The following is a 127062-nucleotide window of genomic DNA, read 5'->3' as shown; positions in this document are numbered from 1 at the left end:
TCCACTGACTTTTCTTTTGTCCAGTGTAACCTATTTTACGTTCTCAGCATCTAATTTGCATATTTCTCCATTATCCAGATTAATTCCTGGCTGCATTTGCATTTTTAGGTGCTGTCCAAGAACTGATTAACATCATTTGAAGAAAATGGTTAAAACTGTTTCTTAATTTCTTGGACAATATATCTGACTGTTAAATCTAAATAACACTTATAGCTTTAGTATTTGTCACTACTGCTGAGAGGGGAAAAAACCTAAAGTGCATACACTGCTGTAAATGGATTTAGTATAATCCTGTTGTTCCAGCCTGTAATAAATTCACTCACAAAAACAGATCAGGATGCAAGACAATGGTTAATATTGATAGCATATGCAAAAAAAGATAAGTATTCACACATATAGCGTAACTCATTAAAATTACAGAAAGCCGCAGTTCTGACTTTAAAAGATACCAGTGTAGCACTCTCTCTAAAGATCTGTCAGCATGTTCTCATCTCATACCTAACAGATAGTGCCAACACTCTTTTATAGTAGATAATTTATTAAGATCTGAAACTGTATGGTACATATATCTGAAAAAGAATCTAGCATTAAGCCTATCCTTTGAACAAAAAAGAATAAAGTTCTAGGGATAAAATATTTCAGATGAAAGGCAGCTTTTATTTATCCATAAGCTTTCTATATTTTGAGACAGACATAACTTTCAAAACATCTCTTATACCTCTGATTCCAAACTATCTGCTTAAAATACAGGAACTGTGCAATCATCATATTTTAATGACACATTAAGGATGCTAAACATTGAGATTTCTTTCATCTGTACACACACATTTCTACAATTAATGCAAAATATAATCTAATTGCAGAAATGAAGGTCCTGATCTCACAGTAAATTCACACACCTCTGTTCAAGTTATTATAAATTCTAAGTTTAATATTGTAAGGTAATTATCTTTTGTTAATTCTTTCTGACTGGAATTTAGGATGGTTCTTTTACGACAATTAGCTGCTGATAGTCACATTCATGCCTATTCAAATAGGTTTAAATTGTCTGGCTTTGGAAATTGCCTCTACTGTAAAGCATTTAAACACTTCTAGGTATTTACATTTTTGGGAATAATCTAGAGAAGTCTTTCAAGATGGTGGATTTTTGTTTAAATGCACACAATGAACACATTAGACTATGTGTGTTATTTCTGCTGTAAGTGACAAGCATGTAAGCTCTTCAGGCTGGTCAGGCTGTCTTGGTGGTTTCTACTGTGATATACACATAGACATCCTTCCTGAACCACTGTGTACAATCAGAGCTCACAGCAAACATTATTCTTCTTCATAAGGGCTAATGAAGAGGCATCTGTAATAGCATCTACTATCATTACTAAAATTCTGAAGTTACAGGAGTTTCTGCCTCTTCACTAATCATTGTACAAGAAAAGGTCATCATTAAATTTGAAGTATACAGAATATTCCTTACATGTCCTTGCTTGCCTTCCTCCTACTCCACCCTCCCCATTTGTTTTGAGGAAGTGCTCAGACTGAACAGTCAATGGAAGCTTGCTGGCAATGGAGGCAAGAGCAGGATTATATTTTTAGAGAACAATTTAAAAAAATAAATATTCTAACTTTCTGTACCTGCACTGTATTATGTAATATTTCTTTTCATGACAATAAGCAGAAAATTATGAACTAACTAGTGACCCATGGTAGTGTAATCACTCACCAAAACTGTAAGACAGAACTAAGATCAAGCACAAGTAATTAAGAGGGCCACTAAACAGTCCAGGGGGACAAAACAGTAGATATCAGCTTTAGAACGCTTTTCTTCTTTTCAGCAGGTACCTTTCTTTCACAAACAGCATGCTACTCAACTTCCAAGGGTGAACAGATAATTAACTGGTGCTGAAGACTTTAGAAGTACCCCAAAACACAAAATTTCGAAGAAGGTAGACGATAGCTGTAGCAAAGTAGCAGTCATTCTCACTAGTGGCTACTAATGCTAGAAAATAAACAGTGAATTTGGTACAGAAAGTTTGCAGACAATGATCAATCAGAAAAAAAAAAGGCGGCGGCAACCAGTGTGTCTTCCACATTTGTTAATTTATGCTAAAACAGCACACGCACAAAAATATGAATTAAATGTAAATGGTATTAAAGAATTTTCTTTTACTCTTACCATACTGAAAGAACAAATTCTGGGATTGAAGAGTAGCTGGCTAGATATGGGCCTGTGAAACTAAACGCAAGTAACGTGTAGTCCAGCTGAGCATTACCTGAAATGTAAAAATAAAGAACATAGTCTTTAATTGCCCTGGACTTCACTGGATACTATCACAGATAGAATACTCTACTCAGTTCCTTTATATCCACTTTAACTATTCAAAGACATTCTTCAGGCCCCTGATTCCTTTGCTTCACTCCAGGTTATTGCTTTGATTTGATCATAAAAATCTTCCCTGCTTGGAAGTATCACTGCTTGGAATTTTTTCAATTTTTTTCAATAAGACCTTGAATTTGTAAAGTATTTTTTCCCAAGTACCCTGAAATCCTTTGCAGTCATAATTTCATTCATATACATGAAATAAGCAAGTAACGTGATCCTTATTTAAACAGTAAGGAAACTGAAACATGGATACAACTTATCTAAGGAGAGAAATGTTATGGAGCAGGCACAAATATACATTAGACCCCAGACTCCAAAGTTTAACTGCATGAGGATTTCTCAATGGGGCTTTCAGCAGTCTGCTTGGGAGCCTACTGCAGTATGATTTGCTTGGTTATTCTGACTATATTTTCCTAAAATTAATTCCATTTCATTCCATTTATTTTCCCTTTGTAACAGTTCCATTTTGTATGGTCATATTCCTCCCTAGCTTGAGCCTAACCAGAAGCAGTGCAGTGGAAAATTCTTTCCACTGCTTTCCATGCATCTTGTCACAAGACAGTTTCCTGTCACACTGTTTTTCAAGTCTTATCAAAAAAGCCCTTCAGAAACTGGATAATTTAAGTATTGTTTTAATGAAATTGTGACAGGGAGAGTTACCACATCACTACCTTTTAATTCTGTCAGTTTACTCAGTTCTGGAAAAGTGTAGATATATATGATGGGATTCAGCTTCCGGTCTGAAAAGGCCAGCACTTGACTGTTCCCATTTGCTGCAAAGGCTCCCACCTGGCCAGTCTGACACTGCAGCGCTGTTGTCTTCTTTGTTTCAATGTCCAGGAAGAGGATGTAATTGCCACAAGGGTAGCAGACAGTTTGGTTGTTGATAAAGCCAAAGTTCTTGTTTGAGAATCCCTGAACCCAACTTAAGAAAGAGCAACTGAATGTTAAAACATTAATCAGACACACATTTCTCAAAATACTGTGAAAAAAGGAATGTTGTAGCCTAAGTTACACTGAACTGATGCTTGGGATGTTGGACTCATCCTCATACCAATGTTGCAAAACCACAATAACTTCAAGATCTAGCATTATGAATCACCAGCTCAGTGTTTCCAAAAACATAGGTTCAATCTTACCCTGAGGAAGCACAAAGGACTGTCACAACAACATGGAGAGATAGTTATATTTCTTTCAGTTTTCACAAAAAATAAAATTAGACAGTTCACTGGCTCTGTTTTTGTATTCATATATCATAGTAATAGAGTATACTTTTACTCTGAAAGAACTACACAGGTACAATATGTACTGGGGACCCAATTGTGTTTACCTAACCTTTTTACACTTTCATAGCTCATCTCATCCCCGTAAAATAAAAAATACAAAGGCATGGCTTGTGTTTATATGAACCTAACTAGGAGGACTGTTCTGCTTTAAAGATATCAGGACTTTAACATGTTAAAACTTTGGAATGTAAACAGGATGTGTTACACAAGGACTCAAGTAAATTACTGAAGAGGAGTCAGCTTATGAACTTACAACATCAACAAATTCATAACTGCCTGCAGATGTTTTCACCTTTCAGAAAGTGTGTGGATAAACATCAGGGTCCTCTTATCAAAGGGATTTGCATTTACTGTTAAGTGAAGATGTCTGACTGAGCCACAGCTTAATCTGCTAGCACCACGTTAGAAAAGTTTCAGCAGTGTAACACATCCTCTGTGTACAACACTGCTATTAGCACCTTCTCTTCTAATGTCTATTCAGAAACTTTCCATCTCTTCTCTTCTTCCAAATATGAGCATTTGACTGGAAGAGATCTTTGTCCCCTGCAATTGCAAGCAGCATTTTTACGGTCCTTTCATGAACGAAGTCAGCCGTAAGATCAGCTCAGCTGCTGATCCTCTGTACTCTTACTAGACGATTATACTACAGCCTCAGCACTCTCATAGTTAGGAACACTTTTAAATTACTAGTCCTAAGATATTTATGTCCAGCAATAACTTCTCGTTATCTTTTCTGAGTAGTTTCTGCTCTCGGCCTCTTGCGCTACACACCAGAGGAGTAAGCGTAGCAAGAGAGGAGTAGGAGCACACTGACCACGTGCCAGTGCAGATGAGCTGAATACCATGGCAACAAAGAGGAGACATTTCAGCTGACGAATGTTTTTCTGGACCTTCTACACAAGAACTAGATGTATGATGTGCCATGGCACACAAGCAGACCTTTATGAACATGCTCACAGGACCAGCTCTATGCTTTTCTCCAACACTAGATCTGAATCAGTGGAAATTAAGTATTTTTAACTTCTGTTCACAGAGGTAAAATGGAGTCTAGAAAATATGTATGCAGGGATAAATTAATGGGATGACAGCGCAATTTATCATCCTTATGCAACCATTAAACGCCTCAGGGGACAAGGATTCAGGCTGTTATCTGATGTCAGCTATGACTGGTGGAGTACAGACTGAGTTGGGTAATTAGCCGTGGCTCACCTACATGTTCCCCATGCTGCATCTGTTACACAGACTAGTTACTTCTAGATACTACTTACTAATACTAGTTCATACAAAACAGATTATATGAAACCATGAGTTTTATCGAAGTTCGGTGTTTTCTAAAGACACAGAACACAGCATTCCAATTTCCCACTGCAAAATAATTTTTGTCACTTTCTTCTAAAACTGATATGCATACTACTACTGCTAACATTAATTGATAAGACAGGCAAACTTTAAACTTTTCCATTTTATGGAAATGGGCTTTGCTTCACATTCAATAGGGCTTAATTTTTTTTTTTTTAATTTTGCATAATGTTTTCATTTCATAATGGTGTTTTCACAAAGCAGAAAACCTGGGTCACAGCTCTTCCAATTAACACCATCTTGCACAAGGGACCTCCTCTGAATAGCAATGACATGCTTCAGATGGTATCTTTTTTACTCTGCAAGTATCAGAAAGGTTAATGCTGAAGCCTGTTTCTCCTATTACCAGAACAAATAATTTTCTTTCCACTAAAAAGCGCTGCACCTATAATTATGGATCCATGTCCCATAAACATCGATTAAACAGCTGAAATACTTACAATGGACTAGGAAGTTTAAACACCTGTCCCACTACATAGAAAAAATATCTAAACATCCTAGATTGCTGTGAAAGTCTCAACCAAGGTGGGGCAGGAATGGCTTAATTCTTCTACAGCTCCTATTTGTTCAGAACCAAAAAGCAAGTTGTTGGATTGCCAAGAGCTATTGCCAAGAACTCTGGAAGAGAAGTGTTTTTCTATATATAGTGTGGGTTATGCTTGTGGGAAATGGAAATCTGAAAGTCTCTGACATGCAGGTTAAGACGCTGAAAGGCAGGAGTGAGAACTTAAAATACCAGGAAAATTAAGAGCCATGGCAGGAGATGATGACAGTGGGGTTTAGAAAGTACAGAACAGCCAGGGAAGTTCTAGATGTTGAAGTAGTCTGGGTAAAACAGAAGAGAGATGTGGCCATGAACAGAACTGAACTGTATGGGTTCACAAGGCCAGGTACTGGGAAGAAAAGCACACCCCAACAGTTCATCAGGATTGTGTGCTGCCAGAACCACTATATTGGAAAAGACAACTCATGCCACACTTCTTACCAACTCATCAAGCTCCAGCTTAAAACTTACTCCCATTTCAGAGCCTCCCTGTGACAAGGGCTGAGAACCTACGTTTCACCCAAATCCACCAAAGGCTCAGTCCCTACTATACGCTGCAGTGCTTCTTTCCCTCTCCCCCTGCAACTACCTGCCACCCTAACACAGACCCACAGCACGGCAGCATCCCTTCCTTTCCCGGCTAGACCTGCCTTATTCTCTGACAGTTGCATAAAGCTGACCCGGGGTGAGAGGAACTGGGGCCCGGGAGCACTTGACAGGACACAGGGCACCCTGCCGGGGCCGAGGGGCTCAGGAGTGTGTGGCATATGTGGAGGCCCGAAGGGCGCGGGCTGTCCCGGCCGGCCCCCACCTGACTTCCAGTGCTGCCTCCTCGGCCGAGGGGCATTGGCCGTCCCCCGGGGCCTCGGCGCGAAGCTCCTCACTGGCCGGGCCAGGGCCGGGACCCGCGCTGCGGGCCTCACCGGCCGCCTCCATCGGCCCCACACCACCACTGGCCTGTTTACACCAGTCCCCTAGGAACAAGAACAACTTCTGCTATTAGCTGACACAACGCCTCCCGCCAGGCTAAAAGCAGACAGCTGATTGGCCTGCGCCCGTCCGCCAACCAACCAATGAGCACGGGCAGGTATTTAAAGGGCCAGCAGCTATAGCGGGAGGCGCGTGTAGGGCAGCTCTCCAGACGGGAGCGGAGCGCTCTGTAGTGTCCAGGCCGTCTCGCACAGGCACTAGACTGTGGCTAATGGGGCTGTTCTGGCCGTGGGTCACTGATACCGGTGGTCTTTAACCTGGGTAAATCGTTGCTGCTGTGCCTAGGCAGCAGGTGGCTTTGTCGGGCATAGAAGGCGGTCAGCCCTAGGGAAGCAACCATGGGTTACTTCCCTAGAGAAGCAACGATGGGTTCCTTCCCTCGGGCACCCTGCAGGTCCTTGCTGCAGCCACGCGCTCGCTGCTCCCGTTCCAGCGGCATTTGGCCTTGCACTGAATGAAACAACTGTACCTGTTCTCCCACTGCTTCTCTTTTTCCTTTCACAAAGTACTGTACCTGGGGTGTTTTTTTCAGGATGTGTAAGATAGTGCTCCTGAAGCTTCAAAGAGAACTGAGGAGAAGTTGGCCACTGGAAAGAAGAGAAAGTACAGCTATGACTTCTCTCTATAGATTTATGGCTTTTAACATGGTAACACAGGAAGAACCTCCAAGTTTTTTAAAAGCAGAATTAGCAATAACATCTCTTTTTCCTAAAGGGAGAAATGTTATTTGTAGTGTCTTGCTTGTGTTAGTTTGTTATTACTTATCTGTACAGTAGCAGTGTGCAGTTTTCTGATGCTGCTGCACACCCACAACACTGTGGACCAATGATGAGGAGTGGCAGTCCTGCCCAGAGGCAGCAGGACAAGCCTGTACCTTACCTCTTGTCTCTGCAGGTGCTCTGTGCCATGCAAAATGAAGATAGGATGAGGAAATGGGTTTATTTTCTCACGGTGCCTTTGAGGGGCTATTGTAGTGCACAGATTTTGTGATGCTGCTTTGGGTTCCTATGTGCCTGTCTCTGGGCTGTGAGTTAGCAGGCTGCCTGCGTTCTTCTTGATTGCTAAGAGAAACTTCAAATGAATTTTCTCTTTTTTCATGACCCAAAATGTTGCTGAATCTTTCCTAAGGTCAGACACTTGGAGGAATGAGAAATATGTCCTCTAACACAGTTTTTTAATGGTAGGAGAAATTATTTTGTTGGCAAAGGACCTATTACGTATAGCTTCTGTTTGCCTAGGGCATGGCAAGCTTGTGCAATGAATTACCGCTCCGTTTCACTGGTGAGCTGCTTATTAATTACACAATCAAACAGCAATGACTTAACAAAAAATCATGATGTTGTTCTATTCAAATGGATAATGGTGTCAGGTTCATGGTCACTTTACTAGTGGCCAACTCAGTGTTTGCCTGCAGGAGAGATGACCACAGAAAATACTGGTCTTTGTGACGTGATGCCTGAGGCCCAACTCCGGTGACAAGACCAAACCAAAAGTCATCAACAGGCAAAACTTCCCCACTGCACGAGCACAGATCCACTGAGGAGACTGGAGAAACTCCAGTTCCTCTGTTAGCCTTGGGGATTTGACAGAGATGTGTCTATCGCCAGGAGGGGCAGGACCGTCCCTCCCTTTGGCTACAGCTGCCTCAGCTCTCTGGTGCCTACAAATGTGCCATTTGCTAATAACATACAGCTCTGACCTGATGGTTGGGTGGAAATGTGTGGAGCCCCAGGAAGGGAAGCATTTTGCTTTTGGGACCATAGATCAACTCAGATGCTGTGTGAAATGCATTAAGAGGAAAGCTCCTCCATTTTTGCTATTATACCCCAGGAAAAGCTGGTACAAGGAAGGCCCTGGTGCTCTCACTTCAACTGAAGAAGGAGCAAAAGGGTTGGAGAGGACTTCAGTCTGTGCTTCAGTTCTCTCTTTTGCTCTATGCACATACTTATGCTCCTGCAGGTCACGTTTGCAGAAGCAAGCATGAATTCCTCTATGATTGCAAGGTAGTAATTAAATTATATCTAACATCTGCTATGCCCCCTTATCTGTTAGGCTACCTGTTGTCTCCTCTTGGGTTTTCATCATGAAGCAGAATAGCTGCAGAAGAGAGAATCCCTCCTTGTGATCCCCAAGGCGGGACTGGATGGCGTTTCGAAGGGCAATAGATGATGCAGTGCTGCTGTAGCGGGAGAAGGCCTGGCCCAGGAGGCTCTGTCCAGGGAGGAGGCAGAGGGAAGTGGAGGGAGGCACCACTTGAAAAAAACCCAGGCATATAGGGTGTTTTGCCATAGGCTTGCCATTTAAATGGGAGTGCCAGCTGGGGGGGGGGGGTTAGACAGCAGTTATAAAGAAGAGAGCATTAAGAACAGCTTAACAGTGCCAGTCCCAGCGAGCGGGTCAGGACCCCCGCTGGGGAGGACGGTCAGCTCCGGGAGGGACCGCCGGCATGCGCGACGCCCCTCCCGCCCAAACCCAAGCTTGCCCCCTCGATTGTCCCCCTGTACTCGGCGCTGGTGAGGCCGCACCTGGAATACTGTGTCCAGTTTTGGGCCCCTCACTACAAGACAGACATTGAGGTGCTGGAGCGTGTTCAGAGAAGGGCAACAAGGCTGGTGAAGGGTCTGGAACACAGGCCTTATGAGGAGCGGCTCAGGGAACTGGGGTTGTTTAGTCTGGAGAAGAGGAGGCTGAGGGGAGACCTTATCGCTCTCTACAGCTCCCTGAAAGGAGGTTGTAGTGAGGTGGGTGTTGGTCTCTTCTCCCAAGTAGATAATGACAGGACAAGAGGAAATGTGCTCAAGCTGCACCAGGGGAGGTTTAGATTGGATATTAGGAAAAACTTCTTCAGGGAAAGGGTGGTCAAGCATTGGAACAGGCTGCCCAGAGAGGTGGTGGAGTCACCATCCCTGGAAGCGTTCAAAAAATGGGTAGATGTGGCACTTCGGGACATGGTTTAGTGGGCATGGGGGTTTTGGGTTGATGAATGGAATGCTGATCTTTAGAGGTCCTTTCTAATCTTAATGATTCCTAATGATTCATTATAAACGATCCAGCCACCAAGCCAGGAGGTGTGGGGTTGCTACTCTACCCTTAATTGGTTTAGTGGTGGACTTGGTAATGTTAGGTTAATGGTTGGACTGGATGATCTTAAAGGTCTTTTCCAACCTAAACGATTCTATGACAACCCCCGGGGGAGGCCGGCCGGCCGGCACAGGTGCCCTGTCGCCCGGCCCTCTGCCCGCGCACCCCGGCAGCGGCCGCCGCCCCGCTGAGGTGGTTCCCGCCCCCCGCGGGCGGGGCGCGGCGCGGCGCAGCACCACACCACAGCACACCACACCACACAGCGCAGCACAACACAACAACACAGCGCAGCGCGATGGCGGGCGATCACTCTCGCAGCCTGGGCAAGGGTAAGCGGCGGGCAGGGGGCGGGCGGGCTGCCATATCGCCTCGGCCGGGGCTGGGCGGCCTGTGGAGCGGGCGCGGGGCCGTGCGCGAGGCGAGCAACGGCGGTAACGGCGTTAACGGTTCTCCTCTCTTCTCTCCCCTCAGGCAGCGCGGCCCCGGGGCCTGTGCCCGAGGGGGTGATCCGACTCTACAGCATGCGGTTCTGCCCCTTCGCCCAGAGGACGCGCCTCGTCCTCCGCGCCAAGGGCATCAGGTGAGGCCTTCCCGGCGGGCCGGTCTGGCGCGGGGCGCGGCTCCCCGCCGGCCGCCCGGCGCCCCTGGGCCTCGTCTCCCGTGGCCGTCTATCAGGGCTCGCATGGAGCAGGGAGCGGTTCACGCTTCCTAAATGGCTCTTAATGAAACGTCCCTGAAAGGACTGAATGGGAAGAGGTTTCTGTGGGTGATTTTGCTGTAAAGCTTGACTTTCTTAAGCCTTTTTTTTTTGTGAGGGGTGTCTTGCTGAAGTGGGAAATAAGTAGGCTGTGTATGTAATCCATTATGTAAAGGCCTAAAGTAAATCTATAGGGGGAAACCCCAAGCGGTTTTTTTTTTTTTTTCTCATCTGTCGTCCTGAATGTTTGCAATAATAGCATTTGAGCTTGTCCTGGGTAAATGTGAGTAGAGCCTTAAGGCATGGTGGTGTTTGGTTTTGATGTAAGTTGCAGTGAAAATCCTAGGAGATAGACATATTCAGTGTTTCTGTTATATTACTGCTTAGCAAAACACAATAATCGGTGGCCTTCTTAAAAGAGCAAATGTACTGTGTTCCTATAATGTCTTCTCATTCCTGTACTTTAGTAAGTTAATGGAATTCAGTACTTGTGTTTTTCAAGGTAGCTATGTCATTTCAGTGTTTTTAAATGGCGACTAATGCTTCGCTCAGCTTACAGCTTCAAAGTAACACGTTTTTCCACCTGATTCCCACCAAGTCTCAGGCCCGCCAATGGTTTGTGAACCAGCACTGGGCTGGGAGTCCACATTAGCATAGTGAATACTTACCACTCAGTTCTCCTGATAGCAAGATGAGAGTTGGGTTTGTTTGTTTTGTTTCTTCTTGGGTCTTTTTTTGAAAGAGTGGGTGCATTAAAACTTCCAGGTCAGTTTAATTCTGTCTTTTTTTAGTGTCTTTGGACTGATTTTCGAGCTGGGGGGCTTTTTTTAGTATAGTGATTTTGGTGGGGGTTTATGGCTACCTAAATGTGGTAGTCGCCTTCTGGTAACCTTTCAGTTGTTTTGAAGGTTCAGCTGTGTTTAGCAGACCTTTGGGCTTACTAGGAATTTTCTGGGGTCACACATATAACACAGCATATAACTTATGGTTTGTTAATGTAACATAGATGTATTTCCCATGTATCTTTTTTTATCAATATCTATTTGCCTTTACTCTAAACACCTGTTCTGTGTGAGGCCACAGGTGGGGAAGATAAGTAGGTAGGATGCTCTCCTGATTTGCTCTTTGGTATAAGGTCAGATTAAAGTTCAGCTGCATTTCCAAATTGGAGTGTAGTTTATTTGCAATCAAGTGCTTGTTTCTTAGAATGCCCTTGAACCTACATGTGATATGTGCTGCATTCTGAGCTTGACCTTTGTTTTTAGCATGGCTTTACAGCTGCCTCTGTTGTGTGCTTGCAAACTGTTCATGTGTCTCTTACTAGTTTAACAAACAACTCATTGTAAGTCAGTTCTGATTTTCTCCAGCAAAGGGAAGTGCTCCCTGGCAGTATTTCTATGTGTCACATGGGTAGTCCTGCAAAGCACTTCAGGGAAGACTAGGGAGAGCAGGGGAACAGGGATTCAGGTTCTCAAGTACTGTAGCTGTTGAGGTGTAATGACTGCATTTCACCATGGTATGGAGTGGACCATAGCAGAACTGAGCCTGTTTGGGTCTTGTTTCTATGACTGTTTTAGCCATGAAATAATCAACATCAATTTGAAGAACAAACCCGACTGGTTCTTTGAAAAGAACCCCTTTGGGCTGGTTCCTGTGCTGGAGACCAGCAAGGGCCAGCTGATCTATGAGTCCCCAATCACTTGCGAATATTTGGATGAAGCATTTCCAGGGAAGAAGTTGATGCCTTCGGACCCATATGAGAGAGCCTTTCAGAAGATGCTCTTGGAACACTTCTCAAAGGTACTGCGTGATCAGGGTGGGATTGTGTTTCCTACTTTACCATAGCACCAACAACTGCAGCTCTGTTGCCAACGCTGCTTTCATCCTTTAAGGCAGGTCTTGTGTCTGGGAAAAGCATTGCTGCAGTTTAACCCCAGCTGGCAGCTAAGCACCACACAGCTGCTCAATTGCTCCCCCTTGGTTGGATGGGGAAGAGAATCAGAAGAATAAAAGTGAGGAGCCTCTTGTGTTGAGATAAAGGCAGTTTAATAGGTAAAGCAAAAGCTGTGCCCACAAGCAAAGCAAAACAAGGAATTCGTTCCCTCCTTCCTGTGGGCAGGCAGGTGTTCAGCCATCTCCAGGAAAGCAGGGCTCCATCATGCGTAAAGGTTACCTGGGAAGACAAATGCCATAACTCTGAATGTCCTCCCCCCTTCCTCCTTCTTCCCCTGGCTTTATATGCTGAGCATGATGTCATATGGTATGGAATAGCCCTTGGGTCAGCTGTCCCAGCTGTGTCCCCTCCCAGCTTCTTGTGCACCCCCAGCCTACTCGCTGGTGGGGTGGGGTGGTGCGAGAAGCAGAAAAGGCCTTGGCTCTGTGTAAGCACTGCTGAACAGTAACTAAAACGTCTCTGTATTATCAACACTGTTTTGGTCACAAATCCAAAACATGGCCCCATACTAGCTACTATGAAGAAAATTAACTCTATCCCAGCCAAAACCATCACAAGCATTTAAATACCAAGAGGGGTTATCTGGGGTCTCTTGCTGTGAGCACATACAAACCACTGTGTGTCTGAATTGCTCCCAGCATTTATGTGTGGGCATGGATGCAGGAAGACAGCCAAGCTAGTGAAAGTGTATATGACTGAGGCAGGATTTTGAACATCCTACAATAGAGCAAAGGTTAGTAGACGAAACCAGCTGAGTGCTTGAGACCTAGGCAGTGACATTTGCTGTATTTTAATCCGAGTCTTTCTGTAGGAAGTACTGTATGAATGCAGAATGTGAAGAGTGCTTGCCTGAGAGAGCCCACAACCATGGACAAGAGATGGCAGGTGGCTGTAGACATGGGACATGTATAAGGAGGACGGTTTTGGCTTTTAGTAGGGGTTGTGGCTGACTGGAAGCAACCTCTCTGTACAAACGTGTGCTTTGAAGGGTCTAGGAAGTGAAAGAAGTCAGCTTGGATATCAGGCAGCAGAGGAGAGGAAGCAATGGAAGATGCAAAGAGATGCGGACAAAGAAGGGGGACAGAAAGGAGGATATATTTACAACAGGCCTTTCTGAACAGGCATGATGGGAAGAGGGTCATAGGGAAGCATGTTGCAAGAAACGAAATGTGCACTGAATGTTGGTTGTATGAATGACAAGATCTTAGAAGAATGTTTGTCTCTGAGTTTTTAAGAAAATAATTTAGTTAAGCTTGGCCACTAGCCAACTTTCTGGTACTGTATGATAATTCCTCTGGCAATTACCAAATTCAAAAATGCACAGGTCTGTAGAAGCCTGCATATCCTGGGCTGCATACCGCTTTCTTAAAGTATCTTAAATGTTGATTAGTAAAGTGCATTTGGATTTGAGAGATGTGTAACTGGGAAAAGAGTACCACTCTGCACCTTGCTACCTTTTTTGCTACTTTTTTGGTAGTGTGTGCAAATGGGAAATGTGCCCTTCTTTTCATTGTTCTCCTTGTACTGCAAGACTAAAATTCGTTAGTATTTGCATTCATTCTTCCTTTAAGCCTTTGCTTACCTTTTCTGAAGTATAAAAGATTTTTATTAATGGACTTTCTTTAACTCTTTAAATTCAAATCTTTAAGATTTAACTTGCATCTAGTATCTTAACATCTAACTTAACGTTTTAAGCTTTGAGTGACTTGCTTGTAATTATTGCAATAGGAACATTAAAAACTTTATACTTCCCTTTGTTTAGATAACACCCATAGTTTTCAAGTATTTTGTGGCATTCAAAGATGGACAGGATACCACGGCACTGAAAGCAGAGATTGCTGAAAAGTTTGGCAAATTTGAAGAGGTAAGAGTATTTTGTGATAGAGAGCAGGTTGCCAGTCATTGTGTGATCCCTTTTTTCTTTCATGCTTTGGCCTTTGGAGCTGGATCTCTTCTCGTTTAGTTGGTAGTTACAGCAATGAGCAGTGTTTCAATTTACTCCCCCCAGCCTAGGATGCTCAACAGCACCATTAGTGTAAATTCCAAGCAGCTAAACTAAACTTCATCTGTATGATGAAGGTTGTGTGGACTTGCGGAGTTTTTTTGAATTCTGGCTGACTGCTGTTGTCTTAGATATCTTCGTTCTGCTTCAAATGTAAGGAGACCTTGCAGCATGTTCTAAGAGCGAGGGCTGAGGGGTCTGAGCTGCTGAAGAGCATCTGTGCTGTAGCTCTGCTGAAATCAGTGCAGATACCCTGGTGATGATACAAAATCTTTGTCGTTCAAGACCTTATCTTTGTTGGGGATGGGGTGAAGCAGAATGTAATCTGTCCCTTGCAGAAATCCAGCCCTGGGCCGTGTTCTCCTACAGTGGTGTAAGCCAACTTCAGCAGAGCTCCAGGAAGTGTCAGGTGGCTTTGATGGTGTACTAGCCACTTCACAATACTTGTCAGTAGTGGTTCTTGGTTAGTCTGATCAGCTGCCAGACTTGCCTTTATCATGAACCCATTCCTTCTGCATCTTAAGCAGCCACGACTAATGCTTGTCTGGCTCGATCAAGAAGTGTTCCTCCAGAGTGTTTCTCTTCTGCTGCAAAGCTACCTCTTCTGGTGCAAAAGCTAGCTTTCTAGCACTTTCCTAAATCTCCTAACAGTCCTGTGCATTCTGCTTCCCCACCCCCTTGACTTTCCAAAGTAAAATTGTTTTCAGGGTAATCTTGTCTGTCTGATCAGGCTGATGCTGGAGTAGTGCACATGAGCTCTTGGGGGAAGCCATGTGTGTTTCGCTTCCCTGAAACACAGATCTATTAAATATTAAGGAAGTATTAATGCTGTGAAATACTTGCTGCACATTCAGTGTCTCTATTTTACTATATCCTGAAGGATTTTGCAGGAGCAGCTGAAGGTCAGCTGAGGGTGGGAGGAAGGAACAGAGCCATGCAAACTTCACTTAGCCTGTTGCAAGAGATATTCAAGAAGGGAAGTGTTTTGAAACACTCCTGTATTTAGTTTGCTGCTACCCAACAGAGAGACCTGTGTTCCTGGCTCTGCAACTGCTGGGTTATATTCTGCCAGACACCCGGTAATTCAAACAGCTTGATGCTTCCTGAAGGACTGCTTTAAAATTTCTACTAGATCATGGGGGTTAGGGGACAGGGAGTAACTGTCATAGGAGTATAGCGTAGTGTGTCCAAAAAGACAAAGATTTGTAAGGTCTCTCGAGTTCCACCTTCAAAATGCCAAAGTGCCGGAAAACAGAGGGACTAGTCGTATGAAAGAAGAGACCAAGCTCTGGAGGTTCCTTAAAGCAAGTTAAACTTGGATCACCATGGCACTTGAAACGTATCAGAAACATAAATGTAACCGGAGAACTTGCTGCATTCTTTGTGGCCCTGCTTTCTGTGCTGAGCTGTAGGGCATCTCTTCCTGGTGTATGTGGATGTTACACTTGCTTCCTGTTCCCTTTGCACCTGGAATCAAATCCAGTTCTAGATGTAAAGTTAGAAATGTTTTCCTGACACCACTTGGCCACAAGTGCCATGGGGAAAGAGTCCCTGCTAAAACGGTGTCTAGTTTACCTGGATGTTAAATTTAGCTGGATGTATTGCTCAAGAAATGCATGTGCATTGTTACGTTAGATCAGTCTGTGCCATTAATGCTTTTTGACAAGTAAGAAATCACGAACTGACAGATTCTGAGCGCTAAATTCCTCTTTGTTTGTGTACAAGTTGCAGCTTGCTAATGATTCGTATTTTGAGTTTTTGAACCACTGGAGAAGAGCTGGACTGACAGTGTATGAAATAGTTAAGCTTGATACTACAGCTACTTTACTGACTAGCTCTGACTCCGCATATATTGTGTGCACAGGAGAAACATGCTGTATTTGCATTATTTCTGTCTGATCCCTTCATTATGTGTACATTCTACTAGGAGGTGGGAATGTTTTGTTACTATAATGTCCTGCTGAGGTTGTTTTCCTTCTGAGGGCAGTTGTCATCTCTCGCCCCTCACAGATTCTGTCCAAACGCAACACTGTATTTTACGGTGGAGACTCAATCTCCATGCTTGACTACATGATCTGGCCGTGGTTTGAACGTCTGGAACCATTCCAGCTGAAGGAGTGAGTACCTCGCCTGGCTTCTAGTGCGTACTGAAGTGCCTCAGCATAAATATCCTTTGCATACACTCTGCAGCAATGGGCCGCTCTTGGGGGCTGCTGAAGAAAGTTTTGTATTGTGTTACAGTTTGGGGGAAGCATCTTCTCAAAAGAGGGATGAGTTGTTCAGGGATCTGTAAACAGGCTTTCTCTCACCAGGTCTGTTTTCCTACCAGATAATTTTGACAGATTTAGAAGAAGTGGTCAAAATACAGGACTTCTCTCCATCCCTAACATCATAGATGAAAGTGGTCTTTATTTGAAGAGGGTGGAGTTATGGAGGCCTAGGTTGAAATTATGTGGTCAAAGACATCAGACTTGAAATGTGGTCTTCTGCTTCTCTTCAGAAATCCTAGGTTGACAAAGGAGGGTGATTTTGGTTTGAGATGGGTAAACTGTGTCCAACCTTGCTGTAGCTAATAGATCTGTCCCTGTTGTAATAGCATTTTTTAATATGTAAATAAATGTCTTGGTCTGTTATGTCCTGAAACAGCTCCAGTTACCATGGTATTGCATTAATATATAGGGATATGGTATCAAAGGAAAACTGTTTTATAGCTGCCTTAAAACAGGACTAAAGAGTCAGATTGTATGAGGAAGTGGGTGATAAAAACAGAGGATGAGTATAGAACAGTCAGTCTCACCCTGGTGCCTGAAGCATTCTTGAAGGACAAGAAAGATGCAGGGAATCCTTAGCATTGAAGAAGGCACTGTAAAATGAGGGCTTTACTGATGGGTTGGTGACTGACTTTGTCTCCTGTATGGTCCTTGATTAGAAGGGGAAATATTACAAACAATATAGGAGGATAGGTCTAGAGTCGGAAGGGATTTGAATGATTGAGGATCTGAGCCATTATATGTTAAGAAAAGATGCTACCTGGAGAAGTTATGCATTAACTAAACTTGTGAGTTGGTAATTGTAATGCAAAGTACTTGGGTCAATCTGCCAGAAGAGAATGAAAACGACAAATTACACTGTTAAGCTTTCAGTTTGCCACACAGTTGTGTGTTTTTCAGATATGTCTGAGTGGGTTTATGGATTTAGTCCATTAGTTGAATCCTCAGTTTCCTCAATAGACTGTGTCTGTGTTTTAAGCTGCTGGGTTGCAGGGTAGTACAAACTGCACAGCTTGTCTTGGTGTGCAAGAGAGAGGAGAGAAGAGGTTTGTGAGTGGTGGAGGAGGATTCAACCACCACACACAGCATTTGTTTCAAGAATCATCATTAACAAAGCATTCCAGAGGGAGGCAGTGGTGCACAAGCCTCGGCCCTCAACTCAGAGCAGATGATAAATAAGAGCTGTGTTTTTTGCAGCACTGATAACATAAGCAAAGCCATGCCAATATCTTGCATGATAAGCAAAACCATGCCAATATCTTGCATGATAAGTGCTCATTTGTGTTTTTGCTCAGCTTTGCAGAGTGCACAAGCTCTGTGAGAATTCTTTCACTTTCCAAATGCTAGTCTGTCTTCCATGATCTGATGTGTTTCTGTCACCTGCTCTGAGCTGAACATTATACTGGGAGGGAGAAAGCAAAACAAGCAGTAAAATAGAACCGCTCAAGCTGTTTTGCTTCCTTGATGCCCTCCAAGTTTCCCATTTGCATTACTCGGTCTCTTTCCTTTTCCTGTAGCGCTCTGCATCACACCCCAAAGCTCCAACGCTGGATGGAGGCCATGAAGGAGGACCCTGCTGTCAAGGCTACAATGACTGACCCACAGACATTTAAAGATTACCTCCAGCTCTATTTGAAGAACAGCCCTGAGGCATGTGATTATGGGCTCTGAGGTGCCAGTAGGCACATGCTTGCTGAAGTGTCAGCGCTTCTTTTCAGTGTGAGCTGTGGGGATCTAGTGTAATTTGGTGTGGGCTCTTCTGTAGTTGCATTTCATAATGGGGAATAAATCTGTGCTGACAAGGTTGAGAAATCTTCTCTGAACTCCACTCCTTCCTGTCAGGAGGAGGATCTGCTGGATTCAGGCAGGAGATGGAAAGTCATTGCTGGCCATTTATATCACGTGAAGGAAAATGTTGGCTTTACTCAGAGGTGATGTTCTGTTATCTCTCGCCTGTTTGCAAGCATTGCTGGTGGGCAGTCCCTGAACTGACCCTGTTACTTGGTTTAAAAATTGTAATACTGGTATCTTGAAAATAAAAAAAAAAAAGCAAACAATGTTGTCTTTAAACACAGTTTTTCCTTCCTCTTTCCAGGCAGCTATTAGTCATTGGACTGGTTGTGCAGAGAGGAGCGAGGCACTCTAAAGGCTAAAACAGATAGTGTGGTCTCTGAAGTTAAGATGTGGTTAGCTAGTACAAACTGTCCTCCTCTTTAGACACCACTACTGCCAAACCACTGAACTTGCAACCCTACGTACTTAACCCTGCCGAAGTCACATGTGCCAGGTCCATCTAGTAATGGCTTCCAGTTTGGGCTAGATATGCTGGGGGAGTGTGTGGTTATAATCCTTCTCTGTCCTTCTGAGGTAGGGTCAGGTTTATTCTAGGTCCTAACCTCAGCTATCTTAAAGGCTGGAGTAGGGAGTAAACCTAACAGAAACCATATCCTGAGCAGAAAGACATTTCTGTTCTGTTCTGCTCCAGAGCTCAAAGCATTGCCATACATGTCAAGATGTAAGTGAAATCAGAGAACTGAAGTAGGAGGAGTTCAGTCAGGGTGTTAACGTACTGGTGGTGTCTCGCTGCTGGTGAAGGAATGAGTATGTTCTGATCCTGCCATTTGCTTGCTGGAACACAGCTTTGCAGTGGGATATCTTTCAAAGCTATCCTATATGCTAATATAGCAGAGTGGGGACAAGGTTATTTGAATCCAAAGTAGTCACAGGAAAGACTTCTTCCTCTCTCCTTTTTTTTTCTCCTTTTTTTTTTTTTTTTTCCTCTCCACATAGGGGATTAAAAGAACTACTACCCATCTGTTGTTGGTCAGCTCTGTATGTCTTTCTCTGTCAGACCACTAACAACCAAAACCAGCCATAATTCCAGGGAATAAGCATGCAGAAAGAAATAAGGCAAAGCAGTATGTTCAAGGACAGGGCTGTGGTTCCTGTGGTGCTGAGGTGGTTGTCATGAGATACACAAGATTGTTCCTATCTGTCTCCCATTGCAATGAGGGAAGGTAGCATAGCAGAAGGTAGTGGTTCATGGTTTTCCTGGTAATGAGGCACTGAGTGTCTTGGAGCTTTTCTGGAGGAAAACTGGATTAATCTTTCTTTTTTACCTTTAACATGTTCTACCCCAGCACACTAACTCTGAGGAGGTGCACGCTTGTGTAACTTCAGGTAGGAAAGCAGATATGAAAGACAGATTTGATAAGGAAAAAGAATTAGCAGGAACTTTGTCAGCTTATGGCCCTTGGAGGGTATTGTTTATGCTCTTACTAGCTTTAATTCAAACTATGCAGGTTTTCCCCTCCTGTTTATCTTTGTGGCTTTTAAACATATCTGGCACTACTTAGAGAAATACTAATTACTCTGCTGTTCCTTCTAGAATGCTGATGTTCTTTAAAAAATTTCCCAGTCCAGATCTGATGCTGTACATGTTTCGTAAATCATCATTAGAGAACCCAGAGGCGGCATAAAGCTGTGAGGTGTGTTGTCAGAACGTGTATCTAGGCTGTTTCATTAGATGAAAGCATAAAAGATGAAAGGGTTTGAGCTTGATGAAGCCACTGTCTCTGAAATGGTGTTGGTGGGATCTTGGTGGCAAACTTCCAAGGATTAACTGCAGAACATTTTGGTTTTATTAGCTGCTGTGCTTTCTGTAGGGCTTGCTAAAGCTGTTAGTATAGTAGGCTCTAAGTTGGCTTCTATAAACAACATAGGAATATGCTGCAGTTTGCTCCAGTGTATTATTGAGAGATGTGACATTAGGAAGATCCAAGTAATGGGTTAAGAGCAGAGACTGGCATCCAAAAATTGAACTGGCTAGAGCCAGACCATGGTAACCCAGAGACTGTGTTGTGCGAACAGAAAGATGTGCTCTCCCCATCTTCATTTAGTGGCTGAAGAGTGTACCATTATAAATATGCTACTTCAGCAAAAAAAAAGTAAAATTAAATATTCTGCCTTATAATTTAGTATTAAATATCAGTGTTCTGAATTCCCCAGGAGACAGCTGGGGTCCTGAACTCACTACAGCACACCAAGAAATGCAGGCCTGAGGCAGTGTTCTTGATGTGGTAATGAATATGCAACACTTTGGCCTAGTCTTCAAAGGAAAGGAAAAGTTATGTGGAATGGACTGGTGTGCTCTTTTCATGGTGGATGGGTCTAAAGGATACATCATATTAGTTTAAAGAGGCCAAGAAAAGAAAACATCTATCTTCAGTTTTGGTCAACAGAGGAAAAAGATGGAAGTTAATAATAGAAGGATCAAGCAGATGGAACAGCTCTGCTCTTTGGTCAGAGCTCTCCTTAAAATCTTCTATGGATCAAATTGTACGTTGTACAGATGAGTACTGTATTTACTCATCTTCTACTCCATATTTTGCCCTTGAAAGTTGGTGGTCGTGCTATTGCTTTCAAAAACAATGGTGAGTTGGGGTTTTTTGTTCCCTGTTCTTGTGCCACCAAATATAACTGCTCTCAGCACAGGTTAAAGAAAAAATAAAGTCCAGTGTCAGACAAAAAAGGATGGAGGCTGTCTTGTAAAAATAGTGAGTTTAGGAGCATGATGGATAGATACTTCAGATTAGCAAGGCATTGGGCCTCATTCTGTCCTGCATTTGTAGCATGTCCATGTATCTCTACTGCTGTGCTTGAGGTGGTTGTTGGTACCATAATGCAAGATGTGGTCCACCTTCTTGTTCTTCATTATTTTAGGATCCCTTACACTGAAGCTAAAAGCAAGGTGTCAGGGAGCCAAGATGGAGGGGGAACCCAGGCTGTCAGATCTGGGAGGGTTTGCTGAGTTTTGGGTGAGTTGGGTGGGAACTTGGGTGAATGGGACTGTGGCTATGATAGGAAGGCCTCGCTTGGGGAAATTGTTGAGAAGAGTCTGTCCAGGGAGGTGTTAGAAGGGTCTGTGGTTCTTGTGCTGGAAGTGGTAGTATCTGGAGATACTGATTTGAAAAGCCTGAAATGTCACATACTAGGGACACCCGAAAAGCCTTTGTGAACTCCATGCAGATGCCTGTGGCTTGTTTGCTTTTTCTACTCAGTTAAAAAGGAGCAGAAAATGAGATCTTAGCTTCTTGACATGTTTCATTTAACAGCTGTCTGTCCTGCTCATCAGAGGTGCTTGGCTGTGTGTGAGTGCATGTGCTAGGCATGTGTTGTTGGCACAGTGTTAAATCTTCTGGGCCTGCTCTCCCCAGTTTTCTACTGTCGTGGCATCTGTAATGTTCCGCTGCATTATCAAGGTTTGAGAACTGGCTGTTTCTTATCCTGTCTTCTTTCTCTGCTGGTAGCCTGATTATTTCACCATTCTGTTCTTTGGACATTGGTTTCACTTGGGAATGGCTGATGAAAATGCAGTCTCTTTACAGTCATGAGATCAGATGCGATTTTACTAAACCATCCCCAATGTAAGATGGAAGCAGTCTTTGCTGCTGCTGGTCCAAAGCCAACAGGGATGGCAGTTGCTGATTTAGCTGCGTAAATTAGTAATGCCATGTGATGTTGTTAGGATTTTTCCCCTCATAAAGCACTTTGATGATTTGCTAAAATGGGAATTTAGAACTTGTCAGTGAGATGGCAGCTGTGTCTGAGGTGGAGCATGACAGCTGTTTCGCAGTGTGCAGTAACACTGTATCTGAGTCTGCCAGGAAGTTAGAATGCAGCTTGTATTAAGGGACCAATGTACTGAGCCTGTTCACAGCCATCTTCTGATGCGCAGGAGGCGGTCTGGGAGAGTTACAGCATGTGCTGCAGGCTTGCATCTTAGAACCACCACTCTTGGCAAAGCTGATGGAAATAGCCAGCTCTCCAGGGGAGGCGGAGCCAAGAAAAGGGGCACGGAACAGCCACAAGATGAGTGAGGAGCAGACTGTTTCCTGTAAGCTGCAAAACATTTGCATGAGTTACCTGTGTGGCTGCACAGCGAAGGCATAGGAGGGCTGGGGAAAAGGAGAACAAAAGCTGTCAACTTCAGACCACCTGAGGAATCAATGAGGACCAACAGTGAGACATTATGGCTTGATACTGTCCTTCCCACAGCTCTCTGCATACATTCCCGTTTCCCCAAAGGATGCTTTTGTGCCTTTCTTCCTGTCACTCGGACCTTCCTCAGAAGGGAGCTCTCAACAGGAATGCACTCTGGGCCAATCCACAAGTCAGAGTGGTGGCTCTTTTTTTTTCTCCCTCTGCATTCATCACGCAGCTCTTTTCTGTGCCTGTTTAGACTTGGAAGCAGTCTGTCTCCTCTTACTTGTAATAGCTAAGGCACGATGATTAATCAGCTGTTTCTCCTTGTGGGAACAGCTCTGATACAACACATGCCTTCAAACCCACAGGCTTGGTCCCTCTTAGTTCCTCTTCATATGCTTTATGTAGCTTGGTTGTGTTGAGTTGGTGTATCTCTGCTCTGGATCAAACTTTTCACCTCCGAAGCTATGCCAGGTGTGGCTCTGGCAGGAGAGAGTCTGTGTGGGGCCATTGGTAGAAACCTGCATGTGGACAAGCCTTGCTTTTCTCTAGTTTTGCATACAGGAGCTTCACAATACTGACGTGATGTGATAACCCTAAAGGTGAACTGAACTGGCAGGAATATTGTGCTGACGGGGCAGAACGCCTCTGTCCCGTGGGAACGCCTGTGTGACGGAGGCCAGGCAGAGCCGCTATGCATCACTTGTGCTTACAGGCACAGGAACCATCCAGGGCCGCCCTGCCCTGCCCTGCCCTGCCCTGCCCTGCCTGGTGCAACCTGGCAGGGATGAGACCTGGAACATGTTGGCAAGCTAAGTACTGTCTCCCTGTGGATTTGGGAAAGCCCTCTGCTATTTGATTCCCAGCAGAGGGCTAGAGAGCAAGACTGAAGGTTAGGAGCAATATAATGAATTTCTGCCTAGATGCACCTGGGGAGGTGAAGTGACTGATGAGTCAGGCTGTGAACAATGTGGGTTACTGATCCCAGTTCTGCCTAGCTCTGCCCGCTGGGCCTGTATTGCACTGTGCTGGATCTTGAATGTTAGACTGTCTGCAGAAAGGTGCCTAACTGGATTTCCAATGACATTGTGTCGTGGCACTTCTGGAAAGCAGCACAATACAAGACAGAAATTTAATCTTGGCTCCTTACACATGATTAAGTCTTTACTGAGTTGAGACTGTTAATGGCTGTGGGTCTGTTGGTGGATTTGAAGATTGTTTCACATCTAAAATCGACTCCTTTTCCTGCAGAGCACCTAAGACACTTCATTGGGGTTTTAATCTTCATTCTTGTGCACAATTTTTAAAACAGTGCCACAGTCAGACATTTTACAAACACTCAATGCCTACACAGTGAGGGCTGCGTTTAAATGTTTCACCTCAGCGCCTCCTGCACTTCCACCTCAGAGCAGAACAATAAAGCTAAGATACCCACCTTCAAGAGAAATTGCTGATCCTTTGTTTTTTTCCTCCTCTGAAAGTTTGGATAAGCTCTGGTTTTAGCTAGATGTATTCATAATTACTTAAAAACTCAGTGCTTCTATTCAAAGACAACACCTCTGCAAACAGTGACTGAAAAGCTTTGCTCTATGGAGTCCCTCACCTCTGCAGCCAGAGGTTTTGCTTCTAGCAGCTGAGGAGTCCAAGATGACACTCATAAATGTAATGTAACTAGAAAGTGAAGTTTCTTTTGAGGAACACTGTAACATTAATTGATCCACAGCATTGGATTGTTCAGATTTCTGTTTCAGGACCAGAATTGTCTGATAAATACGATAGGAATATCTGTTTGTTTGCTGCCTCCATCTTCTCTGCTACAAAGTTGTGTGGATCATTTTGAGAGTAGCAGAAGTAACACAACCCTGTTTCCTCACAGCTTCTTTCTTCAGGTCTAGGAAGGCATGAGCACCAACTGCCTTTTACTGCATTGGGGACATTTAAAAGGTCTTTAGTGCGCTTTCTCAGCATTATGAGAGTCTTTGTCCTCTATCCATCTGCCTGCTTGCCTCAAATTTATTGGAGCTGAGTATTTCTGAGCTCTCTACAGATCTGTGGAATTTGGTTAAAGTTGTTTGATGGATTCAAAAGTTACTTGGCATGAGATGAAGGGACAGACCCTCCTCTCCCCCCCCACCCCCCTTGTGCATGCACACACTGACTGCATATGAAACTGGCTAAAAATAACCTAGTTCATGTTGCCATAATGAATTCATCATTTTAGAAAACGGCAGGACTGCCTGGAATTTTACTTGGAAGGGGTACAACAGGTCAAATATTTGGTTGGAGCCACTGAACCAATACCTTGAGAAATCCTCTTTCCAAACAAACACAATCCAGCTAAATACAAGACATGTATCTGATACTGTGCCAGTGGCACTTGGGGACAGACCTGAGTTAGCTTTTAGACCTGCAAGCAAAGAACCATTACACAGAGTTGAGCAGAGAGGATGAAACCTGCTCAGGAAGTGGGCACATCCTGAGCAGTATCCCATTCTGAGACCAGTGCTCCCAGCTTGACTGCTAGCACTACCTGACCACATTAATGTTAGCATGCCTGTAGGTCACCATATCCTCTGAGGTTGCTCTTGTTTTATGATCGCACAGACATTTCTGCCTACTTGAAATAAAGGAAACTCTGTCCTTGCTTGTGGATATTCCATGAGTGGTAAAAAGTCATTAGATAAATTATTTGCTGTGAATTATTCTCCTGGCTTTACTGTCCTGCCTGCCTCTCTGGACGACTTAACGCTTGAAAAGTGCTAATTTGTATCAACATAAACATCACCCTGATTTGCATAGTAGCAAAACAACATTGTGCAGAGCTGGGAAGCAGAAATACATTCCTGTGTGGAATAAACAATTTTTCTAAGGTCTGCAGATCTTTAGTACTAGCCATACATGAGAATTATGTATCTGATTACCATGAAGGGTGGGAGATACAGGGGTGTTTCATGTCAAATCCATAAGAACTGCCCAATATAACAGTTACATATCCAGGCAGTGCATAAAAGGAGATCTTTTTCTTGTGCTTGTGGAAAAGGCTGCTTATTGCATTTGCAAGTGTTACCTGTGCAGTGAAGTCTGTCACTGTGCTGGGGGACCAGGGATGCGGACTGGACCTGGACTCATGAACTTTTCATGACCTTTCTGAGTTTTCCTAAAAGTCAGGTACCACACGGGGGTAACTTGATTTCAGTCTTAAATGCCATGGGGAAACTTGTGTGGAGAGAGGCGGATCAGGCTGTAGCAAGTACAGCAGCTCATCACACTGGAGAGATGTGCTTTAAGTGTTACAAGGAGACTTTATGGGAAGCTTTTAATGACCAAAAGAGGAGTTTTATTGGACAATAAGGGAGAAGGAGGTAAATGTTATTTGTATTGTTCCCCCAAAAGAGAAATTGTAAATGCCTATGACCTATCCCCATAATTATTGAGTCAGCTTCTGCCATCTAAAACATTTAAACAACATATGGGTATTGAAAACAAAAATGCCCAGGTCTTTAAGGTCTGATCATCTACTAAACTAGGGCAGCAGAGATACTCACTCTGCTTTGTGTTAGTTGTTTTAGTCTTACACTTGCCCTCCCACATAGGCCTGACGAAGATGATGATGAAGCCAAGAGCCTAGTGGAGGATTTCTGCTGTGTGACAGACTTGATTTGCTTTGTGTAACTTCCCCATATTCAGCCATTTATTCTCAATGTGCTGAAAAACGTGTCAAAGTACACCACCACAAACTCATCTCTCAGGGATTATTTTGAAGTGGTAATAAAAACTAAGATTAGAGATGCCTCTAGCTGGAATAGAGAGTGCTGCTTTATAAATCTAAGTAAAAGTCAGCCCTTTTGTGTGAAGTTTCTCTTGGGAGTTTTGATTTTAGAAGTTGAATGTTGAAGGGGAGAGAGACCTGGAACAAGACACAGAGCAATTACCCATGCAGCAGCGTGAGGGAATGGCTGGTGTGCACACCATTTCCAGGTCCACAACGCAGGGCTTTCAGTGCACAAACCCTATACTGTGCTGGTGGGCTACAACTGTTAATAAAAGGCAGCTCCATATTTTTTATAAATACAGTTGCAAATGAAAGGCAATTGCATATTCATAAGACTGAGAGGACAAGTCTGAGGTTTACTCCAAGCTCACGTGCTCATTAGCCAAGCTTGGGATGATCTGTCCCTTTGCTCGAGGAGCGAAGGACTTCTCAGGACAGTGATAAGCAGTGATAAGCATAAACAGACAGCTATGTCTAAATGTGCTAGCCAAATTGCCAGCCATAAAGCATACATTTAAGGTTTGATCTGCAGGGTGGTTGTTACATCAGGAGCTTTTGTCTGCCTGTAGGAATATTGTCCACAGGTGGGGGAAGCACATTTCTGGACCGTAGTGTAGCCATAATTGTATGCCGAAACTCTAGGCTGCTAGACTTCTGATGAAAGCCAGCACACTGGAATCAGGGCTTTAAGAAAGCCTGGAAATAAGGAGCTAAAAAAAAAAAAAAGAATTGGAATCTCTGAAGAAAGAATCCAGATCAAAGCCTAGAGGAAAACTCTTTCACTACTATATGAGGCAGCCAAAACCAATCTCTAGTGGCTGGGGTTGGCCTCTTTCTGTCTCTGCATCTGCCTACTCTATGGCAGATAATACTGTAATAATGGCCAATTGCCCTTCTGAAAAAGGATTTTTATATTGATGTTACCCCTTCTGTTACATGGCAATGCAGAAGCAGTAAAAAAAAAAAAAAAAAAAAGGTCCAGGAAATTGACAGCTCAATGGGGAAAATGTTGCCAAGCTTGTCAGACTGAGCTTTAAAGCATGGTAGGTTTATTTTTGGGGGTTTATTTATTTATTTTACATGACAAAGTTGCACTAAAACAACAAACACTGCTAATGATCCTGGGCCACAGCACTCTCAACCTCCATTTACTGCAGTGTGTGGTTGATGCTGGGAAACTGTATCTCCTGGCTAGGTAGACTTGTGCTGCAACTCTTAAACCAGCTGCTTCTCAGACCTGTTCAATGCTCATTCAGCCCCAGCAATCACTGGAAGGCAGAGCTGTTAATTAAAGGTATGCAGAGCATTCATGGGGCTGGGAGGCATGTCGCCAAAGAAACAGTGGTGGTTTAATTGTATGAATTCATAACTCACTTTGGCTTTCCTTCCAGAGCCAGAGCACATTAGAATATTAACAAGGAGGTGCCATTCCCTTAAACCAGGGAAAGGGTTAAGCAGGAGGCTAAGTGGTGGTGGGTGGTTGCTGGAACTTGGCTGTGGATACTTATGAAACAAGCAGGTAAAGAGGATTCCTCTAGCTGAACTTGAAATTCAGATTTCTTGTGGTGGGTTGACCCTGGCTGGATGCCAAGCGGCCACCAAAGCTGCTCTATCACCCTCCTTCTCAACTGGACAGGGGACAGAAAATATAACAAAAAGCTCATGGATCAAGATAAGGACAGGGAGATCACTCAGCAATTACCGTCACGGGCAAAACGGACCCGACTTGGGGAAAATCAGTTTCATTTATTACCAATCAAAACTGAGTAGGGTAATGAGAGATGAAACCGAATCTTAAAACACCGTCCCCTCAACCTCCCTTCTTCTTCAGCTTAACTTCACTCCCGATTTCTCTGCCTCCTCCCCCCGAGCAGCGCAGGGGGACAGGGAATGGGGGTTGTGGTCAGTTCATCACACGTCGTCTCTGCCGCTCCTTCCTCCTCAGGGGAGGACTCCTCGCACTCTTCCCCTCATCCAGCATGGGGTCCCTCCCATGGGAGACAGTCCTCCATAAACTTCTCCAACGTGGGTGCTTCCCACAGGCTGCAGTTCCTCACGAACTGCTCCAGCGTGGGTCCCTCCCACGGGGTGCAGCCCTTCAGGAGCAGCCTGCTCCAGCGTGGGTCCCCCACGGGGTCACAAGCCCTGCCAGCAAACCCGCTCCAGCCTGGGCTCCTCTCTCCACGGGTCCACAGCTCCTGCCAGGAGCCTGCTCCAGCGCGGGCTTCCCACAGGGTCACAGCCTCCTTTGGGCACATCCCCTGCTCCGGCGTGGGGCCCTCCCCGGGCTGCAGGTGGATCTCTGCTCCCCCGTGGGCCTCCATGGGTGCAGGGGCACAGCTGCCTGGGCAGGGGCTGCACCAGGGGCTGCAGGGGAATCTCTGCTCCGGCGCCTGGAGCACCTCCTGCCCTCCTTCTGCACTGACCTTGCTGTCTGCACGGCTGTTCCTCTCACATATTTTCACTCCTCTCTGCAGCTGCAGGTTTTGTGTTCCTTGTCCAATTGCTTTGTCAATGCCCTCTTCCCTAGAAAGGGATCCCAGCTGTTCGGCTTCCTTACCCTCTAATTCCAGGCTACTGGCTCCATTGTCCCAGCACTGGAGCAGCCAGGTGACAATGTGCTCACCCGGACGATGGCTGAAATCTTTTCATGTATCTTGCAGTTCACTCGAGGATAACGATTGGGTGGTTTCTGTCTCTTCTACGAGTTCTTCCTCCTCCTCCTTCTCTCCTTGTAGTGGCCCTGGTTTTTCACCATCCCTTTCTAAATGAGCTGACTTTCGCTTCCAAGATTTCTTCTTGTGTATAGGGGCGGCTGATACCGGCAGCGGTTGGTTCCCTGGAGCAGCCGCAGTGCCTGTTGCTGGGGTTGGAGTAGCCGCAGTGCCTGTCGCTTTGTTGTCACATCCAGAGACCTTCTTTTTCCCTTGAGGGTACTGAATATGTTGAACAGGTGCTGGTATGCATGGGCCAGGCCCCAGCACATTGCAGTGATTTGTGTCCCTCTGGAGTTGCCAGGGTGACAGCATACTTCTTCCAAATATTCTACTAATTTTTCTGGATTCTGCACTTGTTCAGGGGTGAAGTTCCAAAACACTGGCGGAGCCTACCATCCTAGGCATTTGCCCATGCTATCCCACACACCCTGCCACTCATAACTATCCAGCCTTGAGGTAGATCTCTGGATGATATTCTTAAATTGCTTATTAATCTTAGACAAAACCAAAATGATATTCCCAAGAAATATCAATAGATGTATTTTAATTACCCAAGGACATTCAAAATACTGAAAAGCTATTGTAATGAAGGAGGAAACATCATACAAGAAGGTAGCAAAGGTGCCATTCTGTATTTCCTCCATAAAAAACCTCAGAGAAGTGGTATAATTGCTAATTGTCTCCACAAGGTGGTACCCGAAGTACATTAATGGTTTCAGTACAAAACCTAAATACCAGCTAAAACTCAAGGTCAGTGTTTTAATAACAAATCTCCCAGGCAAAACATCACTAGTCATTGCAGAGCACAGCAAACTGCAAAAACCAACACCAATCTTTTAACATGTACAGCAAAAAATGGAGGAGCATGGTGCAGATCAGATAAACTAAGATCGAGAACAGATATGTCAATATCATGACCCGCAACTATTAACTGATACAAATTCCTTAATAAGCTCTGGTTAATCAGTTATTATCTCAAACCCTTCATAGCCCCATGTTGGGCACCAAAAGGACTGTCGTGTTTTAGCCCCTGTGGGCAACCAAGCACCACGCAGCTGCTCGCTCACCCTCCCCCCCGGTTGGATGGGGGAGAGAATCGGAAGGGCAAAAGTAAGAAAACTCATGAGTTGAGATAAGAACACTTTAATAATTGAAATAAAATAATAATAATAATAGTAGTAAAAATTGTAATGAAAAGGACAACAACAAGAGAGAGAAACAAAACCCAGGAAAAAAAAAACCCAAGTGATGCAACTGCTCACCACCCGCCGACCGATGCCCAGCCAGTCCCCAAGCTGTAATTGCTGCCCCCTGGCCAACTCCCCCCAGTTTCTATACTGAGCATGATGTCACATGGTATGGAATAGCCCTTTGGGCAGTTTGGGTCAGCTGTGCTGGCTGTGCCACTTCCCAGCTTCTTGTGCAGCTGGCAGAGCATGGGAAGCTGAGAAGTCCTTGACTGGCATAAGCAGTACTTAGCAACAACTAAACCATCAGTGTGTTATCAGCATCATTCTCATACTAAATCCAAAACACAGCACTATGCCAGCTACTAGGAAGAAAATTAACTCTATCCCAGCCAAAACCAGGACACTTGTTCAGCCAATAACAGCAACATCCATCAGCAATATTTAGGGCTCGCCACAAAAGGGTGGTTTTTGCGCAGAGATATCCAGAATAATTATTTTGAATTTCTGTGGATTCATATTCTCAGGAAGTCTGACATCGCTGGCATTATTCTGGAGTAGCTATTCTACTTGTATGTTCACGTTGCATCTTATTCTGGAACAAATTCTACAGGCAGTCAGAAATCACAGGGATTCTTGGCATTGGGCTCACCGTGCTAGGATTGCACTGGACATATCCCCACTCCATCCTTCTGCTCTCTCAGAAACATTTTTTGGGGAACTAGAAACAAAACAGACTTCACACTTTAGATTTTGTACAAGACTTCCTTTATTATAAATAAAGCTGCATGAGAAGTTCTATACAAATTCAACAGTGTCCTGCTCAAAAAGCAGCGGTTTGAGTACAGCATTGTCAATCAAGGAAGACCTTAGTTTGGAGAGTTTGGTGTTACTGCCCATCTCAGCTGCATTGCCAAGATTGATCTTCATACTACAGTTTTGCTTCTGAGCTACCATATTACACACACACCCCCAATCCTAAAAAAAAGACAAGTAATAAATAAAGCTATTTACTATGTAGGATCCTATGAGAACTAACCCCTCAATGACCAGCAGCTAAGCTGTTACAGGTGGGTAAAGTCTCATTTCTTCACCACAGAGAAAACATTGCAAAGGCTTTGCATTAAAAACATCTGGTGAACAAGCACCAAACCCTGCTGCTTGAATACTGGATAAAGTTTTGGATCTCTTCGCTGAAATACATCTTTATACCCCTGTAAGACCTGTATACAGAGCAAGTTGGAGAGAGAGAAGCCATATTCTGTGGTTGCCACATACTAAAGAGTGAACTCCCAACAGCTTCCCTTAGAAGACATTCAGCTCCTGAACAGCGATAATAACTTTAGACCAAGACATTTCCTAAAGGCAAATGGCTCCTGAGGCTATGTTGTAGATCAGTGGATGCTATCAAGCCACCACTAATTCCATTGCTTTGACAGAGCCTATAATAAAACATTAAAACCACAAGCTGAGGGTGGAGGGAGCGGTTGGAAACCAGCAGAAGGCAAAGAGGAGTTCATCTGTTAAATTCACGTGGTTAGCAAATAGCAAGAACGGCACTGAGACACAAGAAAGAGGTCCGGGACAGGCAGTTTACCTTTCCTTAGGATCTCTCACAGAGATACAGGCATTACCAAAGAGGTATTGTGCGTTTGTTACTCACGTGTCATACGCTGTTTGTTTTTAAAAGAACGTTATTCACTTTAAACCACAAAACCCCACTTCCACCCCCCACCCTTTAAAGCTGCTTCCTATGGATACCCAGCCAGACTTCAATCAAGGCAGAACTAAACATGGGCAGCACTAAAATGTCTTAGGATGTTTTTACTGGCTGACAGCTGATGGAGCTGAACTGTCTTATAAACCTTTTTTATGAAATGTGAGTGTGGCCTTTTGCTGACAGGGCGAGTACTTGGTGGGCAAAGATTTAATACAGGAGAGACGAGGCAGTCCAAGGAATGACGTGCTTCACATCACGGCCTCCTTGTACCACTGCAGCGGTCTGATCCAGAGAAATGCTGTGTACCCACAGCTCCTCAGATGGGACACGTATATACTTCTTGAATATATATACTGGTGTATGGCTTACAAAGATCTCTGCCCTGAGGCTTACTGGAGCACAGCTTATAATCACAGAGCACTTCTCCCCCCACAGAGGTATGAGTGGGTTCCCTCATGGCCTAAATGCAGAACAGACCTCTTAAAAGGTGCTCAGAGCAAAACGAGCATATTGCATGTGGGAAAATTAAGCCAAGCAATTTGCTTTCAGAGGAATCAAATCCATAAATTCCTTGGTTCAGCTCCAGCTTTGGTTCAACTAAACCCCATGGGAACACTTCAGGGTCAGTTTGGGCTTACGAGAGAACGGCACACAAATACAGCAAATGAAGAACAAAAGATTCAATCCACTTATCAGTTTAGGTTCCCTTTGAGCCTGAGCAGCGGTGCTAGGAGCTGTGTAAAGACGAGTTTAGGCATGTTTACAAGCCCGTAGGACTGGCATTACAAAGTTTTGTTCTAACATTTTAACAGGGCAGTTACCTTATTCTGTTCAACAGCCTTTTCTTCTCATCCTCCCCCTGCTCAACCTTATATAAAAGTTATTTTTCAACCCTGAATGTCATTTCCTGAGAGACCTGGGTCACAAATTTGTTTCTGTTCTGTGGACAGGATAAATTTAGACTCCTGACAGGAAATGGCAGAGAAATTTTTATTGCTTTCTGCCTGAGCTGGGAACACATTTAGAAGCAACTCTGACCACAACTGCTTCAGCACGACCTGCCTGCCGGCAGCCCGTGCAAAGCTGGATCTGCTACTGGCACTGTGCAGTAAACCTGGGCAGGTAAAAATGGCAAATTGCTTGGGTTTGCAGACAACTTACACAGCTTCCAATGTAGCCTCCAGGCTCCAGTATTCACCCACCCTCCCTGTACCTCTGCTTGTCACTACCTGCTTGGCATGTCCCCTGAGATTGCTCCTGCCCTCTTTCCTACTGGGAAGGCTTGCTTGGTTGTGCTAACGAAAGCCAGGGGCTTACAGCACTCTAGCGTTAGCAATTAGTCCTGCCCTATTGCTCTGCCAGCCCTGGCAGTCTCCCAGGCGCTTATCACCAAAGGTGCTGAAGCAAGCACTGATGATCCACGACTTTTTCCTACTGGCATTACCCACCAGCCTCTTCTCTCCCATTTTGCTTCCTACCCCTTACTTTCTGCTCAGAAATATTGCTTAACCACCCTATAACTGCGATGATGAAAGCCAAGGAGAGCAGCAATTTGAACAAAGAGCTCCCTGTCCCCACCTGTGCTTTCTTCAAACCAGGTGTGGAAATGGGAGTTACAGCTTTCTCTGCCTTTGTGCATGAAATGTCCCTCACTGGTGGAAGGACAGACAAGAGCAGACATCAATGAGGTGGTGAAATTGTTTTTACCAGGAAAAGGGAGGAGAGGACACGTCTGTGGAGAGTTTGCTTACCAACAGGCCGGATAATAAGCCTCACACTGTATGCTGCCCCTACTAGTGATACAGGATTAAATCTTCTCTCTGATGCATGTGATAGAGAGAACTGATGTAAAGGGACCTGTGGAGTCATGGTAATATCATCCCTGATGTGGCTCACCCCCCAGAATAACTACCCTCTTGTAAACAGGATTCAGAGAAGACCTAGTGTAAAAACATTGCAGGAAATCCTAACATAAGAAAATGGTAGGAAAGATCCCTTAGCACGGGAGGCCAGGCCTCCGGGACCAGCACACAGCAGATCTGCACTGAGGCCCTGGCTCGGATCCTGCATGAAGTACACGAAGGAGGGTGAGGAGCTACTGAGCCCTCTCCTACAGCAAAGCCACCTCTCCGGGGCTAGGCAGCCCACCGGCACGGCACTAACAGGCTGCTTCCTGAGGGAGTTCAGGCAGCTCCATTTCTGCACGTGCGTTGAGATTCTCCCCTGGCTTGAAAGCCTGCAGAAGCTGTAATTTCCCCATCACACTCCCAGCTCAGCAAATTATGGTCTGCTAGCAGCAGCAACTCAGAGCCTCATCAGAGCAGCAGTCTTTAAAAGGATTGAGGACACCCTATATGGAGGCAAACAGATAGCTTTTGCTTGGGTATCTGGGAGCAGAAGGGATGCGACACAGACCACAAGGCAGCTGCAGAGACAGCGCTGTGAAGCTCTGCTATGTGTGCACCTCTTTCATCCCCTCCTCCTAACTCAGAGCCATCCTGCTGGCTTTGGCCTCATTAAAACCATGCTGGGAGAGTCATACTCTCATTTGGAGGGCGATTGTTCCCTCCTGCTACCAGACTGCTGAGATTGGCTTCATTACAGGATAATTTTGGAGAACTGCTGCTTTTATGAAAGCAAAACCTGTAGCAGTCCTTTCTCTCTTGGCTGTTCTCAGCCTTGCTGCCCCGAGGTAAGGAAAACAAACAAACAAACCAAAACGCCAGAACCCAATAACAGTGTTTCTCTCTTTTACCTCAGGTAAAAAGGGTTCCTGTCCATTTATCCATGGAAAATGGGCAAGATTATAACCCATTAGCCATGTTACCATGAAGAAAATGGAACACGAATGAAATGGTCTGAAGACACAGACCCTGCTGCCTGCTCTGCTACATCCTCTCCAGGGAGAAGAAATGTGCAGGGTGCAAGAGTGTTTTTGAAGGACAGGACAAGCCATTTAAACTACTGCTGCAAGTCCTATCAAGAAGGCTGTTTTTTATAACTACAGTTACCTTTCAATTAAAGAGCTGTGGTTGATTTAAGGATCTCCATCCAGTCCAGACCTTGCGCATGACCCTCCTCCCCACATCAGCACCGAGTCTTATGTTGTGCTTCCCATGGGTCGCAGAGCTCCTGCTGTCTGCAAGCAGACAGGCTGCTGTGATCCCAAGATCCTGTCTCTGATTCCTCCACCCTTTTCTTATCTCCTCTTTCCAAAGGAAATGAAGTATTTGGCCACCACCACCGTTTGCATTGCAGGCATCTGAATAAATTAGTCATATCTGTTGCTCACCATCACTGTAGCGTGACTGAGGCACAATAGAAAAATATATTCTCAGCTGCATAAAACCCAGCCAGCACACCAGTGGAGCAGAAACTTACTTTTATACCACATCTTCCAGTTTCTCCCTATCCTCCCCCCATCCCCTGTTACTGCAGAAACCACGGCCCAGGACCGGTTCAGCTGCAGACAAGAAGCTGTACTGGCAAAGTCAGTTGTCTCCAGGAGGCTTCAGAAAGCTGCCCTTTGGACTTGTGCTTAGAGGAACAAGTGTTTTCCTGCTGGCTTTGGTTAAAGGGATTCCTTATGGATCCCATTGGCGTGTGCAAGGGGAATGTGCACTGTGTATTCATTTATTAGTGCAGACATGTTCCTGAGCATCTCGTGGAATGTGTCCACTGTCTTCCTGTAAACGTCCCTGTGTAGCACAAAGGGACGGAAAAGGTTGAGGGGTTCAGCCTTTTGGAATATGATGGGGAAGCCCAGCTCTGCTGGTACCTTCCCATTGCCAATGAAGAAGTGGTAGAGCTTCTTCTCATGCAAACATTTCTCCAAGAATTTCAGCATGTCCTGTAGACGGGCCTCCAACTTCTCTGGGGCCCAGTCCTGACTGGGACGTGCTTGCAGGAGATGCAGCATCACTGTCTTCAGGTGGTAGTTGGTAAGCCCGCTTGGACCTGTGAGGCTGCACTGCTTCCCATGGAGGAAGGAGAGGATCTGAAGGCAGCTGACATGGCAGGCATTAGCAGGCAGCATTTTGGAGACCAGCTGGATGAACCTCCTCTCATACACTGCAAAGGTGAGAAACCAGTGAGTGCTGGAGGGGAGGTCTGCTGCCAGGCCCCTCCGAGGGAAATGAGAGATGAAGTAAACGTCAGAGTTCTCATACTGCACCACAGGGGTGAGGTTGAAGGCAATTGATTTCCCTGACCTAAATTTTATCTTCAGGGCTCCTGGTGAGTCCAGGAGGCTGAAGGAAAGGTCAAATTCATACTTGTGGGAGATTCTGTTCCAGGCCTTGGTGACCGCAATCTGGAACCACTTCATGACTTGGTCAGCATCCAGATATTGAGTATTTTTGAAGCACAGGAGGTCTTCCATCTCACTGCTGGGCCTGGTAGTATTGGCCTGGCTATGGAGGAGGCACAGCATATCTTCCCCTAGTTTAGTCTTGTCACAGATGCAACCTGTCACATCCTCATCTGCCCTGCATACCTTGATAGTGCCATAGCCTTGTTCATCTGGGGGAAAAGAGTCGCCAGAGCACCAGGTCTGGGACCTGAAACAGTATGGCTCTGGGGGGGCAAAAGGCACTATCAGATCACAGACAAAAGGTTTACGCACTCTCCAATTCTCATACATGCTCCCCACACCCATGCAGTCCTCCACTTCCATGTCAGCATCCCGGTTACAAACACTCCTCAAGGCCTCCAGCAGGTCATCTGCAAAGCCTTCCACCATCTCCCGCATCCTGGCCATGTCTCCAGTGGTACCCAGGATGCGCTTCTCGTAGAAGCTAGCCAAGACAGCCTTGTCAGGGAAGGCCACTCCTTTAAATGCTTTCCCCAGGACAGCCATGTCATCTTCTTCTCCTCCTGTGTCCTGCCAACTCCCTTCCTGGAAATCCTGCCTCCAGAGCTCGATCAGCAGGAAGATGACCATGGAAAGGGCAGTCCACGTATCCCATTGGACCTTTTCCTCTTTGCTTTCCTCAACTACCTCTGCAGCCTTTTCCAGAGCCTTCTGTGTGGCTTCCTGGTCTGCAATTTCCTGCTCCAAGCGCAACTGCTCCAGCCGAAGGCTCTCCTCCCGCTCCTTCATCTTCCGGATGATTTCTTCCGCATTCTCGGGGACAGTGCCATTCTCTTTAGGGAAGAGGAGCGGGTGGTTGACAATAGCTGTAATCACCACTAGGCACACCCGGAAGATTCCCACGGGCATGGCAGTTCCTTCCCTGGAAGAGAAAGAAAGGCAGAATGACCCATGATTTGGAGTATATTCCCTCAAGAAGAAAAATGAAAGAAACTCCTCACTTGAATAAAAGCTTTGGCATCCTTTCTAGCCCTGAAAAAACTGCTTGAGTCTTGAAGCTCCTACGCGCATGCCTGTTTCTGCAAGTTATCAACCAAGCTTCCCAAAGAGACTTTGTCAGCAGATAGTGAGGATGAAAGTGTCCTCTTACCAAATTAACTTCAAAGAACAGAACTGTGAAGGTGCTAGCTACTGTCAACCCACTGTGATGCTGTTGGGGCAGTGTGGGAGGGCATGTCCTTCCTCCCTCCTTTAAAGCTCTCAGGACAGAAAGGGAAAGAAGCAGGCAGGACCTCCCCAGATGTAAAAAAAGCAGGGCTGGAGATGACCACTGCTTTCCGTCAACATAAGGCTAACGTTGCAGATGTAGCAATGGCATAGGCAGGGCTGTCCTGGCCACCTTCCATGTAAGCATGTCTGGGGACCCACACAGCCTGCTTGGATCAGAGCAGTCTTTACTGCCAGTGCTGGTTATGTGCACCTGGGTGGAAACCAGCCTGCATGGTTTTGTGCTTCTCAGCAGGCACTAGAGGCAAAGCTCTTCCTGCCTTTCAGCACCATCAGGATCAGGCTGTGGCAAACCCTCCTGGCCCCCAGCATGCCTCATGTCTGCGGTCCCTGGAAAAAGGGCAGAGACAGAAAGATTGCTAAACTGGAAAGGGTTTCCTTTAACCAGGTGGTTTTAAAATCATCAGGTGGTTTATTTTTGGTGCTTACTTTGCTATTAATCTGTGGAAGACACTAGTGAACACTGTGGTTTTGATCTAAGCCACCTTCCCCAAGAACCCCCTTAACAGCTGTGCTTGCAGCCCGCTCACCCCTATCTGAAGTGACCCCAGCGTGGCTCTGAGGACACACCCTGGGTCTTGCTATCGCTGTGCTTGCAGCAGGCAACCGTGTGCCAGCGACAGTCCCACGTCACCCCTTGGCATGACCAAGACTGCTACAGTGTTTTGAAGTTGCTTCGTGTGGTTACTGGCTCTGCTGCTCGGATGTCACACTTAATAAAGCTTTCCATGCCATGGGGCTCATGATGAAAGAATTTAATTCCCAGCTTTCTGGGACATAGTCACATTGCTGGGGCATCTGCCTGGCCCTGACGAGGCTCCCCAGAGGTCTGGGCCAGAGGGTGCTCAGGCTGAAGCCTGGGCTCTTTCCTGCCAGGTGGCCTTTCTGTTTCTGGAGGGCTAGCATCACTATCAAGATCCCAAGTTCCTGCTCAGGGCAAGACAATCTGAGGTTGTCACCCACTGCTGAGATGTGGCAAGCTCACCAGTCCCTCTTTCTAGCAACATGACCCCTCAGTCCTAGCACAGGGACATCAGAAGGACAAGACAGACAAGCAGGGGTATTTCTTCCTCCAGCTGGGACCTTTTAATGCAGCCCCTTTAATGTTTCAAAAGCGTGCTTGAGAGAAAAGCATTTCTGTTACAGAAATAAAGTCTATCCATAAAATACCTAATCAATCAAACCAGACAGAGTCATCTCATTCCTAACAAACCAATTCATCCTGCTGCAGGAATGAGGCTGTTTCACAGAGAGCCAAGAGCTGGTGAGGCACCGTGTGCGCACCGGGAGCTGAGGGCTGCAATTTTCTCCCCCTGCAGTAGCTCCTTCCTGGCCTGAACCCAGCATGTTTTGGTACCACAGCAACCCTGCTGTCCCAGTGGCTGGGCAAGGAGAACATTTCTGGCAATCTCATTTGTGCCTCCACAGGGCATGCAATAAAGACAGATCCATCCCAGTGGGCCTTGCTATTACTGCACAACAAACTGCTGGCTTTCGATTGCAGGAACCTAGATTTCCTCGATGTGAGCGCTTACTGTGCATGGGAACTGTGTCCTTCGGCATGCAATTATCTTTGCTTACAAGAGGGCTGGGACTGGAATAACAAGGGAAAGGAACAGGATTGAGATGCATTGTCCAAGCAGCAAGAAAATTCACACGGTGCTCAGGATAGCACTAAATGCCCCTCCCTGTGTAACATTTACTAACTACCCTTTTTCTATATCCCGTGTACATGCATAGATGCATGTTCTTACGCAGACATTGCTCTGGAGACGGTATGCTGGCCTTTCTTGTACTTTCTTCATTTACATTAACTCTTTAATTCATCAGGCAATGAATAAAGCTGAATTAATGCCCAAAGCTGGGTGTTCCAGTTATTCTGTGAGCTCCATGCCTGGCCGCATTTTAAAAATAAACTGGGGTCGCCCTGCATTGCAAAGGGCTTTATCAGTTTGCCGGGGCAGGGCAGGAAACGCTGGCGAGTTCCTTTCCTTAGTGCTACGCTCTTGCAGACCACGTGTGCTTTCTAAGCTTAAAAATAACATGGCCAAGGGCCAGGTGCCTTCTCTTGCAGTCTTGACTAGGATGACATTGCTGCTCTGCCCTGCTAGGCCTCTGTCCCTGCGGGTGAGATGTTTTACTGTTACCAATTACTTCTTAGATGCATAGGGCTGCAAAAAGTCAGCTTCCTTAGGATCTTCTTGTACCCTTCAAGACTCTCCCATGCCCAGCTGCCCATGGGCACACCGCTTCCAGAGGTTACCTGCCCCAAAGCTCTGCTAGCAGAAGGACTTAGGCCAGACAACCCCAAGTCCATCACTGGCCAGTTCACTGAATTCATTCTGAGTTACATGCACAGTCTAGGCTACCCCAGCTGATTTTGCCGGAGTAGGTTAGGAAGCATGCACACAACCTTTTCCCCCAGCCAGAGTTTCCCCAGCTCTACAGGCATCAACCTCTGGAAAAGAGTCAAGATGAAAACTGAAGTGACAACATCTTCAGATCACATGAATTTGCAAGAGGCATGTCTGTTTTCAGCCTGAACAGAGGAAGTTTTCCTGGTCAAAACTGCCCTTTTGCTACTGTAGCTATTCACACCAGAAAATGAAGCCAAACGTTAACCCCAGGGAAGGCTTAAAGTTAGTCGTGCTCAGTGGCCAAGGTCAGTGGAGCCTGGCCTTGGCAGCAGCAAGGGTGGTACGGGAAGAGCATTCCCACATCTCATCAGACACAGCTTTCCTGGCTAATATGGAAAGACTAAATAATACAGGTGAAACCAGTAGCGCTGCCTGCTAGGGCAGTCCAGCCTACCCCATAAAAAAGGCTGTTCTTTTCCCTTGCTTTTAACTTCAGCCCAAGCAATTTAAGTCTGATAAAAATATTTATGCCTGCTCTGGCTGAGACAGCTTTTGTGTGGGTAAAAGGGAGAGAGCTCAAATGTTTCCAAGCTGGAGACTAAGAAAGAGAAACATCATTTTTTCATCTATGCATCCAATTTAGCAACATTTCAAGCATGAGGGGAAAAAAAAAAGTGTTCATGAGTTTTTAAACAGCAAGTTCCCAAAGTGATCTTCAACCTTTTCCAAATTTCTGGCCATGCCAGTTTTTTCCCATTCAAAACACAGACAATGTGCAGGCTTGGTAACAGGCTTACATCTAACTACCTTCTGCTGACCCTCTTGCAGCAGTCCCAGCGCTCCGAAGACCCCTCTGAGGGAGGGCACTGTGGTCCTCGTCGCATCGCAGGCAGGCCACATCCATGAACAGCTGAGCCTGCCCTCACCCTGCTCCCCGGGCTGGGGTGTTCCCAGGGTGAGAGAGCAGAGACCCCACCTCTTGTGCTCCCATGGGCACAAAGCATGGAAAGGAGCAGCGAGGCCGAGGAAAGCCACTCAGGGAAGGGAGGAGGGCTGAGAGCAAGCAGGTACATGGAGCCCCAACATCTCCATGCAAAGCTCCATCTCTGCTCACTGCCCAGCATGTGATGCTGCTTGTTCAAACCCGACCCTGGCACCAAAATTAGTTTCCTTCTGGGCTTTTCTGTGGCACTCACTGCTTCAGTGACTGGGTGCCTCACTGATTTTAAGGTTAACAATTGTTCTGAACAACCCTGGGAACTGAGGGGGCAGGTGCCGTCCCACTCTCCAGCTGGGGAGCGAGGGCTCAGTGAGATAAAAGCAGCTGATCATTCTGCTGCACAATTAGAAACAATGATCAGCTGCATCCTGCAGCACTTGGTATGTTCAAAGGCTTCACCAAGAGCACCTGCAGCCCTCCACCCTCAGCTCCCAGGCAAGTTAGACCTCATCCTTTCAAGCTTGAAGCAGCCTCCCTGGCTGGAGGATCCCGATCAGCCCCACAGCAGGTCCTGAGTGATGTGGGGAGCCCCAAGAAGGGAAGGGAAAATAGGACACTGCTACCATGCAGTTCAGGTTGATGCCATGAAGCCACATGCAGGAGGCAGCCAGCTAGTCACACTAAGCTGATCACTAAGCTGATCCGAAAGCCCTTTGCTACACAATTCTGTAATGTCTGGTTCACCTGCTCAGCTGGAGCACGGTTACAAGCAGCATGTTGCAAGGAAAGGGAAGCAGCACATGAAGCTTACAGGCATGTAAAGCCTTTGCACAGCCAGGCAGAGACTTGCCTAAGGTCAAGTGATGGCTGGAAAGCACCCTCTGCATGGGGACTTTGAGAGCTGGCTGAAATCCTCTTGCATACACACCATAAAAAACAAGGGGTGGGTATGGCCAGAGAGGCTTGCCCCAAAATTGCCACTGGACAAGACTCTTCTCCTTTGCCACATTGGGCAGCACCAGCCATACCAAAGGCTGGAGAAGAAATGGGCTGGAGCTCTGAATATGGTCCCTCAGGTGAGACTGAGCCACGCTCAGCCCCTTGGCAGAGGAGCAAAGACAGAGCTGCAGTTCCTCACCAGCACAAATGCAGCACCCCAAGCTGAAAAACTGGTGCCGAGCTCTGCAAACCAGCACTTGCTATGCGTGCATCTCTGCAGTAACTGTCTCGGTATCACCTGCGCTACCTGGGTCCCTCCACAAGTGGCCTTGAAGGCACCTGCAGAGACTATTGCAAGACAATATAAAAATAGCCATCACACTGTTTCCTGACTGTAGTCAGCCCTGAAGACGGATAGTGCTTGCAGTGCACGCTAGCGCAAGCAGATTTGCTTAGTGGTGTTTTATGTGGCATGGGGCAGAGCTCAGCTCTACCTTCAGCTTCTGCCTTGAAGACCTCCTCCTCACCTGGGAGCATCACAGGGCTCATCTAGTGTTCATGTGGGCCGACTTGGGACAGCCACTGCCCTGTGGCAGTGTGTCCTCTCCCCCTTCCTGCCAGCCACCCTGCCACAGGGGATTTCCCTGCATAAGCAGCATAGGTCCTTCATAGACAGAATCACAGAATGTTTGGGGTTGGAAGGGACCTCTGGAGATCATCCAGTGCAACTCCCCTGCTAAAGCATGTTCACCTAGAGCAGGTTGCACAGGATTGCGTCCAGGTGGGTTTTGAATATCTCCAGAGAAGGAGACTCTACAACCTGTCTGGGCAGTCTGTTCCAGTGCTCTGTCACCCTCAAAGTAAAGCAATTTTTCCTCATGTTCAGATGGAACTTCCTGTGTTTCAGTTTGTGCCTGTTGCCAGGCACCACTGAAAAGAGTCTGGCCCTGTCCTCCTGACACCTGCCCTTAAGATATTTGTAAGTGTTGATAAGATCCCCTCTCAGTCTCCTCCAGGCTAAACAGACCCAGCTCTCTCAGCCTTTACTCATAAGACAGATGCTCCAGTCCCCTAATCATCTTCGTAGCCTTCCATTGGACTCTCTCCAGTAGTTCCTTGTCTTTCTTGAACTAGGGAGCCCAGAACTGGACACAGTACTCCACATGTGGCCTCACCAGGGTAGACAATGATGCTCAAAGCCATAACAATGTTCCGTCCCTTCCAGCTAAAATGTGCTCAACTTCTGATGTCCCCAAGACTTCCTTACACCCTTTTCCACAGCAGCTTCAGACCCTTTTGTCTCCTGCTTAGTCTGTCAAAGGAAAAGAAAGAGATTTAAACAGCAGCTTGCAACTTGCCTCTGTAGGCTGCTCATGTGCTCTGAGCCCAAAGAACCCTCCATTTTCTCTGAAGACATGGGAGACTATTTCCCTTTGGTCCCTTTCTTTCCCCAAGAGTTCCTCATACAGCTATATTTTTTCCACCTTTTTATTCCCTTAAATTTTTAATCATGGGAAGCAAAACACGCTCTGACTAGTGTTCGGCAATAAACCAGGCAGGAGTGAGCTGAAGCTTTGATTCTTAAATTAGAAAAGCGCAAGTCAAGCCACTGAATGCTGTTCAGTCATGCACTGGAATACGCCAAGATGTCATCTACGACACACTCAATTGCTTCCTGCGATTTGGCTGACACAAAAGGCAGTGAATAGGTGGCCACCACATTGCATTTTGCTTTGGTAGGCTGCAAGAAAAGAGGCAATTCGAAGAGATGATAGAAACTACAGCTGGTTGGGAGCTTTTTTCATTGAAAGCTGCCAAGTTTTTGAAACCAGAACTTTCAAGGGAACAAATATGATTTCTGAGACTCTTTTTGGGAAGGTCCTTGAGGTCTGGAAAGGACTCCGCTGCTTGTTTTAGCTGGAGAGATTAATAGCTCAGAACAGCCACTAATCTGCACTTGGGACTTTCTTACTGGGAAGATGTGAATCTCAAGCCCAGGGGTTTCAGGCCCAGGCATACTCCCTCATAGCTGAGCTTCTGGGAGCTCCACAATTCCTCCCCTTGCTGTAACAGGAAGCAAATTGCCTTTTGGCCTTGGAGTGTATTGTCTGAAAATGCTTCTGCTGTGTTTATGAAGACCTAGTCAAGACAAAAAGTCTGCTGAGAGCCCTTTGTAATGCACTATGTCCTTCTCCAATTTGCAAATATCATTGCTACCTCTGCATGTATTCAGAGGTATGCCAGGCTGCAGCAGAAAGAAATTATGTTTTCTCTTACTGGGGACTACAAGCTCTGACTTGTAAGAGACATGCACAATGAAAGAGAAATGGGAATTGCAGAGGTGCACATCAGTATTATTGTTCCTGCCAAAAACTTGTAAGGATGCACTTTATTTAGTCAACCCCACACCATGCTGCTGTTTTTCCACCATCTCCCCATCAATGTCTACAGAGCAGTCAAAAGACCTTTGCTGGCTCAGGACAGATGGTGAGGGCAGTTTTCCTTCCAGCTGCTATGTGTAAAGTCTCAGGAATAGATGCATGCTGGATGGATGTTCACAGAAAAAGACAAAGGTACCACTAGATAGAGCAATACCCTGGTGAAGGTATCAGACTGGTCTCTGCCATTAGTTGCTGGGAATTTGTTGTTCAAGTTTTGCCTCATTTGCACTGAGAAGAATGAGAAAATTTTCATGTTTTAATTTTATGTGCACGTATTTAAAAAACAGAGCACACACATCTATGCCCTTATAGTCTGATCACTTACTTGGGTTGACAGAAACTTCTGTCGAAGGCTCTCCTCCAAATTCAGGAGGGAGTAACAGCAATCTAAGCTTTGGTCACCTTCCCAGACCCTGCGGTTGCTGCCCTCATCACTTGGCTGCTTTCAGGTCAATGCTCTGCAGGTTTGACCTGGGCTTTGGCAGGGCTTCAGTCAAATGTCTTGTTCCTGAGACCATTTTTACTGAAGAAGTATTTTCTGGGGTGGGCAGGGGAGGAGCCCCGTTTTGGTGAAGAATTTCAGACCAGAAGTGAGTGAGGTTTCCTCCCAGGTCAACATCATGTTTGTTGGGGCCTGCAGGTTATCCAACACCCCAGTGTGATGGACACTGCCAACTAAAACAGCTCCTAGGAGACATCATGCCAAAGCTCTGCATCTCAAAACAAGAGTTTCCATGTTCACTTGAGTCAGCAAGGTGGGGCTGTGGCATCAGGTGGGGCTGGAGGGCCCTTATAGCTGAGGCGACCACTCAGAGCCCATGTACTGAAACACACCCCAGGGTGACTAAGGGTTTATTGCACCAGTCTACCCTTCCCGCACCACTGCGTATGCATTAGCACATGTGATCCTGCCTAGCTTTCACCTGGCACAGGCAGCAAGAGCCCAGAGGCTCAGATGAGGATCCTCAGCTGGTTTCTACCCTCCACAACAAAGACCCCACTTCTGAGTGAGAACATGTCTCCAGACCCATAAAGAGGCATGAAGACCGCCCCCATTTCCTGCTCCACTGTCAGCTTCGACAGCACCCAGCACAGCCCACCCAGAGATCACGCAGCATAGGGCAGCCAGGAGAGGCTCCTGCTCTCCCATCTTTTGAGCACACAGTCAGCTGCAGCATACACAGCCCAGCCAGGAAAATTGGGAGCCAGAAAAATGCCATACAGCGTCTGAGCGGCACCAACTTGTGCTGTTCTTTCACCCCCTATGCATTAAGCTTGCATGCAGGACATTGGTGTGATTACCTACCGACAAGGACAGGACAGTTCCAGCCACAGCAGCTATAACTCATGCTCTGACTTGTCTTCTTGAGCATTAAATTAGTGCTACAGACAAAGTACCAAATTCCAGTTGCCAGCACAGTCGCAGTTGGTTCAACACAGACTAGTGGGATCAGGCTTTGTCTTTGGCTGTCTACCAAAGCCACCAGTGGAAAGGACCAAATGCACCAACACGAGGTGCAAACTGGTACCACAAACACGTTTAAAACCAGAACAAGCCAGCTGGCCTGCTCAGGACTACACAAGGCAGGTATGGCAAAGCAACTGCCTTCCAAAACATGCCTGGAAGCCCCACCCCAGATTAGCTGCTTGGCCACAGGACAGCAGTTGGACAAGGTCACTTGCCTGGTAACTATTGTTTTGCTGTTCAACTGAGAACATGTTAACCTTTTGTAACATCCATGGACATCCTGTCCCAAGCCTGCTGCAGTGCCAACAGGGTCAGTCGCGCAGCCTGAGTCGGACATCCTGCCCAACAGGTCTGCTGTGGACTTTCGGAAGCAGTATTTTCCTCCCGGGGTCACCAGATCAGGTATTTCCAAGGAAATGCTGATGCTCATCCTGTGTACAGGATTAGGTAGCCCTCCCTTCTCACAGACAGGCAGATTCGGGGTGGATAAGCATGCGAGCAGTACCGACATTGCTCTGGAGGCAGACGCTTCCGTGCAGCCCCAGGACCAAGTGAGGAGTGATTTTGCCAGCATCTCTCCAAGCAGAGGAGTGCTTGACTTGCCCTGGGAAGGACAGGGAGTTTCTCTCATGCCTTCCAGTCATTCACTACCTTTGCCATCAGGAAGTTTTCTCTCATGCCTCATTAACTGTCCCTTGCTGCAGTTTGAACCCCTAACTTGCCAGTGGCTGCTGTGGGTAAAAGTAGGACAGATTGTTTCTTTTCTTCTTGCAGCAGCACTCAAGATGTTCAGAGGTCCTCCCCTCCTGCCTTGGCTTTCTCTGCCCACAGACGCATTTGTAAGATGTTGCCGTAAACTCTCATACCCCCTCTTCCCTCAAAGCCTAGATAGTACACAGTTGTCTTTCTGGCCTAAAAGGAGTTATTTGCCTTCTAGGGCTCTTCCAAAACCCAAAGAGATGTGGCATCTGTTAGATTTTCAGTTTCATCAGCAAGTGGGGGTTTTATCCGGATAGTTCTAAGTCACTATTTCTCAGTGCATATAGGTATCACACCACTGACCAGAACATGATTCGGGGCCCCTCTTCCTGCCCCAGAAGCCAGCAGCCACCATCAAGGACAGCTGTAATAACTGCTAAATAAACCCAGAACCATGTCATGCCCCCAAAGCACTCACTGTTTACTCACTGTAAGGCTGGACCCAAGAGGGGGTGCCCATGGAGACCAGGAGACAAAGCTAACAGCATGAGGAGTGTGTTACTCAGGATCCTGCCCATTGCCTGAATGTGCTTTTTTACTTTTTGGCTGCGCAAGCCAGCTCAGCTCGTGTCAGCAAGCAGCACATGGGCAGTCTGTGTAGTGCCTCGAGTTCCCCCTGCTACAGCTGAGAAGGGGTTTTACAAATTGGAACATAGTGCTGGCTGTGAGGGAGGCAGGAGGGGAGAGGTAGGAAGTGTGTGTGCAGCTCCCACCCACGTACTGAGCTGTTGTGGTAGGCTACTGGCCAGGAACAGCTTGGCTTTTTAAGCCAAATAAATTTTGTCTGTTAATTGTGAAGAAAACAATTGGAATAGACTGAACTTTTGTGGTGGTTTTTTTTTTTTTGTCTGTGTTTTGTTTTTTTCTTTTTTAGGAGGAGAAAAGACACACACCAAGAAATTAAAAAAAGAATGTTGGGATTACCAACCTCGCCAGCTCCCTCCCCCTCAAGCCCAACGTGATGGGAGCCTGGGCAATAGCTGGTCATTGCCTTACACAATCTTTCATCAGCATAGATAGACACAAACCCCATGCTGCTTTACCAAAAGCCTGATAAAGTTGACCACAACGTATGGAGCAATGTCACCACACAGATGCTCTCTGGCCTCTGCCTGGTGCTCGTGCTGGGACCCACTCTGGCTGTCACCCTCTCAGCCACACGACCTCCCCTTGCACATGCGGGCAGCCATGGCTCATTGATCCGATTTGGGAGTCACCTCAGGGAAAGGTGATGAGAATACAAAAAGGGTTCAATTGCCAAGATGTTTGTTTAAATCTGCCCTCCTTTTCCCCACTTAATTCTCAACAAGGTGGACAAAACCACACCAGTTGTTTTAAATTGGGTAGTGGTTTATGCTGACTCTCCTCATCCTAAGGTAAACATATGCCCTGCATCTTAACTGTATATTGTACATCCATTGACACAAATGCTTCGGTATTAAAGGGTCTGTGTAAATGTTATTAAAAAGTTGATTTCCCAGCAGGGATACACCACTCCAGCACATCTAAGAAGAGCATGTGTGGATATTGGCACAGCTCAGACGTGACTTGCAGAATGATTATGTTTTACATGTGAAACTATGAAGTCCCACTTCAGTCATGTAACAATGAACACATATTACAGACAGTAGAAAGCACAGTAGTTGCCAGACACTTCCACACTGAGATGCTCAACAAAAACACAGCAAAAAGAAATTGTCATCGCAGGCTGGGCATTTGGTTGACCTGAGATCTTCTACTCCATCGGAGTCTTGACTCAGTGACTCACATTCCTATGTCAGGAGACCTGCAGGACCAAGTATCTGCTTAAACAGGACTCAAAAACACTGGATGGGATTGGAGGTTTGTGTGATACAGGACTATTGTTTTGCTAACTAGTTACAGCTGTTTGTATTCAAACAGTTGGGGGGGAAGAACAGTATTTAAAATAGCCAAAATGTCACCACAGAAGTGAAAAGCAATGCTTTATTCCATTGCCTGAAATCCCAGCTTTTTTATAAAAAACAATATAGTTCCTTAAATAAAATAGAATTAAAAAAAATCCCCAGACTGTGAAAGCCCCTGAAGGGATGGGTAGAGGGTGTGGAAGGAGGAGAGAGCAAGAAAGAGCACTTCTACTACAATGCCCTGTTTCCTTGACTCTCACTAGGATGACTCCCTGATCTAAGCAGAGGCACTCCACATTGCACACCAGCACCTGCAGGAAGAATCAGGGCCTCTTACTTCATTACCTGGTGGCTCTAGAAAAGAGCAGGAGAAACAGCACAAATGCTTTGGGAAGCAGTAAGCCCAGTCTTGGCTCGCTAGTCATAAACCTAAAAACTGCCAAAAGACACGCATGCACACAAATATGTTGGCTGCAGAGTCCTGCTGGCTAACCCTGCTTTTCAAAATGAGTTTGAATAAATAAAAAACAGAAGAAAAAAGCAAAGCCATACACAAAACCAAACTTCCCCACTTCCATACAATATTTCCATGAAGCTCATCCTTTCAGCACCCACGGCCACCAACTCGGAGCCATTTTGACCCAAGGGAATGACTCAGAGACCAGCCTATTGCCACATGCACCATATTTAATAATTTTCACATACTCTTTGCTCAGTCCCCTCTGCTTACCAACAAAAGAAGACATCTTAGAGCTCTGTCTTTCCCTGAAGAGTTTGTAAACTGAATGCTGGGAAGAAAAACTCTGAAAAGACTCAGTGGGAAAAGAGCGATGTAACATGCACTGCTGCAGCAAAACTACCAAGCATACGTTAAGGCTGTGAAGCCACGTGGTTTTCATTTGGGATGTGTGGGGTGAACACATACGCTTGCTTCCTTTATAACATAAGCACAACAAAGGAAGGCTTTGTTGGAAAGCCAAGGGACAGCCTCTCCGCACACTTAAAGGCTAAGTTACAACGTAATGGGAACTGTGAGTCATAGCTGTGGGGCCCCTGCTCACAGGCACAAAAATCCCCTCTGCTGCAACAGGCAAGGAGCTTAGCTTAGCGAGGAGCAAAGACAGTTTCCAGCTCCACATGTGGCAAATACAAGGCTGAGCTGAGAGCACATGTTGTGGATGACTTAGGACGCAAACACACCCCTTTCAGTCGACATTTCTTCCTGTAACTCCTTCAGAGCTTGAGATCATAACCCTGCACTCGTTCCAAGAGCATGAAGCAGCTATGGCTCAACAGGGAGGTGGGATGGACATCAACCAAGCACCTTCAGACTGTCTTTTGACTTTGGCTGCAGAAGAGTGTGGCCATGATACTAAAACTGAGCATAGCCAGCTTGCTAGGTAGGACCACAGTAGAGCTCTATGTCCTCAAGTCACCTAGTGTGCCAGATAATTTATGTCACTGTGTGTTGCAGTAGGGGAGGGTCAGCTGATGGATTCCAGCTACGCAAAACACAGACATCCATCTCATTCTTGCCCCTACTAGCATGGGAGAGAAAGGTAAGGGTCTCCTTCAATTACCATGAATGGGTTGCAATCTGCAGTGCAGAAGTGGCTGTGCGCAGAAAATCCAAGTGTTTTCTCTCACATTTCCATCAGTCCCAAGGTATTTGGTTGCTAAATCTCCAGAGGCCTTTACAAATCAAACTCTCATCTGAAACCAGTGGCAGTCAGGTACCTGAACATCCAGGAGGAAATAGCTTAGGATCTAAGCATTTTGAGAGCAGATACACACACAAGAACAAGCCCCTCTGGGAAGCACTACACTGTGAACATCAAGTGTCACAGTTTAAGCTTGAAAATGTCTCCTTAGCTCCATCTCCAGTATCTATTAATATTCTACAAGCGCTTAAAAAATAGGGGGGGGGGGGGGGAAGAGTTCTGAAAAAGCAATACAGTCTCCCTCTCTGCCTACACGCATGGCCTGCACTGTGCCTGGATGATTTCTGGCAAGCCTTTGTCTACTTTGTTCTGAAAAGCTTCCAGCAAATCTCCATCTCTGTCTCCCAAGGCAGTCTAGACTACTGCTTAACCACCTCTACCTTAAGAAAGTCTCCTTATCTCTGCATGTGCTTTCTCCAAAACAAGCTGTAAGCCCTGCTGGGATTCTGGCACATACAGGCGGTATCTTGTCTTAGGGAGCTCCTTCCCTCCCTGCAGGCAGTGTGGGAACCGTTTGCTCCCACTCCTTATCAGGTGCTCATTGAGCATCACCAAATCCTCTGCAACTTGGAAGAACTGAAAGCAAGGCACTCTGAAGCTGATTTTCACTGTTTTCATTTGGGTTCGGATGCAAACTCTATCTTTTCAATTGACAGCACCCACCATCCCTTGAGGCAACCCAGAGAAAGATGCACACAGGTAGCTCAGTGACACCTTATAGCTAATGTCACTTTTCTGCCCAGGCGCAAGAACCTTCTCTACGTGCTCTTCCCTCTGGTTTTGAAAGTGAAGGAACAGTACATTTTCCTTTGCCAGGCAGCCGAAATAACCATATGAATCGGAGACTGTGCCTAACAGGGCTTAAATTCTGCAATGGTTGGCCTCAATGGTCCTCATCTTTGCCAACGCCATGCTTGGTTTTTCCAAGCCACATGCATGGCAGTGGGGTGCATCAGATGTTTTCCCTGTAAATGCTGAAGAAGCATCCCTGCCTTGAGGCAAGTATCACTGATACAAATAACGTGCTAGATCAGCCAGAAAAACCTGCCTCTGGAAGAAGTATAATAATGAAAGACAGTGGGGGGAAAAGGCGAAAGAGAAAGAGCTTCATTTACACACAGGAGAATGGCAATGGGCCAACTCTCACAGCTTTGATCGGGGCTGGCAGGAGGAACATGCCAGGGAACGCTGTGAGCTGAGCTTTGCTAGGGCAGAGCAGCTGTTTGAACTGACTGGGATGGGAAGAAGGGACAGACACCACCCAACACAGACACAGATCCAGAATAAATAGGAGGAGAAAAAAAAAAACAAAAAACCAAAAAAGAATCATATGGAGTACATGAAGTAACAGGTACTCAGAGCTGTAGCAGGACATTGTGGCAGCCAGGACTGCTGCTCCGGCAGCTCCCTCTGCCATCAGCTCCAGTTCTCCCCTTCCCACCACTGCTACCCACAGAGCCTCCTGTCACACACTCACAGAGCAGCACTGCCAGACATCTGGGTTTCACCCGGCAGTTCTGCTTTCAGCGGGTTTTTCAGGGGTTTTCGTACAAACATGAAAACTCTACACATTGCTGGCTTGTAAAAATCACTATTTCTCCTCAGTCAGGCTGCCTCTGCTATCACCGCTGATCATCAGGAGGTTGTCCAGGCACTTCCAGGCCTTTGCTCTCCCTCTAACACCTGGAAGAGGGGGGATCTAGTGCTTTCCCAGTTTGGGTAAGGTACCTCTGGCAAGTTCTCGTCCATAGCAGCAAATGCAGCAGTAGCTGCTGTCAGCAAAGCCGTTGGTTCCCTTTCGCCATCACTCTCTGACTAGAGCCCAACTGTACCAAGCAGTCAGATAAAAGCAATTTTATACCGAATGCCAAAAGAGAGAGGCTTTTAACACTGATCTTCTAAACCGAAGCCAGTTCCAAATTAAACCTTCACAATATTGCTACTTTTGCAGTGCTGTCTGACCCTCACTGCTGGGAACATTTACTAAAATATGAGCCACACCACTTTCCTTCCGGCATTTCTGCTGCAATGCTCAAGATCTCCTAGTCAGAGCCCATCAAGAAGCTTTTTTAAAATCACATCAAATCTGGAAGGAAGAATGACCCCCGGAGCACTTACCTGCTACACGACTTTGCAGGTGCTCATTAAACTTCACATTACTACTATCACCGTGATGCAGAGAAGACTATATTCAGTCACCCACTGCTGAAGCAGAGCCAGGAAGTCTGCAAAACACAAAGAGAATGAATGAGGAAGTTCAGGCAGAAGATTGGTCCATAATGCAGTTATCTAAATTAGGGATTGATTAAAAGAGAGATTAACTCACCCCCTTACCTAATAAAATTATTATAAAACCTCAAGAGACCACAAGTAATCAGCTTTGAAGTGATCCGGGAAGAGTTAAAATGCTGCTTCTCCCATGGGAAAGCGTGCAAATCGCGCTGCGGGTCTGTCAGTGTTGCAGACATACCGGCAAGCAAGGACCTCTCTCCTCTGACTCCATCCTCACCCACCAGCCCTCTCCTTTTAAAATGGATTAGGGTCAAATTAGCGGCTGCATACGTGCAAGGGCTGGGACAGTTTTGTCTGGGATTGGTTTGTCTCAGAAAACGCATCCAGTTGCTGTAAGCAGCTTATGAGGTAGAAATACTTGCTCGGGGAGCTGGGTTTAGAGCGTTAGTGTGAGAAACAGAAAACACAGAAGAGGCAGGAAGTAAGCCTGAGAGTGTAGCGGAAGATGTGAAACACAGAACCACAAAAGATAAACTACCATATTTTAGGCAAGAGAAGTTAAGAAATTGTAGGTGAAACAGGAAACAAACTGAACTCCTCCAAGCAGAAGCAGGAGTGGATGGGCCTGACAAGCTGGCTGCAGGCAGGAAAAGGAGACCTTACCCAGCCGCGCACAGCTGGGCTGGGGAACCCGAATCCACCACCCTCATTACCAGCCACGATCACCACTTCTAACCCTCTGTCTTGATCCAAAGGATGATGAAATAATGAACAGCCCTTCCGTGGGCTGAGCTGGGCTTTGGAGCTGGGTCCTTTGAGGGCTCGGTATTAGGCTGACACGTCCTTGCTCTCCTGAACCCTTCACTTACGCAGCTGTTGGGGAGAGGATGGCTCAACCCTCCCTCCTCCCACGTACCTGCTCTGACCAGACCATGTGTACAGTTTCACTTCTCCATTTCCGTCTTCAACTGTGAGGGACTGTCGGGCAAACGGGGTCTGCCCTGACCTCCCAGCGCCTTACAGCAGCAGGGCTGCTGGTGCCTCTGCTCGACCGGCGCCACGACACTACCAGCAGCAGCACAGACTGCAGAGCACAGGAGCAAGACAATCCCAGGAGGGCTGGGTCCACGCTGTAATGTCCCAGTGGATGTTTGTTAGCCCTCAGGGCCTGCAGTGCCTGGTTGTACGGTGGCTCAGGGCCAGTTAGGTACAGCAGGCACTTCTGCTTGGAGGAAAGGAACTATGAAATGCCACACAGGAACTGCTGCTATGGGACTTACATGCTCTCACTTGATAACATAAGTTTTAAATCTCAAAAGAGAGAGTAAGTCAGGGTCTCCCTCTACTATATGTGTGTAGATGTTGGAGAGACCTTGACTGAACCTTAAGGGATGGTCTAAGGTCACCACAAGAATGTCCTTCTCAGCAGTGGGTGCATCTGCGCTGCATCCTCACTCACTAGCACAAACCTCCTCTTGCTCCCTCGGAGGCAGTCTGAGCAACACAGTGTTTGTTGTGGGCCAGCCCTATACAAGAACTTCCTCTCCACAATGGAAATCAACCCCTCCCCACTCCAGTGAAGCTCAGCAGCTAGTCTGGCCTTCAGGTCATGGCAGTAAAACCTGTTTGTTTTGCTGAACCACTGGTCAAGGTTGGCTCAGCCAACTTTGCATGGCCCACAGGTGTGTGGAAATCAAAACAAGCTAAAAAGAGAGCCCTGTTGCAGCTGTACCCCTGGGCCAGCTCTCCATCCCTTGAGCTGCTTGAAGCTTGGCTACCCACCTCCCTTCATAGTGCCCACACTGAGGGATGAATGGGCAGAAGGTTTTGCTTACCCAGCTGAGCCCACATCCCCGCAAAACCTGGAATTCATGGTTGGGCACACGACGATGCCGCGCAGCACACACCCTGGCCACACTCCCTCCCTCCCTCCAGCCTGAAAACCAGAGTCTCTACCTCTCTCTGCCACCCAGCAATTACATGTGCTGATGGAAAGTATGCTGCCTGGCAGCAAACCTGCTTTTTCCCAGTGTAAATGGATTATAACAACTCTTGGGATAGAAAGAGCTGGCCCACCCAACAGCCCATTTTAAAGGAGATCTGAGGGAACAAGCCAGGAGCTTTTTTCCAGCTCCCTTCTCCATTGCACCATTGCTATGGATTGCAGTTGCAATTCTGTAGACCAGAGTGTGCAGGACAGGACAGCAGGGAAACTTGTGCAGACTCTGCATCAACTTCATATACTTTATCAGTGCTTCCCAGAACAACTGCTTCTTAACGTTCACCTTGTTGACAGAGGCTGAATTTAGGTTAAGTTTTGCCAGGATTGCCTTTGTTTTAGAGGGGATGCAGATGTGGCAGGAGAAAGCAATACAGCTAGAAAAATAAACCACCCCTTTTGCTGTATACCCATTACACTCAGGGAACTGATTTAAGCTACTGGCAAAACCAAAAATAACAGTATGCCACAATACAATCCACTAAGTGCGTTTCCTGATACTGCACTATCTGCATTAATTTATTTGCAGGCAAGCTCCAAGATACTGAAACAACAGTCACAAAAGCCAGCCTAAAATTGTCCTTATGAAACCCATGCAGTTTTTGCTTAAAAAACAAACTCAAAATTAGTTAGATCTGCTCATGGAACACCAGTGTTAAGTTTCTGCAGGTCAGATTCCCTCCCCCTGTTAATCATTGCCACATAAGGAGGATCACAAGCAGTGGCATCCCTTTGAGACTGCTGCACAGCAGAGGCACACAGGAGCTCTTATTGCCATGGAGGAACCAACAAAAACCAAAAGGGGAGCAGGACATGCAGCTTTGGTGGCCCTAGTCATCAGATGGCCTGAAACAATCACTCAGGAAAAGCAAAGTCCCCCAGTCCCTGACCAGGGCTATTTAGTCTGACCTGGGGCCAGGGGAGGAAGAAAAAAAAAAAAAAAAAAAAGGCTGTTCTTAGTATATTGTAATGCTCCAATCTACAAAAAGAGGAAGACAGTTAGGTGGGGAGGGGCCACTGCCTGAACTCTAGATAAAGAGGTTTTGGTGTGCACAGGTCACTTCTCCCTTGCAGGTGCTGCTGGTGCAAACACAGATCACTGCATTCTGCACAGCCAGGTCATGCAAAAAAAAAAAAAAAGAAAAGTGTCATCTGCCAGCTGGGAGCCAAGCAGCCCTCAGGGCTGATCCCAGTACCAGCATTGGCTCTCCGACCTTTGGCAAATCAATTCACCTCTCTCCACATCTGTGGCAATCACACTTAATATGTGCATTTCCCATGTAGGAGCAGTGTGAAGCATCTATTGTGCTGAAAACAAGATTGAAGAGAAGGCTTTATGTTTCTGTTCCTAATTTCCATGCTCTGCTTTTCCTCAAGGACTGAAGAGACCGCTTTCAAGTATATCAAGGAAAACTGGGACCAGTAAGTTTTAGAAGTAGGTGTCTATGAAGATAGACAGAATCACTTTAGTCAGAGCTGCAGAAGAGCATTGTCACCACCACCATCCAAACTCAAAAACCTCACAAAACAAACCATGCTGCGCTACAGCTGCTCTCCTGCCCAAGTGCTGCTTGCCTGGTAGCTCAGGTCCTTGCCTGGCAGCTCACCCAAACACATGCCCGAAGGAGACACGCTGGGTATGGTTTAGGCCTACAGCATTCATTAAAAACATGTTAATAGTAATGCTTGCTTAAAGACACTGCTGGAGCTCATCTTGTCTGACCACGTAACAGACACCAATAGCAACATGTCCTGTTTCCTGAAGGATTTTAACACGGCAGTTCCCAAGAAAACTGCTTCGGTGGGAGATCGCCAAGTTGAAGACGCAAAGGCCACTGAGGCTCTGGTTCTCCATGTCAGTTTTACAGCCCATGACCTCCAGTATCCCAGTTCTGACTTACTCCGATTTGAGCTACAAATACCTACTGACCATCTTCAAAAAGATGCCCACACACACGAATGGCAGCTCTGCTAAAAGCATCGCTCCTTCTCTCTGTACTCATGAGAGATACTATATCTCAGAAAAAAGGCAAAAAAGTTTTGCAACAAGCTAAGCCCAAGCCACGTAATACTGACCACGCAGCAAAGCTCAATGACGCATTCCGCACGGATCGTATGTGCCGAGACCACCACTGGCCTAGGGACCCCGGTGCTGTCGGCACCGGCAAAAGGAGGCGGCTGTGGGGTCTCTGGCCGGCGTGACTCGATCCTGCAGAGGGTCCCCGTGTGCTCCGCTGAGGGGGCTGCAGCCAGTCCTCCTGCAGCTCACGGGGCCCCTGGAAGCAGCCTGCCTTCCGCTCCCTGCGCTTGGCTCCTGCCCAGGCTGCTGCGAGAGGGAACCCGAAAGATCTGTAGAAACTTTGGCGGGCCCAGTAACCTGCCTCAGGGTCCCGATCCGGCCCGATGCCCCAACACCCACCGAGACGAGGCACTTGCGCATGGAGAGGGCGCAAAACGCAACAGTAACTCCGTGAAGGGAAAGCGGGGCAAGTCGCACCGACGCGACCTGTTGCGGGCAGACGCCGGCGCCCGCCGCACCGCGGCTTTGCTCGGCTTTGCCCTGCGACCCCCCCGCGGCAAACAGGGCGAACCCTGCCCCGGCCGCAGCGCGGGGACGCGGGACAGCTCCCCCCCGCCCCGGGCGCTCGGGGTCCCCGCAGCCCCGGACGAGACTTACCGGGCCGGGCTCTGCGGGGGCCGGGGCCGCCGGGGCCGCGGGAGGGCCGCGCTGGCCGGCGTGTCGGGGCGGGGGCGGCCGCTGCCCGGGGCGTCCCGCGGCGCGGCGGCTCCGCTCGGCGAGGCGCAGCCGAGACCGCCCAGCCCGGCCGGAGCGGGTTTCCTTTTCCCTCGCTGTGTTGGGTTTTTTTTTTTTTTGTTTTTTTTTTGTTTCCCTCCTCCTTCAAACCACCCCCGCCAGCCCTAGGAGCCGAGCCATCCTCCGGCGGGCTGCGGTTTACTCTCCGAGCTCCCTCCCGGCTCCCCCATTAGCTTCCCAGATGGTTTTGTACTGAGAGCACCGGGGACGGGGAGGAAATGCGCTCATTTTGCTTCTCGGGTGTATTCCGACCTCCTGGGGGTCGCGCCGGAGAGCCGGGAAAGCAGCTGAAACGCGTAACCTCGCTTGTAGTTCTTATCAAAGCAAAGGAGCAGATCCCAGGGATGCTGAACCATTTTTTCCTGCTCAGAGCTGGCACGACTGGAAACTTGTGAATCTGCCCAACATCCTCTCGGGGCAGAGAAGCGGCATGCGTTTCCTTGTAGGGGTGGAGGAGCTGAGGCACGGCAGGGTTAACTTAACCAATAATAAAGGCCACCGTAAGGGATTTTAAAAGTGTTCGCCAACACTGCCCTCGCTCTACACGCAAAGGGCATCTTCTTACAGAACTAGCAGAGAAATAAGTTTGCTCAACAACTCTCACTTCCACAAAGAAGCTTAAGGGCACCAGGTTTGAGCAACAGCATAGTAACACCTATCTGATTTAGGAGAACTAGAGATCCCTTTATTGCACCCCTTCTCTTTCCACAGCACTGCAACAACTGCCTTACATTAACACTGATATGGCATGTTGCACGTTCTCCACCTCTGCTGCTTTGATTTTTTTTTTTTTTTTAAGCTCAGGCGGTGGACGTATGCTGCGGTGGGAGACAATCTGCATGTTATGTTGCACTAAAACTTTGTGATTCAAGAGGGCACCAGGCAAATGTGATGGTGCAGCCTGGCATTGCAGCTGTCCAGCTTGTGAGTGATAACTGGGACTGTTAAGTCAGCCCCTTCTTTGAATTTCCCGAAGTGCTTATTCAATTAATAGTTTTAATGTCATTCAAAGGGTTTGTGTTTGTAAATGTGTGCGTATGCCTATTGTTTTGTTAGTGTCTGCATCAAGTTTATTCAGGTTTATTGGCAACCTGGGTGTTGTTAGTACATTCCTTTCTCATTATGCCATAATCTGTGAAAATCATCCCTAGCAAGAGCAGTACTGGAACCTCCCTGCTTCTGCGCTGCAGGACTCAGCGTGTCTCGGTGCATTATTTATTTCCCCTGGGAACTTGACAGCGGCAGCAGGAGAGAAAACAGATCCTTCTCCAAGATCACAGATATTCATCACCTAAGCCAAAGCAAAATGTCTGCATAAAGACTGACAAGGTAGTAATTACTGATTCTGACCACGTGTGTGTATATATATGACACGCATTGGACAATACAAATCACTATATGCTACAGTGACTGTGATTTACATTCAGCTGCAAAATCTCTCTGGGATACAGGTAGGTGAACAGGGAAAAGGCCTGAACATTTTTCAAAGGAAGGCTCACATCCCAACAGGTTATATTACAAATCCACCATCCCATTCAGGATCCACTTTCTGTGCCACCTAAGATGGTATAAAATTATGATAACAATACAATACATGTAAATGAAAAAGTCAAACGAAGACACATTCATTTGATTTGTATTAGGTTTTTTGCTGCAGTTCAGCAGTTTGAAAGAGGAGGGAAAGCTAGAAGCGCATATCCTGACAGCTCCAGCACATGATTCATTGTTTGAGTATTGCTGCACTGCAGAAGGCTTAAAGATCATTATCTTGCTAAAGGTAGTAATTTATTTGATAATGAGCCAAGCTCCGCTAACCTTAGTCAGATGTTGGGCAGGACCTGAAGCTGTGAGCAGTGGAGTAACAGTACCACAGTTCCTTGCACGCTGGGACATAGCCTGTGGCACTGTCATGTGGCGGCTCCTGCAGCAGAGATTAGATATAATAATATTATTTCTAAAATGGATTCTAAGACCCCATCAGCAGGACCAGGACAAGAGCAAGATTTGGGCTGAGAGTTAAATTCCAGGTATCTTTTTCAGCTGCTTTCAGACATCTTGGAAGACTGAGGAATTATGTTATTCTTTCTACTACTATGTCTAATCCATTACAAAACTAGCAATACTTCCTTAAGCTATTACAAGCAGTAAATTAAAAAAAAGTCATCTTGCAAGATCTACAAAGAGAGAATAGGGAACGATAGAGAGGACATGGGTATGCAGAAGTGGAGCAGGTTTTAGTACAGCTTCCAGCTGTCACCTTCACAAGGAACAGGGAGACAGTTGCCAACCTGGAGCACACAGAGGGATCACGTTAACACAGAGAAAGCAGGATTGATAATCTTTCTCAAGTCAGGCCTTGCTGGGGCCCTACCTTGTATACTGCAAGTGGCTGTGTAAGCCTAAAGGAGACAGCAGCAGGACAGTATTTTAATAGGCACAGCTCAGAGTGACCCAGCAGAGCAGGAGCACAAACAGACCAAGGGGAGAAGGGAGTCGGGGACTCCCTTCCACCCATGAGTATTTCCCACCTCCTAGCTAGCATGCAAGGAAATGTGCAGGGAGATGGGGTCACCTCCTCACAGCCACCCTATGGTGTCCTCATCTACCCCCTTATACCTGACCTTATAAACATCTTAAATCTCTGTGATTTCTATAGCCTTCCCTGGGTATTAAGATTTTTTTTAGTAGCTTCTTCCTCCCAGAGGACTCAAGTGTCAAGTAGTGAAAGATGCCAGGCAAATTTTCAGCTAGGGAAAGATTTTGTGGTTGAGAATTAAAAGGCTGAAAAATACAATATGAGGGGAACAGGAATCAGAGATTAGGGCCTGGATTCTGCTGCTGGAACTGAAGGGCTGTTGGAAAGCACGGCAGGAAGTTGTTTCTGCTAATGAACACATGATGACTCTAGACATATTTGAAACTCATTTTTAAATATACCCAAATGTTCATGATTGGGAAGACAGCCATGGATCAGAACTTCTAAGCAGGTAATGGAAATCATCCACTGAAGAAACCTGAGTGCTGTGCAGGGCCAAGTGTGTTTATGTTGCCTTGTAGGCTTTCCTTCATAGCCTCTCTAGGGATTAATGATGCTGGGCAGCCAGGATGGGAGGGCGTCACTTTTACCAGGCTGTTCCTCCAAATACATAGGAGGAAGAGTCCCCCCCCCATGTCGCTCCCCAAAGCTGTAGGTCAGATTGGTAGCATAAAGCATAATACAGGTGGTGGTAAGAGCCCGCAGTGGGCAGCGATGGTGATGAGGAGCAGCACAGCATTGCTTTCCTCCAGCAGACTTAGAGAATCCCCGTGTTCGGCTCGGAGAAGGGTAGAAGAGAGGAATTCTCTAACGAGCGTGGCAGGCCATTGCAATCCTAGTTGCAGAACTGGGAGGAAGAACTGGGACGGAAAACTGTTCTGCAGTTTCAAACCATGCTGGGGGATGGCAAGTTCAGCTTAGTTCCAGGATTATTGACTTAATTTTAGCTGCTTTTCATAGTTGTCATCTATTTTATTTTTTATGTAGAGCATGTAATTGTACATTATACACAGACTGCTCATCAGCTTTAGCTTCTGTCTCAGAACTAACCAAGCTCTTTATTTGGGTGTTTCTATTAATCAAAACATTTCCATGATTTAACTTTTTGTGAAAATGGTAATGTTTCTTCCTCTCGAGATCATTGGCTCAACTCTAGTGCCAAACATGATCAAAGGTTACTCCTATTTGAGATGTGTTGAGTGATCTTTATGAACAAAGTGGAAAGCCTCAATCCAATTTAAACTGAACAACTGTTCACATTATAAAACTATCATTTAGTTTGAAAATAACAGGAGGAGAGCACATTCAAAAAGAATATAGTAAATATACCAGTTAGATAATTAAGTAATCGAGGACTGCATAGTGTTTCCTTGTCACCAGAGAAAAAGAAGTATTTTTAGTAAGCTTTTGTTCCTTTTAATACTGCAAAACTGATGTAACTCTGAGAAGGCAAAGTGGCTTCCAGGGTATGTCCCAGGATGTCAGCCCAGTGACAGTGTCTGTAGCGTCACTGGTGTTTGAGGCCATGAGGTTGTGATGGATTCCCATATCGCCGGGGAAATTGCAAGACTTGCAGTTAGATAAGTAATATTCATGTAGCATATTTGTAATATATATAAAATAATATTTTAATGTTAGTAAATTGTTAGACAAATTTTGCTTTCCTTAGTGGTAATCTTCCATTGATGATATTATCTGAGTAAATTGAGCAAAATTGTATGCAAATACAGGACCTCATCCAGGAACACATGTTCACCCAACCATTATGTCTCCTTGTATTAATTAATACCTGTAACACGTTTCTAAACCAGAAAAGCTTGTCAGGGCTGAAAATAGCTGTTGGTTGGGTGGGTGGTTGGTTGGGTTGGGTGGGTGGTTGGTTGGTTGGGTTGGGGGCGGGGGGGGGGGGGGGGGCAGTTTATCAAACCACTGTGGTGGTGGAGTGCCACCTAGTGATGTTCTTCCTTACAACACCATGGTGTGAAAGGCAAGGCATTTCCAACCCCCCGCTCGCAGGCTTGCCTTTGTCGGTTCTTCTTATCGTTACCTTCCAGTGTCCACAAGGTTCATTTTACACTTTCCAGAAGACAAGTACTGTCATGGTCCCTGCCTCAAATTGCTTACATTCTCCTGGGTGATGTTATGTTCAGATTTCACTGTATTTATTTATATCTCTGCAGTAACCCATAAATCCTTACACTCAGGAAGTGATGGCTTATCATTTTCATGCCACTACAGTTTAAAACATGTGTTAAATTAACTGCCTGAGGGTTGTGACCTCAAATAAATCAGTGAGCAAATATTTCTTCTCTAGTAACCCTTTCTGCACACACACCCCACTGATGTGAACCCCTCTTCTATGCAGCTGGTGAAACAGGTGATTCTGCTTATTTACCATAAAGTACAGGTGTCTCTTGAACAAAACCAGATATTCAGGGAAATAAATAACAATCTTTTCAATGAACTGAAACTTTCTGGGTCTGGCTTGTCCCTCCTGTTAATGGAGATTTATTTATTTTTATTTAAGGTGATTTATTTATTTTTTTCTTCTTCTGTGGCTGTGGGAATTTTTTTGCTCTTACCAGCAGAAAGGTTCTCCCAGAGCTGGAAACACAGGCTTAGCTTAAAAGGCAGTGTTAAAAAGTGATCCCACTCCCAAGAGCTCCATCTTGTCTATAGGTTTACTCTATGACATGATCACATCATTTATAGCCATGACAGTCACAACACTATTGCAGGATGGCAGCTGTGGTTATTTCCACTTTACTGATGAATATAAAGCACGGGGAATTTTCAGTGGCTGGTCCCTAGCTACAAGAAATTTTTGCTAAGGTCAGAAACCCAGATGTCCTCCTGAGTGTCAGTCCAGCTCCTCGGTCATGAAATTGTCGAGGCATTCTGTAGGTTTGTTGCAGAATTAATTCAAAGTAAATATTTGAGTCTTGTCACAGATTTGTGTCCTGTTTGCACTTAAAACTATGCGCTATGAGTTGTGGTGTTTTAAGGCCTGGTGGCTGGCTTATCAAAAACGGGCATTAGCATGAGCTGTCATGGACTCCTAACACAGTCACCCTACTGGGTCTGCACTGCATTAGAGGTGCAGCTACCAGGACAGTGAACTCGTCGAATTTGAATTAATTGAGCTCAAATAGCACTTGCCGTGAAGACCAGCCTATACAGTCACCCTTAGGGGGTCTCACAGGGCACAAATCACCAGGAGTTTGAAAAACAGAAGCTCATGGGATATGCCTCAATAAATAGGTATCATTTTTGGACGCATTTATGCTGTTACCCACAAGTGCAACATGAACCTAAAGCACAAAGGTAACTACCTCCCATCATAAGCTTCCACTCCTGTTTTGTTTTTAAAGCCATAAGAAAGAGTATAATAAATATCAAAGTTATATATTTAAGATATTTAAGATGTAAATTTGAAGGGTATTTTTGTTATATGATATAACCTTTTTTTTCCTTTTTTAAATTCTGAGCATATCCCCTTCCTCCAGCAGTATTTTGGTAGCAAAATTAAAATCATGTCTTTTGATATTTCTTTACATGTGCAGCTGTTTTGCTTTAAAGGTCTAAAAGTTTGGTCCTCTTGAGAATCTGAAATCCTAGAATCAGGGAATTTACCATGATCACTTCCTTGTAATTTTATTATGTAAGAAAAAGCAGTACAAAAGAAAATGAGGAAAAAGAAGAGTGAAAAATTTAGAAAAGGAACTTTATTAATTTTTATGAGAAGTGTGCTTTGAAATGATTGAAACAATGTTTCAGCATGTAGAATATTTTGCAAATTAAGTCATACATATAGAGAATACATTATAAAATGTGTATTATTCTCCAGTTCTAATGGTAAAATCAGACCTTTTGAAAGCATCCATTTGAAATTGCCTATTTTGCCATGTAACCAGTAAAATGAAGCGCTACAATACAGGCATCATTAAAGCAGGAAGAGAAAAAGTTTTCCATCATCATTATTAGTTTCAAGTGGTACTTTAAGGTCATACCCAACATCCATTCTGCTAGGGAGTGTACACATGGTGCAATACATTCCCTGCCCTAAAAAGCTGTCAGGTGAAACAATTTGTGGCCCCATAGAGATAAACCCAACTATTTCAAGGGTTAGCTGGGAGCGGGGCAAGCAGCAGCAGCCGATACTTGAGCGTAGCCCTCGAAGCGCGCAGCCGCTGTCCTGCGTTCCCTCGTTCTGCCCCGTGGTTTGTGCAGAATCATCCACACACGCACGGATGAGCTCGTGTGAACAGTCGGGTGCAATGAAATGACAGCAGGCAGGCTCCAAATGTAATTTGTGCCCCCAAACCGCACAAATCCCCTTTTATCGCCTTCCACAGGCCTGACCCTGCCTGCTTAGCTGCTGCACCTCGCTGAACATGAGCCAGCAGTGTGCCCAGGTGGCCAAGGCCAACAGCATCCTGGCTTGTATCAGGAATAGTGTGGCCAGCAGGAGCAGGGAGGTGATTGTCCCCCTGTACTCGGTGCTGGTGAGGCCGCACCTGGAATACTGTGTCCAGTTTTGGGCCCCTCACTACAAGAAAGACATTGAGGTGCTGGAGCGTGTCCAGAGACAGGCAACAAGGCTGGTGAAGGGTCTGGAGAACAAGTCTTATGAGGAGCGGCTGAGGGAACTGGGGTTGTTTCATCTGGAGAAGAGGAGGCTGAGGGGAGACCTTATCGCTCTCTACAACTACCTGAAAGGAGGTTGTAGTGAGGTGGGTGTTGGTCTCTTCTCCCAAGTAGCTAGCGATAGGACGAGAGGAAATGGGCTCAAGCTGCGCCAGGGGAGGTTTAGGCTGGAAATTAGGAAAAATTTCTTTACGGAAAGGGTGGTCAAGCATTGGAACAGGCTGCCCAGAGAGGTGGTGGAGTCACCATCCCTGGAAGTGTTCAAAAAACGGGTAGATGTGGCACTTCGGGATATGGTTTAGTCTAGTCTACCCTTGATTGGTTTAGGTGGGCTTGGTAGTGTGGGTTAATGGTTGGACTGGATGATCTTAAAGGTCTTTTCCAACCTAGACGATTCTATGATTCTATGATTCTATGACCCCGCTGCTGGGCTCACGGAGCAGCTCCAGCGCTTCCATGTCAGCGGGCAGGTACTCCTCAGCGCCCTTCATTACAGTCCCTGGCGGCTGAATTTCGACAGCAAGGTGGACTTGGAGCTTTGGAAGAAAACCCCGAAAACCCAAGGGACGGGGGGGGGGTGTGTGTGGGGGTGACCAGGGTCTTGTGCAGGGCCGCGACGGGCCGTGGGCCCACACAGCGCTGCGGAGCCCGCAGGGGCCCGGGGGCGAACCCGGCCCCGCCGCCGCCTCAGGGCCCGCCCCGCCGCGCCCCGGCTCCGCCGCCGCCGTTGCTACGATACAGCCGATACAGCGCGGCGGCCTCTGCACGGCCGCGGCCTCCTCTGCACCGCCGCGGCCTGGGGCCGCTACAGCACCGGCCCCGGCCCGGGCCCGGCCCCGGCCCCGGCCCCGGCCCAGGCCCAGGCCCCGGCCCGGCCCGGCCCGCCCCAGCCCGCCGGCAGCATGGCTGAGGTGAGCCCTCCCGCACCCTACATTCCCACCTGTTTTTTGGACAGGCCGAAGGCTGTACCTCAGAATAAGCCCAACTACATCTTCTATATCATCTATGTATTTATGTGTCGAATTACTTTAGAGCTCAGTTAGATCCTGTGTTGAAAGTAGGAGCAATTAGGCTACTTGTACACAGGCAGTAATAACACTTAAATTTTAGGAACACCTGCTACTTTTAAGAGCATAGGTGTGATTCCCCACCCCCCCCCCCCGTATGCCATTACTGCTTTTCTTTTAACTCGCTTTAGTGATCATAAACGTAACCGAGATCAAAACCGAAGGTTTGATGTTGGAGAGGAGGATGAAATAAGACGAACCCCGAATTTGCTGCCGTGAGCAGGTTTGAAGGGGTTACGCACCAAACTTTGGCCGCGCCGCGCAGACCGCCCTTCCATGCCAACAGGAGCGTGGGTTTTAATATTCCAGTTGCGGTTGCTGTTTTCCCACTGAAGTTTCTGACGTGGGGAAAAAAACCCTCAAATCTGAGCCTTGGCAAGGAAGGGGGATTTGGAGCTGGTGCCTCTGCCTTGGTGCGTTGCGCAGCCTGAATGTTCTTTCCAGTTGTAAGGGTCTGTTTTTACCCTTTTAATTTCAGTTTTTTCAGGTAGCGTGGACTTATGTACCACCCCCCCAAAAAAAAAACCCAATGAAACAAATGAAATGTGTCATTTTGCTCTCAGAATTTTTTTTTTTAGAATTTTGATAATTCTCACCTTTAAACTGTTTGTGTTCAAATGGTGAGGAGGGGCCTGAACCATTTTTGAAACAGCAAACCATTGGTTTTGGGGGGCGGGGCGGAGATACGAGGGCAGATTTTTAAGGTTGTGGGAGCTGTGCATCTCATTGCCTCTCCTCTGTGAGGGGGGAGGTCGCCATACGTCCATGGCCGGTGCTAACAGGAGAGCTGTTTTTCTATCCAAGTGAGTCCACCTCTGAGATGCGATTACAAGGGTGTACCTAGACCTCAGATTGCAGTTGTCGTGGTTTAGCCCCAGCCAGCAACTCAGCACCACGCAGCCGCTCGCTCACTCCCCCTGCCCCGATGGGATGGAGGAGAGAATCGGAGGAGTAAGAGTGAGAAACACTCCTGGGTTGAGATAAGAACAGTTTAATAATTGAAATAAAATAAAGTAAAATAATAATAATAACAATATAATAATAATAATAATAGTAACATACAAAGCAAGTGATGCACAATGCAATTGCTCACCACCAGCCGACCGATACCCAGACAGCTCCCGAGCACCAATTGCTGCTCCCCAGCCAACCCCCCCCAAGTTTCTATACTGAGCATGACGTCATATGGTATGGAATAGCCCTTTGGGCAGTTTGGGTCAGATGTCCTGGCTGTGCCCCCTCCCAGTTTCTTGTGCACCTACCTGGCAGAGCATGGGAAGCTGAAAAGTCCTTGACTAGCATAAGCAGTACTTAGCAACAACTAAAAACATCAGCGTGTTATCAACATTCTTCTCCTACTAAATCCAAAACACAGCACTATGCCTGCTACTAGGAAGAAAATTATCTATCCCAGCTGAAACCAGGACAGCAGTGTAGACATGCTCCAGTCAGTTCTGAGCAAGCTTGAGTAGTGAAAGCAATGTATCTGTGACAGCACAGGGCATCCCGTGGGCTGATTTATCTTGCTGATCAAGCAAACTCCTGAGAAGTGGACACACTGCCTCCACTTGGTATGATTGTGTTCTGTGGAAGGCTATAATGGAGGCTTATTTTAAGCTGTTTTGAAAAATGTTGGTGGAATTTGGTGTCCAGCAACTAAGCTGGCAAAATCTGGTGTCAGAACTAAGCTCTATCAAAAATGTGCCCTGTGAAAGGTTTAACGGTAGCATTTCCTGCAGAGGAGGGATTGGCTTGCATTGGCATTACTGGAGCTTTTGGACACACTTGTCTGCAAGTGATTTGCTGGCACTGTCTGCATAGAAAGCATAAACTAATCAGACTTTAGAGTGTAGAGAACTGGGAAGAATTGAAGCTAAAATACTGGGCTTCCTGAATAGTTGATGTATTATTTAAACACTATCACAATGATGGTATTTTATAGACCTATCTTTAAAGTAGTTGTGGTACTCAATTACAGGAACTCTGACTGTTAAAGCACAAGTTATTTCAGTAAAATTGGGGAAGATTCGTTTGAAAAATAGCCTGCAATGTGCATATCATATGCTAGCAAGAGAACTGTTATTTTAGAAAATTTTGTCATGATTTCTTAGTAGCTGTTACACACTCAGTATATTGCTTTTTTATATTCTGGGGTCATAACTGAGATGTTGAATTCCTCCTGTTTGTTGATTATCTATCTCATTTCATTCAGGAAAAGTCTGGCAAAACATATCTAGAAGAAAGTGCATTTGAAGCACTGGAGAAAGACTTCCAAGAAGTCATCAATCTACTTAAGGGAGATAAAACTCTGGAAAAATTCCGAATAGAATATGAGAAGCTCCATGCTGTTATGCAGAAGTCCCATGAAAATGAAAAGCGTCTCATGGAGAAATGCAGGGACCTAAATGCTGAGCTTGTGGTGAATTCGTCTAAAGTAGCTGCGCTCACAAAGCTCTCTAAAGATGATCGGGGAACTATATCGTCAATGAAGACGGTAAAGTTTTGAATAGAATTAAATATGATCTGCAAATGGTTAATGAAAAACATGGTAATAAGAAAAGCATCTACAAGAACACTTTATTTTCTGTAGAGAACTAGCCGGAGAGCTAACTATAGAGCTGGCATCTCCAGTTTTTTAACCTCTACTTTGCTACCAATCACTTTGTTTCTTTACCCTGGTATTTTTACAAGTCCCAGTCAAATTCTGTGTTTATTTGCACTAATCCAACTCTATCAACTTTCAAGTACTCACTAATAGTTTTTGTTTAAGCTTTCCCTCTGTAAAATAGCACGTTCTCAACTTAATATACAGTTTTTGAGACTGGATTCATTAATATTTTTGAAGTGCTGCTTGGGTGTTAACTATCACCAGAACATAAAAAAATCTACTTACTTGCTGAAATATGATTGTAGACCAGGGAAGTGTCATCAACTCATATAAATAAATGTTTCATGGTGTTTGTGAAAAGGAATCCTATATAGCATTTCAATGTGATTTTACCAATTTACTCTGATATGTTCTTTGTTATTATTGATTTGAACTCTGTCAAATCAAAGTGCTTGACTTACTAAAACCAGTTGATATTTTTAGCCTTACAGTGAGGTTCGACTACCAGAAACCTAAAGCTTCCAAATGATCAGAAGACTGTATTTTGAACTTTTTTCCTTCTGGTGGTGTAAAAGCTTAGGCTGTGGAACCTAGACAAGCTTTAATTTAGCATTTAGTTAAGAAACCTCCATGCCTTGCAATAAAGTGTTTTGTTCCAGTAAAATAAATTCAGTGTAGCAATCCAGAGTGATCTATGAGCACTACAGAAATAGAAGTTCTTTGAGATGAAGTTTCTTGTCCTTCGAATTAGGAAGAAAATACATTCAGAGTAAATATAAATAGCAGTGCTGTCATTGTAAGGCTGCAGCTTGCAAGCCCATGGTACTGCTCAAAGCATCCTGAAGGAGGAAGAAAACTGCGTAGAAAATCTTGTTGATTTTCACTGCTGCTAATCAAAACCTGGTAGGTGGGTGTCAGGAACTGCAATGATCCTTATCATTTTCCTTCTGCTATTACATGGCAATACTCTGAGTGTGAACAGCAGCAGAGGCAATCCTTCAAGATGTTCCCTAGCTGAGGAGACATTGTCTTAGTAATGTCATAAAACTGAGGAGTGGAAGAGTAGGAAAAATAAGAGCCTTTCCAATTTCAGCAGCTAATTTGAAGCTCAGGCAAGGTATGGCTTAACAATACCACCTACTATTGAACCAGCTAAGAGATTTTGTAGTGAAAAAACTGCTTGACAATATGATCCTATTAGAAATGACATGCAATGCCCAATATGTGACTTTTCAATTCTAGTGGTGTGCTGTGGGCTAAGTAAACAGCATTGATACTTTTTCAGTTTGATTATGAGAATTAGCCTTTCCCTTAAATGTTCAGGAATTATTTGGATATTGTTTAAAATGTTCATGTCATGTTTTGGGGTTTTGTTTGGTATACCCTTCATATTTCATGTTATTCTCCTTTCTGAAGGGAAGTTCCATTACAGCTGTAGTATTTCACTACAATTTTACTAACATTCAGCAAATGTGTTTGCAAGTGTCCAAGACAAGTGTTGAGGAAAGTTCAAGTGCTAAAATAGCAAAGATTGTATTCTTCAGTGCTAAATTAAAGAAACAATCTGTTCCATTGTTTCATTATTTACAAGACAGGAGACTCCTGGTGGGGCTGTTGTAAAAATGGTATGGTTGCTTCAAATTAAGGCCCTAAATCTTGGTGACTTGATGGGTCATCAGGGTAACAGGTGTATGGCCTTCCTCTTCTAGGTCATTCTTTCATACACAAATAACAGTTGCAGAAGCAAAATTTTTCTCCATGTGAAGCCTTGTAATCAGTAGGATTTGTTTAGGGGCAGGGGTTAACTACACAGATCAGTGGCTGGTAGGACCCAGGTCAGTAATAGTCAATAGCTGTTAACTGTCTGATGGTTGTTCAGTGCTCTGTTTTGTAGATTTAATAAACCGGACATAATAGTCTGCTGTTTACAGTCATATGAAAGGAACAAAGGGCCAAGCTGAACACCAAGGGAATACAATTCTCTTTTTCATTGCTAGGGATACTGATCCACAAGGCTGCACTGGAAGAACCCTAGAAGGGGATTTTATAGGAGCTTGTACTGCCCAGCTTGGAATTACAAAGTTTTCAATTTCCGGGGGTATCAATCCAATATACTAAGATGGCATTTCAGTAATTCTTAGTTTTTGAGCACTGAAACTGATGTGATCTGTTGGGGCATTTAATGAAAATAAAGTAAGGCAGTCACGCTTTATGATTCTGCTTCACAATTTCCAAAGTTCCAGTACTTCTCAAAAAATTTTTGAATGATTCTAACTGCAAACATCCAGCGTAGTTCCATCTTTAATTATACAACAGACTGCAGTGCATGTTATCTACCTAACCATGTACTGCAATCACCCAGTGATGCTGACATACTCTGCATCATTTCAGTTCCCCTCTCCACTGAGTAATAGAAAATTTCCATAAAAAATTTCCTCCTCTATACTTTTGAATTTAAAATCCACTATTTGAAGTAAAAGATACAACCAAGAAATGACTATAATGAAGCCCAGTTTTGCTGATGCTGAAGTCTGTAGCAAATTCTTATTTAGATTTTGCTTATTAATGGGGCCATTATCTGTGCTTGCTAACCTTATTGATGAAAATTGGTTTTATCAATACAAATTCAATAAAATTGATTTTACACATTGAAAGCAAGACAAAGTTCAAAAAGCACAGCTTAGGGTGACCTGAAATTACTGCTTATCTGAATGGCCTCATTGACTTCAGGGGATCACTTTCGTGAATGCTCACCAGAATGAAATACTCACTGAAGCCAGTAAGACCTCTCAGAAGGCATATTGATTTTATTCACCAGTTCTATCCCCCAAAACTCCAATCGTAATGATTTAATTCACCAATTTTAATCACGGTCTAATCAGCCAGCAGGAAGCTTTGATTTAAGTAATCTTTAATCTTTAATAAGCTTTAATCTTATTTTCCATTCACATTTTTCTAGATAAAGGTTGGTTGCCTCTTATTGGTTGGCAAATATTTATTTACAGCTATATTTTATGCTTTTCTGCCAGTCAAGATGATACATTATGTCTTCATACTGTTATTTCAGCCTAGCATGTATTTATTTAAATTTCATAATTGAACATTTTTATGTAAGATAATAATGAATGAAAAATTTATTATTTACTGGGTGATGCTTAATACTTTATGTGTGATCATTGCTGCATTTGAATGGAATTTAGAACTCAAGATGTATAAAATGTAACAATTGACTTTAATATTTAAGGCTGAAGATGCTTGATACACAAGTGAAAAGCACATTTTTCAAACTAAATTTTGAACTAAGTAATTTATTAAGTAATGAAAACACTGTTTGTGTTTTCACAATTCACAATTTGAATTTAATTGACTGTAATCTCCTTCAGAATTTCTGAACAAGTAGAGCCCACCATTTAACTCTTTGTTAATAGGGTGGGAAAAAAAAAGAAGAGCAAACATTCCTGATCTTTATGCTCCAGGTGGTTTCTCAAATTTGGATATGCTGAACTAGTTGAATAAATAAAATGAATATGTATTCCCCCTCTAGTTTGAAGACGCTACAGATGTTATATTTTGTGTTAGCTTTTCGGCAAATTCTGGTAGCCTGTTACTTCTGCTAGTTCGGTAGCTTGAATTTTTAATTTAGGCAGTGAACAGCTAAGAACTACATTTATTTGATTTAAGAGTTCAATAAATATATTAACAATATACCATAATATAGGTGCCATCATTTTGAGTTTCATGTTAAATAGGTTTTTGTAGAACCATAGATATTAATTTCAATAAAGAACTGCTGTAAACAATTTGATATAAATTAAACTGTTTGATACTCTTCATTGTGGAGTGTTTTAAAATTCTTTTTTCCCTGCCCCATTTTCATATGATACAAGTAGGAGCTGACAGGGATATTATGTATTATGGCCTGATGTAATGATGCTTCTATCTGGCTTTGCTTGAGGAGACCCTAGAGCTAATGCAGAGTTGCACAGCCACACTTGGAGTCTAAATCTGTACAAGTCCATCAAGTCCAGAACTCCACCAGGACCCAGCTGAGAAAAGAGCACGAGAGAGAGGACATCATGCTGTGATTTGCAGCTTAGGGACTTCAAGTGTCAAAAGTAGTGTCTTCATTATTTACTGAGTCTTCGGAAACTTTTCTTCCAGCCAGTCACTTTCTGAATGTATGCATTTTTTTAGCACAGGATTCCAGAACTGGTAGGAGCTTGGTTTGAACCTGGCAAGGAATAAACCTGCTGTGTGATTCTTAAGGATCTGATTCAAAGGAGAGAGATGCAGAGGAAGTTAAAAAATCCAGTGAACCCTCCTCCCCTATCCTGTTTGTGGATATCAGACCCTGGGCTTATGAGAGGCACACGAGTCTGTCATTCAAGTAATTCCATTGTGCTGAAATTTGGCATGAGAATTGTGGCTTGTCTAAATACATAGTTAAAATCAAAATACACTAGGTCCTCACAGATGAAAATGAACAAAGAGGGAGAAAAGCCCAGAGTAACATCTTTTTCTTATCCAAAGCAAACTAGATGTTCATTGTCATAACAGCTAATAAGGTTTTTACAGACATGAGTGAGCTATTTAAGTAGATGGTACCTTTGTGGGCACTGAATTTTCAGTAAATTTTTAGATATTAGTGGGACTCACACGACCAAAGCCTCACAGAGTGAGATTTGATAATGTTCAGATCTATGCATTAAAGAAAATGTATTAGAGGTTTTGTGGTGTAAATTGACCTAGCCTGAATGGCTCAAAATGTTTGCTATGCCCTCGTCCAAAAGAAAAGACAACTGGTGAAGAAAACTATTGTGAATCTAAGCATGAAAAGGCATGAAAATCTATTTTCTTAATTAACCAATATGCAAGGCAATTAATTTTTGTGTTGTTCATTTTCAACCCAATTTAATTTATGTAATTGTTTTCCATTTTGTCCCTAGGAGATTGAAAAGGCCTGGAAAATGGTGGATACAGCCTATGAAAAGGAACAAAAAACAAAGGAAACAATTAATTCACTGCAACAGGAAATTGCGCGCCTAACTAACTTAGTGGAGCAAGGATCTGGACTATCCCGGGGACAAGAGTACAAGTAAGATTTCCCCAGGGAGAGGGAAAGCCTGATCTGATTTTCTATCATTTTACACCTTGTTTAGCCATTTAGACACTACAAAGACACTGGAAAACAGAGAGAGAGGTCTTTTCTGTCTTCTACTGTTTTCATGAGTGCACATTTATTGGTCTATGTGTTTATGCAATGAGCAAGTACAGAATCAGGCTCTGAGAGAGTTCATTAAGCATTGGATTAAGCCAAGAGATCAAATAAAAATCAATATTATGCACTTTCTCAGTATCTGTCATATTGTTTTATCTGACTAGTATTTCAACATACTCTGTCTTTGAGAATAGGATCCTGCCAACATTTTTACATATGATGGCCGCAGGGTCAAGTGGATAAGTCAAGTAAGCAGGAGACTTGATTTCTCTTCTGTTTCTAGCTTTGTTATAAGGCATCATCCCTGTCTGTATTCTTGTTTGTATTTTATGTTTATACATTTTCAAGAATATTGGATTTTTTACTGAACACTTCCGCAGCCACTAGCATAGAGGGACCTAGTCTCAGGTGGAGCCTCTAGCTGCTACAGTGCACAAATAATAATGATCCTCAGGAGCGGCTCAAAAGCCCTCCAAAAGCTAGTGTTTGTGGTATCAGGTCCTCAGACTGTGTTTGTGCTGTACGATTAAGTGTAAACTCAAAGATGAGATTGAGTATATTGACCCTGTGACCTGTGCACTTTCTATCGAGATTACTGATGGTTGGCCCAGTTGGTTCTGGCTTGAAATTTTCACTCTGTAAGGTATTTATTTATATTATGCATTCAGGATATGTATGGGGCATGCTCATCTCCCCATGCACTGCGTATCCAGGCTGCATAAACAAGACTTGTGTCTGTGAGCCAGGCCTTTAGTGTGCTCAAACATTTCGCCTCCAAGGAGTGTGCCAGCACATAAACCACCTGGATGCATGAGAAATCCACTCCTTCACCTTTTGGCCCTGGAATGTTCTGGAACTGTGGAACAGGTTTCCTTGGATCTAAAAGCTCAGTCATTAAGCCTTCCCCTAGTATAACTCTCCCTAAAGGCAGCTCTCTGTGGCTGCTTTCTGCATTTTCCTGCCAGAGCCAGGAGCCAAGAAGCACTTTGCCAATACCTCACTCCTGCTGTTTCCAGCTGCTGCCCAGGCTGCCGAGACCTGCCTACTTACAATTTCATCTTAAATCTCCCTGTGCATTGCCCTCCAGTTCCATGCTTAAATACTCTGTCCAGTAACAAGGCCATGGGACCAGACAACTCCTTTCAGCCCTGTTTGGCTGAAAACCCTATAGTCTTTTAGAACTATAAGGCTGGTTTTAAGGTTGAGCTTGAACCCACACTGCTTGGACTTTCTTTCAGATTGTACATGTGTCCAAACAGGGAGTCTGTTTTATTCTTACATTAGATGACTGTAAGACATAACCCAGTTCACTGCCCACTCGGGTAAGCTGCAGAGAGACTGGTTACAACAGTGTAACATTTTTGGTCCCTGAGTAATTTTGCAATGGGTGGAGAAGAAGGAATTTTGCTCCCTGTTATCATTTTGGGAAACTGAAGGTTTCTTCAGACCCATGAGGATGTGATATAAAAAGAAAGAGTGATTTATTGGACTAGGTTAGCTTTTAATGCTGCCTATGTTGTGGGTGACTATGATCACAGTAGATAGAGTGTATAATTCAATTGATCAACAGAGCCTTAATACAAGAGGAGTTTAAAATGAAAGAAATTACTTTTAAACTCCTATTTCTCATGAAAGATCTTGCTCTGGCATAGGAGGAAAAACAGAAAGGGCCTGTGACGCTGCTTGACTATTATTTCCTTGCTTCCAGTATCCAGGATTTGCTAAAACTTAAAGAAGAGATAACAAAGGAGCGAGACCAACTCTTGTCAGAGGTCGTGAAGTTACGTCAAAGTCTAACTCAAGCCACAGAGCAGCAGCAGGATACAGAGAGGGCAAAAAACGAGGCAGATCAAGCCGTTATGCAGGTCTGTACAGATCACCAGGTGGTGATTTGAGGCTTTGTCCTGTGCCATTCTCCACTCTTGCAATTGATCTCCATTGACTAGTATGCTACTACTTGTTCTTTCACATCTCAAACATTTTTAGGAGTGCTCAGAAAGGAGGCTGTTGTGAATGATTTTTATATTTCTCTCTACTTCTAGGCTATGTCCTTTGCAAAGTGTGTTGTCAGCACCACCTGCTTCCGTAGCTTCCCAATACTCTGAATGAGGCCAAGATTCCTTTGCCTGAATTGTAGTTATCCTTCATATTGGAGATGTGTTTCTTTTTCTGCATTGTAAATCTTTATGCCTCCAAAGAACTACTTAGAACATAGACTTGGAGTGGAGGTCCTAGGTCCCTCGCTGTTGGCAGTGTTTCTCATATGATGCTCATTTTTAAGATTGTATCAAATTCTGACTTAAAAGCTAATAAGGCTATTTTCTCCCTTACTGCTTATGGAAGCTTTTCCAGAACCTCACACTTCTACTGGTTAGAGACCTACTACTTTCTTTTTCACACTGATTCCTGCCTACTGTTTTTCAGCTTAAGTAATTTTTCACCTCACCAGTGTCTGTAGAGAGCAGTCATATTCCATCTCAGCTTTACTTTTTTGTCTCCTCTTTAAGTTCCCTGTTTTTCTGATGATCTGAGTAGGCAGTTCTTCTTTACTCATCAATGTGTATAGCATTCCTTTAAATGTGTATAGCAGCTAGAGATACAGAAAACTGAGGATCAATCGGATACCCACTGCATGGAGAGAAAGTAGAAAAGGATGGAAAATGGGATACAGATCTCTGATACATCAAAATATAAAAACATAATAATGAGGAATAAAGGAATTTAAAGCAGAAAATAAATAGGGACTGGAGCAAGACAACAGGAGAAAGGAAAAGCAGAAAAGAACACTTAAAGAACAGAGAAGAGATGGAAGCAGCATTTAGCTTACAGTTTTTTATTAAATACAAATAGGAAAGTAATGATTACCCTAGGTTTCATGCACAGAACTAATTTCTGTTTCTAAAGCAGATTACAAGAGAATATAAATCTTTGCTTTTCTGACAGCATTGTGGGCATGGGAGAAAAGAGAGAGAGGATTGAAACTCCTGTCAAAACTCACTGAATCTTGCCAGCCTTAATCTTCTGATACTTCATCAGCCCTTAAATTTACGGGATTGTTGCAGCGTTTGTAACCACCTCCTATTCTCCCAGTATGAAATTATTCTCCACTTCAGACTGCTTAAATGACAATGTCTTGTTGAAGACCCAGTCAGTTCTGGCAGCTTTTCATCTGTGGGCTCAGAGGGAGAGGACTCTTTAAGCAAAGAACATCTTTCAATTGCTGGTCCCTGGCTGAACTGCATATTTCCATGTAGATCACCCCCCTGTGTCTCCTCTCTGCTGATTCTGCTCTGTCACATTTTTGGGGAGGGAGAGAGCAGAAGTCATAAGACAGTCTATTAAATATGAGAGAAAGCTCCTCTTTCAGAGTTCCCACAGAGGAACTTTGTGAGCAGAAAGATTGAGAGCAGTTGTGAAAATGAACACTGGCCTGACATCTCTCTCTTTCCTTTACTATTAGTGTAATAAGTGTTTCTGTTGGTGAGAGAGAAAAATTAAAAGTCTTTCTAATACAACATCAAGCCCAAATTAGTTTTAATGCTGCATTCAGAAAGTACCACTTTACAAGTAACTTACAACTGAAAATACATTTGTGCCACTGCATCTTCAGAGGAATGCTTTTAAGTCTGAACTGTATCAGACCCTTCTGTGTTGGTGAACTGATTGGTGCTTAAGAAATTCTTGTCATTGATAAATAGGTTCCCTCATGCAGGATTTCTTGTTCAGCCACTAGAGAACATATTCTGAGAAGATCTGGCAAGTTCCATGTAGTAGTCGGTACAGTAGTATAGAAGCTGTTGTTTCCAAAATCAAGCATAATAGAAGGAGAGGCCTTGTTTTCCTGAATAAAAGGCAGCAGAACTTAAACTTTAGTCTTCTCTATTATTACAGCTTCAGCAAGAAATCCAGCTGCATCAGAATGAGGCATCACGAGAGGCTCGAAAGAAGGAAAAAATGGAGAAGGAGCTGAAAAATCTTCTAGCTGAAATGGATAACAAGCAAGCTGAGATCAGGAATTTACAGCAACATATACAGAAGAACAAAGAGGAACAACTGAAGATGGAACAACATCTAAAAGAGCAGAAGGTAGGGTACATGGCACACTGTATTCATCAGGTCTAAGATTAGGGTCAGATGTCAAAAAAAGAAGAAAATGGATTTTCCTGAAGGGGGAGGGAGGGAGATTGTTTTAAGTCAATAAATTTTAGCAAATATTTATTTTTACATAAATATTACTTTACTAATAAATAAATATGTAAAGCTTGCTGACAGATTTCAGATAGATTTCCTCACAGAAATCAGTAGTGGATCACAATGATATTGTTAGAGATCATCTTGAAAAGATCACAGCAAATGAGACGAAGTCTGTGAAGAGCATGGATGATCTAATGATAGTAACAGGAGACTGCCAGGTTGGACTTCTGACGTGTATCGCCAGTTTTGCCACTGATTCACTATACTGGCACTGGTAAAGTAATTTTATCTCTGACCCCTTCTTTCTTCTCTGTCACAATAATTTTTATCTACCTCTCAAGCTTGTGGAAGAGTTTCTGTGAAAGGGCAGAGAACTGTCTTAGTAAACCTTTTTGATTGATTTTCCCCATTCTGTTTCTAAAAACTTTACCTGGAAATGTCCTAACATAGTGTTCTGCAAGTGTTTGAATTTTCAGGTTTTCAGTCCATTTCCCCTGACTTTGAGAAACTCTCAGAGAAGCAATTTCAGTAAATGGCAGGGGAGATCTCATCACCGTAAACCAGTCCTACCTCAAGGGAAACTTCTTTGGGAGTTGTGTGTATCTTGTCAATTTATTACTTTTACAGCTTTTTCTTCCCTTCAGGTCCCTGAATTTGTGAAGGTAGAGGTCTGTGACAATTTTTTATCAACATAGAGTCTTAATAAAATACTTCACATAAAGAGATACAGAGAAGACTTGATTATTTCTCTGAATATCACTGACTTGATGCAGCTTTGGAGGGCAGCTCCATGATCTGCCAGGACAATCACATTGTTTTTAAATAGCATATGTACAATTCCTGGATCTGTTCCATTCTTCCTCCTCCTTTCTATAGTCCCTTTCAACCTTTCTAAGTGTGGATTTTAGGGGCATTCAATTGTCCAAACTTTCCTGGAAAACAACAGTTCACATAAAGTGCTGAGCCTAGGCTAATTAACCGGACTACTGCACTGTCTTTGTTGCCTGTGCTGGCTTGAAGGTGTCTGTGGAGGCCCTGCATTGTCTTTTGCAAAAAGTCTGTCCAAAACACAGTCTATCCAATGGTGCAAGAGTCAGAGTAGAGATCTGCAGGAGAAGGTGACTCAGCTATTGCAGTGTCATTGGGCTATTGTTTCTCAACTGAATTGTAGTTGGCTGTGACGCCTGCTCTTATTCCACTGAAATTTCTAATAAGATATCCTTGCTTGCATGACAGTGAAAATGGTTTTATACAGCTACTGTAGGTTTCATCACACCCATGTCCAAGTCTCAGTAAAGAATCGCCTGAATCATAGTGTTATCCTGGCATTCACAACACAAGAAACAGTTTTTACATTGTCTTTGCTTCTGCATGCATTCAGAAGAGCGTTCATGCAAGATTCTACTTCTCTTCCTTTAATGTTTGTTAAGGGCATAGTACATATTGACTTAATCAGTTTATCACACATTAATGCTTGAAGTGAAAAATATGATGACTGTTCTTTCCTCACTTACGGAGTGATATCTGTTAAAGGAAGTCCCATCAAGCAGAAGAAAAGGCTGGCAGCTCCAGTATTGAAATATATGTTCTCCATAGAAACCATGAAACTGCTGCTCCGGGCTTTTAACTGAAGACAAATTAGAGAGGAAAATGATTGTGCCCTGCTCTCAGCAAACCATGTACCCAGAGAGATGTTATCAGCATATTAATGTAGGATTTGCTCGCTAAGAAACAGAGCTCCCCTGCCCTCTGCTGATTGAAGTAATTTGAATCTCATACTCATTTCCAGTAATTATATTTAGCAAGTTGTTGTGTTACATGATGCTTGCCAAATGCCTAACAAGTAGTAAAATATTTATCTACCACCTGCAAGAGAGACCTGCTAAGCTCCCAGAAAAAAAATGACACTGGCTGTGTTATTCATTAGAAATTATAAGTTCCCATAATCAATATGAACATGTATCATATTCCACATTAGTAATTTCATCAGCAATGAAGAGTGGTTCTTAAGCAGACAACAATCTGTAGCAGCTTTTATCTCCTGGGGAGATGGAAGGTTCTGTCTTCATGTATATACAGATATTGTAATGAGATTAAAAAGAATTAATAGGATTGTTCTTTAATCTAACAGATCTTGAATGAAAGAGCTGGTAAGGAACTTGAGCAATTTCAGATGAGAAATAGTAAGCTCATGCAAGAGAGTGAGCAGCACAGTGTGATGTTTGAAGAGGTGATGCAGGACATCCAGCAGAAGACAGCAGAACTGAAAGTAAGTACCAGAAAGTGCATGCATCCTATCAGCCATATCACTCTGATGGCAATCTTACCACTTGGGACAGGGATGACCTCAGTTCTTGTACTGATAGTTCCCTATAGGTAGATCTGGGGGAAATCTCAGGAGTTTTTGGGAACAGATCTGGCTGTCACTGGATGCCATTCTTTCTGTGGCGGTACCATGGTGCAGTCTCCAACTCTGTCACCTGACAGTGTAGCACCTGTCCTGCTGGAGAAGCTGTGTTTCATAAAACGCGTGAATCAAAATGCTCAAGACACTGTGTTCATAAAGGATGCATGGTACTTTTGACAAGCATAAGTTTTTTTTTCAATTGTGAGATTTTCAGATAAGAGCAATGACTTTCTTCCTTACAGTGGTTAACATAATCAGAATATTGCCAAAAAACATTGAAAAATGTTAATATATTATAACGACAGTGTCCTGGATAGCTTCCACTGAAGGGAGTTGCTTCCAAGATTAAAATTTCCCCCCCCCAGTATTAGTTGGGAAAAATAAATATAAGTAACCAAGATGGTGTTTACTTTCTGATCTAAACGGATTTCTTTTCTTTACATTGTTTAACAGTTGTTTTGTACCACTCAGAAGCAGGTGAATTTCAGTTGGGGAAGGATTAAATGATTCCTGCATATGCTTTTTAGGGTACTTTGAGAGCATTTGTGATAAAGGGTAATGTATAAGTGTTAGATGCTATTACTCTGTCTACCATGTCTTGCATTTTGTATCATCATTGGGGTTAAACCACTAAACATTAGACAATTCAGGTAGAAAATCATTATCTTATCAAGGTTTAGTCAAGTATAACCAATTCACCTAAATAAAAAGGTTGTTTGCCAATAGAGAGCTTTTTTTTTTTTTTAAATGGGAATTGTTAGTCAGAATGATAAAAACTAACCACTGACAGATTAAAAGCTTAATTCATAACTAATAAAACACAGAAGATTCCAATTTGGATCCTTAATGGGCTTTATGGTAGGAGCTTGTCTTCTGTTGTATTTTATTAGGCAGAATGGAGGATATTTTTCTTACCTATTTGAGAAATAAATTACTATCTTTTCCAGGTTATCTGGTTTTATCATTACTTCTAGCAATACCATCATTGTTTAAAACTTTACAAACAATGTGTTCTGATGTGGCTTACGTTTGGGGCTCTAGAGTGTCAAAAGGAGGATTTTGATTCTATGATCTTATCCTAACTTCAAGAAAAGTTGATGGAACTTGTACAGTCATGCACACGGACTTCTGGGAACAAAAAAATAAAAGATAATGCCCAGTTAGTAATTAAGCCAATTGCTAAAGCTTCTAAGAGCCCCAATCATGATCTGAGATGTCCTTTTTGTAGGCACTGTGCTTGCAGTTTCATCCTGTAGTGTGCTGAGTACCTCCACTATGGTGTTGGGCAACCCAAACTGTGAAAGTATTCATTAATCTCTTGAAGGTTATTATCAGTAAGAATTGAGGAGATTCATGTCCTCCCAGAGGATACTCACGTAGCAGGATTCACCATCTTACAGAATCAGTATCTGAAGTTCTAAGTGGAACACTGTAGTCTGTGTGTGATGGCTGTAAAACCTAACAGTGGTACTGAATTATACGAGGTATTTACTTCTTAAAGTAAAGAAAGAGATAAATTTCTGTTGTGATTATTGGTCACATTTCCTGGTAACCAGTTCCTTAATTTTTATGCAGTGTTTTAATCAATTATTTTCTCCTCTGATTGTATAGCAAATGAGACAAACTCTACATTTTACTTTTTCTTTAAAGCCATAGGTTATAAAAAAGATGGGGATAACAGATACCTGCTATTAGGGACATGCAAACAGACCACACTACAGATATCTTTCTCATCACAGTTACTGTCCCTAATACTTCAAAGGAAATCAGAGCTGCCTGTGTTTAATCTGCAGGACTAATTGGGTAGTGCTGTGTGAGGTTTGCAGCTGGGGATTCTTTATTGATCATCTTCAGCCCTAAAGCATAAGATTTATCATTTTCCTTGCCCTAGCTGGCTTTGTTTAAATTATTTTTAATATTGTTCAATTAGCTAATTATCTTCTCTCAGGCGACCTGCAACACTTATACCTTTGCTTCCTGAATTTCATGGAGTAAGTATATGTCAAGTACAGAGGCATTTTATTTCTGTGGGTGCTTTCTCTCCTCTTTCCTTGTTGCTATTCTGTAGGCCAGAAATGATGAAGTGACTCAGATGCGCCTTGAAATTTCAAAGCTGAACAAAGTAAGAGATGTTCTCCAGAATAAGCTGCATGTTGCAGAGGAGCAAAAAGTTGATGCAGGACATGAGAGAAACACCCTAAAAAATCAAATATCTGGACTGGAGAGGGGTAGGTGCCTAACTGATGGATGTATCTCTTCTGATTCATAATTTATTTGTTCAGTGTACATTCTCCTGTTAGGATCATTCTCCTTTAGTGTCTAGTATGAGACTGTATAAATGACAGTTGGAATCTACAGCAGCATTTTAAAAACCTTGTAGGGTTACAGAATTTTCATAACGTAGCATATGTAGGGTCAAAATACAACAGACTTAACTGAACTTTGTGGTGTGCTTATTTGTGCCATGTTGCATAGAGAGTCATTGGCAATGCACCTTCATTGCCCCTGCACTGACCTGTGAGAGGGAAGCAATCTCAGAGCTTACTGAAATCAGACATGGTTGGGACACACGTTTTTTCCTGCTTTGATTCTGCTGAATAGTTACAGCCTGGAAATGAATACGTGCAAGTGAGCTGATAAACTTAGTTCTGCTATGTTTAGGACTTCAGTGGTCAGCGTGGATATTAGAGCTGTCCAAGTATTGACTTTGACTTGCTAGCAGATCTGGAAAACTTTAAGAAGGAATTTTCAACACTTTTGCCAAATGGAAATTTTGGAAGAAAATGCCTTGGTTCTAACAAAGCATTTTGTTTAATTTCAAAAAAACAACTTTTGGTGTATTTTTGAGCATTTAAAACCACTTTCCTTTTTTTTTTTTAACTTGAAAATGCAAATAAATTTAAAAATAAAATATGCTTTGAAACAAAAATAGACACATTTTCAAAGTGATTTTCAGAAAAAACAGTTTTATGATTTGTTTCTTTTTTTGCTAAAATAATATGAAGTTGGCAAAACATTTGAGTTGATAAGACTTCACTTTTGGGGGCAGAAAAAAACCCTTTGCTAGAAACTTCATCTAGTCCAAGTTTATATATACTGGCATAAATGCTTCTCGCTGTTCTGCCTTGTTTCTAGCTTGTGTCCTGAAGAGACTGCATGTATGAGACATGAATCCTTCCGTATAACTCTATTGGAAAGTCGTGCCTGTTTTTCAGACACCTCTGTGAGGGTGGAAGAGCTTTCCCACAAGCATTTTGTTAGTACTGCTTAAAGTCATGCTCTGTATTAGAAAGGAGAGAGGAACTTAGGAAATTCAGATCTGCACTGGAATGCCTGAGAATCGCTACTAATAACATGTCTTTTTGCAATATTTGACATATCTTAGCACTCCAATGTACTGCATTTCCTGAGTTGCAGTGTTAGTGTAGCAGGTTTTAATTAATTTTAAAATATAGTGAAAACACATGTCTTCAATTTTTAATATCTTTTTAATAGTATATGCCCAGTGTTAATCTTGACCCATAGCAAGTAGTTTTAACTCCACTGAAGCCAGTAGAATCTCACTGCTTCAGAGGAGAATTGGATTTCACATAGACGGATTAGAACAATTCTGAAAGTCCCTGTTTTTGAAAGTGCCTCAGTTTTTTGATGCTCACACTGAAGCTTCTGAAAAGGCTCTGATTTTCTGTGTGCTCCATGATTTCTGAAACAATTGTGGTATCTTGGCTTGAACACCCAAATACAGTAAGTCCTCATACCATTAATTACTGTGCCTGAGTTCTTCTAAGTTCTTCTAAGTACCCAAATTAAGTATTAACATCATTAGTGATACCTGAGGTTGCAAAACCTGGTCACAGCTAATTCAACTGTTCATGTAATTTTAAGGCTTTTTAAAAAGTCCTCTAAGTTGTTTCTGCATTTTTTACCAGCTGTACAATTTGAACCCAGGATTTATTCTCTTTCCTCCTTTTCTCCAGAGTTGGAGGCTGCCAAAAAACAAGCAGAGATTGACAAGAAAGCTATAGATGAGCTTCTGAGGGAAAAGGATATGCTAAGTAAGGTGAGCTTGCATTGGTAATACTGCTAAACAAATCTCACGGCTTGAGAATGAAATGTCTGTAGTTTAAACACTGACAGCAACACAGAAATGTTGTAGAATAAATAGCGTTAAGTAAAGCATTTGTATTTCCTTAAGCAGGTGCTTACACTGCTTCCTTTCTGTGCATTGAAATAGCATTAGTACCCTTGAACACACAAAAGATTTTGAAGTTTTAACATATAAACTGTCAGGGAGTTGAAAAATGCTACATGTGTTCACCTTTATTGCAAACCCCTTATTTGATATCCAGAGAGTTCATTACATCTGTGCTTTTACACTCTGTAGCATATGAAGTTTAATATTAATCTAGGCAAACTAAATCTTTGCTAGTAAAAGTACAAACCAAAATGTTGATGCACCACATAGCAGCTTGGCAGGCTGTGTTTATACTAATCCTTGCTTTTAGGTCCATTTCTCATACTGATCATTTTCCATCAGCCCAAGGTTCTTATACTGCAGGATAGCATCTCATGTTTATGGGCATTCCTGAAGTGTAATCTAGTAAATTCAATGCTAAAAGATGATTTCTGAGGTGCTTTACTTGGTATAGATTCACGGTCCTGTATCTTGACTCTAGCAGGGGCTCAGATTTGGCAGGTAACAAATACCTGTTTTGTATAGGGAAAGAAATTTCAAAGTAGGACCAGAGGCTGATTTTGTAAAGATGATATCTTGGTGTTTTCTGTTTAATCCTTATACATAATTTTAAACGAAGCTTAGTTCATTTACAGTTTGAACTTGCTATTTAGGACATGAGAAGGAAGGGTTTTTGGCTTTATTAATTATTTTACTGCCTATTGGCATGTTTTGCAATCTAAATGCCTTAAAGCCGGTAAGGTTTTTCCACTCATTAGTTATAACCATTTGTAAACAATCCTATCCATTTTTTTTGTAATGCAGACACTAGTGTTTTAACTTCAAACCAGAAAAAAACACTCTTTAGGAGCTCTGTTTGTTAGAGATTTTTTTTTAAATTAGATTTGAGGCTCAAGTATTTCAACTGAACAAATTAGATAAGGAGTAATAACATTGGGAATTCCATAATCCACTTAGATGATAGCATGTTCTTGTCATAGTGGTGGCAGTGTTGCCTTTTCAGCTCAAGAGTCATTATTTTGTGTTCCCTGTAGAACTTGGTCAAGGCTACAAGTGCCACTCAGAAGCAGATAAATTTGGTGAAGCTCCATGAACAGTCAAAGAAGAACTTGGAAGAAGAAATCCAAAATTATAAGAATGAAGCTCAGAAACAAAGGAAGATTATTTACCAACTGGAGAAGGAGAGAAATTGTTTCATCAATGAAACCAGTGAGCTCAAACAGAAGGTAGTAACAGCTTTTTGTGCAAGTGGTTCTTTCCTGTCTTACTCTCAAAACTGTAAAGATGATGTATTCATTTCCTAAAGTGCCAGTAGGAGGAAGCTTAGATCAGTGGTCTTCACACAGTTTACAAAGATTTCTTCTTGTCAGTGCATATTGCCTGCTTACTGTTTCAGGTCTCTCTGGGAGAACCTCATCAATGGGTGTGTATTCTGTGAGACACTTGGAGTACAGCCATGTATTTCTCTTATTCAGCGATCATTTGGGAAATGAAACTAGGGCTTGAGTTCAAACCAAGGCCTCTGACTTCTTACACCTGAGTCCCACAATTGAAACTCTCATATGCAGTTGGAAATTACTCTTTGATTGTTCTGTCTTATCTGCGAAGGACCTTCTCTTGCATACTACTGGTGTCCTCAAATGGAGGCCAGTGAGAGCTGACAGTGCTCGACATCTTTGTAAGGGACTTAGCATTTTGAAGGATTATTCCCAATATGTGAAAACATCTGAACGTGTTCAAGCTAGTCTGCAAAACAGAAGTTTTCCAGGAACAGCTGCAGAGAAATACTGCATAAATTTTGTGTTGCCTCTTGCCCGTTATTATGTACAGCTTTATTCCTGATGGTATACTCAGGAACATGGTTGTAAAATGTTCCATTAATTGCTGAAGATCACATTGAAGGGCCCTCCAAGAAGCTAATTGATTTACTGGGATTAGCTTTCAAGCTGTTTCAACCCAGAAGTTATTTGCTATCTTTTCACTTTAAAATTTTCCTTTCCAACTTCATGTTATCAAGGGCTTTTAAATCATCTTTTGAATGGTATATGCTCCCTTGTCTGGAATACTTTTTGTCATTTCCTTGGAATAATATTCCATGAAGGTGAGATTTGGCTTTGTTGCAAAGTCATATTAGAATCATAGAATCATAGAATGCTTCGGGTTGGAAGGGACCTTTAGAGGTCACCCAGCCCAACCCCCCTGCAGTGAGCAGGGACAGCTTTAACCAGATCAGGTTGCTCAGAGCCCCATCCAGCCTGACCTGGAATGTTGCCAGGGATGGGGCCTCTACCACCTCTCTGGGCAACCTGTTCCAGTGCTTGACCACCCTCATTGTAAAAAATTTCTTTCTTATGTCTAGTCTAAATCTATTCTTCTTTAGTTTAAATCCATTATTCCTATATATTCCTGTATATTTTGCATCTTTCCCTCATAGCGCATTTCTAACAGCATAGATATGACTTAAGAATGTTGTAAACTAGGGCCAGGGTGTAATTCATAACACTCAGAACTACAAGGCTCTTGCTTTCAATTATGATTAGGGTTGCTCACAAGATTTTGAGGGTGAAAATGACAAATGTTTGCCTGTTTACTTTTTCTTTTTTCCCCTGCCACTTTGGGTGCAAATTTTCTGTCACTTCTTATAAGGCAGAGCCTCAGTAGATGGGTTATGACACTTTAGCTGTTTGTATAATGATGCCTGTGTTGTGATTGCAAGTTTCCAAAGGACTTGCAGGCTTCTGTGGTTCACTAAAGGGGCAATTCCTGACTCAGCTTGCAGGTGAAGAGCAGCAGTTTGGAGCACAGGAGTATGTGAGACAATAGTCTTGCCCCTGCAGAGGTTCCTGTCCTGGTTTCGGCTGGGATAGAGTTAATTTTCTTCCTAGAAGCAGTGCTGTGTTTTGGATTTAGTAAGAGAAGAATGTTGATAACACACTGATGGTTTAGTTGTTGCTAAGTAGTGCTTATGCTAGTCACGGACTTTTCAGCTTCCCATGCTCTGCCAGGTGCACAAGAAACTGGGAGGGGGCACAGCCAGAATAGTTGACCCCAACTGCCCAAAGGGCTATTCCATACCATATGATGTCATGCCCAGTATATAAACTGGGGGGGGTTGGCCGGGGAGCAGCGATCGCTGCTTGGGAGCTGTCTGGGCATCGGTCGGCTGGTGGTGAGCAATTGCATTGTGCATCACTTGCTTCGTGTATCATTATTATTATTATCATTATTATACTGTTACTATTAGCATTACTATTTTACTTTATTTCAATTATTAAACTGTTCTTATCTCAACCCGGGAGTGTTTCTCACTCTTACTCCTCCGATTCTCTCCCCCATCCCATCGGGGTAGGGGAGTGAGCGAGCGGCTGCATGGTGCTTAGCTGCTGGCTGGGGCTAAACCATGACAGGTTCCCTACATGAGATTACTCATTGTTTGGAAGGATAAGACAGGGCAAAACACAGGGTGGAAGGACGACATAGGATCAGGATTATTATATCCACTAGGTAATATTTAGGTTCACTGTTTGACCTATGAAGATAGGTAACTTGAGAAACTGTGGCAAAACTACAGGAGCCATTTCACAACTGGTGGGGAATGAGCTACCAATGGGCAGTAATCATATGGACAGTCAACGCTCTTCCATCACCTTTTACCATCAAGCTCTCTCTGAGGGAGCTTGCTGCACACCTTCTGAATTGTGTAAGAGCTGGTAAAGAGCCATACCCATCTAAGTCCAAAGACTTCTCAGAACTCCTGCAAGGCAGACAGAGCCCTGCTGGCTCTGAAAGCTGTCTGGTTATTTACAGCAGGACAATCTATAGAGCTGCAGAATTCCTCTTTCAAAATCATCATTTGCTACTGAGTAACTAATGAACAGAGTCAGCAGAGTTGTATCCACAACAGTAAAAGATTTTAGTGGTGAGAATTCACGCGAGACTTGCTCTTCTAATTATTGGCCTGTCTGACTGCTCATTTGTGCCATTTTTAAGCCGGTGTCTTCTGAATAGTCTTGCTTCTAGAGGAGCCAGCACAAATGAAAAAAAAAAATCTGTCTCTTTGCTCTTTGTTTTGTAGCCTGTATTACTGAGCTACAAATGTTAGTAGGATATTTCTTTTTTTAATTGGAATTCTTAGATTATGAAATCTTTGTTTCCCTATGGAAGGCTTAGGCTGCTGAAAAGGAAGCAGTGAAATATACCCTTCAGTCTCACCTGAAGTGTTCCCTGACTGCACCTTATGAGAAGTCATAAAAGCAGTCTCTAATATGTTACTTTTTTTTAAAAAAAAACATTTACAATGCTAAGTTTACAGTTTAACAACATATCCAGGAAAATTAAAGAACATGTTTCCTTTTTTAAATTCACATAATCTTTTGGGAAACCTAATGCTCAACAGGCATATCATAAAGACCACGGCAGCACTTCTTGGAGTGGTTAAATAAAGGTAAGCAATGAGGGCACCATTACTGAGATCTTCAGTAGGTTCACTGAACTAAACAGATCACCAACAGTAGATGGTAGTTAAGTGTACAGATAAAAAAACTGTGAGGGTACAGAAGAAAACTATGAATATCTAATACTTCTGTTTAGCTTTGGCCCCTCATTGCCAAATCTGAGAGGTGTAGTGTGCTATCAACTAAATCAGAACTGAGGGTGCTCGGCCTCCCACAGGGCTCTGTTGGGAAACATTGCATGTATCTTTTCTGTATTTATAAGGGACAACTATTTGGGTTTAATCATTCCTGAAAAAGCAGAGTCAGCATCCAGCCTATGAGCACAACTCAGAAAACTTAGTCCGCAAGCTTATTGCACTTATATATACCAAAACCTAGTAAAAGATTTACAAATGCAGTGACCTACCTTCAGATCTTGCTCCAGCCTACGATCACCATAGTGCAGATAGAAAACATGCCTTATTGATTTTTTTCTCTACTATTACTATTGGCAGGTTGTTTTAATAGAAAAGGAAAAGGCAGGAGTAGGTTATAAACTGGGACTGTGTTTTTGTATTGCACTGTAAGCAGTTCTTGGGATCCTCTGCAGTCAGCTACAAATGTGCTGGAATTGTATTCCTGCTGCTGTAATAAAATTTTCTATATTTAGCTATCCCCTATCTTTGAAGTTGGTTGGATGTATCTGGTAGAATGATCAATTAATTAAGCTCCAGCCCCATAGTTAGACCTCAGAAGTCTTTACTGCTAAGCAAGGGACAACATTGTCGACTGCAAACTTTGCAGTTATTGACTATTTGATGTAAACATTTTTTTATTTATTCTTCCGCTTTGAGATATGAACATAAATCTTAGCTCAAACTGCTACCTTCAAAAAGAGAGTCAGAAGAACTGGGTATGAAATGCAGTTGTGAATGGACTTCTCTCCTGGATTTTGTCCATGTGATTCCTCAGCTTTTTCTTCAAAGCTTGATCTTTTTCCCAGCTTTAAGGGTGGCATTCTTTTCTCCCCCGGGCAGTGAACCTAAAAAGTTATGTTCTTGATGTGTGCACTCCTTAGTTTTCTTTTTATTTCTTTTAATCTTCTTTCTTTGTAATGCTGGATTCTGTTTGAATATCGCTTGTTTGTGCTCCTCAGTTTTCAACTTTGTACAGCAGGAGGAAGGCTCTTACGTTTTAAAAAAATAATTAGGAAGCCCATCGTAATAATTAGCAGCTATTTGTATTTTTGCTCCTTTAACGTGGTAATTCTTATGTATTGTTATGGTGGTAACTGCTTAATAAATGTGTCTATAAAACTTTGTATTTTTGTTTATTGATACTGTATGTGATCACCTTCTTTCTACAGTCTACAATACTCCATTCTCTTTAGGTAATCTTCACATCATTATTTCTAATCCTTCATAGAAGCAACTAATGGTGATTACCTGCTTATTTAGATCAAGTGTAAGTTACATTAACTGACTTTCTTATTATTGTAATTATGTATCAACAGTTTGTGCTCATCAACAGTTTGTGATCCTGTGTTCATTAAAAAAAAAATCGGGTTGTTAGAATATAGGATTATATGCAGGGCTTCTTGGAAAAACATATGTGTTTTTATTCATCTTATCATACAGCTGACATCAAAAAAACATACAAATGTCTAGCTTTGCTCTATAAATAACCTAAGGCTATTCTTGATGAAAGCTGTTTATGTTGATTTTATTGAACCCGCTCAGTGGCAATATTTTCAGTAGCTTGTTTTTAAATTAAATATGTGCACATCTATAAGTTTTAGTCTTGAATAAAACCTAGGTATCAGATTAAAAAAAATGTTGTCCCACATAAGCAATCCAGAAAGGTTAAACTTGTACTTGGACTGAAGTGAGTTTTAGCTGTAGATAAAAGGTCTTATCACAGGGATTTGAACTTGTCATCTTAGAATAAAATCACAAACTCTGCCCCATGCTTATAATATTGTGATGATGGTTTAATCGTGTTCACTTCCTTCTTTCCGCTCCAGGTCCTCCAGCACCTGAAAGATATTGAAATACGGGAAATGCAGATCTGTGACTATGAGAAGAAAATAGAAGAGTCTGAGATTAAATTAAAACAGCAACAAAACCGCTGTGAAGCTGTGAGAACAGAGAGGAACCTGTGTAGTAAAAATCTGATTGAAGCTAAGGTAGAAGGATAAGTTTTTCCTTGTGTTTCTCTCTCTGCTCTTGTTGGTTTTTTCCCTGATCTAATTGCTCACTGGATAAATGGCAGAAGTGGTTTCTTCATTCCTGTGTGTTTTGGGGAAATAAATGTTTGAGGTCCCTGACATTTTATCTGGACAGTTTATATTTGTACTGGAAATAGGACTCCACAGTCATCATGTGGCAATATCCCCATTTCAAGCCATGCATAAAATCACAGTACACTGGAGTTACGAAATCATAAAACCCTATCAGAGAAGAAACTCTTTCCTTTCCATCCTAGCTCCACTCTGTTTTATCCCTTTAGGAGTTGTCTGCATGTATAGGAAATAGGGTATAAGGGGAATAAGATTGCCTCCTTAGTCCTGAATGTGTATGCACATTACTGTGAATCATGATTTAGAAAGCAGAGGGAACACTTTCCCAGCTGAATTGGAATTTTCTGACAGAACTTAACCCTTTCACCTTGCTTGTTCCTTTCAGAAAGTGTCATTTTCCTCAGATAATGTTCCTCTCCATTCATATCTCTTCCTTGGGGATCTCACTAACAATAGTAGATGAAGATAACAGATCACTTAAGGATACATTCTGTTATTCTGATGTAAAGGTCTAAAATACTACACAAATCCTATTGCAATTGGCAGAGATTGGGACCTTGGATAGCTGTGATTTACAGCCTTGGGTTATTTCAGAATAAGGATTTATAACATAAACATATATAGTAGATTACAAATTTATACTCTGGTTTGAATAGGTAGGTGTTTGGCTTGAGAAGCAGATGGGAATGAACTGTCCAAATTCCTACCCAACTGTGTACTGAATTTGATCAGGAATGAACCATTTTGCCATTTATGTGGGACGCTTTACTTGAGCTTTGTCTGCCTCTCATTACTGGACGTGGTGTTGGGATTCTTACTGCTCCCAAGCAATCTCTCAGGATAAATAAGGGTGAAAAATTGCAATGCTGATGATTTTTTTTTTTTTTTAAATATACAACATAAGTTTGTTTACTTATGAAGAACTGGCATCTATATGCTGAGTAACAAAATGAAGCAATGAACTCATTAGCCTTTTCAGGTTTTGAATGTTATATGGTGGTATACACAATGCTGTTCATGGTTCCAGTTGTTAGAGGCTGGTGTTTAGACTTTAATGGCTTACTTGACTTACCATAAAACATTTTAGCAAGTCCTGTGTGAAAAAGACAGCTGACCCCAAAAGATCTTTTGGCCAAGGCAATATTATGTGTAGCAGTGAAAAAATAGTGATTCATAGTTCACTAACAGGTCAGCCAGCTGTGAAAGAAAAACAAAAAAAATGAAAGAAGGTTGTGTTAAAAATTATGGTAAATTCTTTTTCCTTTTGGGAAGTAAAACACATTTGCATTAGCTTGTTTAGATAAAGCTAGATGTAAGTATTTTTGGATTGCTTAATGTGGAAAGATCCCCTGTTGCCCACCTTGCCAGTGGTCTCCAGAATACAAATGTTCATCTCAGTAAAATCTTGTGGAAGAGACAGGCTGTTAATATGAGATAAATATCTGATGCTTTCATCCTTGGGGTTTCTTTTGGTGTTAGGAGCTCATTTGTTTAAGCAAGTTGATTAGGAGACCTGTTTGCAAAAATTCTATGTTGTCACTGTTCTTCATTAAATACAGAATTAGGAATGTATTTGGGTATATATCTGGGCACCGTAGTTTAAATCTCTCTTAAGTTTTACAATATTGAAGAGATTTATAGACTATTTAGAAAAGACAGCTTTTAATACGACTTTTACATTCACAGGAGTGACTGAACATGCAAACAGGTGGGCCTAATGGCATATTGCTACATTTATTTCTGGTTCATTTAATTTGCCAAATAAGTGTGGAATCCACAGATTTTGTTTTTGAGGGCTGTCAGACTACTAATCAGTACTTTCTCAGTACTGTTTGTGAAGACTGCCATGACTCAAGTTCTTGCTTAACTATGTTAAGCATTTTATGCAAGAAAACATCACTCATTTGTCAAGTGAATCCACACCTGTGGTGGACAGTACTGAAAGAGCTCTGGGCTACCCTGGTTTTGTACTGAAACAGAATGTATTCACATGAAATGTTATGATGTTTCTCTGTGAGGTGGCAGCCTCTGGCGGAGGACTAATAGCTTCTAAAGCCACTTTCATTAGGTCCAGAAGAGCCTGTCTGTCTAAGCATTGAATTTATTAGCCTCCTTTTCATGTCACGACATGTGCCATCACTGCAATGAGTTGAAACAGTTTCTTAATTTTGTACGGGCAGGCACCTCTGTGCTGTGAGTAGAAGTATTCCTAGTGACCTGATCTCTCTGCAGTGCTACCAGACTTTTTGCTCTGTGTTTTGAGCTTAAAATATATGCTAAATATTCTCATACTAGGGACTTCACACTCTCTGAGCACACTGTCTTCCCCCTTGCACCTGTGAACTCTTTTCCCCCTTGCACCTATGTGCACGCTAGCACATAGGCAAAATGGAGAAAAGAGTTTTCTATACTCCTTTGCAGGCATATGGGTATCTTACTTATGGGTATGTTCATTTGCACAAAAACAGCTTCTCTCCAAACATTTGTGCCCAACTGCATACAGCCTTGTTGAAAAAAACGTTACTAGAAACATGAAAACAGATAGATAGGATCAGAACCTTATTAATTTGGATTGACTGCTAGTTCTTATTATGTGTCCAGCACTTTAAATTAAATGGCTTATTATATTCATAACTGATGGTCATTATTTTTGTCAATGTATCTTTTAAAGGCCTTTTTATTGCAATGTCATGCTGGCATAAACAAAAAATTGTCGTTTAATTAAACTGTTTTGTTCTGTTGGATTAAAACTTCATGTCTTGTGGTGCATACAACAGATCTCCTCTCAAGCACTGTGGCTTGAGATTTTTTTTTGATTTTCCAACATCAAAATAGCTTGAACTCCCAATCACAAACTTCCTTTTTTTTGATCCCTCTTTGTGATCACACTTCCTGTCCTATTAGGATGAGATAGCAGAAATGAAGAAGAAACTGAAAACTGTGACACATCAGCTGGATCAGCTGAAAGAGGAGATCACAGGCAAAGAAGCAGCCCTTGTGAAAGCACATCTAGAACATCAGCAAACAGAGAAGGAGAAGGAATCATTGAAAGTAAGAGCCTTTACACGTACACCTTCTTACAAAGGATGGTTTCCATGATTTCACAGACTGCATTATGTTCCTGGTCTGTGGTAGTTGTTTTGGTGTATTTTAGTAAACTATTCTATAATTGAAGCACAAGATCTCAGTACCCTTTAGAGGTATTAGTTACACAAATCTTCCCTGTATCTGACAAATTTAATGTCTGCCTATAATTATAATCAGAAAGGTCCTGGATTGTCTGTTGGAAGCTTTAAATCTCTTGGTGACTGAACATTTTTACTAAAAAGTTCTATTTTGCTTGCAGAGATGTGGATTTTGGGGGTAGCCTGATTCTAGCAAACTTTTTAATATAGACCATTTAAATTCAAGTTTTTCTTTTTAAAAACTTTTTTCTCTCACCCGTTTTTAAGCGCAAACCCCATTATATTACACTTCACAATCTTGTATTTCTGTGTGACTAGTGAGCATTAGTCTTCTGGGATTTAGGCAGTGCCTTTTAGTAGGTCCCTCTGCACAGAAAGTTATTTTAATATTGTGGTATAAAGAGCAAGAATCTGTTTTAAATCAAAGGAAATCTGGGCTTGAAGCTCTGGTTCTTCTTCTCAGCACTGGCTGCAGCCCATCCTTAGATAAGCTATTAGATTTGCGGTGATATCTGAACCCAATTTGCTGCACTCTCAAATGACTTAAGGAGTCAGCGTCCACAGCAGCTTATTTTTTCTCTTCAGTAAGCACTAGAAAAAAAAACCCAAAACGAGGAAACAAACAACACCCCCCAAAAACAAAAGTCCCCTGCCACTTTCCACAATGTTTTCTTTTGTTAGTTTATTGCTATGCTGCAATGACTCTTTGAGTTTTCAGCCCCTCTCAGCACATTACAGTTATGACAAGATGTCAATAGATCTTTGTAAAAAGGTGATGAATTTGTGTTCTTGTACCTGATCTGTCTCAGAGTTGTTCTATCAGTGATGGAGAAGTCAAACAGCGCCTCATTTCCTGTGTGCAGCTTTCTGCCTTAACTAGTCTCCAATTCTGTCTCATCACCTCAGAACTGTCTGCCATCCATTTGACAAACATATGATTGCTACAGGGTTTACCGGCTCAATTATTCTCTAGCAAGTATGTCCATACACTGACATCACATTACTGACTATCTTCAGGGCATTGTGGTCTTCTACCTGAGTGTCTCTGCTGAATACTAAAGCAGAAGAGAATTCAAAGAGGGAGCTGATTGACACAGGCTCAAAAGAACCCAATTATCTGTGTAACAAGCCAGCTTCAATTTGTCCTGTTTGCGCTGATGTGAAGTAAGCAACCAAGCTATTCCTGCAAAATCAGTTTAAAGAACGTGCTAAATCATGGAGGACTGGGATTTATAGGAATGAGATTATACAGACATTGGTTTTGTGCTTGCCTCAGCTGGCATAAAGGTCCTAAAAATGTGTAATCATGGTAAATGAAACAGAGGATGCCTGATCCAAGCTCCATTAAAGCCAGTACAATGCCATCTTTTGGTTTCAGTTGGCCTTCATACAGGCTTGTGGATCAGACGTTTGAAAAAGCATCCAAATGTTGAAAAATATATATCTGAAAGCTTTATGAACTATGGCGTCCAGGTCTGAGCTGCTGTCAAGTGCTTTTGTATATTTTTGTAGATGTTGATGCATGTCTTTTTTTTTTTTTTTTTTTTTTTTTTTGGCATTTCTAGAAAAGAAATCTGGATATAAAACCTCTGACTTGTTATTTCAGCATTCTGTGTCCAGCCCCCATAATACCTTTTATAAAATTCATATTTTCTCTCCCCATAGAAAAAATAAAAAACCCTCTTCACTTACCCTAATACTTCAGAATCTAAACAAGAATTTGGTTTGAATTTGGTTTGAGATATTGACATAGGTCCCATATAAATTCTTTTTTCTTGCTGACTGTTCTTCAGTTCTTACAAACTCTCTGAACCAACTTCAAATGAGCTGTGCTGATTTACAGCAGTTTCAGACCTGACCATTTTTCTGCTTGCACAGTGACTGTGTCTATTCATTTCCTTTTCTCTTACCTAATGTACACAGACCCTCATACTGTACTTTTTAGCATATTTAATCTCATTGAAAGTCCTGTTGGCTTGTGGGGCCTTTGTGTGGCTTATAGTATTTATGTTCTTTACTGTACAAGGCAGTTCAGATTTATTTTAACTTAGTGCATTCCAGTGAGGAGATTTGTTTATATGAATGTTTGCTGCCAACTTCTAATACCACTTCTTGTTTACAACTCATATTTTTTCTGACATAAGGAGAACATAGAATTTTGATATATTAAAAAAATATTATCCAGCAATGCCAAATGCACGAGCAGTTTTACATTTGCAGACAGCTTTTGTACAGTGTTGATTGCATTTCAGTATGAAGTGGCTTGCATTTTTATTCGTCTGATGGATTCTGATGAACATCCAACACTGAACAAGAGACATATGAGCGTTGCACATATGGGAAAATGAGAATTTTATTAAAGAAAATAAGAATGGAACAAGCTATTTTATTATGACAATGGAACTCTTTCTGTCTTAAATCAATGTTTTTGCAGGTGCAGCCTTCATCACAGCCTCATTCTTTCAGCATTGGATGATGCTCTTTCTGAAACGGCAGCTTTAACATCATCCTTTATAAGGGTCAGAGTTGTGGCAAAGTCTTTGAGTCAAGGCTTGAAAGTTTTCATATCTGTGAAAATGGACTGCAGTCAGCTCGTTCCATCTTGGCTCTAACTAATTGCCTAGCAATGATAGAAATTTCTAATAATCCAATTAGTTTTTATCTACATGCATGCCTTGAATTATAAAGTTCATGACAACAGGATAGAATTATTGGGCAGATTCCAGTGTTAGTTCGTTAGTGGTGTGCAATCACTGTAGCAATGCATCACTTCTCCTGCACTTGGGGACAGCCCCTTTTTTCCCAGCCTTCCTCATCTATATATCTACTAAAAAAGTCCTAAAGCTCTTCCATGCCTGGTTGCCATCTTTGCCATGAATTCTCTCTGCCCCGAGTTGATGCTAATTTGTATTACGTAGCATAAATTGTTGCCCTTTCCAGCAAGGTGTGCTATCCTTTCTCACATCCCAGCCTGGCTTTGAACTTATGTCTGCTAGATTTTCATAACATAACAACTCAATTGAAAAGCTTTCCAAATATGACCTATTTAATTTTTTAAAAACACTTTTATTAAATGAGGTGCCTCTGAATTGCAATTTGAACCCCTGTCATGATAAAAATCCATCCAAATTTCTGTTGTGTATAACACAACAATATTAAAATACACTTTACAGCATTTCTTTATGGGTCTTCATGCTTGCTTGTCTTAGTGGTTTGTTCTCAAAAACTAACAAAATATGTACCTCTCAGGAAACTAAAAGAATGTATGAGATTTTAATAAAATCTTAACTCTTAATCCCAGGTTCATGTAATGGGAAGTTGTTGCTAAGCACAGTTTACCTATATTCTTTGACTCCATTAGGCTGAACTGCTTAAGATGAAAAAACAGGCTCTAGAAACCAAACGCTTTATAGAAAATCAGGAGGCAGAAGAGAGAAAACTCCTAAAAATCATTGCTGAAGCTGATGCTGAGAGGCTGAAGCAGACCAAGGAATTTGCCCAGGTAGGAATCTCTAATTTGGCTTTTCAAACACACTGCATTCTGTTCCCTCTTTTGTACAGTGTATATTTAAGATTAAGATCCTCAGCTGCTGTAAATGTGGTACTACTAAAGCCTTATAGTGCTGTTGAAACAAAAATGTTAAGATACTAAAGTGAATGTAATATGTAGTTTATACTATTCAGGTTGCTGAACCCTTATAGGGGAAACTATTAGGCCCTTGCCATATTTCTTTCACTAATAACAGTGAAACCTCTTAATGCACATGATTGTGACTGACGCAAATATAGTCACAATACTTTGGGATTGTACTGAGAAACTGTAACTGAGATTATTGCTTTGCCCTGTGTCCTTAGGTTATCAATGAGAGAGATATCCTAGGGTCCCGGCTTGTTCGGCGCAATGATGAAGTGGCTCTGCTCTATGAAAAGATAAAAATCCAGCAGTCCATCTTAAACAAAGGTGAAACCCAATACCGAGAGAGAATGGAAGACATCCGGCTTCTCAAGCTGGAGATCAAAAAACTTCGGCGTGAGAAGGCAATACTTGGCAAGAGTGTGGCTAATGTGGAGGAACTCAGGTAGAAAAACTAATTGAATACTTTTACATAGTGACTGCATCCATGATTCTGTGTTTGAGACAGAAAGTATGTTTTATGCATGGTAACGATTTATATCAACAAACATTGTACCTTAGAGAAGGGGATCATTTGGTTTGACCTCAAACACAGACTGGATTAAATTCACAAAACAATTTATCAGCAATTAAGAAAATTAAAATATAAGAAGGAGGAAAGGAGTTAAAAAGACATCTTGCCCAAAGCTGAAATAGTTTCCATATTTCCCCTTGTACTGTGAGATACTGCCTGAAGAATAAACTTGACAGCAGCAGAAAAGGTGTTCATAGTTCAGTGAGCTACTTAGTGGTACCCAAGGCCCAAATTAGTGGAACTGCTTTTTATTAGGCAATCCACAGAGGATGGGGAACATTTGACATATTTATAACAAACCCCTGCACATTTTCAGAGCTCTTTCCTTCCAGATTTATATGTAGACTTGCTCTCTGAGAAAGATTTAGTTAAATTTTCATTGAAGGTTGTGTTTCTTTAAAACAGAAGTTTAATAGCCCTAGCCTGATTTATCTCCTCCTTCACTGGCTTAATGTTTCCCTTCTTTTTTTAACCCTCCAGTATTTGAGGTGTATTCTTTGCTGATGGGAAACTATTGTCATTTTCTATAGAATTAGTCTTGGTTTGTAAGGACATGCAGCTATGTTTTTAGCAGATAACCATCATACTAATTCTATGTAGTTTTGGGTGAGATCTTTAGCTTAACTGTATCGGTATAATTCCATGGCTTTCGCTGGAGCAAATTAACTTCAATCCATGGTCAGTCCCATTGACTCCAGTGGAATTATGCCAGTTTGATTTGGTGTAACAGAAAAGAGAACTGGGCACAAAACATTAGCAATTGCAGTTTTCATCGACTGACTGCAGACAGGAGTAAGATTTGAACTTGCTGCCCAAATGCATTCAGCTGAAAGTCTGTTACTGTATTGAAACTCAGTGACGGTATTGAAGTATAGTGCGACGTATGCCATGATGGGTGGATCAATTCTTGCTAACTGCAGCAGCAATCACATACTTTAATGAAGTCCAAAACCATCATGAAAACTGCCTGTTGAAAGACCCCATTTATCACTTGTGCTGCTAATTAGCTTTCTTGATTTGCCAGTTGGAGATGTGGGTTTTTTTCCTCTTCCATAACCTTGTCCAACCTCACAGTTAAAAAAAGGCCTTTTTCTCTCTAGTGAGCTAAATGCAACTCTGAGCTTAGTCAGAAAAGATTCAGTGGGGGAGTAGGCACATGGTGATCCTCCTCCCCCTTTCCCTTTGGAGAATTTACAGGATCCACCCACCAAAGCGATACTGGTTGGACCATTGCAGAATGTGCCTTTTTTTTCCTGCCCCTCGACCCCCCAGTCCCCACCATAGGGGGTGTCAAAGCATCTTGGGTGTGCTCAATTAATTTTAAGTTCAGCAACAAATCACCCCTGAAATTCCTTGAGGAGAGGTAGTAAGAGTGAAAGAAATCAAACTTGGGTTTTCTGAAGAACAGTGTCCATCATACTTAGGTCCTAGAGTGTGTTTTATTTACTGGACTGTGTGAGCCATGTAGATTTAAAACCTTCTTTCAAACACAAGCTGTCAGATTCAATACAGGGGTAACTGGGTGTGACTCCATAGCTGATTTGTAGGTTACTCTAGATGAATTAACTGTCCTTCTGGCCTTAATCTGGGAAGATGTGGGCAGTGAGAACCAGTAGGATGTAGAGTAATGCCCCAGGAACTGATGAACAGACCCTTTTTTGAGCCATTCTTACTAAAATGAGTGAAGACGTCTAACTGTGTTATCTTATGGTTCCACCTGTATAGTAGTATTGGTGTCGACTATTAATCACTAGCCATTTTGCCAGCGGTGTTGTGCATGGGAGAATGGTTTGTTAATGTTTATTAGTGCCTTGGTCACAATGATGTGGTTTTGATGTGGTTTTTTGCTTTTTGTTTTATGCTGGCCTTAAGACAGGAGGTTCATCACATGCAGAAGGAACTACTAAGGGAACAGACTCGGTGCAAAGTTTTGGAAGAAGAACTGGAGAATCCCTTGAATGTTCACAGATGGAGAAAGTTAGAGGTGATGTCTCAGCATTTCAAGTTCTCAAAGCCCATATTACCAAATCAATGACGCAGCACAAAGCTTATTTAGTTTACTGTTATGCAAATTATGTGGAGGGGCAGGCAGACTGAAATTTCTATAATGCCAGTGCAATGGTTAACTGCTGAATGGCTTCCTTGCACAATGCAATCAGTAGGTTTTTTTGTGTCACTTTCTCAATGAAAAATTGCAGAAGGATTTGTAAAGAGCCAGTCAAATGCTAAAGGGAATAAGAATGCATAAGGTGAATTTAGAAGGATGTGATTCCTTAACATGGATGATGAGAAAGAGGATGATACAGGAAAGATATAATCCTACCCTCACCAATTAGAGACATATATATGGGAATAAAGCCAGAATTAGAAAAGGTCATGGAACAGGTAGACTGGGGAATGGACAGACATGAAGTCAGAAGGTTACATCTGTGAGAAAAGGAAGAGGTCTCCACATAAACAGTGGTGGGCTCCCAAAGATAGCCATTCCAGGTAATGTGAGTTCAACTGTTATGTAAACAGCAAATCTAAATTTTCACACTATTCAAACCTGCAAAATGAAGGGGAAAAATAAAAAATTTGTCATGCACAGACCAAATGTATGAACATCAGTTGGCATCAGTGGATATTTTCAAAGTAAGTCAGAGCCCACTTAGATTTCTCTGTTGCACAGATCTCTGATCTGATACCAGCCTAGGTTGCTTAGCTGCTCTAATAATGGGTACCCCTAATAAGGGGTAACATGCTAGTCCCTACAGAAGCAGAGCTGAATATTTTGGCTGTGCCTGCTAGCGTGAGTTAATTTCTGATCTTTCCCTGCTAAGCTTAAAGTTGAACGGTGTGCTTAGCTTTTTTCATGGAACAGAGATAAAATGCAGGATGCTGAACTAAGTTGAAGGCATCTAGATACAACCTCCAGCAGCACCTTGTAACAAAGGAAAATCAGGCCAGTTAAAACATCCAGTGTTGGGAAAATGAGTATATGAATAGACTCATAATGGGAAATGATGTCTTTCCATTCTAGGTCACTGGTTTGTATTTAGAACACAGAAAGGCCAGCAGATGGCAAGATCCATATGAAATAATCCTGATAGGGTTTTGGTTCAATTCCTAATGAACAAATACCCTCATATCACTACGCTTGCCACGAATTGGCACAAAGTTTGGGCAGTGCTATAAAAAAATGAATGACTGAGTGGGTCATGGGGACTGAACTACTTTTTAGCCTGGTTTCTCAGGAAATAATGTTGTGTTGTGAGCACTGCATGTGCTTCTGTGTTAGTGTCCTGGTTACACTTGAATTAGTTAGTCAATTTAGATAAAATCAGACAAAGGATTAAGAGCCATGAGATACCAAGTTCCTTATAAGCTCAAGCAAATATACATAGAGCAGGACTATATTGGAGCCTTTACTGCAGCATGAGTTTAATCCTTATGAGCCACCAAAGACACCGCAAGAGAGAAGAAACCATGTGGGAGAGAGGTGTTGTGAATGCCCGAGCGGGGAAAAGCTTCAGTCAGAGTTTGCTGCTCATTAAGGATCCAACAAGAAGATACAAAGTGGTGGGAAAGCAAGCTTTGCTGGCTGCTCCTCACAGAATTATTTGTTTGCTCCTTAGAGCTTCCTCCAGATGCAATCTGTGACAAAAGAATGAAAAGGGAAGAAGGAGAGACATCTGCTAGCTCCTGGTCTTACCTTCTCAACCTGTTTCAAAAGACTGTATTGCAGTTACTCTTTCTTTTGTTCAAGAGAAAAATCTTCCTCTCCTTAAAACTCAATTGACACTGAAGTTCTTAAAACAGTGAGAAGTACTTGCACTGCTCTTCATGTGTCAGTGGGCAGTTTCAGTTTCTGCTGAAAATGATATACTAACCTCCTTTTCCTTCCCTGCCACGTGGTTCTACCAAACTTTGTTGGTTTGGGGGTTAAGCTCTGAAAGACTCCTATTTATATTAGTTGTTTTGAGGAGGATTAGTGAGGGTAACAGTGTTAAACATGAACAAGCTGCAAGTGATCTTCAAGAGGCAGAGATTCCAGTTTCAGGACTGCTTGTATAAATGTCATTAAAAAAAGCCCCAGAAATGCCCTCCGCCCCATTTTATATTTGTTACTTTTGGACAACTTAGATATTATGGTTTTCATTTGCAAGCAAGAAACACTAACTTGTAATGTATAATTTTTGAGACGGCTTTGCTCTTGTCTAGGCCAGTGACCCAAGTACCTATGAGCTGATTCAGAAAATACAGAGACTACAGAAGCAGCTTATCACCAAGACAGGTGAAGTGATAGAGAAAGAATTGCTCCTTCAGGTATTGCATCATCATTATTTTTTTTGTATCTTATTAACATATTTGACTTACCCTGCATTCTCTGTCTGTTCAGATGTGCTTCCTGAATGTTACTTAGATGCATGACTTTGAATTTCTTTCACATGTCCCTTAGATAGCTTTAGATGGCAGCACCGACTCACTGAAAGAGAACAAATAGCATCTGATTAGTTGATTTTTATATCCTGGTTACTGATACTTGGACAAGTCTGGAGAATTAAGGTTTGCTTTAGTTTATTCTTGTCATAGATTACTCTTCAAGTCAGTGTTAGACTTTTGGAAAGGCTTTTTTGTCCTTCTAAACATGCCTGTTATGACCAGGACATGAAGGAAAATCCTTGTTTGATTCCATTTGTGTTTAGCTTGGCTTTTGGCAGAAGGAATCCTACAGAGTTTGTGTGATTTAGATATGTTGTTTTCTGGGACGTGTTTGACTTCAAGGTCTTTGTGCTGAACTTTGCCAAAAAATAATTTTTGTGATAGCCTATCTTTTTTTTAACTGTATCAGATGTACCCCAGTGGTACCAGCAAGATTTATGCTGTAGAATATCAAGGAGAGACTAGATTCCTTTAGTGCAAGCATTGCTATCAAGTATAACAAAAAAGGACTGTCTTTGGGCTTCAACTATAGGTGTAAAACTGGGAAATTTGTCTCCTCTCTGGTGACTGTAGGGATAGCTACAGTTTGCCAGCTCTAGGTATGATTTTAACATCTTGGTCTTAAATACCCTAATAGTCTTGAGACCTATGCTGGGTATCACTCAACAGAGAGTAGAATGTGACCTGAAGCTCCTTCTGTCTTGAGAAGCAGCTCACCAGATGTTATCAAGGCAGGGTTTGTCTCTCTTTCTTCATTGTTTCATAGGAAAAAATAGATCTGCAATTTCATTTGAAGGTAATGTATGGTGTCTTATGCCTTTGCTTGGAAAAATGTAATCCTTGTTGCATAGCACTGAAATGCCGTCAGTGAAATAGTTTGTTAGCTTACACAAAATGTGGCAAAAATACCTTCAAATTTGCTGTGCTTTACCCATGCACAAACTCAATTCTGTTAGATTTTGACTATAGAGAGTATAGAGTTTGAGCCTGACTGAAATTTATCATTATGAGAAACAGCAGCAATTTAGCTCCCATTTCTGGAATTTTTGATTTTTGTCCCCTCAACATAATTTGTCTTACTTAGTGAGTTTGCTGTCTGGTCAACATAACAGCCAGGGTATATGGCATTGCTCCCCGATAAGGTCTGATCATTCCTTTTTCTTTGGTTTTTTTTTTTTTTTTTCCTTTTTTAAAATCCTGGTAAATCCCCTCATGCTTAAAGGCATTCAACATCTTTTTTTTTTATGTGTCTCTCCTGGAAGTCAGCTCAGTTCAGTTCAGTCAGTCTCTGCTCATTTGCAGGATGGGGGGAATTGCTGATGACTTGGCGTGTGCCTAGCTGGCGTAACATCCCCTGTATTCAGGGTCAGAGACTGCAGGAGCTGAGGGATACAAACTTCTTAGTTTTCCCCATGTTGTGTTTGCTTGCGTAAGTCACACCTCCTTGTTCCCAGCTGTCCTCATCCACATCTTGCCCTGTGACAAGGGCATAGACATTGAGTGTATCTGCTTTAAAACAATCTTAATCTCTTGCTTGCCATACATAACCATTTTTATGTGTGTGTGGCCGTTATGCTGGCAAATAAGATATCTGTTGAAGGCGAAGCTCACAAGTGTCTGTGTGTATGATTTCTGCGTGTGCATGTGTAACTTAAATTCCCTCACATCAATGTGTACTAATAAAATGGAGTGCAAAATACTATGTGGATTGAATATTGAGCGTTAAAAACACCTTTGGAATTTAGAAATAACCCATGTCTGGAAATGGTTGAGCCCAGTGTCAGCAACCTGCAGTTTGATTTGTAGGGTATTCACCTTGCTGTGTCCTCATGCAGAGCCATAATGTTTGTATAAGGAAAAAATAATTCCATTTGTATTGTATGCACTGTAGTTCTGTCTTCTGGCTGTTACTTTTTTTTTTTTTTTGCAAATGGTCTTTTAAATAAAAGCTGGTTTATGCAGGGAACAATGTTTCAGGATGAGCTGGATATAGAAATGGAAATTTTTGCTAAGTATGGATCACAGTATATAGATTCATGTAGAAAAGCATCTGCTTAGTTTACCTGCTCCTGAAGTGTATATGATCATATCCTTTTTATTAGCTTTTTCACTATTTCTCACTTGTTAGTTCTTTAAAAATGATGCAGCTGTAAAAGCATGCTATAATCCGTGCTATGTGATAAAAGAAAGATTCGCTACGTTTCAGTCAGAAAATTTTGATTGCTGACAGTACAGGAAGAACTCAACTTGCCTGTAAAATCCCATACAAAAATATCTTTCTTAACCTGTCAGCAGGGCACATTATTTTGTATCAGACATTTACTGAGAGGTATTGAATATGCAACATGGTGAATGTTGGTTTTTTTAGAATGACTTTTCAGAGTTGCACACTTTAATAAAGGTGTAGAAAGATGTCTCATGTTGTAGAAATTATTAAACTCTTGTTTCTGATTTATCTGTGCCCTGTAGCCACAGCATCTTGGGTTATAACCTATCAGCTCTCATACACCAAATAAGTGTGGACATCCTGAGACTTTGAAGAGTAGCTGCAAAGCAGGCAGTCATACTTTCTCCTTTAACTCAGGCATTCTTACAGTTGTGAGCCGCTGTGCTGATGAAAAATGCTGTCTTAAAAATCAGATCCAAAACCAAGGTCTTGAATACTTACGGTCGATAAAAATCCAATGGCATTTTTGCCAAACAGAGGAAATGTTACTTCAGGGTTAGCCAACTTCCATGTTTGACTCATTACCTTCCTTCTGAATTTGTGCAGTTGAAAGATACAGCATTTTTTCATTCTTTTCTAAACCGTTGAGTAATACTGCAAGGGTTTGTGGAGAAACATGTTGTGTGTTAACCAAGGGATTTCAACGATGGGTGAAGGTCTTTTTGAACACATGTGTTATGAGCAAAATGTGTTGTATAGCCTTAAGGTATAATGATTAATCAACAGAAGTGCTCTGCTGAACAAATCCCAACCCCCGAAAAAATACTTGCTCGCTTTGTATGTGGCTGAAACTCTAGTGCTCTACTGCATGCTGAACAGTGATGTGGTAAACTTGCAATGTAATGTATTACCTTGTTAGGATTACGATTAATGTGGTTTTAGGAACTTAACCCATTAAAAGTGAATTATACACTGCTTTATTTGTTTCAGATTTAGTTGTTTTTCTTCAGAATGAACTCCTCTAATTTGATTTTATGTCTGACTGAGTGGAATTTTATTCAGCTGCACGTCTTGGAATGGATAACAGATTCACATTATATGTCAGTTACCTCTGTTGTCAGTCATCTCAGAAGATTGTTCATAAATGTACAAGAGAGATGGGCAACCAAAATTATTTGTGGAGGGACGCAAAGTCAAATGTCTCATTTAAGCTTTGCATGTAGTAGTGAAAGTATTGTTCTTATGTATGTATATATTTTGAATCACTATTGTTTTAAGTTGCCAACAATCAAAGACCAGGACTGGGCAGTCAGAATGTGATGCTTCCAGGCTGTTAGCATCTTGAGCTCATAGTTTCAAAGAGTGCAAGGGCAAAAGGCATGATTAGCTCATATATCTGACTCAGAGATTACAGCCAGATAACACCCACATGTCCTTGTATTGAACCAAGTTTTGTGCTAAGTTTCAATCCCCCCAAAGAACTGATGGTCCCACTGACAGAGAGTAGGAGGAACAGAGGGGATGCTGCTGTCTCCAGTATAAATCAGCAGAGTTTCATTTCAGGTGTTGTAAGACACAGGGAGGAGAAGGCGGAAGGGACTTTCTCTGTGACCTTGGGCAGGTTACTTAGCTTTTGCATGCCTCACATCAAGTAAAAAGGGAATAAAATCTTTTCCACTTTTATAGTGGTGTGTGAATGAATATATTAGAGACATGACTCAATTCAGTAGTAACAATAGCTAGCTAAACACTCAAAATAGGCAGATGTTTTATTTCATTTGTGCTAACTTGGTAGTAGAGCTGTTCTATCCAATTTGAGGTTCTTGTTGCTATAGTGTCTGAACATATACATAACCATCTTTATGTCTCAGAGCTGGTACTATAGTTTCATAAAGAAATCTGCTTTAGAACAGTGTGTTACCATGTGGGTTTATGCACGCTGGCAGCTACTGAAATAAAAGTTTTCTCCCAGCTAATGGAGGAGCTTTGGGATTTGCTTCCATGTGTTTGTTATACAAAAATTTTCTGCGCATTTATTATCTAAAATTCTGGTTTTTTAAAAATAATTTTTTTCAGCCCCAGTCATGAGAGTCTAGTCCTCCTGAAAATCCTTTCTTTCCCTAGCTTGGCAGTTTCATGAAGCATGCTTCTGCTTGGTTCTTCATTGCTCTCACAGTGCTCATGTAGCTTCCATTATACAGCACATAATGCAGAAAAGTGTGCTCAAGTGCCAAGTAAGAGATTTTCTCATTGGACAGCCTACTAAGGAAAACAGGAGAATATACTCCTTTTACCTGCCTTTATTTTGGTATTCTTAAGGCCCAGTTCAGTTTTATTTTAAGTATTATCTGTACATCTTCAAAATGGCTGAGGCTTACTTTACCCTGTCAAATTTGGCATTTGTATATTTTCTGTGCTGAGTATAGATTCTACTTCGACTTGAGAGTATAACCTACATACATGTTACATGTAGGGTAGATAGTCTCAGTTGGGGATTTTTTGGCAGAATTGTCTATTTTCATAAAAATAACTGCAATTCACTTCAGGAAACTAATGACTGTAGAATCCCTAAGAGTCTCTTTTGACCTGCCCATTATTGTTTCTCTGTCATCTTGCCTTTAGAGAGATTTTAGCACAGATAGTTTGGGAGAGTGCTTTGTGCGCACTGAAACGTACAGGTGAACTGCAAAATCCACTGCCAAAATACAATCCTTTCTTTACTGCTCCTTTATCATTTATATATAGAGTCAGCCTTTTGAAGGGATTTTTCCATCTGAAAATGAAAAGGGAAATTTTCTTTTTGGCTTTTTATACTTTACTAGGAATTGGCTCTTTTCTATCTCTATTTCCTGGAGGATTTCACTTCCTCTGGAAGGACTGGATTAATGCCCTATCTTGTGGCTGAAGCTAGTGGTTCTCTCAGCCCTCAATTAAAGGGGTGAGTATATTGAGCTTTAGGCCTTTTCTGTGCTTAAAAGTACCATTCCTACTGGCAAAAATGTCACTTTTCTGATTTAGCTTATACCAGCTCTTGAATGGCAGAAGACTTTCTTGCCAGTATAGTTGCATCTAATTGCATAGCCAGTAGCTGGCATAGCCATGTCAGCATAAAGAAATTGCACCAGTAACTGAGAAAGCTAAGATGGCAAAACTTCTAACCATTGATCAAATGGTTCCTGATGTGGAGAAAAAAAAAGCAGAAAAATGCTTTCCTGTCCTTATAAAAACCTAAGCATTGTTATGTATCTTAAGGAAGACTAGAGAGAGAAAACAGTACCTGGTGGAGTGCGGGTTTTGAGTTTATGACTCCAGTTCTAAGTTGGTGGCCAGAATTTAAAGGGTTATATATTGCAATATAGAAATGAGAAATACAGTAAGGACTCAGGCCCAACATTTACTTTTTGGCTTTCAGCTGGGTATGAATCAATAAAAAAAAAGTTTACTTCCCCAGTGCCATCCAGAATTAGGCACTGGTGTGTCAAAGGCACACTGTAAGGATTGCCTTGATTTAGAATTGGACTCTGAAGAGAATCTCTGTTCTTTTTTCAAATGAAAAAATAATGTATTCCCATGAACTCTGTCTGTAACCCAGTTCTAACTAGTGATGAACAAAAAATAACTAATTATCAGCACAATATTTAGAAGCACAACAATCTACTGAGTTAGTGCCATCAAATTAATTTCAGTCCAGTGCCTTGGATCTGGTTTGAACTGAAGTCTCCAATGCAGTGTGAAGTAACATTTGGAGGTACTTAATGCATCGAGTCATTCTTCAGGACTACTTTTTCAGGTTCTTTCCTTCTTGTGCCATCCTTTTATTTTCCTTTTGTTGTTCTTGAAATGTTCATTACTGAACCAGGGCTTTGGCTGGAGATTTTAACTTTGACTGTAAGTGGAAATGTATTGTATTTTAGTATTAGTGTTAAGTTGAAAGATTAGTTTCTTTTAGTGATTCTATGCCTGGCATGATGATTTCTCCATAGAATTAGAATTTCTCTAGTGCCTTTTGTTCTGCCACTGATATAATTTTCCCTATTTATTTATTTATTTATTTATTAAAAAACTGATTGTGTATCCAGTAGGGTTCTGTGAGTAGGGTAGAACCACTCACACTGAGCAAATTGTGGAAACCTTGTGTTAATTCTTTGTGCAACTTACCTGTGCACGTATGCAGTCGTGTGATGATGTAATAAGTAATCACATCTCATCAACAGGAAAGATAAGTCACCTGTGTGAAGGTCTATTGAGGTCTACATATCTACCTGAAAGATTTGTGTAAGCCTTAAGAATTCAATAGGGATTTAAGGGATGTCCAGTTCTTGCCCTAGCTCTCCTCAGAAAAGAGTTGATTTCTATTTCTGTGTATTTTGAATATGCTTCTTGGTGCATTAGTTTATTTTAGCCCTTCTAATCTCAGTCCATCTAGAATTAGAAGATGTTCTATGCTATAGAAACTTACAGCATGATAAACTGCTCTTAAAAACACACTGACATTTACATTCTTTCCCTCCTCCCACATATGCTGCAATTCAAATGGAAGAGAATAAAGTCTTCCCAGGAAAATAGCCTTTTTGGTTTTTTTGTTTAGGATCTGTTTGTTTAAACAGGGTTTTGAAAAAACAGACAGGAAAGGTGCTGATCACTTTAAATTAATCAGGTGAAGATAACCAGCTGCTCTTTAAGAAAATAATTTTCCAATAAAAATAGTGCAAATATTTCTGGCACTGGGAAATGGGAAGCAAAACAGATTACTTAGTGATCAAACAAAACATTTTTGGTGAAGAATTTTCTTAGTGGAAGAGTTGAATTTTTACTGAATCTTTGTGGAACTACATTGCCTTCATAAAACAAAACAGATTTCCCATGATAAATGGTTTTGGACAGAAGCAAGGTGCAAATTTATTTGAAAAATTAGAATAAAACAGATCAAAATAACTTCCAGGGATCTGCACCATTTCTAGCTGCTCTAATGGTGGTTTAGTCAGAAATATTCAGATGCCATTTACAAAGATGAGGAAATTGCAGGTGGAGTGAAAATCTCTTAGGGTTTATAGGTGGCAAATGTACATAACTGCATAATCTGGTTTTGAAGTTTTTTAGGAAAATTTATATATTTACTTGAGTTTGAGCTTGAAAGAGAACTCTAGTGGATCATCAGATGCCATCCCTCCACATCATGCAAGATTGATTTAATTACACAAATGCAGTCCTTGATAGATGAATGTCAAGTATAGATTTTTTTTCCTGCACTCTAATACATGTACTCCCAGTCTATGAATTTTAGCATGCATGAGAGAGATTGTTGGCTTGAAGTATACCATGGTTTATGGTTGTGACTTTTCTCCCACACTTCTAACCTGCTGCTGTAGTCTAGCCCTGGTGTTTCTGAAAAGCAGGGAGTAGACGTATTGGCTTACTCAGCATAGTGGTCCTGGGAGCTTTGGAGACTGAGTTTCATTTCTGTGTACCTTCCAGGAGTTTTAGTGAATTTTGGCAATTCATGTAGCAACTCTTTGTGTCCAGACCCTTTTGTAGAATGAGAAGAGGATCACTGCCCTGGCTGGAAGCAGTACTGCAATACATTAAAGATTTAACAGCATTCAGATACTGAAAGGAGGAAGCCATATAATTACCCAAGATACATCACTGTTATCTGTAATCTGCATCAGAAAAGCAAAAATAGTGATCACCGAAGTATTTTATTCAACTGCATTACATCTGGTTTTAACCCAGAAATCCTGCGCATGTATACCTTGTGTAATTAGATTTAAAATATTTTGTAAAATGACCCATTCCTAAAGTTCTTACTCAGTCAAAATTGCTATTAGCTTCAAAGATAGTTCACTAGAATAAAGCTTGAGTCAAAAGTTCAGGAATTGTTCCAGTAAATAACAAATAACTGAAACCAAACTTGTTTACTCCTCATTCCTGTATTCAGCATGTATCTGGGAAGGAAATAAATCTGCTGTGCACCCCAGGGTAAAGTATATTAATCAACCAGTTATCTTGTTAAGGGAAAGTAAATGACTTGCTGTGCCGACTGAATACATTGCAATGTACAAACTTTGCAGTGCTGTTAGCAATCTGATACTGATTGTCAGCCATCGAGAAGCTCCTAGAGAAGTTAAAATACCAGAGGATTGCAACAGCAGAGTAGCAATACATTCACAAGCCCATATTATTTAATGTGGCCCAAAGCCAGCTGCAAATCTTTATTACTGAGGTGTACCCTTTGGCAAGCATTCTTCCACTGAGGCAAGGGTATTCTGCTCCTCCCTCAGCAGCAAGATATGGACAATCTACAGCATCCTATTCAGTGATGGATTATTATTGTGTGTGATAGTTGCAACAACAACAACAAAACCCAAGAAAAAAAGACATTCCACGGGGACAGACTAGATTTGATCTATTTCAGATCACTTATTTTCATTCTTTTTGGAGTGTGAATGGTGCTATTGTTGAGCAATCACATGCAGAAAGATGCAGCAGTGCTAAGGCTGTTTTGGGGCAGTCACAGGCAGGCAGTTAAAGTCACTGTGGTATTGTTTTTTTTAAAAAAAGATGGCTTAAAATTGGACACATGAGGGTACAACCAGGTGTAGAAAGAACCCTGTTCCTTGTTCTTCACTCTGAGACAGCCAGACACGAGCTGCCGAGTGCACAGGAGCCATGAACCCCGTGTAGGGAGACTCTCTGCCAAGTAGGGTGCATCAATTAGCTAGTTGCTCCACATATTCTAGGCTCAGAGCTCAAGTCTTCCCTGCCTGTCTTAGTAGATATAGCTATAATCTTAAATAGGGGATGGCACACTTGGGCACAGCAGCTGTTTTTACATGAACATTAGGATTCACTCTCTTTCCCCTTCCTTTAGTCCTGTTTCTGTTCTTTGAATTTTAAGAAGCAGGCAGGAGGAGCCGAAACAAAACTCCTCAAAGGATAGCAGAGGGTCAGGTCTAATTACAGTGAGTGTGAAGGAAGCCATACATTAAAACATTCATGATTTCAGAATTGCCGTGTGTGTTTCTCAGATGCACTGTTATTTCTTAATAGGTTCCAAAGTGTAACAGGAGACCACTCTTTCTTCCCTGAGGTACTTGGCATATGCAGGGAAACTCTGCTATCCTGTCAGAAAGATGTATGTAGGTTTTACTGCCTTGTTAGACAGGTATTTGTAGGTTTAAGTGGTGGCTTGACTTTGAGACAGCTGTTCAGAGGTAGCAATTCCAGAACACCAAAGGACTTGAAGCTAAGTGCTCTCATCTTTCAGGGAAATCTAAGGATCTAAGTCAAGCAGGTGATTAAAGAGATGTAGGTGCCTAACTTACAGATAGGTATTTCTAGAAGCAGCTCTGCAGTTTCTCTGACCCTTCAAGGTCATCTGTCAGATCAGTCAGAAGGGAGAGCAGAAGCTGGGTCTGCTGGGAATCCCCATCCCAAGCCTCCACCTGCAGGAACAGCTAATCATTAACAGTGGAGCTGTGATAATTCACCTTTGATTCATCTGATATTTTAAAAATCTAAATGGCTATTGAATAGCTAAAATACATGCCGTTACACTGACATTAAAATACAGAGGTTTTGAGTCAAATAGTCTACATTTGAAGAGACTTTTTTTTGGCTTAGAACCCTGTTTATAGTAATTATTAGCCAGTAAAAGGTTCCTCATTGTTCGCTTTGTAGACTTATTCACTTAGAATATTTAGATTCCTTGTTGATAATATTTGTATCAACCTCTGAATCTTCTCCAGAGCACTTTAAGACAAGCTGCTACTAGAATGTGAAACAAAGGTTTGTTCAGAGCACCCTTCAGTCCAACTGTCAAGCTGCAGGCACTGTAGAAATAGCTGGAATATTTACATCAATCCATGCCGTGTCAAGGGTAATTCTCACCTTCAAGGAACAACTCACTTTTCTTTTGTGTGTATATATGTGCATGTGTGTTCCTGTTTGCACATATAGAAGAACAGGGGAAAATTAACTGATCATCTTCTGCAATGTAAAGTATAAACACTGTAATTAAATGAGCTACTCTGATTAATGATTTTATAAACTCTTGTGTAATGTCAATAGTAAAAAGGGAATCACAGCTGTTACTTCAGCAAGAAGCATCCATGTCATTTTCTTCTGGTAGATTGTTATCCTTGTGTCTCAGAGTTCAGAAGTTGAAAGGAGAGGAGGATACATAACCTGTTTGTTCATTTGAAAAAAACCCGTTTTCCCACACACTTCCTAAAAAAGATACAATAGTAGCAGTACCAAGCAATAATAATAAAAATAATAATAAGTTACAATTGCACTTTAGCTGGAAATGTTTGTATTTTGTTGTTCCTGGAAGATGGTAATAACGCAGCATTCAGCTCTTACTGTTACAAAAAAGAATCAAGGGTGAAGACCTTAGAAGATGCTCCAAGGTGTTTTTTCCTCTCTCATTAAGCTGTTTTGAAAATGCCAGTCAATTTGGTGCAGTCTGCTCTGTGCCAAAGGAAACAGAATTGCTCTTGAGAAGCATTATTATCAACTGGAGGGATAAGTCATAAGACAGATTTAATTTAACTCCTTCTAGAGTGGTGCGAATTTCACCAAAGACACGGGAATGATCCCAGCCTTTCCTTCAAGTTGGTGGCAGTGTTTTAACAAGAAAACCCCAAGTGTCTCATGCAGTATTAGTGTTGCCACATTGTGAAAGGACCTCAGTGCCCTGTTTCAAATCTGAATTAATTTGCCCAATAAAAAACCTCATGTTGGACAGTTAAAGGAGGGTCTGGATGATGATGAGAATACAAGCTGTTCTAGGGAACTGCATGCTTGCAAAGGTGTTTGCTGATGGATGTGGAATAGACAAGAAAGAGCAGGAGCTTTTGAAAAGTGTTTATTGAGTAAGTTTATACTGCATATTTCTCACAGTGCTGGAGGCAACTTTCTGCTATTGTTATAAAATTTGTGAAGGTTACTGTATGCTAATTTTTTCTACTCCTCATAAAACTTGTGATCATAGATGTCCTGAGCCAACAGCTACTCTATTAGGTATACACATACACACAAATAAGTGTGCAGCTTATACAGGTAAAATGACTATGACTAGATATGTACGTCTATGTATGTATTTAATTCAGATTTCAGTGTCCTGTTTAACACTTCTGAAAATGGATCACAACCCCTTAAGGATGCTCTGCTGCTGCATGGCGTCGTAAACAAAATGGCTCTGGAGTTCAGCACAGTGCTGACATTTTGGTTATAATGCCAATAAATAAGAAACCCCCCGTGGCATGTTGACTGACTTGTTTTCCTCACCAAAGCCATGAGGAACTGTAGTCTGCTTGCAGAGTTACTGTGTTGCTTTCTCCACCTTACTAATTAAAATAAGGATTTTTAGCTAGGTTAAATTTTGGGGATTTGCCACCATACACTACATTGCCCACTTTTGCTGTACATCTTTATCTTGTTGGGTATTTTTCTTTAGCTCAATTGCTGGAGACAGGATCTAACATAAATGAAATTTATTCTGAGTCAAAGGGTTTGGGATTTTTTGTGTGTAGATGGTTTTAATAATTTGTGTGATAGAAAGCTTTTGGTGTACAGTAGGATTTTTGCAGGTCTGGTGGAGAAGGCTGTTGGTGTGCTGCTATGCCAGGTGAATTTGTTGAATTATCTACTGGGAAAGACAAGCTGATAAAAATGAGGAAGCTGGGACTTCATGGCCTATTTCTGCTGTGAATACATCTTCATTAAATGTACGGTCATCCATCGTCTCTGGCTCAGAACGATACCCTGGGCTAACTAACAAGATGGGTTATTTGAGGAGCTTCCTAGTGTTATGGAAAGGGAGAAGATAATATAAAATGGAGTCTCATCTTTAGAGCTAATACCAGGTGCATTGGTCTATCCCAGCATTGCTAACTGCCTCCCACTCCTTGTCAAAGCAGTGAAATGCCTTGGTGTCATTTTGGGAATGTGTCTGATGGGGCTGATTGTCCTTCTAGCAGGGAACAATGAGCAAATTGGGCTGGGCTGGTCAGCAGAAATAGCTTCTTTTGAAGTAGGATTGTGCTGGCAAAAGTGATTCTTCTTGCTGTAGATCGAGCAAACTCATGACCACCAAGTCCTGAAGAATCAATAGAAATTTGCCAAACACCTGCCAGTCCTCTGCAGAAGAAAATTATTTTTTCTCAATTTGCTGTAAAGCAAGCAGGCCAGAACTCCAGATTCTGGCTGAGACAGCAGCAAGTTAAATTTAAGGGAAAGCAACAATCCCCCCCACCCCTAATTAATAGGCGAGAGACTTAGGGATGCAGAAACATATTGTCATGGCCAAGCTTAAAGGCAGATCCGTGGGCTCCTCAGAGCTCCCCTGGAAAATAAATCTAAGACGGGAAGGCCTGTTCTAAAAATAACGTGGAGTTTTATTTAGACAATTTTTACAGCAGGTATTCAGAGAGGCACTGAAATTCTCTTTGGAATGCCTAAAATTTGACTGTAACCCTCAATCTGAGTCTCCCAGTGTGCCCTACATACACAAAATAAATGTGCCCTCATCTCTGCACCATCAGCTTGGCTTAGTTTATGCCATAAACCAACGAAGCTGGTTGACATTAGGGGCTCAGACCTACAGTCAAACACCTTCTGAATTCCATGGGAATTTTGCCATGCGAAGGATCACACAAAAAGCTTTGGTACTGGCCTAGACCTGGTCTGAAGACATGTACATTACTCTTACCAGTGAAGGCTTAACAGCATGGAGTTACAGAGAGATCTAATAGATCTTCCTTCACCTCCTCAAGAAGAAGAGTAGTGCCCCTCAGCATGCTTGTGACTTTAAGTTCTTTTAATCTCAAGAATGCGTAATTCTGGCAAGATGTATGTTCTGATTGCAGCCTGGCATGAAGGTGGAGGGGAGTGTGAGGGTAGTCAGTTTGAGACAAGCCAAAGAAACCCATCTTACACATGCTATAATGGATTGACTTATTCCTGCCCAATGAGTGTAGGATTTCAGGTAGCTTTTTCTCCAACATCATCTGCGCAGCCACCAACAGAATGGAGGTTACTGACTTCTACTTTGGACAAAATAGTGTTAACTGACTTCCACTAGGCACCAAACAGATCAGCTTACCCTCTTGTTTTTGAATTACTACTACACCACTGATTGTCATTGCTGACTTATGATTTTCTTGTTAGTGTCAGGATATCTTCTCTCCATCCAGCCCCATTGGGCTCTCAGACATTTTAAGGAATGCACATGCATTTTACTTGTTTCCAAAACAAAAAAAGCAACATAGATCCATCTTCTGGGGGGTATTAATTTATGCACTACAACTGAAAGCTACTCTGAATACAACTCACACATCAGACAACCTTACAGGTCTTTCTACATGTTCTATGCTGTATCTGATAGCTGGCTATTTATAAGGTATCTGCATGTAACACACATTGCACAGCTTGTCTGTCCTTTGAATATAGCTAGAGTTATTGTAGAAGCCAAAATTTTTCTTTATTATTCTGTGCTGATTTTTTTTTTCCTGTGCATTCCTGATTTCTTATGTGTAGAGATAAAAGTACCTGCTGTAAGCAATGCATTTTTGGTGATCACATGTACCCTGTGACTGACTTATATTTACTCTGGTGGTTGCTGTTTTAAAATTAATTTAAATTAACTGTGGGTTTTGGGTTTTTTTTTTGCATCCTGGGGTGAAATATCAGAAATTATACAAATGCCAACCTGTGAATATAAACTTTTGCTGATGAGGAAAGAAGTATCCAGGATTTTCTTTTAACGTTTTGCTGACATATGGTGCTTCTAGCCCAGTGACAAATTAATTGACTAGATGTAAAAGAGACGGACAGTGCTTTGCAAGGAAGGACAGGATATGCATTATAAGACAGCTGGTTCTGCCTCTGTTGGATTATGGAGACAATATACATCGGACAGCTAACGAGTCTCTGTTGCATAAGATAGATTCTCCTTATAATAGAACTGCACGCTTTGTCTCTAAATGGGGTTATTATACACACCATTGCACAATGCTTGAAGAGCTTGGTTGGCCGTTGTAGAGGGTTAGGAGAGAAATAAATTGGAAAACAATTGCACGTAAGACCTTCAATCTATCAACTGCTCCATATTTATCCAAATTACCGTTACACTCTTCCAAAATACAAATCTGTGATACATTCAGGGGTGGAATGTTAATACTGACCGGCCAGATTTTGACAAGGCAGATTTTTCTTTTGCTGTTGTTTTTAACTTGCAGTAAAATCTTCCTTCCTCAGGAAGAAAAAGTGGTAGTGGAAACCACTTGTGGTGACATAACAATTCTCTACTGAGGATGAATTCTCAGTTTAATTTTTGCCACTACGCAAACTTCAGTCTGAGTCTCAGGAGGTTTTGATTTTTCCAGAGATAAACTGTGATCTACTTCATTTATAAGGAACTCTTCCTCAGTAATGTTCAGAGTTTAAGGGCAATGCTTGCAAAAGTAATTTATCATTTTAAGTGCTTCCATTTTTGGGTCCCAACTTGTGATCATTACAGTGCAAGGTTTTCAGAAAATGTTGAGGTCTAAAAACTCTGGACTCCTTATGCTCTTGAAGACTGGACACCTAGAATTTTACATCTTCAAAATATCAAGCCGCTTTTGAAAATCCTGGCTCAACTACTGAGCGAGGCCAAATGTAGCAATTCTAGGTAATGTGATGGCACCGTTTCCCACATTGACAGAAGAATTCTGTGGTAAGAGTTGTAGACATAACTTATAAAACAGACAGCAAAAAGGGGTTTTGTCAAAGCCAGTGTAAATAATCACCTATCCTACCTCCTACTTGGCATTTTTGTCTTCTTCAGTTAAATCCGGTGTCTGCCAGTCTGACTTCCAGTCAAATAACCGTCCTTTTTAATTCCAGCTCTCCAGGTACCAGACAAGGATGGGATCTTGCTAAATAATGTTAAGTAACAACAATCTTAGTCGACAGGGTAGATACTAAAAATATTGTAATGTGCAAAGCTGTGAAGGTGGCTTTGTTCAGTGCTTTATTCCTCAGACTAAAAACAAGTACATCCTCAAAACACAGTGGAAAGCAACCTTTCAGTACAGAAAGTTGTAAGTGGGTCCATGGTGTGGTTTCCATTTGGGCATGGCTATATCCAATTCCCACAAGTATACATACTGTGCCACCATGAAGGAAGAGGAGACACATGACAAAGAGAAATTACGTGGTGGCAATTGTGCTAGTCATAGTTATTGCTGTTTATACTTTCTTTCCTTTTCCAAGTGCCCCTGCAGTTAAACTGAAAGGTTATATATATATGTGTGTGTGTGTGTGTGTGTCTGTGTACATGTGCTTTGCAGGATTTTCTTTGGAAGAAGAAGATATTATTTTGTACAGTCATTCCCTGACATTTCTATAGCCTGCTTGCATCCTGTTGGGTGAAGCTATGATCCTTAATGTAAGGCAACGTGGCTTATAAGAAGAAATATTGCAATAAGCACAGTTACTAGTAATTAATTTCCCACCCCTGGATACTTTTCCAGTGACTGTTTTATGTTCTCTGTGGTAGAGCATGCTCACTGATGACAGTGTTTAAGAGTATTTCATTCGCGGTTCGAAGTAGCTAGATGATTCGCTTAATGAGCTCTCCCACTGCTATCACAACAACTTTAAATACCTTATGGCTAGTGAGGAAAGACTGACACACAGGCAGATTTGTTTCTGCAAATATCTTCCTGATTGAGTTGCATTTTTCAGTGAGGTTGATTTCATCACAGGTTGTGCTGCTGCTATATTAGTTTTATAAGAGCTCTTCCTCTTGTCTTTTTCTTAGGAAAAGGAGAAACTGTATGTGGAATTGAAGCATGTCTTGGCCCGGCAGCCTGGGCCTGAAGCCGCAGAACAGTTGCAGCTCTACCGGCACACTCTCCGAGAGAAGACTAAACAGCTGAAAGTAAGAGATGCCCTTTATCTCTGGCTGAGATCTCTGCCAGGGTTGCAGAATGACTTCACCAGTAATCCTGGGAAGTGAGGCTTCAGGAAGATTTTTGATTATCAGTGTGCATTCCTTAGTTTATTAGATCAGGAAAATATGATTAATACTGCATCTCCCCAAGGGAGAACCAACAGCAGTAGAAGAGCTTTTTTTTCATATTATGCTAGTTTGTTTCATTAAAATAGAGGAAAAGTCTTATTAGAATACGAGTGTGCAGCACAATGCTGTAAATGCTTTTTGTGCCTGGGCATTCTGGGACACTGTCAGTTTTCCCTTAAACTTGTTCTCCTTCCATTTTCTTGTACCGTTAAGATTTTTAATAAGCAAATCAAAGCCATTTCATTTTCTTTTTAACAAACTAGTGGGAATATATTGAGAATCCAGTCTTAAATTCTTGTTATTTCTCTTGCAATACATACATGTATTAGACTTGCAACTTTTATAGGGATGACAGGAATAACCTGTCCTCAACTCTCATCAGTAGAAGGGAGGATTTCCTGGTTCTGAAGGAATCCTGTGGGAAACTTTGAAAGCATGATATTAAAAAGTGATTCTTTGATAGAATAAACTGATCTTCCCTTGTTTTTGCCTGCATGAAAGATCAGTCTCCCCAGGAGTTCATCTACTTCTATATCTCCTCTCTCTGTTGAAGTCATCATCTCCTGTTCACTGCATCATAATCACGTCTGTACTAACCATGAGGAAAAAAAACGCAGGAGCAGATGGGCCCTTAGGAAACAAAGAGGCTGTTATGCAAATCTTAGCTTTCCACGGAGAAGAAAAACAACGTAGAAAATGTAAAATAGAAGCCAAAGTTTAGCTAAACTGAATGTGATTTGAAGTTTTCCATACGGTTCCCTTTTGTCCTTAATGCAGTCAATTGCTACTGTGTATTTCAGGCACAGTGTGCTGTAGTGCACTGGCTTGCATGCCATTTTGTGGTGCCAGGTCAAGCTATTCTCCTTCTTAAAGAAGAAAAACATACTATGTATGCTCCTACTTTTTTTAAAGTTTACTGATTCACATGAAAGCAGCATTGTATTCATAATTATGCTGCCTGGTACTACTTTGCCTGTGTGGATTTAATTACTTCATGTAACAAAGTGGATCCCTGTGAATAAACCCCATTACTATTAAATAAATCCCTGTTTTATTATTTTTTTAAGACCTTCATTTTGGGTTTTCACCCAGATTTGTGTCCCAGAACATTTAGAGCTAATGTATGTATTAATACCATTCCCATAATGCTTGGGGCATAATTTACATGTTTTGTTGTCGTTAAATGGCATAGCCTTAATTTTGTAAATTGTTCTTAGGTGAGAAGAGGTGATCAAATGAAACATCATGATGGAAAATGAGATGTGGTGGAAAATGGTGATGTCTTATATCATCAAATGTGAAAGGAAAAAGTGCCTGTAAAAGTACTAAGTCCTAACTTATGTGTAAGTGAAACTAACATCTCCTGTTTCTGCTTTTTGCCTTTTGTTTGTTAGGTTTTGTCCTCAGAATTGAATATGTATGAATCACAGAGCCAAGAATATAAATATGAAATTGAAAGACTTGCCAACGAGCTTCTGAATGTGAAAAAGAAATATCTGGCTCAGAAACGCAAGGAACAACAGGCCAAGTATGGGAAAGTAATGGTTTTGTCTACACAACTTTCTGTATAAACCAGGTTTTTTTTTTAGACCCTGCTTTAGCCTTTTGATCAGAACATGGCCAAATTTGACTGAGGTGATGTAATATTGTTGCCTAATTTTCCTGAATGTTATCCTTCGTATTACTTTAGTCTGGTCTAGATTTACCATGATCTATGGCCAGGACAAGAACATCCAGCAGAGATGTTGCTGACATGTTCTGCAGTCCAGTTAAATTATTCACAACAATGAGATGGTGCCCAGAGGACACAGATTAGTGTCTGGTCTCTCACGCTGAGTGAGAGATCCTCAAGTATTATAAGGACCTCAATGCATTTTGCAAGTTATAATGAAACAGCATCTTATATGGGGGACAATCTTTCTTCAGGTGGCAAGTACATAATCCTGGTGTAAGAACAATATTGTTGTTGTTTCCAAAATGTGGTAGTTGTGACTGATGACTATGCCCTTCTGGCAGCAGATATCATTGCCGATGGTTGCAGAGAAGAGCAATCCCCATCTGCTTCTTGTTCCCTTCCTACATCCAGATGGAGTAAAGTGAACAATGCTCAGAGTATGGCTTTGTCAGATGTCTTACCCTTTTGACAGTACAGCCTAAGAACTTTCCTGTAGGTAGTTGTTGTCTCTCCTTAATCAATAGCAGTTTGATGACACCTCTCTTCTACTCTCAGTCCACAATGGAGCATTCAGCTGCTCCTTTTGATTGAAAGAAAATGACTAGGATCTTAGTTGCCCAATTTCTGCCCCATTAAAGTGACCTAATTTGCAGAGGCTGAGAGATGAAACTATTCTGATAATGAGTCTCCAAGCTGGGACACCAAAACTATTAGTCACTTCTGAAAATGGAGTTGACTTTCCTTTTAAAGAGCAGTTTCTTAGATTTCTGCAGTCAGATGACATGATCTGTTACCAAGTTTTTCTGTGTATGCCTTTTGTCTTTCCTCCCCTTTCCATCCTCACCCAGTCCCTTCCTCATACACCAAAGCCAACAGTTCTCTATGTTGCTGAATATAATTCAAAGCTGCCTGTATCTATTTCTTCCTTAATCATATTTCAGCCAGCAAACATTTTTGATGACTAAATTAGCAAAATAGTCAGTGATAAATAGTGACTTTTGTCCATCTGCAAATCGCATAATGTTACCTTAATGTTTGGAATTAGCAACAATTGTGCAGTGCTAATGGCCTTCCTGGAGCTTTAGGATCAATATGTGAGGCTACCATAATGCCTGATAATCCATTTCCAGCAGCTAAGTATCCTCTTCACAATAGTTTTAATGTTTCCATTTTGGACCCTGGCATCATGCTTCTTTCTGTTCATCAGATGAGAAGAAATTCACTCATGTTTTGTTGTTATATCATACCTAGAATTATTTCCTGTCATAACTATTGAAAAAACCTGACTTGTTAGGGGCATAACTGCTTTAAAGTAAACAAAAAATATTTGTGCGAGGTGACAGTGACTGAACTTGTGTCTGTTAATCATACAAAGTGAATGGAATTTTGTGTTGCAGGTCCATTAGTGCTGGACTCATTACACTGTTTATAGGTTCAGGGTAGGTATATGCCATTAGTGCAGCTTGTCAGGTTGTTGTTCTTGTGGGCAGGCATGGCTGTAGTCCGATGAGCATGGTGTCTTTGTGACATCTGTGTTTTGGAAGTACATTCAGATGCTGTCAGTGGTGCTTCTGCAGGATGATAGCATCTCATTGCTCCCACCTCAGGCTCCGAAGCTACGAGCGCTGTGCTGTCAGCCCTGACTTGCACTTCTCTTGTCTTTGTGGCAGCTGGGAGGTGGCCAGGTGCTGGGCTTTGCTCGCTTCTGTCCCTCATTGTTTTGTTCCCCAGTCAAACCTGTTGGACTACATCCTGCTTTGAAGGATATGCACACCCCAAGTTGTAACTGGGCATATCAGTCCTGGATAAATGCAGCTTCTGTAATCTCTAGACTACACTTTGTGTTGCCCAGCAGCAGTGCAGAGGAAACAACCTTGTGCAGCCTTCCTTCTCCAAACTGCCAATTGTGCATGACATGTCTTTTGCTTTCTGCAATAGAACGAGCCTGTTGTGCAGCCAGATCCTTCCCCAAGGAGTCCTTCACCCCTGACATACAGCCATTCCACATCGTTCCTGCCTCCGACTGTGCTGGACAGGCACTGCCTGGTGTGTAGATGCTAGCCAAAGAGCCAGGGCCATTTGATTCATACAATCTCAGGTTGCTTTAAATCCCAGCTGACACGAAACCACTGACTTGATCTCTATCATGCTGGCTAATGTTAACATCATGTCTGAAATAAATATGGCTGGTTTTGCTAGTAAAAAGAGGATCCTGTCAGGACAATGGCATTAATAGCATTATTGACTACCTTGGAGTGAAAGAGAATTAATACTCTCAGATAACCTCACACAAAGGTATCATCTAAAGCTTTTATTGATTTGCACAAGACAGTTCTGGTTTGTGATTTAAAGTCTTGATACTGAACTAATGCAGCTTTCCATGGGATGCTGAAGGAATATAATGAGTGACAACAGGAATTTAGCTTTGTTTTGTGTTCAAGCTGAAAATCCAATGTTTAAGATTTTGGTTGTGAATTTGAAATCCTCTTTTTCTGCACTCTGATTCTGAATGCTGTCTTTCCCAGATGTCTTAGGCTTTCTTTTCTCACTCTTCCCATTCTCTCTTTCTGCTTCTTGCACCCTTTCTGCTTCAGCACTTTTCCTGGTAGCTTCTAGCACCACGGTTCCAGTTTGTTCTTGATAAGGATTGGTGAGAAAATAGGAAGCTTAAATCCACACCAGAGACCTGATCCTGCAGTCCTATATATGTAAATAACTGCACTGAGGGATGCCAGTAGTAACTGGGAGCTTTTGCATGTGGCTGCTTGCACATTAATTCTGCATAATATATTACAGTATTCGGCTGCATAGAATTTTCCATACTGATGAGCACATCTGTTGGCTGTCTCCATGGGAGCATGCAGATAGAATGAGCGTGGACTCTGGCTCATTTTCTCTCCCCAGAGTTGGAAGCCCAATAGTGACATAGGATGAGCCATCTAAATATAGCATGTTAGTTTTTAGTGCTGTCAGCTGGCACATCCATTAGTGCTACATTGATAAAATTAAAACCAGTTACAAATGGTTCTCATGGTTAATTTCATCTGTGCCATCTTTTGCCTATTCTCCCACCTCCATATGGGTTAAATTTTGAAAAGGAAGCATAACTAGTCATCCTGCAGGGTTTCTCTGAACTTCCTCCTCTCCGGACACAGTTATTTAGGGACAAAGAGAAAAGTATTAGTTCCAGGAAGTGTTTCCTTTTCCTTACTGGGAACTGAGACAGGGTACTAATGTGACAAGGCTAGATTTTCAAAAGCGTGGTTGCTCTCACATTTGTGTCTCAGTCTCAGTGACTGTAAAATAAAAGTAATGGCACTGACCTTCTTTGTAAAGCCCTGAGACCTCTGCTGTTATGATAAACAGTACTTCATAACGCTCCACTTAGTTAACTTTAAATATCTCAGGACCTTTCTCTGAAACCTCCAGGTATATCACAGTGAGTTTGAAATACTGCCCTTTGTATTTGTTCTGCTGTGCTTACCTCTCCAACCTCATAAGAGTGGAACCAGCTAACCCTTGTTCCCTCCTTTTAAGGCCATCACGTTCAAGCCCTCTTGGATCCTCAGGTGGAGCAACTTCCTGGGGGTATCAGTGCACCTCCACCACACTGTTAGTTTTCTGCAAGTGTCACAGGGAGGGTAATTATCACTAGAACTTTGTTAAAATGTGAAGACAGATAACACTATTTATTCATTAAAATTCAACAAAGAAAAAACATCTCCTCGTTGCGCCTTTGATGAATGTAGCTGTTTGTTTGAAAACAGGCATATACTTGCTAGAATGGGATGGTGATTAGAAATCTGAAGTCATGGAGCTCGTGTACAAACTTGCTCTAATGAGGTGCTCTGACCATTTTGGGGAATAATGCAAAAAGAGCTCATTTATTTCCAATTTTTAATAATTCCAAAAACCATCAGTAGGCTTGTAATTAGATCCAAACAGACACCTAGTCTTGGCGGTTTAGCCTAACTGGCTTTAATCAACAATTTTTTAATGATCTCTTGATATGTGGTTGCATCAAAGAAACTTTGGAGGACACAGATTTCCTTAGTTTGTAAACATCACTGGACTGCAAAATGAAATATGTATTTTCCTTTTCTTTGTTTCTATTTAAAGGGAGAAGGAGAGATTCTTGACTGACATGGAGCCTGAGTTTCCACGCCACAGATCTGATGCTCCTCGCTTCACCGGAGGGGGCTTTGCTCTCAGCAGACCCCTTCCCAAAGTTACGGCTTAGGAATGGACTCATCACATTCCCATTCCCAGTTTCTTGCTAAACCCTATTTGTGCTGTGTTGTTTGAGAAACTGTAATTTTAAAAGACATTCAGAATCAACTTTCTGTCTGAAATCACTGTATTGCCTTCAGGAAAAGCCATTTTATAGTAGAATTAATGTAGTTTTGGTTTACAAACTGTGGGCCAAATCTGTCCAGATGATGCCAGCAGAAGCCTGCACTGGTGTAACTGAATAGTGGAGACCATGCAGATATTTATTCTTCAATACTGTGTCTCTATTTAGCACTGTAATACCACAAAATGCCTTAATATGTAGTTATTTCCCCTTTATCTACCTCTGTTGTAAGCACTCCATTTATCTTCTGACTCAAAGCACCTGAAAGAAATGAGAAAACAGAAAAGAAGAAAAATTGATAGGCTGATGTTTCAAGCCCTACTGAGCAAATGCAAAATTAACAAGTCTTTACTTAGATGTACACATGTAGCCGTTCTTTGTGCAGGTAGTATATAATAGGGTTTATGCAGTATTTGCTACAGTTGTTAGTAAGATCAAGGAAGTTTGTGGCCACAGTGTACATTATTAAGAATGTGATTCTGTTTACTCCAGTAGACACAAAGTGACATAATTATGTCTGTTCAACTGGGGAGACTGTGCACACTGACTGGGACATGCTGTTCTCCCACATAAATCCTTCCAAGCGATTCAAACTTGGACTCAAGACATGGCAAACTTTACTCTTTACTTTCTAGACACTTGGGCATTTTTGAAACTTTCAGAAATTGTTTTTGTAATACAGCAGGAGCCCTCCAACCTTTTCAGCCAAAAGAGATTTAATTACCATTCATTAACAAGTGAAATAACAAAGTCGCGGCATGAGGTGCTGAAGTATAGAAAACTTTCAAGCTGTAAAATAAAATGTTGTGAAACTGATTTGTACATGGAAGCTTTTTCCCAGCCTGGGGGATAAAAATACTTGTCCAAAGAGATATGCTGATAAATATTTCACATGCACAAAAAAACCCTTTGCAAAGATTTTGTTCTTTCCTTTGGTGGAATACATAATTAAATATTAAAGCTACTGTGGGAAACTTTTAATGGAAGTGTTTAATTCAAAGGAATCAAGTTAAATACGACAGGGATCTACTTTGCTTTTACATTGGGGACCAGAACACTTAGTCATCAGATCCATTGTATTTTTCTTTTGTTCCCAAAATAGCTCTTATTGCTTTTTCACTGTCAAGTGCATTATGCTAAAGTTATCATTTTAGGGCAGTCATGCTGTCTGAATCATGTCTTTTGTGTACCTGACATGTCCTTATAATTAGAATAATTGAGAATAACTGACATGGGCACTTGAGTTTGATGGGATCCGAAGTAGGTTTTACTGACGCTTTTAAAAGTTGGTATTTGTTAAGGTCCTGAGTATCCAGCCTGGAGCTGGACTCTGCTATGCTTACTGATACTGGGAAGTAATTTGTACTGAAATAAATCATCAAAGTCACATTTATTAATTCACATGTATGAGGGAGGCACAGTTAGACTCCCAGAATACCATCGCACTGTAGAGAAGCAACTTATTTATTACACTCTGAACTGTATAGCGTACCCCCTAACTTATCCAGAGGTAATCCACGTCTGTGTACATCTTTCCCTCTGTTTGTTATCAGGGTTTAGGAGACAAGGTGTTACAGTGGTCAGAGCAAAGGAAGGGGAGCCAAGCAGATGGAATCTGTTCCCTAGTTGCGTATATTTTTATGAACACACTAATAAAACAGATTTGTTTCCATCTTTAGATGTACTTAATAGTAGCTTGCGTTGCACAGATTGGACTATTTTTTAGGGTAAGAAGCTCCATCCCTAAATGATTCTTGACCTGAGTTTTCCAGTCTCTAAAATGGGTGGGATAGTATTTGTCTAATGACTTGCAAAGGTGAATTCACTTATGTCTAAAAATGATTAGACTTCTAGATTAAAAAAACATAGAGGAGTGCAAAAAATTGTGATTTTCTCATACAACATGTTCTTCCAGTCTGATGGGCTGGGAAGTGAATACAGTAAATTCCGCCTACGAAGCACAGGAGCTTTTACTCTGTTCATCCACAATTTCAGGCATCCAGATGTGAATATGTTGGCTACTATCTCCAGTTTTATTGCATTATTTACTTACTCCCAGGGAAACTAAATTCACAGGTTAATTTGGAAAAGAAGAAAAAAAAAGGGCAAGAAAATATAGTCATCAAATTATTGCCAGTAACTTTCAGCATAATCAGGAATAGAATAACTGCAGCCAGCTTAATTTATAGTGCCAGAGAGTCAAAACCATTTCTGAGTTCATATAATAGAATGGATTAAAGCACACCAAATCCCTTTCCCTCCAGTCTATAAAAGTC

General features: G+C 42.5%; 3 protein-coding genes across 4 annotated transcripts; 2 read left to right on the top strand and 1 right to left on the bottom strand.

The window, feature by feature from the left end:
- The first annotated feature begins 9932 nt into the window (after positions 1–9932).
- GSTO1 (glutathione S-transferase omega 1) lies at positions 9933–18596 on the top strand. 2 transcript variants are annotated; one of them, XM_075717580.1, is made up of 6 exons: positions 9933–9966; positions 10109–10217; positions 11912–12134; positions 14051–14152; positions 16301–16407; positions 18078–18596. In XM_075717580.1, exons 1-6 carry the CDS (start codon positions 9933–9935, stop codon positions 18229–18231), a joined length of 729 nt encoding a protein of 242 aa, XP_075573695.1. In that variant the 3' UTR covers positions 18232–18596. The 2 variants fall into 2 exon arrangements, with proteins under 2 accessions (XP_075573695.1, XP_075573696.1); XM_075717581.1 differs by lacking the exon at positions 14051–14152.
- A 15815-nt stretch (positions 18597–34411) lies between these two features.
- On the bottom strand, positions 34412–52242 carry ITPRIP (inositol 1,4,5-trisphosphate receptor interacting protein). The gene is made up of 2 exons (XM_009489695.2): positions 52170–52242; positions 34412–37175 (listed from the first exon to the last, which is right to left on the bottom strand). Exon 2 carries the CDS (start codon positions 37160–37162, stop codon positions 35513–35515), a length of 1650 nt encoding a protein of 549 aa, XP_009487970.2. The 5' UTR covers positions 37163–37175; positions 52170–52242; the 3' UTR covers positions 34412–35512.
- A 4132-nt stretch (positions 52243–56374) lies between these two features.
- On the top strand, positions 56375–124672 carry CFAP58 (cilia and flagella associated protein 58). Its single transcript, XM_075717908.1, has 18 exons — positions 56375–56962; positions 67560–67841; positions 72902–73050; positions 74882–75038; positions 77065–77259; positions 79499–79636; positions 81843–82002; positions 83752–83834; positions 85004–85195; positions 90426–90587; positions 93606–93752; positions 97248–97388; positions 97742–97965; positions 99967–100078; positions 102298–102402; positions 118497–118616; positions 120152–120285; positions 124552–124672. Exons 1-18 carry the CDS (start codon positions 56375–56377, stop codon positions 124670–124672), a joined length of 3210 nt encoding a protein of 1069 aa, XP_075574023.1.
- The last annotated feature ends 2390 nt before the right edge of the window (positions 124673–127062 follow it).

This window comes from Pelecanus crispus, chromosome 10, assembly GCF_030463565.1.
Source record: "Pelecanus crispus isolate bPelCri1 chromosome 10, bPelCri1.pri, whole genome shotgun sequence".
In the NCBI taxonomy this organism is placed as follows: Eukaryota; Metazoa; Chordata; class Aves; order Pelecaniformes; family Pelecanidae; genus Pelecanus; species Pelecanus crispus.
This window is presented reverse-complemented; position numbering and strand designations above follow the sequence as displayed.

Excerpts from the sequence above, each read along its gene's own strand:
- ITPRIP (XM_009489695.2), bottom strand. The coding sequence starts at position 37,162 with ATGCCCGTGGGAATCTTCCGGGTGTGCCTAGTGGTGATTACAGCTATT.
- CFAP58 (XM_075717908.1), top strand. The coding sequence starts at position 56,375 with ATGACGCATTCCGCACGGATCGTATGTGCCGAGACCACCACTGGCCTA. Across the intron at positions 79,637-81,842 it reads AGAAGACAGCAGAACTGAAA|GCCAGAAATGATGAAGTGAC; the intron begins GTAAGTACCAGA and ends GCTATTCTGTAG. Across the intron at positions 97,966-99,966 it reads GCTAATGTGGAGGAACTCAG|ACAGGAGGTTCATCACATGC; the intron begins GTAGAAAAACTA and ends GCTGGCCTTAAG.
- GSTO1 (XM_075717580.1), top strand. The coding sequence starts at position 9,933 with ATGGCGGGCGATCACTCTCGCAGCCTGGGCAAGG. Across the intron at positions 10,218-11,911 it reads CTCCGCGCCAAGGGCATCAG|CCATGAAATAATCAACATCA; the intron begins GTGAGGCCTTCC and ends TGACTGTTTTAG. Across the intron at positions 16,408-18,077 it reads GAACCATTCCAGCTGAAGGA|CGCTCTGCATCACACCCCAA; the intron begins GTGAGTACCTCG and ends CTTTTCCTGTAG.